Source organism: Schistocerca americana, unplaced genomic scaffold (genome assembly GCF_021461395.2).
Source record: "Schistocerca americana isolate TAMUIC-IGC-003095 unplaced genomic scaffold, iqSchAmer2.1 HiC_scaffold_51, whole genome shotgun sequence".
Taxonomy (NCBI): Eukaryota; Metazoa; Arthropoda; class Insecta; order Orthoptera; family Acrididae; genus Schistocerca; species Schistocerca americana.
The window spans coordinates 1,610,255-1,754,433 of NW_025726247.1; the positions used below are offsets into that span (position 1 = coordinate 1,610,255).

Below are 144,179 nucleotides of genomic sequence, written 5' to 3' on the forward strand. Positions count from 1 at the left end.
AGAAATGCTGCACATGCAATGCCCGGGATTGTAGCGACGGCACTGTACTTTGGGAGGAGAGTGACAAAAATACTGACAGTGACAAAACAATGAATGTTAGTGAAGTTAAGAGTGTCTTACATGGAAACTGCAACTGAAAGCTCTGTTTTTGTGTGTAATTTATCTACAGTGTACTACAAAAAAAGTGGTTAAGGGTAAATCACATTTTGAAAAGCTTTTGTAAATGGGCAACTTGACAAATTATTTTTAATTAAGTTTCTCTCTTTTTCGAAATTAAAGGTGCAACTTATATTCAGGCCAATTCGATGTGTATATAATTTATGATAACTACGAACAGACTTTGAAATTTGCCTACATCACACCAGGTATACTTAACTTATTTCACTGACCCACACAGATGCTCATGTCCGGTGGAAGTCTCCTCTAGTTCCCCCACTTTTGGTCAGAAGCATTATTTCATATATCACAATGTCATGGCTCACAGCTTTGCACATATCGTACACTGTTAAGGTAGACACCGATACAGCAGTGAGAGCTTCCATCTCCACGCCCATCTGCCCTCTACACTTTGCCGTGCCAGTTATAATCACACAGTTGAGAGCAGAGTCCAGTTCAATGTCCACAGCCACAGAGGATAAAGATATATTATGACACAGAGGGATAAGGCTGGACGTCTGCTTGGCCCCCACAATTCCCGCCAGGCGAGCAACGCTAAGTACGTCACTTTTCTTCAGGCCATTATCTCGTACGAGTTTCATCAGTTCGGGTCCCACAAAAACCTTTGCTCGTGCTATAGCAGTCCGCTCTGTCACCAGCTTCGAACCCACGTCGACCATTTTCGCCCTGCCGGTCCGGTCAACATGAGTCAGACTTCCAGACTGTGCTCCCAAACTGCAGAAACGGCAAGAGAAGACAGAGGGCTGTGCTCTGTGTGTTTGTCTTGTTAGGAGTCCTGCATTGCACATAGTGCTTGGGGTACAGGGAAGCAAAAGAAACTGTTTTCTAGATTCAGTCACTACACTCAAATTATGTGACAACAACTAAGACATCTGTGTATCCGACACAAACAGGGGCGAAATATTGGTATCTGAGAAGAAGTACTTTTGAAAATCTTGTTTCTGAAGGTTTAACAACTTCCGACTTTGTGCCTTCACGACATCACTACAGCCATCAAGTTCAGTGCCACCTGGAACAAAAATACAAGCTGTAACAAAGAACTCTTCATGATCTGAAAATAGGTTAACTACAAAAGAATTTTTAAGCATTTGTGTTGAAACACCCATGATTAATTCCTTTACTGGATTTTGGGTAATTTACCGAAGCCACCAAACAGTTAATTATTATGATATATGACCGTGTGCTTAATGGATGAAAGGCTATTGGTTGTTCTGCTGTGGTTTCAGGAGTATTTCAACCGAATGCGGCTGTTCTGAGACGGAATAGCTAATGATTGAAAGTTTGTCTATTGTTAAGTATCACAAAGGTTGCGATGTACAACTGATATATATTTCCTACTAACACACAAATTCTGAGGCAGTTGCTACCTTTGCCTTACACGTCTAATTGCGGTTATCTCTTTTTATTGATTGCTGATTTTCAGTACTTTGTCACACGCAATGCTGATGGTTAACATTCACAACAATCCTCACTGCAATCCATGGTTGTTGCTGGCCGACGCGGTTGACGTGAAACACGTAATTCGGCACTTGTCACTTTCTGTTCCTTATCACTCGCGAATCGGCATTAGTGAGAGTCAACCCCACAACGATCAGGGGGACGTGCTCACTCATCATACTCCAGTGAATTTTACCGTTTACAACTCACTCGACCACCATTCTTGACCGTCTTTCCCACTCTACTTCTCACTCGACACTCTACCATACTAATGCGCACTCAGCACTAGTGTCACTGCCTACTGCGGCTCTCGACAATTGACTCCTGTCCGCTATCGACCTGGGCGTCAGATACTAGCATCTATGTTTGTGGGATCACGGATCCCTTACAGTGTTCAAGACAAGTTCTTTGAACCTTAACGATCTGTGATGATTCTTTACTTTCCTAAGCTAAGGTCGAAAATCTGTTTTGTCTGCAGAAGTGTGCAATATGAATATTACATAAAGTTGATAGGAACATCTCACATAAATCTCCTCAGTGGCTGTAGATTTCACAATCTTGCAGGAGTGGATACAAGGGGAGGTCATAGCAATGATGATAACTACCAAACACTTCCCAAACATTATGTTATACTGGGGTGCCCTTAAGAAGGCAGCAGTGTGGTGCATTCTGTGCAGAAAGAGATGGGGAATGCTTTATGGTGCTGTCTGTGTGTTCTCTCTCTCTCTCTCTTTCTCTCTGTCCCACGACTCACATTTCAGCCACTTCCAACCCTCGTATCTGGCACAGGCCACTGTGTCTGCTTCTGACTCTGCCTAGTAGAATTTACGCGGTTCGGAAAGCTATCGCTGTTGCTTTCTAATGTAATACTTGTCATGTTTCCTTTATGCCAGCCATTGTGAACACTAATGGCTAAGTAACCTCACCATACCTAAATGCCTTGTATCGCACACGCACCCCAAAATGCACACTACAGACAGATGTGGCAGAATGACACGATGTCTTTATATTTTTTACTTCACCAATTTCCAAATGCACACATAACATTTCCATTCTGATTCCTGCTCGTTTTAGCATTCTTCTATTTCTTGAAACGACCGTGTTTTATTGATTAAGGCATTTACTACATCCTAAATCCCTTTGTGAATCTGTCGCTGTTCATTGTGTGTATGTGTCCACAGAATGTTAGTCGGTGTTTTCTGATTGTGACTGAGTCTGCCTCTGTGTTCTTATAATTCTCTGGTTGATCTCTTCATTCATATGCCATCTCTGTGCACTGCTCCAAAAAAATTTCTGAGGATTTTGCATTGTATTCTTTCTGCTTTGTGGTGCCTGGTCCACAGATTGTGGTCATTTCTAATGCGAAGAGTGCTTCTGATATTATAACTGTATTGTAGCGCATGTGTTTGCCTTGTACTGAAATGTTTCTTTTATTATAGTGTGTCCATGTCAGTTTGTACACTTTCTGAAGTTCATTTGTTTGTTCTATGTTTTCTTCCTTCTTTGATTCACCTATTTGTATTGTTACTATTATATTGAATAATTTAATATATATTTGTGTGTTTATTATTGTTATTAAAATTGTAGATGTCTGTCGTATGCTAACAGCGAGGTTGCTAGCGAGTTGCATTTTTGAGGTAAGCTGGGCGAGGGGGGATGGAAACAATAACAAACCGTCACTCCCCCCCCCCCCCCCCCCCCCCCAAATAACCAAACCCTGGATGCCAATACATTTGCTCTGTATAGGTGTTTGTGTCCAGAAGTAAGAGTCAATTTAGCAAAAAAAAGCAAAGGAAAGCTTCATGTTCTGGCCCACATCAAAACCAGATGACCAACCACAGTGTAATCCTCTGCAATGGCATCACTGAAAGCAGTATGGTAGGGGGTGGTGGGGGGGGGGGGGGGGTGGGAAATCAGCACACCCTGTTCTGGTCACTGCCACCTTTCTTGACCTCAGAGTCACTACGTCTCAGTTCCTCAGTTCCTCAATGGGCATCACAAGGCTTGGTGCACCTCGTTCCAGTCCTCCCACCAAGGAAAACCACGGGCAGTACTACGGGTGAGTCGCAGCTGAGCAGCTGCCTTCCCCCTGTACCTGCAGTAGCCGCGAGAGGATATTTGTGTTACACATACGCTAAAACTAGCGTAGATGCCACAGGACACCACACGCTGCTACACACTTTACAGTGCTAGGTGGCCAAGAGTTCTGGCTCAAAGTTCCTGCAACTGTGGTTGGAACTTCCCCAGTGTGACTCTCCCATTCTTTAATAGGGTATTTCAGTGTCTGGGGCACGTTCACATTGGACAACACTGTCCAGTATAGGCTGCTGTCTTCCACCCATGCTCTCTTGCACTGAGCATTGCATCTTGCACAAGTGAGTCATAAGGTCTCCCCTCTTCTGTATGTACACTAAAAAAAGCAAAATTGTCTTTTCAGATGAAAAAGTAAAATTGTCTCATATCCACATTCTATCCTTAAAAATATCCTTATGTCTGGGAGACGCAGATCCACCGAGCAGATGCCACCCGACGACCCGTAGCAACACTGCAGCACAAGAGGCAGGAGTGCCATCTGTTCCCTTCGATGTTTCTGTCCTGCTTTGCCACCTATCAAAAGTGATGAACCAGCTAAATCTGGACTTTGCTGCCACAAATCAAGAAGCAATGACTCGGAGACAGCATGAGCTCATTGTCCAACTGACGGTTGGAAGCAACGCAACAGCAACAGCAACACCAACACCAGTCACACCACCAGTGAATATACTAGAGAGGCCCTCAATATCACCGCAGTAGTCCTCGAGCTGGAAGTGACAGCTCCATGGAACAAAGATGGACCTTGGAAGCTGGTGGGTCCAAAATGCAATCAGCAGCAACATACATGAACAACTGAGCCTACTGACTCACACGGCAAATGCAGCGTACTTTTACCAACACCAGTTCCGAGCATCGGTAATATGAGGGACCATACAAACAATTCTGCAGCACCTCAACTACACAACACTACCCCAGCCGCTACGCAGAACACTACACCGACTGGCTTCCCACTGGTCATAATACACAATTACACTTGCCTCAGCAAGCTAAACAAGATATTTGTAGAATGTCACTCCCCACCATATACCAAACACAAAACTCACAAGGGACCATGTATCACTGTATGTATGCAACAAAACAGATTGCACAAATCTCCTGAAATTCGTCAAAGCTGGGGGAATTGAGTATCATAAATATAGCACCCAAGGAGGAAAACTCGAATGTACATCGTGAAAGGAGTTGACACCACAACCCTCAATGACATTCTTCATGGTATAATCACAGCTCTCAGCTGGGACTGTGAGAGCATGAGATGATTTCTGGGATTCGTGACACACAGATTGCAGCCAAACTATTTAGTGGAGTTGGACAACACAGCTTACTCCTGCAACTTTCTGACGCAGATGCTATTGCTTCACATGGTCGTAGTAGAAATATACACACCTCCGTGTGTCCCCCAACAGTGCCACCACTGCCAGCAGTTTGGCCATGCGGCACCCGATGTGATCTGGCACACGGTGCCGCAAATGCACTGGTAACCGAGTAGCACGACACTTTAAACTTGGTACAACTATCAAATGTACCAAATGTGGAGGGGTCCATGTGCAAACTACAGATGGTGTGCAGCATACAAAGAAGCTCTAAGGTGCAAAAGTGCCAAAGACAGACAAGTGGTAACCAGAACAGCTCCAAGACACTCCCCACCCCCCAACCAGTAAGGTGTGGAATCTCTTTTACTGGCATTGTCAGTGGAAGTGGATGAACTGAGGATGCACAGAGCTCCACAAACTCATGGCACATTCCCACAACAGAACCACAACCCACACCTGCAATGCTAGAAACTGCCCTTGTACTGATGACAACACTGCCGGTCCCAGACAACACCAAGTCAACTCTGTCTGGGCCAGATTGTGACACTTGTGATATCACAGAAGACACACCCAAACTAGGGCAAAAACAAACACACGAAATAAAACGGAGGTACCCAAAAAACAAAAGAGGGGACACTATCACACCACAACAAATACACCAACAACAGACCAGAGAAACATAGGAACACATTCAAAGGAACAATGTAACTGTAACTCACACTCTTGCCCCCCTCACCACAGCAATAACACAGGTGACCCCAGATGAAATACGAACCATGAATAACACACAAGCCAGCCCATCCAGTACACCAACATAAGGACCACCAGCCACCAACACCAGCACCAGCACTTTGGCTGACATAACAAACATTCTCACCACAATCAGAGGCATAGTGGAGACACTATACCCCACTCACGTGGCTTAAGATCCTCTTGAGGCTCTTCATCGTAACACATGCACAAACTCATGATGGCTACACACAGCCAGTGCATGGCTGCTATACAAACTGCTATCACCACACTGCCCATAGATAATACACCACAAAACACAAACAACAGTACTTTGACCCAGATGCTATTCTGGAATGCAGATGGGATTGGCAACAAAAGGGCAGAGCTAGCTGCATTTATGGAGGAGAAGGGAATCTGGATTGCTCTCATGAACGAAGCTGAGCTCCAGTCACACAATCAACTACTCTTCCCAAGATATTACATCTACTGTACTGACCACCTGAAGGCACAACTGTGGGTGGAACAGCAATCATCATATATTGAGACAAAGAATACACAAATATTAAGATCCCTGAACCTGAAAGACTAGAAGCCACAGCTGTTAGGGTCAAGTCAACTGAGTGAAAACTACATTGATATCGATATACAATTGATCTGGTAACATCATAACAAGCGATATCAGCACAATACTCAACATAGCATAGTGACTAATAGCCACTGGTGATCTTAATGCTAAACACTCTGCTTGGAACTAACAAAGATCAAACACCAATAGCAAAAAAACTATGCGAACATGCTCTGCGCCCAAACTACATTACACTAGTGCCAGCTGAGGTGACCCTTAAAACAGGGAACAGAGACTAGATGTGATAGGCATTATAGTCACAATCAACATTGAAATTATACATGATTTGGCCTCACCAAACACCTGTAATACTTTACTCGCAAGAAACACAGCAGTATGATGAATCTCACAGGATACTGAGCAACAAGCATGTGAATTGGCCATTGTTCAAGGAAATGCTTGAAAAGTCGTATCCCAAATATTCCCAAAATTACACAAAGCAGGAAACTTGTTGAAGCTGTCAAAGCCCTTACCACCGTAGTTCAGGATGCAATAGCAGGTACCATTACAGTACTTATACCACAAGAATGCTCAATGGCCCTGCTCCCAGAAATACAGGGGCCAATGTCAATGAGAGATCATCTCGGGAGATACTGGCTGTACAAACAGCATGTTAGCAGGCTCCAGGGGATCATACAGGCTAAATTAAAATTTTTAAAACCACTAACTGGGACAATACACTCGCAGGGCTCCATACCACATCACCTGGAGTGTGGCAAATAGCTGTCCACTCCACCAAGAAGAAATACTACACACCAAGTTTACAAATACCTTACAGACCAGCATACTCCATGGAGGAGAAGCATGAGCTGATGACCAGAACACTAGCAACATCTTTCACACTGAATCTGGCTCCTTCCAATCCAGCACTGCTGCTTGAAATGGACCAGGAGGTTCCACGGCTTGTAACCCAGCCCAAGTGCAATGTAACAATACATACTGCTACACATGAAATTACACAGGTTATTAAGCACAAAACAGCTAGAAAAGCTCCTGGTCCCAATCACTTTCAAAACCGTGTCACCCAGGAGTTCACGAATAAAGCTATAGAGCATCTCACACATATGACGAATACCATTCTACAACATCAACACTTCCCTGTCCTGATGTTCAGGAAGCCAGGGAAATACCACTCCCTACCACAAAATTACGGAGCCATCAGCCTGCTGAGCTCCCTGAATAAGATTGTTGAGAAGATGATTCTCAAACATCTTACTATGCACTGCAACACCAATGACTCACTGAGACTGGAGCAATTTGGATTCAGCAATCACCACTCCACAACACAACATCTCCTCCGTGCAGTAGAACATATTACACACACCCCCAACACCAACAAAGCTACAGGAGCGCTGTTCCTGGTCTTCAGTCATCTGCGGCACAATCGTCTCATTCGCAAACTCTGCACTGCTAGTCTCTCCGACGAGCTCATACACCTTACACACTCATATCTCACCCACAGAAGTTTCAAAACCGACATTCAGGGCAAACAGTCAACACAACACAGTATACAAGTGGGAGTACCCCAAGGCAGCATCCAAGGGCCCCTCTTGTTTAATCTCTACGTCAATGACTTTCCAACTGAACAAAACACAATGGCAACCATCTACGCAGATGACACTACCATCTTAGTGCAAGACTGAAAACCAGCAGGCATAATTCGCAACTGCAAACAAAACTGCCTAGCTGGAACGACAGTGTGTTAAAGCAAATGCTGACAAGTGTGAAGCAGTTCTGTTCACTGACAAACCATAACAACTGCACAAACATTAAGTGTTCTGGCATACCCACAAGCTCTGGAATGAAAATTAAGATCGCAAGAGCAAAGTAGGCAGTGAACACACCGTCAGCCAATAGCCCACTGGCAAGGACCACACCACAACGGGAGCAGGCCCCTAGACATAGAGAATATAAGTGCCGCTCCTGCCAGCCTCGGCCACTCAGTATTTGGACAGGATTAGGACAGTATACGGACAGGCCTAGTGCAGAATGCTACAATAACAGTTATTAGTGACCCACAAACTGTGTGTCAAACTTGCACCAACATTGTATATAGCAAAGGACTCGCATTTATACTGCATGTTGCCTATTGCTTGCGACACCATTGTAAATTCCAGGTTAAGCATTGTCAAGCTTCTTATTTGTAATAAAAACTATTAATGTTGTTTGCTTGAATTGTTGTATAGCATTTTGATAATGCAGCATCCTTTAGGCACCCTATACGAGATGAGTGGTCAGGACCCCACATTAAGACTGCAGACAAATAACACTACACACACGCCCAATATGTTTCAGTGTGAAAGTCAAATACTTCAGTGACAGACCAACTGAGCAAATGCAAGGCTCAAACAGTGTTACTCTAAGCTCAACAGGTAAAGCACACTGAATAGGAGGGTATCGAGGTCCGTGTACATGATACTGATTAGACCCATGATGATACATGCAACTGCAGTCTGGGGTTACGTGGCTCTGACCGGCTGTGCTGCCTACAGGTGATACAGAACGAAGTGCACCACAGTCCACGCACACACTGTCGACCTTCACAGAGAATACTGCCTTGAGACTCACACACAGATATTCAAAAAACTCACCACACGACTGTAAAGGAACTTGAGACACTCTGACAATTATTTCATTCTTAACCTGGGAAACTACGACCACAACCACGGGTGAAAACACAACTGCTGAAAAACACTTCTATCTAGGGACAATTAATCACCTGTGGACAGCACAAGCTCACAGACAAAATAAACACTGGTGAATCCCTGCATTACAGCAAAACTAAATGGCATTGCCCGGTGCAAATATCTAGCTGACCAACTGGCAATACGGGAAAGCAGAATTGCACACTAAACATAAACATATCCAACCAAACCTCTTTATGGCCAATTGACCACTCGTATAATGACCTTGGCATGTTACAAGTGCAGATGCTGCAGGTGGCCCAGGAGACACTCAGGTGCATAGCCCAGGAGTACCCCTCCTCAATAGGACTGACACTCGTAAAGAGTGTTTTAAGCTGCGACAATGGTATCGAGCATCGCACAATACCCAAAACTAACGACAACCTCACCCTTGCAGACAGAAAGAAACTGCTACTGCTCTTACTATCTGTCCAGACAATTGCAGAAGTTCTTTTCCTTCAGTGCTTGCCTCGGCACTTTTCTCCCTCTGCCCTTAAAACTGCTACCTTCTGATCACTTCTCGAACACTTCTATCGCCTCAAAGTGTCTGTATTAGTGTGTAATCCTATGGACAACATCATGACCCCACATCCTGTGCACTTCTCGATTGTAACGAAGCAAACGGAGGTGATGGTAGAACTTCGGTGATGGTCACCATGTCAGTGTGGGTGTGGAGTAGCTTCGCCCTTTAAAGAAAAAGGCATTACCACGAATTGGACCTGGGTCCTCCACATAGCAGCAAGATATGCTGACCTCTGAGCTGCTCAAATGGACAAGAGAGAATTTAGCATTAATTGCAAAGTTTGCAACCATAACAATCACAATATAAATAATTTCCATAGAGAATATGCATTGAAGCTTAGGGTTAAGAAAACTGTTTTATATTCAGGTGCAACACCCTTTTGACATCTGCCAGCCGACATTAGGAGCAATCTGGAAATCCCCAAATATTCAAAATTAAAGTAAAAAATGTTTTATTAGCCAGTCCACCAATAATTTACCTGGATATGTGAATTTACCTACCTGTCCCACCTCAGATACACAACGCACAAACACTTTCTAACAGAAAACCATATTTAGCCATGCAACATATTCTCTAGGAGCAAACAGGAATGGTAGACGGTTTACTCCACAGAGGGAAGCTGGCAGCAGCTTTGGAATGCCTTTTGAAGTGGTGATTCCATCATAATAATAGCCTATGTGCAGGTACGGTTGGTTCTCCATGGAACAGAAACTACTGTACCGGTCCCAACGTGGCATTGACAGCATGAAGGGCATTGCACAGGAAGGAAGTATATGAATTTATCAGAATAAGTTTAGATGACAGTGTCCTGTGTAAAATTAAATGCCCATTTAGCATGAAGTATTAAATCAAAATAGTGGCAGAGCAGTTTAAGTAGCAGAGCATTGGCTTTTTTCAAGTAGTTGTTTCTCTGTATATTTATAAAAATAAAATGATGTAGAACTGATCCCCTTCAATAATGATTAAGGTGAGCAGATTAGTAGTAGATGAAAATGGTTGTTAGTAGTTCAGTGGCACTTCTCACTTACTCGTTTTACACCCCTGAAGGCTCTCATCGGTGATGGAGCTGTTGGAATATTACATGTGAATGAATGGCTGAACTCGATAATTTTCAATGTATTCAATATTCTTGTACAGTGCATTCAAAACAAAGTTATATAAAAATGAAGAGGGATGTGTACTTCATAAACTGGCTTGACAACAAGCACACAACGAAGCAGTGCGATGTAGCTTACTCAAGCACCTCAGTTTCGCAGCAGACCCCGAGGCAACAAGTACACACATCATGTTTGCTCACTGTTTTTTATTGCCTGTGCTCGAGCACAGTATGAAATGTATTAATTTTTATGGAGTCAGCTATCCGTACAATTTCCTTCTCCAATCTGGGGCTGCTTCGCATCTCTAATTAATTTGCCGCTAACAGGATGTTAATTGTAATATTCCCTTTAATGAACTCATTTTCAGCAAATTGCTAAGCTGGTAATCTTCCTTTCTGTATTGAATAATAATAGTAACTCTGACATTTACATGAAGAGGCATACCAGCAGCAGCAGTTAGCTGTCTTTTAAACTTCATTTGATGCATCCAGAACATTGGAGATATGCTGCAACGTCAGTAGGACATATTTACTGAGAAAAATCATACACGACACACTTGCCTCCACTGAACGCATCCACACCCATTAATGTACAGCAAAAGTCCACAAAACCTAACATTCTAGAAGTGGAACAAAATGAATAATATTTTTCAAATACAGTGCTTAAAAAAGTTTCACACTGCCCCCACAGCTTGCATACTTTGTTTTTAACCCATTTGTGGGCACATTTTTTGTAGCAACCCTGTAAAGTTAATTGTTTTGGTATCATTTTAGAAGTTTCAACTACATTTAATTTTTGATTATTTTATTTTTGTGATTTAGGAGCAAAAAACTATAGTGGTAAGTATACTTCCCACTGTCTTTAGTAAGCTGTTATGAGTTACTGCTACATGTGAAAAATAGGAATTTTCTGTTTTTATTTGACTATCTATTTTACAATCCTAGAAACTTCATTCAACACTACTTAAAGAAACGAGCTGAGACAAGTCACAATAGCATATATTGCAGAATGAAGCAATGTGTTCTGTTGTAACAAGTGACAACAGCACTGATGTCATGACAAACAGACACCAGTTGTTTAGCATATTATCACAAAAGGTCAACCACATCCAGAGGAGGTACAACATTTTCCCAAGAGCATAGTAAAACAACTAAATTAGTGGTAAGTATGGTCAGCTGGTGGTAAGTACCTTTTCTGCAGTCCAAAAAACAAATTAATTTTGTGGTAAGTATATTCCCCTTGTATCATGGAAAAATTACTTTGGTAGTAAGCATACTTCCCAGTGGCCTTCAAAACAACATTATTTGGTGGCACATATATTTGCAACTGCTTCTGAAAGGAACAAGTGACATTTAATGACAATTAAAAGCTACATTTCATAACAGACAAAAAGTTCAGCTGGTGCAGCAAACTAACATCAGGTGCCAGGTGCATACAGAGCTCGTACGATGTGTTCTCAGGAATACAGTAAAGAAATACAGTTGATGGTAAGTACACTTCCCACATCCTGTGAAATGGTTAAATCAGGAACTTCTCTCACAATATATCGAGCGAGGTGGCACAGTGGTGAGCTCACTGGACTTACATTCAGGGCGACTAACAGTTAAAGTCCATGCATTACTCTCCTGTGGCAACCTGTTCATCTCAGAGTAGTCCTTTCAACCTACAGCCTCAATTATCTGCTGGATGTATTCCAATCTCTGTTTTCCTCTACAGTTTTTGCTCTCTACAGCTCCATCTAGTCCACCCAGACTTGGGATTCCTGAGCTTTCTCTAAATCAGTATAGGCAAATGCCGAGATGGTTTCTCTGAAAGGGCACAATAAATAGCCTTCCCATCCTTGAAACAATCAGAGTTTGTGCTCAGACACTAAAGACCTCAATGTTTATGGGACATTAAACACTTATCTTCCTTCATTTCTCCTTTCTCAATTTTCCTTAGTCCACCAGAAATCACTAAGTACAACTGACTGTGTAATGTAGGTGAAAGCGAACCTGCACTCTCATTTACTTTAGCAGAGTGCACTGTGTCTCCATTCGTTAATGGGGCAGTGTGACTCACATGGGCAGTACAGTCTGTCAACCTGCTGCAAAGAGTCACTTAAGGCTTTTACTGGTCATGAGAGATATACTTAGCAGTAGCTGTGTTTCTTTACTGCATTTATGGGAATACATTGAACCACTTCTACGTGCTCCTGGAAACCAGTGATAGTCCGCTGCACCAGTTTACTTTCTTTTTGTTATGAAATATAGCTTTTAGTGCTGTGAGAAATATACAGCCCACCAAATAACAGTGTTTTAATGGCTCTTGGAAAATATGCTTCCCATCAAAATAGTTTCTCAGAATGGTTTGGGAAGTACACCTACTGTATTTACCCGAATCTAAGCCTCACTCGAATCTAAGCCGCACCTGAAAAATGAGACTCGAAATCAAGGAAAAAAAATTTTCCCGAATCTAAGCAGCACTTGAAATTTGTGACTCGAAATTCAAGGGGGAGAAACGTTTTAGACAACATCTCCAAACCGAAACAAAGTTGGTCCATTGCAATATGAGACAATTTAGGTCGAATGAATGACAATACAGCTACAGTAGTTTGGTGCGTGTGGTAAACTTAGCAGTTAAGCTTTACCACGTAGTCATTGCTCTGCGTCAGGCTCTCCGTCCGTATTTATACTAGAGAGCCTTTTTCACGTGCTTCATCTGGTTTGAATTGATTGCTTATTTTTCTTTGATCTGATAAGTGCCGTTCTCTTTGTTATAGGTGTTTCCGTCACTCTAAGCTCAAAATGCATTATAGTACTGTGCCATGCATTGTTTGTCGCATTCTGATTATGCGTGTTTACGGCCTGTCGCCGCTCGCGGGATGGCTTGCTTTTGCGCACGCTACAGCCGCTTACAATTTAAAAAAAAAAAAAAAGAGAGAGAGGAATCGTCTCATCAGCGAAACAATGGCAAGAGACTGCTATTTGTTGTTACTTACACTGCCACTTTCTTTGATAATGATCAACAAGAACCATTTAATAGACTGCATATGATAGATGTTCCAAACGAAAGTTTAGCGAAAAACTTTCTCCGTTTGAAAATTTTTGCAGACGCCTCTTTAGTGCATTACATTCCGCACAGAAATTAAAGCCATCTTAGGTTTAAAAATCTAGTCAGTTGCCGAGCATCATTTCTGACTGTATCACTATTCAGCATAGGAATAATACGAATATAAACATGACATGATATATATATTCTTCCGCGTTTGCTGTTGTCTCACTCTAGTTTCGTAGTTTATTAGGAAGACAGGATTTAAATGAGATAGCAGGAAACACGTAGGAATACATGGCAAAATGTTTACATTCGTATTATTCTTATGGTGAAGAGAATACTGCATGTGATTCACAATTCATAAAAGTTGCTATTAACAACCATCTCTTGTCACAGGTAGGACAAAAATTCAGAACGTAGACTTGGCCATATTGACAAACATCCCAAACAGTCTTCCAGTTGGATTTTCGTAGTTCATTGAAAGGCTGCAACATTCGGAGATGAAGAATATGGAATTTGTATTTACTTCATTGGATAAAGAATGAAAATGCAGTGGTCGAAACTCGGGGCAGAGAAAAAAACTCTGTTTTTTTTTAGTTTGTTTACTGACGCATAGGTTTTGGCGCCAGTATTTATCTTTGTGCCTGAAAAGCATGCCTGTGTAGTGCTACATATATTCAACGGCAGAAGTTAGTTGTGGCGGCACCTACCAACATTTTTCAGAACTTCCGCTTACTTTGCACTTGATTCTAAGCCGCACGCGGTGTTTTGGATTACAAAAACCGGAAAAAAGTGCAGCTTAGATTCGAGTAAATACGGTATTACTCAATTATGTCTTTTGTGAATCTCGGGAAGTGTACTTGCCAACCACTTAGTGGTTTTACAAAGCTTTTGGGAATATATATTACCATCTGTAGATGTACCTGGTATCTTGTGATAGTACACTGTACCAGATGCATAAAAATTGCTACAACAAACAGTTTTTGTTTATTGTCAGATCACTACTATCATCACTTGTGTAGTTGGAAAAAAGAATTGCCTCATTTTCACAGAGGAAAATAGCAGCTCACAAAAGGGCTCTAGGAGAAATACACTACCACTACAGTTTTTGTCCTAAACCACAAAAATAAAATTACAAAAATAAATAAATAAACAAACTGATCACATGTCCAATATAACATCAGAAAATTTGACTTTGCAAAGGGATTACAGCGTTAATGCTTAAAGACTGCCCAAGCATTGTTACTTTACAGTAAGAATGTTTGTCAGCATGGAAAGTTACCACACAATTGGCAAACGCTACAGCGGCATCATATGAACATTCCACAGCCTTTGCAGTAACAAAATGTTAAAAATCAGCACTACAGAGATTGCTCAGAGCCAACAACAACTGACGACTGCTAACTTCAAATTATAGCTGACAGGTAGTACCTCAGGAACTTACTGTAACTGCACTGTGACTTTTTTTGCAGATAATGGGGAGAGCTGTGTTGACTCACACGGTACACAACCATCTCGACACATTCAGTGGGGTCTCTAGGTGTCCATTATGTACTACAGTACAAACCCCCGAGGAATGTAGTGCACAAAGAATCGTGGTGTACCTGGAAACCGGTGGATGGAAAGCGACATTCTTTTTGAGGAGCACTAGTGAGAAAATTTAGAGAAATGGCTGTTGACGCTGACTGCAGAACAATCTACTGCGACTAATGTACATTCCATGTAAGGGCCATGAAGACAAGTTTAGAGAGATTAGGGCTCATTCAGAGGCATATAGACAAGTCATTTTGCCCTCACTCTGTTTGTAGTGCAACAGGAAAGGAAATTACTATTGGTGATACAGGGTGTCCTCCAGCGGAATTTGGATCAGTGGTATTGTATTCCTTTCACAATATGTGAAGCAATTCTTTGATACCTGATGATCCTTGTAGAAGGGTGTGGAAATGGCCAGGTACCAATGCATGTCTCAAGTGTGAAGACCCACAGATTCAGCACATAGTTGAGTCAGTCTGGTTTTGGTCTGGTGTCACCTATGGATATCAAATGCCTCTAATAACTAGTAAGTATAATTTGAGAGCTGTGCAGTACCAGAACTGAATCCTCCAACCTACTGTCTAGCCAACATAATGTCAAAATTTCAGCAATGGGTTTCTCGACAAATAGTGCACTATGGCATAGGTCCTGTTCTTAGCATGCATTTATTGTAATTTCCTGCTTAATGCAAAGTCCTAGGCAATTGGATAAAAGCACGGTAATTCCTGTATATAAGAAGAGTAAAACAATGGACCCACAACATTACAAACCAATATCCTTCTGCTTCTGTTCACAAATCAGCACAGATTTAGAAATCACCATTCGTGTGAAACTCAACTTGCCCCTTTCTCACAAGATATCCTGCAAATCATGGATGAAGGGAACAGGCTGATTCCACATTGTTATTTCCAGAAAGTGTTTGCCACAGTGCGCCACTGCAGACTGTTGATGAAGGTCTGAAATTACAGATTAGGTTTCAAGATATGTGAATGGCTCGAGATGACTTCTTGTGTAGTAGAAGCCAGAATGTCGTCCTTGATGGTGAGTGTTCATCAGAGGCAGGGGTATTGGGGTTATTCTCAGGAGTGCCCCGGGGAAGTATGATAGGACCACTCTCATTCTCTATACAGGGTGTTACAAAAAGGTACGGCCAAACTTTCAGGAAACATTCCTCACACACAAATAAAGAAAATACGTTATGTGGACATGTGTCCGGAAATGCTTAATTTCCATGTTAGAGCTCATTTTAGTTTCGTCAGTATGTACTGTACTTCCTCGATTCACCACCAGTTGGCCCAATTGAAGGAAGGTAATGTTGACTTCGGTGCTTGTGCTAACATGTGACTCATTGCTCTACAGTAATAGCATCAAGCACATCAATACGTAGCATCAACAGGTTAGTGTTCATCAGGAACGTGGTTTTGCAGTCAGTACAATGTTTACAAATGCAGAGTTGGCAGATGCCCATTTGATGTATGGATTAGCACTGGGCAATAGCCATGGCGCGGTACGTTTGTATCGAGACAAATTTCCAGAACGAAGGTGTCCCGACAGGAAGACGTTCAAAGAAATTGATCGGCGTCTTAGGGAGCACGGAACATTCCAGCCTATGACTAAGCGACTGGGGAAGACCTAGAACGACAAGGACACCTGCAATGGATGAGGCAATTCTTCGTGCAGTTGACGATAATCCTAATGTCAGTGTCAGAGAAGCTACTGCTGTACATGGTAACGTTGACCACGTCACTGTATGGAGAGTGCTACGGGAGAACCAGTAGTTTCCGTACCATGTACAGCGTGTGCAGGCACTATCAGCAGCTGATTGGCCTCCATGGGTACACTTGTGCGAATGGTTCTCCAATATTGTGTCAATCCTCATTACAGTGCAAATGTTCTCTTTACGGATGAGGTTTCATTCCAACGTGATCAAATTGTAAATTTTCACAGTCAACATGAGTGGGCTGACGAGAATCTGCACGCAATTGTGCAATCACGTCATCGACACATATTTTCTGTGAACGTTTGGGCAGGCATTGTTGGTGATGTCTTGATTGGGCCCCATGTTCTTCCACCTACGCTCTATGGAGCATGTTATCATGATTTCATACCTGTGCTGCTAGAACACGTGCCTTTACAAGTACAACACAACATGTGGTTCATGCACGATGGAGCTCCTGCACATTTCAGTCGAAGTGTTCGTACGCTTCTCAACAACAGATTCGGTGACCGATGGATTGGTAGACGCAGACCAATACCATGGCCTCCACGCACTCACAACCTCAACCCTCTTGACTTTCATTTATGGGGGCATTTAAATGCTCTTGTCTACGCAACTCCGGTACCAAATGTAGAGACTGTTCGTGCTCATATTGTGGAAGGCTGTGATACAATACACCATTCTCCAGGGCTGCATCAGTGCATCAGGGATTCCATGGGACGGAGGGTGGATGCATGTATCCTCGCTAACGGAGGACATTTTGAACATTTCCTGTAACAAAATGTTTGAAGTCATGCTGGTACATTCTGTTGCTGTGTGTTTCCATTCCATGATTAATGTGATTTGAAGAAAAGTAATAAAATAAGCTCTAACATGGAAAGTAAGCGTTTTCGGACACATGTCCACATAACATATTTTCTTTCTTTGTGTGTGAGGAATGTTTCCTGAAAGTTTGGCTGTACCTTTTTGTAACATCCTGTTTAGACTGGTGGTCCAAAACATTATGACCTGCTTAATAGCTTGTCTGTCCATCTTTGGGACAAAATACATCACTGATTCTGCATATCAGGGATCAGACAGCTTGTTGTTAGGTTTGAGGAGGTATGAAGCATTAGATGTCAACACACAGGTCTTAAAATTCACGGAAATAACATATCACTGATTTGCATACGTGGTAATGATGCTCGATAGCGATCCAGATGGGTTCTTTAGGATTACATCAAGCAAATTTGGCCACCAAGACATCAACATGACGTCACTATAATGCTTTTCAAACCTCTGTAGCATGATTCTGGCTCTGAGACACAGACATTTACACTGCTGAAAGATGACATCGCTGTCGGGGAAGACATCAAGCATGAAGGGACATAGGTGATTCACAGCTGCCAGCATGTCTTCGATTACTACATGCAAGTGCAGGAGAATGTCTCCCAAGCATAACGCTGCTCCCACCAGCCGGCATCCGTGGTGTGCTGCACATTTGGAGCTGTCATTCACCTCAATGATGGTTTTTGTGGAGACACCTATCAACCTAGTGTACCAAAAATGGGATTCACCCAAAGAGCCAACATTTCCATTGATTGATGGTTTAATCCGAATGGTCCTGCGCCCACTGCAATCACAACTGATGATGTTGTTGGGTAGACATGTGAACATGTAGGAGTGGTCTGCTGCGGAGCTCCGTGTTCCAGAATTTACAATGAACAGTGTGCTATGGAACACTTGTGCGTGCACCAGCATTGTTCTCTTTCAGCAGAGTTGCTACAAATCACCATCTATCCCACATTGCAGCCAGACATGCCTCCAAACCCCAAGTACTGTGAAGAGTCATGGATGTCTAACCATTTAGCACCTAGTGATAGATAGCTCATGAACATTTGGCCAGCACTGCCGCTTTTGAGATGTGTGTCACAGGCTCAGCATAATAATAATCTGCCATTTATCAAATCACTTATCTCAACTGATTTCCCCATTTGCAGCCCATATCTTCCTTAAAGTGAGCCCCCATCTGTGTCTGCTCTATTTACATATTTTTGTTACTGCATTACATGCCCGCAATGCCACCAGGCAGCATCCAACTCGCAGTGGGCAGTGGTCATAATGTTTTGGCTAATAAGTGTACATTAAGGATCTGACAGCCAACGTGGCCAGCACTATGAGGCTGTTTGCTGATGACGCTATTGTGTATGAGCAAATGTCGCCATTGAGTGACTATAGGAGGATATAAGATGACTTAGACAAAATTTGTGATTGGTGAGATGAATGGAAGCTTACTGTAAATATAAAAAAAATGTAGGTTAATGCAGATGAGAAGGAAAAAAAATCCCATGATGTTTGAATACAGCATCAGTAGTATGCTGCTTGACAGTCATGTCAATTAAATACCTAGGCATAATGTCCCAAAGCAGTAAGACATGAAATAAGCAAAATTGGTTGTAGGGAAGGCAAATGGCCAAATTGGTTTACTGCAAGAATTTTAGGAAAGTGTAGCTTATCTGTAAAGGACACAACACTAGTGTGACCCATTCTTTAGCATTGCTTGAGTGTTTGGGATCTGCATGACACTGGATTAAAGGAAGACATTGAAACAATTCAGAGATTTGTCACCAGTAAGTTTGACCAGCACATAAGTATTATAGAGATGCTTCATGAACTCAAATAGTAACCCCTGGAGGGAAGATGATATTCTTTTCACAAAACACCATTAAACTATTTAGGTACCTCGTACTTGAAGCTGACTTTAGGTCGATCCTACAGCGACCAATTTACAATTCATGTAAAGGCCACAAAGACAAGAGAAATTAGGGCTTGTACAGAGGCATATAGACTATCATTTTTCCTAGCACTATTTGTCAGTGGAACAGGGCAAGAAATTACTAAGGTGGCTTGTGGGGTATGTACGTAATTTTAATCAGCATGATAGATACATTTTTGTATATGTTTACTTTCAAGGAACTTTGTTGTGCTGTTCTTTTTTAATAAAAACAAATACAAAGCTCGTGTGGGGTATGTACATAATTTTAATCAGCATGATGGATACATTTTTGTACATGTTTACTTTCAAGGAACTTTGTTGTGCTGTTCTTTTTTAATAAAAACAAATACGAAGCTCGTGCTTATTCACTCCATTCCTGGCTGATGAAAGTATCTATTGTAATTATCATCTTTCTCATGTTCCCAGTACCTTGGAAACTCTCTGTCAATTGTATTTCTTTTTATTTGGCATTTATGGTGTGGACATCTTGGAATTCACGAGCATCTATTCTGTTATCAGAAACATTACATTCTCTTCAGACCATTCTGCTGCTCAAAGATCTTGAGTTGAAGACAAAAGTTCACTGATGAAACACCAGAATTTAGCTCTTTCTCTCCTGCTCTCACCAATGCAGAGATGATGGAGACTTCGTTTGACAGTTCATCGAAAGACTGATAATGGGCAGAACATGAGTGAACACCTGTGAATGCTAACCAAATGCAACATAATGGTGTCTGCTTGTGCTCAGCTACTGTTCAGAGCCACAGAGAATTCTTGTTCATTTGTGTCCGCTCCAGTGAAAAATGAGTTTCAGACCTGCAGTCCAGTCTTTTAAGTTTAGCAGGCAGATGGATCAGTCATGTTTTGGGCCAGTATGGTATACAGATGTCTGACACATCTCATTTCTAATGAGGCTATTTGAGGGCTATGCAATATGATGATAGGATCCTCGAACCTACTGTCCTGTCATATAGTCGACATTTGGATGATCATTGGTTGTGTTTCAAGATGACAATGCACAAGTACACCATGGGATACGAATGATGGAGGAAATCAAAGTCAAAATGAGGGCAGCTCAGTCTGTATTATTGTAAAATATTAGGAGAGAGAGAGTCATGGACATGATATGCGAGTTGAGATGGTAATCACAAAAAGAAATACTTTTTTGCTGTGGCAAGATCTTTTCACAAAATTCCAGTCTCCAACTTCATCCTCCAAATGCAAAAACACTTTCATTTTCATAGCACTCACCTTCATAGGGAAAAATGATCGTTATAATAAAACACAACAAATCAGAGATCACACAGAGCAATTTAAGTGTTCCTTTTCCCCACACATTGTTCAAGAGTGGAACGGTAGAGAAACAGTATGAAAGTGGTTTGATAAATCCTCTGTCAGGCACTGAGTTGTGAAATGCAGAGTAGTCATATAGATGCAGACATTTCATATCCCATAAGCACGGTGGTTGTGGTGGTCTAGTGGGTAGCGCACTAGACTCCAATCAGGATGTCCTGGGCTCGATTCCCCATAAAACATATAAGGTGGGGATTTTTCCTTGTTCCAGTGACTCCTGGATGGCCCCAGGTGGCACCAATCTGCTATCAGATGACTCCTGGGGATGTCTCCCAGGGGTAAAAGGAAGCTGGGGTGATAGGCCATAACCCTCTCCCTCCTATTGCCACGGTGACCAAAGGCTGCACCCTACCTGCTGTCAGGACAACAGCCCAGTCACTGCCTGCCATCATAGACCTTACTTTAACTTTTATGTTGTATGCATCTGAACAATTACTTTAACACAGAACAAATACGGAAATGAACAAGACCAGAATAATTAACATATTCTGTTGGATTTTCTGTTGCGGCTCTATCATAAATTAAACAACAACAGGAAGACATCTTCAATCAATTTTCTAAAATTCATGACATAAAAGTATTGTATAAATCATTAAAACTCTACTGTACTCTATCGAAATTGTAATACTCCTGGGTAGATGCCAACGTTAGCATGCAGCTAGAGCCAGTGTGGACATGGTTTTTAGGCTGTTGTCCACATCCGACTAGATGAATAGCAGACTGGTATGCACACCCCACATCAGTTACATGATCCTCAAACATTTTGAAAACATTCTCACACTTTCACACATGATAATATTAGATACATACAGATACAGGGCACATAACTTTCATCCTGGTGTGGGTTGGAAGGGGGGGGAGGGGAGGGGGGGAGGTGGCATGGAAAGGGCATCTGGCCACAATTTACCACTAATACTGCCAAATCCACATTAACATGCTGAGACTGTGATAGCAGGGGATAATGACTAAGAAAAAGAAAAAGTAAAATGTATCAAAGTTGTGAGGTAAAAGTCTGTGCCCACTGCCAGAAGAAAATTCACTCCAGATTTAATGTTGCAACAGTGCATATGGAGTACATGAAATGATCACATTTACAGATCAATACTGCAAATGCTTCTCAGCTAACATGTATCGACCCGTGCCAAAACACACACATTAGTATGTGGTGTAGCCCTCACTGGTGACAATGCAGGCACTGACTACGGCATTCAATCGATAGTACAGATGGCAAAAACTGTCCTGAGATAAATTATGTCACACATGCTCAATCTGTTCAGATAGTTATGTAAGAGTTGTTGGTTGACAAGTTGCACGAGTCACTTCTCATCCCATGTTCCCACATGTGCTCAGTTGGAGACAAACTCGTAGAACATGCTGGCCCGGGAAGTCACTGCTCATCTTTCGGAGAACACTGAGTTTCGTGGGCAGCGTGTGGGTCAGCACTATACCGTTGGAACAGTACATTACCTTCCAGTTGCAAGAATGCAAAAATAACAGGTGTAACATCATTCTGCATGTACCAAGTGCAGAAACACCACAGACGAATGAGAGTTGTAGTTTATCGCACCCCAGACCGTAAGGCCTGGGGTGGGGCCACTGTATCTTGGACGAATGCACTCTACAAGAGAGTGCTCACCAGATTTATGTCATTTGCTGATACGACCATCACTTGTGTGTGAGCAGAATCTGCTTTCATCACTTACGACCATGGCGTGCCATGCCATCCTCAAAGAGATCCTCTGATGGCACCACTCGAGCCATGCATGTCAGTGCTGAGGCACGATTGGAAGACGGGATAGATGTGTGCACGTCCGTAACACAACTGGCAATAACTGCTTTGCAACAGTTTGTGTTGACACATCTGGGGCTCACAAGACCTTTTATCTGTGCTGTGGTAGCCGTACAATCTGCAACTGCTGCCCTTTCAGTACAACAATCCTAGTAAGCATCTGTGCTGTGTGGATGTCCAGAACCTCTACTACGTGTGTGAGAATGTTCACGTGACTACTGATACTAGCAACGTTGCATAACGGACGCAGCACGTCCAACTTGTGTGGCAATTCCCCCAAAAGGACCATCCTGCCACTCGGAAGCCCACAATTTGACCCCTTTTTAAACTCACTCGTTGGCTATAAGAATCACGAGTGTGCCTTCCTGGCATGGTTGCCTGCTTGCTTCACATGTCTGCATCACACTGGCTGTGAGCATTTCCTATTAAAGGGTAGACACATATAGCACTCTGATAGCTATGCCATTACACTATCTGTTGGCGGATGACACTGAAACCATTGCCAGTACATCTACTATTCCCAGGTGGCATGTGTTGTCATCAGAACAAAATTGACATTGTATTTCCAGGTGTACAATATAAGCTGTATCAGCAGAAACATGTTACTAAAAAGATGCTAGCCTTACATTATTCTTGCACATTATCATTATCTTTGATGTTAATATGACAAGAAACATGAAAAATGCAATATCGAAAGTGAAGTTCATGGGAGAGATCTATGGACCGTTCAAAGTAAAGACAGGAGTGAGGCATGAGGATGGCCATCACCCACTCTATTTAACTCAGTTTTGGAGAAAATAATCAGGACATGGGACAAAAGAGACAGATGGGTGAAGACTGAACCGTCGCCCTCCAAGTGCCGTGCCAAACAAAGACTGCACTCTGTGTGTAGTCAGATCATGTCACACACCACACCATGGCTTGCGGATTATCTATGCACATGTAGATAAAATGTCTGGCCTTTGCTGATGTTATAGCCATCATAACAAATAACAGAAAAGAAGACAAAAAAGCTCTACAAACTATTTATCAAATCTCAGTCAAAACGGGACTACAAATCTCACATGAAAAGAACTTGTACATTGACACAATGTAAAGAGACAGACACCCACTGGTAACAAAGTATGGAAAGATATCACATGAAGAAAGTTTCCAGTGCCTGGAAGAGATTACACAGAAAATGGGACTGAACTCAACATCCAATGAAAAAAGAATCACAAAACTACATAAGGTATTCAGACTTATATGGAACAATTATAACACAAGAAGTTTTTCCATCAATGCCAAATTAAGACACTGTAGTACAGTAGTTACCACAGGCCTTGTACACCTCAGAACAACAGCCATGAAGGGAAGAACAAAAATCATAGAGATGGAAAAACAGAAGGAAAGATCTACAGGCCAGTTCAGAGAGAGGGGATCTGGATAAACATATTGACAAAAGAACTGTACAAATACAAACAGAGGATTAAAAACAACACCAGGTAAAGAAGGGCAAGGTTCTAGAGACACATACAAATTATGCACAAAAACAGACTTACCAAGAATATTTTTTATATAGTTATGACTAATAAAGTGAAAACCAACTGGGTATAGGAAACCATGGAGGACCTCAAGAAACAAAACATCTCCACAGAAGACATCACAGACAGGAAAAAATACAGAGTAAAAAACTGGAAAACAGAAATTTCAGCAGATATTGAAAGAGAAGAAAACGGGGAAGAACAGTACAGAAGAGAGGAAGAGGAATCACAATGAATATATGAGAAGATTTTTAAAGACAAATGAAAGACACAGAAAAAAAGCCTTGAAAATTGATGGTGCTTTACTGCTCTCCTTAACGGGGTATTAATTAACAATAATTCAATATAATAATAATAACATTAATAATAATAATAATAACAATAACAATAATAATAATGACACTGTCTCTGTCTCAAGAAACTGATCTTCGAAGATCAGCTGAAGTTATCTCCCATGTCTTACTCTGACTCTGTCCATGTGAATAACAGTAAAATTTAGGCTTATTTGGGAAAACAGCATCAAAGAAATTGTTTATTACAAATGGAACAACAGTATTATAGATTGCACATGACAAAGACTTATTGTCACAAATTGACGTTATCACCACTCTTGATAAATCCTGTTAATACAGTACAATAAAAAATAACAACACCCGATAAATCTCTGTACACACGCCACATTACCACAAGTGAAAACTACATGGAGTGGAAACAGGGAGATACTACAATGCAAAATTGTTTCCATCTTATGACCTTTTTGTTGTTGCTGTGGTAGTCTGAAGATTGGTTTGCTGCAGCTCTCAATACTAATCTATCCTGTGCAAGCCTTATCACCTCCACCTCTACATATCTATTACAACACCCACCCGTTTAAACCTGCTAGTTGTCGTGAAGTCTTGATCTATTTCTACAGTTTTTATACCCCTTCCCTTCCAACACACACACACACACACACACACACACACACACACACACTAGCCACCAAGGAAGAGCCTACAGCTTTGATTCAACCCCCTCAGTCATACCTTCATACCTCCCTAACTATGCTTTGTTCGATACTCCATCTTCCACAATCGCAACGAATTCCTCCATCCTCCATGAGATATATACATCCTAAACACCAATCCTGTAAAACTGTTGTCAACCTTTCTGCCACAACTCTTAGCCCTGCAGAAGTATTGATATTTTCTAAAGGCCTCACCTTTAGCCCAAAACCTAAATTCAAGTGTGCTGGACTTGTAAAGGACCTTCTTTCCTTACCTAATCTCTGCAGCTGAAATTTCTTCAATGTGCATTAGGAAGGTATGAGGGTATGACTGGAAGAGGGGGAGGGGGGGGGGGGTTGAATCAAAGCTGTAGGCTCTTCCTTGGTGGCTAGTGTGGGTGTGTTGGAAGGGAAGGGGTATAAAACTGTTGAAATAGATCAAGACTATGCTCCAGACTGAACGCTGAAAGGCATAATCAGTCTTCAATGATGATGATGATGCATCCCACTAATAACAGCCAACAAAAACCTCACATAGAACCTTGCTTAAAACAGTTCCAGCCTCCCTCCCACCCTGAACCTCCCATTCCAGCCAGTCATCTCTTGGTTATCTTTCAGGAATTCGTCACTTCTAACCCGGCCTTACTTTCCTTTCCTAAATCCTCCCTAATGAGACCAACATCACTCCTATCTAACACACAGCTACCCATATCCTGAAAATCAATCAGTGCCTTATCATCTTTCCCACAGATAAAAGCTTCATCACAGTGTTCATGAATCATAGTGACTATGTGGCTGAGAGTCTTCACCAACTTTCTAACACCTCTGCTTACAAACCTTACAACCATGATCACATCCTAGAATTCCAACAAGACTCCAGCAGCTTTCCAAGACCTTAAGTCCATCCCATAACCTGACTCCTGGATCTATCTCCCTCCTCATACCACTCCTTCCTTTTTACCTATTCGCCAAACTACACAAACCCAACTACACAGGTCTCTCCACTTGTCCAACTGTGGCTGGGTACAATCCTCCCACTGAACATCACATGCAAACCATTGTCTGTAACCTCCCATCCTACAGTGAAGACAATGTTCACTTCCTTCACCGCCTTTCTGCAGTTCCTGTTTTGCTACCACATGACTCCTTGCTGGTTACTATGGATGCAACATCATTTTACAACATCCCCCATGCCCGTGGCCTCACTTTGCAAACATCCTCCTGATACCAAACCCACCACCTCTTTCCTAATCCCCTTACCCAATCACATCCTGACCCACAATTATTTCACTTTTGAAGACCAAGTCACAGGGTGAAATGCCTAAAGCTCTCACCACAAGTATGAAGTGCTATTGATTTGCGGCTATGACAGAATGGATTGGTAGTCAGGGACTCATTATTGTTACCCAATCAACAGATTGTAAAAATCCTTTCTTGTGCAGATGTACACTTTTTAAATGAAACTGTGCTTACTGACATTAACAAACTAAAAATATGGTAAATCAGAATGTCAGTGGGGTTTGTTGCAGGATTCTAGTACAAGTTGTCAATGAGATACAGTATTTTTAAAAGTTTCCACACCAATACTAGTTTGTGCCACTCAATCTGGGTAGTTACTAGGTATGATGTTGTTTGCTTACAGTGCGTTTGTGTGTGTGTGGGTAGTTGCTAGGTATGATGTTGTTTGCTTACAGTGTGTTTGAGTGTGTGGGTAGTTGCTAGGTATGATGTTGTTTGCTTACAGTGTGTTTGTGTGTGTGTTCCTCAAGTGCATTGTGACTTGCAAGTCAGTAAGTGTGTGACAGTCCAATCAGTAGGTCGTGAGTGGACGATGGGATTTACCAACGCAGAAAAAGGTGACATGCTCATGGTGTATGGAGAGTGTACGAAGAATGCAGTTCATTCTTGTACAGTATATGCGGCAATAAATCCCAATAAATGTCAAGCATCTCAGCAATCATTTATCAACCTCTTCAACCAGTTATGTGGAAGTCATAGCCTAACTCTTAGCAACATAACAGATGAAACAAGTAGTTGATCCACATGTTACCTCTTGCACAATCGCATGTGGAAATGGCATTAATCGGGCAAGTGTCCTATGCATTCTCCATTGATACAGGTTTATCCCTTTCTATAAAGAGCTGCATGGAATTGATCAAGAGAATTGTGTTAACTTCCATACATGGGCATTAAGACAGGATACTCCAGATGTATCATGTATCTTGTTTAGTGGTGAAGGAAATTTTAACAATCGTGGCCTGGTAAAGTGCTGAAATAAGCACAATTGGTCTGTTAAAAATTCTCTTTGGCTGTGGCAGGTGGAATGTCAGCATCCTTGGAGTGTAAACGTATGGTGTGGGGTAGTGAACCATCAGCTCATAGGCCCGTTTTTTTTAGAAAGAACACTGGATGCGCACAAGTATCACAGCCTCCTAACAAATCATCTTCCACGGATGCTAGAAGAGATTCCTCTGCAGACTAGGAGCAACTTGTGGTACCAATACGATGGCTGTACAACCCACAGTGCACGAAGTACAACATGGCTTCACAAACTGTTTGCAAATCATTAGATTGGATGCAGAGGACCTGTAACTCGGTTGACCCATTCGCCAAATTTCATGCCTGCAGACTTTTTTTCTATGGGGAAAGCTGAAAGACTGTCTACAAGGGCATACCAACTTCATCTGATGATATGCAATGATGTATTACTGCAGCCTGTTGGATTGCTCCTGCTGAAATACTGGTATGTGTGCAGCAGTCTTTCCATACCAGAATGGGAGCATATACTGGTGCTGCCAGTGGTCATTTTGAACACAGCCTGTGATGGTCAATTGTCTCATTACTGGTCACAATCCACATAACTAGTGTATGGACTTGGACTGTTCTTTGGTGTGTGCTACCGCAGCTAATGTACAAGTGTTGGCGTGGGAACTTTACAGCTAATGTACAAGTGTTGGCGTGGGACCTTTTCAAAATATGATATCTCGTGAATGGCTCACACTAGACTCCTGCAACAAACACCACTGACAGACTAATTTACCCTACTTTTAGTTAATACCGATAGGCATAGTTTCATTTAAAAAAGTTTATGTTTGCACAAAAAATGCACTTTCTAATATCACTACAACCTGTTGGTTGGTTACTAGCATAAGCCCCCAACTACCAATCCATCCTGTGAAAACCACACATCAATAGCACTTTCCAATTCTGCAATGTTTGTGGTGCAGGTTTTAAGTGATTATCCCTGTATAAACAAATCTGTAGTACTGCCATGGGTACTCACATGGTGCCATCCTATGCCAGCTTTTGTATCGGCCATCAGGAGAAGTCCTTCCTATCCAGTAAACACCTAAAACCCATTGTCTGATTCAGAGTAATTGAGACATTTTCATGATCTGGACTCATGGTATAGACTGCTTCTTCCATAACCTAAAAACCTACTCCCAAGTCATCTTAACCTGATTATTCTCAACTCAATGCACCATATCACTAGACATTGATATCCATAAATACATGTCAAGTGGACCAACCACCAACAGTACCTCCCTCCACTTTGACAGCCGTCACCCATTCCATGTCAAAAAGTCTCTTCCATACAGCCTTGTCACACGTGGACTCACTATCCCCAGTGGAAAGCAGGAGTTGTCTAAATATGGCAATAGCACTACCAGAGCCACAGTATCCTATCCGTCTCATTCATAAATAGATCTCCCGTGCCATTTCCTCATCTCACACCTGTAACCCTGTTAACCAGACAATGGTCAGCACTCATCTAATCACCCAGGCCTTGAAAAGCTCAACCACATCCTTCACTGGGGCTTTGACTATCTCAGATGGGGTATACTGTACTCAAGATACTACCCACTTCCTGCAAAGTAGTGTTCCACTGCCCGCACAATCTAGAGAACATCCTTGTCCGCCCCTAATCCTGTGAGTGACCCAGGTGCAAGACCTGTCCCACAAATCCACCCACCACCTCCTACAGCAGTCCAGTCGCAGGCATCTCCCACCATATAAAAGGCACGATCATGTGCAAAAGCAACCTGTTAAAAATCAGCTATGCTGCAATTACCATACAATTTTCCATGTAGGGATGACAAGTAACCAACTGTTCACTTGCAGTAATGTCTAGCACCAAACTGTGGCAAACCACAGACTTGACATTGCAGTTGCCAAGAGGCTGTACACCACTTCAACAACTGCTTCACTAGACATACCATTTGGATATTCCCTTCCAGTGCAAGTTTCTCTGAACTACGCAGGTGGAAATTGTCTCTCCAGCACATCTAGTGCCATCCACCTGACCTAAACCTCTGCTAATTTGTTTCCCACTGTATCACTTTACCTTTTCCCTTCTCTCTTCTGTACCCACCAATATTTTCCCATTCAGACCATGTACTGTCTTCTCCAATCACTCTGTCCCCCCCCCCCCCCCCCACCCCCCACCCCGTGCAGCTACTGCGGGTGTGTACATTTGGCTGTTTGTGTGGTTTCCAAACTAAACCATGTGCATTTTAGATATGTTAGATCCATACACTTTACCTGAAACTAATTCTCTGAGGTACTGAGACTACTGCTTCCTGGCTCAGGGTTTCTATTTTCACCTAACACAGAAGTATTGTCTACAAACAAAAGTGTATGGGACAGGATATTTACCAGTGAATCATTCACACTGGACACCAAAAAGACTGTTGTGTGGCATGTAGACAACCCCCGAGATGGTCCACCAAGGCAGTGTGACTGCAGGAGCATACAGCAAAAACTCTACACAAAAGATGGTCCAGCACTTCTCAGAGCTTACAGTCAAAAATTATCAGGCAAGGTGTCCATATTATGAAAATTAACGTAGGATTAACAAGTGACAAATGCAGTTACCAAAGCAAATTAGATGATGAGCATGCCATCAGTATTATAGCTCTATAGGAAATGCATTTAGGTGATAATTCAGCAGCTACATGCAAGATTACGCAATATAAAGCAATATCAATACTCCTCTCAATTGTTAGGTGCTACCACAATAAATGAAAAAAGAAACAGCTCTTGGATTATGCTGGCTTAAGCTGTCAGAAAATTAGTGATGTAGAAGTAATTAGGATAAAACTCAAAGGCCTGGTTATTACATCAGTCCACAAATCACCTAACGGAAAGTGTCTGACACTAGTCTTACACACAGCAACTAGACAGCACGTATATGTTTAAGATTTTAATTCCAAAACAAAACCCGGAGATACATAAATAGAGACAAAAATAGAGAACCATTGTTCGAATGGATCAACACACGAGAAATTATCTAAGTTTGATGCCAAGGAATTTAAAACGTTTTGGGCAGGCAGATGGAAACTGATACAAAACCTGACCCATCCATCTTTTCCACTGATGAGAACAAATTACCACTGAATCACTCAATAGTAGTACTGAAACATTTTTCAAGGAGTGTACATTGGCTCACAAAAGTTATCATTGGTGCTGAAATATCAGTTACAAAATACATTGATAAACCCACATGGAAATTTGAAAAAGCTAACTTGACACAATACACCCAGGAAGTGGAGAGCAACCCACACTGGACACCTCAAAAGGCAGAACATTGGGAATTATTGTAGATGTAGCTAAATGGAATATCTCAAGGGAAGTAACAAAATAATGTGTACTAGGATGGGACAAACCTGCCCAAGTCCTCTACAAAGGATACCAAGGGTCTAAATAATGTTTTGATAACATTTTGTATTTGAAAATATTTGTGTGTATAAATTGTTCATGTTGATGTAAATTTGACAATTTAAGAAATGGTCATGCGTAGGAACAATGTAAGAAATAAGCGTTATGTAAAAGCCAGTGTGCTTTTGTTTGAAACGAAAATAGCTGTGGGGAGTGGAAAAGGTGCGAAAGGCGAATTGGCGTGCTACCTTGAGCAAGTGTGGGAAGTAAGTCACACAGTCTGTAGGCAGCAGTGATTGAGGTAACTCCTTTGTGGAGCAGAAGCTTTGCCTGCAGATTTTCATAAAAAGCCTCGGTTGAAGACTGCAAACAGCTTACAGCATAGCTGCGAGTTGTTGAGCTACTGTATGTAAAACTGAATGAAGCCAAGAAGAGAAATTGAGCCCATACAGCAAGAAACTTGCAGGCCATAGTGTGGGTAGTGTAGCCGTCATAACTGTTCGCCACACCCAAGCCTACAGCCCCCAGATAAGATTTTTTTCTATTTTTACCTTTGTACAGCATGAACCATTAATTTAAACTGTGATTTAATAATCATTCTTGAACTTTACGGAAACTGGCTCACCCTGTCATTTCATCCTAATCATACATCTGTATAGGGTTCCTTCCTGGTGTTTGATTAATCTGAGTGTCCTGTTTTACAGACTTATGAAGTGCCAAGTTAATATAAAGAGGAACCATTTAAATTGCTTTAGTGTAAATAATAAAAATGTTTTCTTAACTATTGCAAAGTGTTATAGTTTGCTTACATAAAATTCAATCAGAGTGAAGTGCCAAGTTAATATAAAGAGGCACCATTTAAATTGCTTTAGTGTAAATAATAAAAATGTTTTCTTAACTATTGCAAAGTGTTATAGTTTGCTTACATAAAATTCAATCAGAGTGAAGCCAAGTTACTAGAACCTGTTAGATGGCTATACAGAATTAGTTCAAAGAATAATAGCTTTTGAAAGTAAATTTCACCAAGAAAGAGGTTTTCTTTAAGTGAAATGTTCAGTTAAAAAGTGTGTGCTTTAGTGTCTAAGTATTTAAGTTTCTTGATAATGGAAAGTGCTTTTCTAAAGGTTGTTCCCCCCACTGCGGCTAATTTTTTTTACCTTCCTTGATGTTATCTACTGGGCTTTTTCTTTTTTAAAAACATAATGTATAAAGATGTAGCCCATAATTGTTTAAGTGGGGTAATTTATTTGAAGAGCCAAACTAAACAGTAGCAAGAAAGTAGGCAAAATTCACATTTCTGCTTCTCCAATACTTCACTATTTCATTGCCAGGATAGGTTGGTGACCATTAAGTACATGTTTTAAACCACTAAATGAACTCGGAAATGAGTTGTCCTAGCTTCAGTATATTATTATTCATACTGTGTTTCTATCTAGCCACTGGGTAAGATCTTAGGAAAAGAAGTGAATAGTCCAATTTACTTATCCATTAGATGCAACACATGGTAAATCCTGTAAGAAGGATAACTCTATTGATTATCTTTCCCTATAAACAGGACTAACCTTCCATAGTGTATTTTATTTGGAAACTAAACTAAATTTTAGTAAGAGGGTTATACGTGGCAACATAGAGACATGGCTTCTGTTATTTACGTAAAAGCATACTAATATCATAATGGTAGTGTTATAAGGTCCTATTAATGTGTGGTCATGACATTTGTTAAATGTCTCACCACATTCCTATTGAAACTATTTACTCTTCTTGTAAATAACACTTATGACAATTTTATACAAATGTCCACTAAGACTTTGCTCGTCAACTTTCATTTAGGTAACAGCAATCTTTTAGATGTATTTAAATCAGTACTGTTAAGAAATACTGACTAGCTTTATTTTCAAGAATCTCAAGTTTAAGTTATACATACTGTTATCCTCCAATAAGAATCATTGGCCGATTCTTCATCTTTGACAGGTTCATCATGCCTGCAATGCAAAACATTATCTTTTGTTTTAACAGATGAAATCCAACTTTTAAATTTAATAAATGCTTATACAAACATAAAGTTTCTTCAAAAAATGTATTTATGACAACTTCCTGTCACAGATAATTTTCACTGAATGTTGCAAACCAGTTATATTGCTGATGAGAAGCAAATGTTGATCTTTTCCCTCTCTTCCTTCACCATCTCCTGTTTTGTTCACCTTGACATATTTCTACCAAAAAGACTACCCTAATGGATCCACTGCTTATATTTAACACACAGTAAATTCAGTTCAAATATTTCCTTAACACAGGATGTGCATTGACGAGCTTGAATTAATCAGAAAAATATAAACAGATACTAACCGTTCCACAGCTCTTACAAAATACTTGCATTAAGTAATCATCAAAGCTACTTTTTGTACAGCAAGAGGACTAACAGTCAAAATGGTGCTACATGCTACAGGCAGTGCAATACAATTTATTTTACTCATTGCTACAGCAATAAATGTACTTATAAAAATATATATAAAAACAAAGATGAGGTGACTTACCGAACAAAAGCGCTGGCAGGTCGATAGACACACAAACAAACACAAACACACACACAAAATTCAAGCTTTCGCAACAAACTGTTGCCTCATCAGGAAAGAGGGAAGGAGAGGGGAAGACGAAAGGAAGTGGGTTTTAAGGGAGAGGGTAAGGAGTCATTCCAATCCCGGGAGCGGAAAGACTTACCTTAGGGGGAAAAAAGGACAGGTATGTCTGCTTGTGTCTGTATGTGTGGATGGATATGTGCGTGTGTGCGAGGGATACCTGTCCTTTTTTCCCCCTAAGGTAAGTCTTTCCGCTCCCGGGATTGGAATGACTCCTTACCCTCTCCCTTAAAACCCACTTCCTTTCGTCTTCCCCTCTCCTTCCCTCTTTCCTGATGAGGCAACAGTTTGTTGCGAAAGCTTGAATTTTGTGTGTGTGTTTGTGTTTGTTTGTGTGTCTATCGACCTGCCAGCACTTTTGTTCGGTAAGTCACCTCATCTTTGTTTTTATATATAATTTTTCCCACGTGGAATGTTTCCTTCCATTATACTTATAAAAATATTCAGACTTAGACTATAATCAAATACAGAGAGAGAAAATATTCTAACTAAAGAGATATAGCAGCCATAGGCAGAAACAAATTAAAAAACTGATACTAATCTTAGCTTTGAGGACCAAAAGTTTCTTCATCTGGAAAATGTAAAAAGAGAAATGAGACTGTTCAAGAATTAAGGATGAAATTCCAGGATCTTGGGTCAAGGAAGATGGATGGTTAAATGAATGAAAAAACTAGACTGGACATAATGAAATTCAGTTGCGAAAGAGCAGCAGATGATGTAATTTTAAATGCTGAGAAATAAGATCTCTTCAAGAGGAGCCACCAAAAGGTCAAATAAGTGAAGAACAAGCTGAAAATACCGGTAAATGGGCTAAAATGGCGGCAAATAGATAAAGGAAACAGAAAGGAAGTGCTGAAGAACAGGCAACCAAACAACAACAACAACAACAACAACAATAATAATGAAACTTCCTGGCAGATTAAAACTGTGTGCCCGACCGAGACTCGAACTCGGGACCTTTGCCTTTCGCGGGCAAGTGCTCTACCAACTGAGCTACCGAAGCACGACTCACGCCCGGTACTCACAGCTTTACTTCTGCCAGTACCTCGTCTCCTACCTTCCAAACTTTACAGAAGCTCTCCTGCGAACCTTGCAGAACTAGCACTCCTGAAAGAAAGGATATTGCGGAGACATGGCTTAGCCACAGCCTGGGGGATGTGGCTAAGCCATGTCTTATGCCTAATGATGAACTATAAGCTGGACAGAACAGAGGTTCCTCAAAGGAGCATTATTAGAAAATAATGGTTGCAATACAGGCTACAGATGGCTGGAAAATGAGAAGTAATGAGGAGATCTACAAAAATTTTGAAAAAATATCAGAAGTAATGGCTAAAAGAAGATTAATCTTTTTTTAGAGACCTCTACTGAATGAGTAGTTCTGGAAGAAGGAATCAATGATAGCATGGATTACAGAAATAAGAAAGAAACAACATCAAACAATCAGAAATAATAGAAAGAAACCTTTTTACAGATAAAATACTGAATTTAAAAGGATCATCACCTCTCTCAATAAGACCGTGAAAACCGGAAATAAATTTCATAAATATGATATTGCGAAGCTCAAAATCAATCAAAACGTATTGGAACAATGCCACCAGTAACTGACAGTTGAATCCCATAAATGGGCAGACATTGCCTCCATGATCCAACAAGCAGCTAATACTACAATCCTGACAGCTAAAAAGAGGAATCATACATGGTGGAATGAGGTTTGTGGTGAGCCGGTGGCCCAAACAGCAAGTGCATGGAAAAAGTGGAACTCTACCAGGAGACCTGATGATTTTGATGTATTCCATGAAGTTCGAAAATATGCAGCCAGAACTCTACGAGGGGCTAAGCAACTGCGTGAGAAACAACAGTTAGAACAGATCGATCAGCGTTTCCAGATAAACAATGTCAGAGACTTCTATCAGACGTTCAAATCAAACTTGAAAGGATACCAAGCCCCTAGTTTTTGTATTAGAGACGGAAATGGAAAGCTGAGTGTTGTGTACATAGTTCCGCGTATTCAACACGTACACAAATTTCCCACTAGAGTGCGCCCCGCTAAGCACAACAGCGCAGGCGCAGCACTCGTCCATCTCCGCACTACGAGATGGCGCTGCCATAGTGACGGACCAAATTCTGCTTCCGCTGATCCGCGTATTAATATGTAACGCAGCCAATGAGATTGCTGCTAACATAGAACACTTTCTCCTCGCGCATCACACTCGCGCAGTGATACATGAACGTGCGAGGTATTATAACGAGTGTAAAGACCTTCGATCAGTCAGTCTGCATTTGTCTGCACCAGTCTGCATTAGTCTGTACCAGTCTGCATTAGTCTGTACCAGTCTATACGAGTTCTACAATTGTCTGTACCAGTCCATAGTCAAGATCCAGTCTGCGCCTAATAAGATTACCATATTCCTGTACATAGCCATGAAGATAAATGTATAGAGACTTTTGTCAAGTATCCGAGATATATGTGAGAATAAGATTAAAGGACCAATACCAAACGAACTTCAGATTGTCAATTGTAAATAGCATTCAGAACCAAGTTAAGTAGTTTTTTATATTTGTTATTATTTTAATAAATGTATGCAAAAATTAAACAAGTTCTGTTTAAAGTTGGTCACCGTCAATCTGCTACTATAAGCGTGCAAGTGGCATTTCTATCGTCTGACCTAATGGCAGAAGATAAACATGCCATGATAAGACCACGAGACATATTGCTGACACTCACTTACTTCGTTAGAGCAACAAGTCAAATAATCTGATGGTGTGTGTACTGAAGGTCTTACAGTACGCACACCACACTCAGCCTGACCAACAAAGAAAACTGCAAGATCATGTCTCGTTACTTTGAAAACCTACTTAATTGTGTTAAACCGAAAGAAAAATTCCCTGTATGTGCCCCAATCCACAAACTACCCCTCATCTCCATCTAGTAAAGAGGAGACCAAAGAGATCATCAACAACTTTAAGAATAATAAGGCAGCTGGAGAGGATTCAATAGTGGTGGAACTACTGAAGCTGGCAAATAATGAAACTCTAGATATACTAGTCCAACTTTTTGAGGAGATCTGGAGAGCTGGGATGATACCAACTGAATGGCAGTCAGCTATAATCCATCGTATACACAAAAAAGGTGATAAATAGAATGTCAATAACTATAAGGGTATCTCATTAGTATCTGTTCCATACAAGATTCTCTCCAAAGTGATACAGAATAGAATAGAAGATCATTGTAACCAACTGATTGGGGACTATCAAGCTGGTTTCCGAAAGGGCGATTCTTGCGCAGAACAGATCTTTAACCTGAAGAACATCATCAGGTACAAAAAAAATTGGAAAAATAACTATGTGGTCACGTTTGTTGATTTTCAGAAAGTATATGACTCCATCGACTGACAGGCATTAATGAATATTTTGGAAAAGTTTGGGGTGGATAATACATCAAGAAAGCTGATCAAACAAACTCTTACTAACACAGTGTCAAAAATTAAATTTATGGGTGAGGTATCTGAACCCTTTACAATCAGAACGGACATAAGACGAGGAGATGGACTATCCCTCTCCTTTTCAATTGTGTCTTGGAAAAGGTCATTCAGGAGTGGAGAAAGTTATTAGCCCAAGGAGAAACAAATGAAGAGTGGTTCAGACTTGGTCCTAAGAACAAAGGGGTGTGCATTGACTGCCTAGATTTTGCGGCTGACCTGGCCATTTTTGCTAACAACATAGAGTCAGCAGTCAACAAGATAAATAGGCTGTCAGAAATTGCTGAAAAAAGTTAGACTCCAGATCTCTATTCAAAAAACAGAATATATGACGAACATCTGTGATGCACCTGAATGGATGATAACCAACCTGGAAAAAAATCGGATGAGTTAAGAATTTCAGGTATCTCGGTGAAGTCATCCACCAGGAGAATGGATTAAAAGAAGAAGCAATTGTCGGGATGAGGAAGTTAGACCAAGCATACCAACTGACAAAGAATACTTATAACAAAAAGTCTATGAGTATATGGGCCAAGTTCCAACATTATAATACAGTTGTAAAACCTGAGGGCTTATAAGCATCCAAAACTTTGACCACGAATAGACAAGGTCAAGCTGAGCGGCTGGAAAAGCGTGAGTGTAGGATATTAAGGAAAATCCTAAGGTAATAGATGGGTCGATGGACAATGGCGAATGAGAGCAAATGAGGACTCGTGCAGCAAGACAGAACCTATCACAGCATCCATTACGAAGAAATGATTGTTATTTTATGGTCATCTCATGAAAATAGACGGTGATCGACTAACAAAAAGAATATGGATTTTCATCCTATCTAAGAAAACAAGGCTGAGATGGTTCAAAGAATGTGAAAAAGATCTTAAGCAGATTGGTATCTCAGAGAGAAATTCCTGAAAGGAACAAATTTAGAAGATTGGTGACCAACAACCAAGATTTTAACATGGCATCAACATCCGAAAGACAGTGAGGACCATTATCTGAAGAGCATATAAAGGCACTTCTTGGAGGGGCTCAGAAGATACTGGCAGGAAGTCAAAGCTGGAGCAAGAACAAGACCTGGACACTAGAGTGAAGTCGGTTGTTACCACGCAGTCCATAGAGACTCACCTCGATAAAAAAAATAAATAAATAAAAATAAAAGGCTTTTGATGCAGAAGAAATAGGGGATTGAGAACAACACGAATAGAATAAAAGGGGAAAAACATGAGGAGGAGATGGACGAGTACTGGAAAAACAGGAGACGACAAGGGAAGAAGAAGAAGTGAAGTTATTACATGACGAGAGATGGTGATTGGATTTGATTTGATTCAGTTTTCGTTACATACACCGAAAAAATGAGATGATTCTCGAGGGTGTGGAACATGTCAGAATGTGTAACACAAAACATTTTAATATAATGAATACTACCCTGATCATTTGTCACAAGATTGTCAAAATAGGTGAACACAATACAGTAAATTGGAAAACTAATATTTACAGAATTAATACGCTGTCAGAATGAAACATTGTTATGCACTATTAATAAATTTATCATACACAAAATACCTAATATTGACTGTTGCAACCAAGTGCTGTCAAAACTTAAATCTAACATATTTTTACTTTAGCTGGCCTAACAGTCTCTGTTAGGATATTCATCTATAGAGTAGAAGGCATTGCCTATCAAAAAGTCATTCAATCTCTGTTTAAACTGTGCTTTATCTGAAACCAAGTTTTTAATGGTTGCTGGTAATTTATTGAAAATGTGTGTTCCTGAATATTGGACCCCCTTTTGGACCAACATAAGTGATTTTAGGTCTTTATGTAGATTGTTCTTATTCCTAGTATTGATAATATGTATTGAGCTATTTGTTGGAAATATAGATATATAACTTGCAACAAATTTCATTAAGGAGTAAGTATACTGAGAAGCAATGGTTGGAATTCAAAGTTCCTCAAATAGGTTCTACACGATGTTCTTCAAAGACTGGTCCCAGATACTCCATTGCACCATTCACCGAACCTGATAACCCCGAGCCATCAGTAACAAAAATTAAGTCTTGCTTAAGAGATTTACAGCACTACATGCACTTGTTACCAAAGTCTCATTTACTTTTAGAGCTATCTGTTCCACTTCCTTTTTGGCCCCACTTCTCTGTCTTCACTATATCCCATACAGTTCTTATTTTGTTGCCCGATACAATTATCTTTTTCTCTTAATACAGCTACTTCGATTTCTGGATTACTTGATTCAATATTTTGCAGTATTCTTTGTAATGCATTACAATTCTAATATCAGAAATGTTCCTAGATAGTAGATACAGTCTCCTTTTTGCCCCACATGATATCTTTATTCCTTGTGTAATCCATGGTTTATCTTTTGACTTCTGTGTGATCTGAGTTACCTTTAGGGGAAAACAATTTTCAAAAGAGGAGGTAACTTTATTAATAAATGCTTTGTATTTTCCATTTGAGTCAGGTAAACATCTCTCCAGTTCATGTCTTTGAGCAATTTCCTGAATTCCTCAATTTCTGGCTTATTTATTATCCTCCTGTACTCAGATTTAATATTTTTTTATCCTGTCAAGTTTCAACATTTAACACAAGATGCTGCACGTCGTGATCAGATAGTCCATTTACTATTGGTTTTGTGATATGACTTTTTTCCCCTAGATTTGTTCATAAAGATATTATCAATAGCAGTCTCAGAGCATTTACATATCCTAGTTGCAAAGTTCACAACAGGAACTAAATTGAATGATAGTGTTAAAAACACCAGCAACCACTATTTCCTCTTCTCTTGTTTTTTACACTAGCTATTCCTTTCGCTTTGTGAAATGAAGCACTGTCTAGTTCCAAAACACAGGACTAGTATGACAAGGTGAAATGTTCTCAGAGTGCTACATGTATGATAGTAAATGTAATCAGCACTATAGTTGTTTTCTGAGTAGTTATGCTGTGTGTGTTTCATTCAATCAGATGAAATGGAATAAAATCATCAATTTATTTATTTGGGCTCTTTATCACCAAGATACATTCAATGTTGGTTGAGGTTTATCTTTTGAATTCACTCCAGTGTAGATTGTCAAAATTTTATCAGTTGTCAAAGTACTTGTAACACAGTTTCCGAATTTACTGCCATCCAGGAAAGTATCGCACTCAAATTATTCTCAGAGACTAAGAGCTGGCTGAAACCCAGAGTAGAAAGCTCTGACATATTTAGTGATTAATGGAATATATATTGGAAAGGCAGGTTAGACACTGTAGGAGAGGTAGTGTCCATTGTCTCTATTGAGGTCAAAGCTGATTGTGACAGTGAAGTTATCTGGTTGCGTATAACAAGTCTACGTGAAATCAAGTTAATTAATGGATAATCAGCCACCCAGCTCTGCTATGACAGTTTTGGAGCCATTCACAGAAAGTTTACAGCATGTAAATACCTAGATCATGCAATACTAGTTGGAGGTGAATTTAGCCTACTGAGTATAGATGGTAGCCTATGGCTTCATTGCAGGCGGTGCAGTCAATCTTGTGAAGCACTTTTGAATGTGGTTTTCGAAAAATTGTCTTGAGCACCTAGTTTGGCACACCACATGCAATGGAAATATCTTAGACCTTGTAGTTACAAACAGGCCAGATATCATCAATGACTTCAGCATAGAGATGGGGATTAATAATCATGATAACATCATAACAACTAAGGTTACAAAAATTAATAAATCAGTCAAGAAGGTTAGGAAAATGTTCATGCCAGAAAGAGCAGATAAGCAGATGTTAGCATCTTACTTAGACAGAACTGACATCACTTAGTTCCATTAAGATGGACGTACAGAGATTATGGTCAAAGCTTAAACAGATCGTGAATTGCGCTCTCAACAAGTCTGTACCTAGTAAACGAATTAAGGATGCAAAAGAGCCACTGCGGTTTAACAATGAAATTTGGAAAATACTGAGGCAGGAAAAGCTACTGCACTCTTGGTTCAAAAGAGAATGCCAAATGGAAACAAGGAAAGGTTACTACCACTGTCATACCTCAGCAAAAGATCTGGCTGAGAAGCAGGGGAAATTATTGTCCTATGTAAAATCACTAAGTGAGTCAAAGGTTTCCATCAAGTCACTTGACCAGTCTGGTGTGGCAGTAGGAGATAAATGTTTTAAATTTTGCATTTAAGAAATCATTCATGCAAGAGAATCATATAAACATACCGTCATTTGACAATAGCACAAAGACACCTAACAACAGTCACCACAAGAGGCCAGCGCTAGCACAAGTTGTTCACATGATATTCGTTGGACTGTTGCCTGTAAACCCGTGCCATGTCAGTGCTCTTGGAAGAGAGCTGTGGCAGTGACATGGCTCTGTTGTTGTTCCTATGCAGTGATCTGCAAAGACGCGACGGTACGGGACGGGGGGTCGGGTCGAGATTCAAGCAGTGACTAAATACTTCATAAAGAAAGGTATGAAAGCGAAGGACATTCATGCCAATTTCTAGAATACACCAGGGGACTCTGCTCCTTTGTCTTCAACTGTTGCCAAGTGGATAAATGAATTTCAATTTGGTCAGGAGAGCTTAGATGATGATCATCCATGAATAGGTCAGCCAAGATGTGTCACTACTCTAGAAATCATTGCAAAAGTGCACATAATGATCAAGGAGGATCACCAATTTAGAGTGCATGAAATTGCTCACGCTTGCCAGATGTCATCTGAAAGGTATTCACAAGATGGGTGCTGCGACTCTTGACGCTGGGTCAAAAACGCATGAGAATGGACATATCACAACAATGTTTGGCCTGTTTTAGGAGAAACAAACAAGATCTTTTGTGCTGGTTTGTGACCACGAGGAAACTTTGGTTTACTACTATACCCCAGAGACAAATCAACAATCAAGGCAGTGGAAACATGCTGAATCTCCGCCGCCAAACTCCTTCAGCGGGGAAGGACATGGCGTCAGTGTTCTGGGATGCGCCACCAAATTCCTTCAGCGGGGAAGAGCATGGCATCAGTGTTCTGGGATGAGAAGGGGATTCTGTTTGTACATTATCTCCCCACTGGGCAAACAATTACTGGAGAATATTATGCTAACCTTCTGGACAAATTGCAACAAATGATATGCGAAAAAGGCCAGGTTTAATAAGGAAGAAAGTCATCTAGCATCAAGCAAATGCACGCTCGCATGCATGTACCATAGCCATGGTAAAATTACACAAACTAAGGTATGAATTGTTGCCACACGTGCCTCTTCCCTAAACTGAAAATTTTTCTTTGTGGATGAAGATTCACTTAAATGAAGCATTGATAGCCTGAGTTGACAACTATTTTATAGGCCTGGAGGAAAATCATTGTCGAGATGGGATCAAGGTATTGGAACACTGTTGGACCAAGTGAATTAATCTACAAGCAGGGTACATTGAAAAACGAAAAAGTTTCAGTGACATAAGTACTTTTTTTTCTATTCTGCTTCAAGAACTTTTCAAACCACCCTCGTAAGCATCCCTAATGCCTGAAATAATTAAAAACAAATAAGTCGCCAGTTGCAGATGGAATCTCAATTTGGTTTTACAAAGAGTTCTATATGGCATTGGACCCTTACTTAGCTTGTATTTTTTGTGAATCTCTCACCCAGCAGAAAGACCTAAGCAACTGGGGAAAAAAATACAGAGGCGTCTCCTGTATATACGAAGGGCGAAAGAACAGACCCACGAAATTACAGACCAATACCCGTAACATCAGTTTGCTGCAGAATTCTTGAACATATTCTGGGTTTGAATCTAATCAGTTTCACAGAGACCAATAAGTTTGTGTCCACAAATCAGTACAAAGCATCGCTCATGGGCAACTCAGCATGCCCTTTTGTCATACGACGTCTGTTCAAAAAATTCCCAAACTTGCCCACAAAATTTTCTATGCTTATCTTTTAATTACTATGGATTGTCTCCTTCGAAATACTCTCCTCCACAATTGATACACTGCTCCCAATATCATTTCCACTTCCAGGAGCAGTCTTGACACACCTCTTGCTGGGTCGCATAAAGTGCCGTCTGCGAATTTTCTTTTATGTCATCTACCATTGCAAAACTTCATCCTTTTCAACTTTGGAAATAAAAAGAAGTCTGCAGGGGTCATACTATTCTCACAAGGAACATCTCATTCTCATTTGTGAGATCCAAAAAGTTTTTTTGGTCTTGACTCATGAGCCGTGGAATGAACTTGGCGGCAACACAATGCATTCCAAGATGCTGTGTCATTTCATAACATGATCCAATTGAAATGTTACATTCTTCTACAATCTCTCGGACAGTGAATTTTCGACTGCCACACACAATTTCGTTGACGTTCCTGACACAAGCGTCATCAGGGGACATCTAAGAGCGTCCTGAACAAGGATCATTTTTGACTTTTGTAAAGCCATTTTTAAAACGTGTGAATAATACATAACACCAAGTATGGCTTAAGCACTCATCGCTATAGGCTCCCTGCATCAAATGGTGTGTCTGTGTAAAGGTTTTCTTGAGGTTCACGCAAAATTTAATGCAGATGCATTGCTCCTCTAACTTTGCCATCACAAAATTCACAAACCCAGATTCCATATTTCTTGATTTCGGAGAAGCATTTGACATAGTGCCTCACTGCAGACTTTTAACAAAGGTACAAGCACATGGAATAGGTTCCCAGACATGTGAGTGGCTCAAAGACTTCTGAAGTAATAGAACCCACTACATTATCCCGACGGTGAGTGTCCATCAGTGACTAGGGTATCATTAGGATCATTCCAGGGATGCGTGATAGGAGCGCTATTACTCATATTTTCTATGTGCATAACTGATCTGATGGACAAAGTGGACAGTAATCTGTGGTTGTTTGCTGATGATGTTGTGGTGTATGGAAGGTGTCATCGTTGAGTGATTTAGGAGGATAAAAGATGACTTGGACAAAGTTCCCAGTTATTTTGATAAATGACAGCTAACCCTAAATGTAGAAAAATATAAGTTACTGCAGATGAGTTGGAAAAACTAATCCGTAATGCCAGAATCCAGCATTAGTAGTGTCATGAATGAAGTTATATTGTTTCAATATCTGGACATAACGTTGCAATGTGATATGAAATGGAACAGACTTGTGAGGGTCATGGTAGGGAAGGCGAATAATCATCTTTCGTTTGTTGGGTGGATTTTACTACAGTGTGGCTCAGCTGTGATGGACATCACATATAGGATGCTAGTGTCTGGGATCCGCAAGGGGTCGAATTAAAGCAGACATTGAGGTAATTCAGAGGCAGGATACTAGATTTGTTAACAGTAGGTTGAAACCACAACATACAAGTGTTATGGAGATGTTTCTGGAACTCAAATGGGAATCCCTGGAGGGATTTTGAGGAACACTGTGCTGACTGCAGAACAATTCTGCTTGCACCAACATACATTACGCATAGGAACCACGAAGATAAGAGACGACAAATTAGGACTCATAGAGGGGCATATAGACATTCACTTTTTCCTCAGTCGATTGGCAGATGGAATGGGAAAGGAACTGACTACAGTCGAATCAAAATTACTTGATAGTTGGCACTTCAAACGCCAATAAGAGTAGTCAGCATCACACTTGAACTGTCTGCTGTTGCCAAACTCCACCAAAATTGGCCAGTCACTTCCAATTCCTGGTTCAGCATTGTTTCTTGATGTATTTGTATCCTGAATTACGAGGCCGACACTTTTATTATGTATTTCATGACACGCGATAACTACACCAAAAACAACACACATTAACAATGCTAATGAAAGACACACATTTCATTCATAGCACTAACCAAACACTACCGAATAACTCAGCACAAGGTGTAATTCAGTATCATACATATAGTTATCATATTCACAGAGATCATCTTACATTAGATAAGCTTTTCACTACACTGTGTGAAACTGAAATTTTTAAGGTTGCAATTCATAGTTGCAACTGTGTCACTACATTCACATACATAAATACTTCATGCAGTGCTGTGGCATAGCACAATGGTTGGCAGATTAATCTAATGTGTAGCATGTCATAGGTTTGAATCTCATCAATGTAGCAAAATTTTTATTTCTAAATCTAACCAAAAGAGTGTGATTATTATTTTCATTCAATTAATTGGTTTAAATGTATTTTTTTTTATTTTTAATACTTTGCTGCATCATTTTTCATCATTGTTTTGACTGTTCTATTTGGTCTTATTTTTCTTCCTGTCATTATTTCTTCATTTGGAATCTGCCTCAGTCATCTATAATCCACGAACAAGTGCCCACACGGACTGTTCACTGGTTTCTAACATGGCAGCATGTGCAGCTAGAGTAAGGATAGTTACAGGTAACAAATGACAAGGAGAAATTTCAATTTGCTTTCAGCCTTGAAATTGAGTTTTTGTTGTCTTGAGTTTACCCTTAAGGGTTAGCTTTAATCACCATGAACAAAGCGATCATGATATTAGTACTGCTGCAGACTGTTGACCACAATTTTCTCGGCTGGGTTAGGACACAAGTTTACAGTCAGGGATACAAAACGGGTTGTCTGCCCCAGTTCAGTCACTGGTCACTTTAAATCAATAGTCGACAGAGTATCCAACATTTCTGACATACCTTGCACCAGCCACTAGAAAAATTGCTCTGTGTTAAACATTTAACATAATTTGTGAAGTGAGCCGCTTGTTTGTTGTCACCTGTAACCAAACGGTAGCTGGTAGCCAATGTGGCGACATTGTTGCAGCAGGTGATTGATGTCAACTATCAAGTAATTTTATTCAGACTATTGTAGTGAGACAGGGTACCTTCTGCCATGCACCATATGGTGGCTAGTGGAGTATGTATGTAGATGTGGAATCAGTCTTTCCTTCTCATTCCATCTGGAAAGTCTCTCCTAATCTGCAGTTCTGGGTAACTTTCCAAAATCTACCCTTTTTCCTAGACCTATCCTTCACCCCTCTTCATTCCACTTCAACCCTTCTGCCTGAAGAATGAGCTACTGGCTCTGAAAGCTTGCCTAATTATAATCTTCTTTTATGTGTGTGTTCTGCCGCCACTCAGCGAGTAGATTGTTTATCTATCCAATTCAATTATCATGTAATAAAAAGCTGCATTTAACACACCAAGTCTCTTTTACCAATCACTTTTAATATGTCCTACAGAATGTACTGTCTATCCTGTCCTTTTTTGAGATTACTGTTTTGTTTTACTTTTCTACAGGCATCATCTTACTTATTAGGACTCAGTTCCTTCATGTTGTTGTTGTTGTTGTGGTCTTCAGTCCTGAGACTGGTTTGATGCAGCTCTCCATGCTACTCTATCCTGTGCAAGCTTCTTCATCTTCCAGTACCTACTGCAACCTACATCCTTCTGAATCTGCCTAGTGTATTCATCTCTTGGTCTCCCTCTACGATTTTTACCCTCCACGCTGCCCTCCAATGCTAAATTTGTGATCCCTTGATGCCTCAAAACATGTCCTACCAACCGATCTCTTCTTCTAGTCAAGTTGTAGAGCTGCATGTACTCGGGAAAAATTATGGCTGTAGTTTCCCCTTGCTTTCAGCCGTTCGCAGTACCAGCACAGCAAGGCCGTTTTGGCTAATGTTACAAGGCCAGATCAGTCAATCATCCAGACTGTTGCCCCTGCAACTACTGAAAAGGCTGCTGCCCCTCTTCAGGAACCACATGTTTGTCTGGCCTCTCAACAGATACCCCTCTGTTGTGGTTGCACCTACGGTACGGCCATCTGTATCGCTGAGGCACGCAAGCCTCCCCACCAATGGCAAGGTCCATGGTTCATGGGGGAGTTCCTTCATAGTCAACAGTTAAGGAATGGGTGGCTGAATTCATATGTAGCATATGTCTCTGTAAGATGACTCATGAACAACTTCCTAGAATTACAATCAAATATGAAAATGCTGAGAAAGAACACAGTGTGATATTGCAAGATCAGTAATTAAAAAGATGTGCAAAACAGTTGATGCCGTGGCCGTACCAGAAAGTGAGTGGAATGTCTGTTGAAGCCTGACTACAACCTAATGTGAAAAACAATTTGGGACAATCTGACACACAACTGATTCTATGCACCAATCTGTTCCTTTGGATGAGAGATGACCGAAATGAAACAGCAGTTGCACAAAAATAGCCAAGGTGACTTCATCGGAGAGAAAGAGTGGTCATTGTTTTCTAGGATGCAAAAGGGATTTGTATTTTAGATTAGCTTGCAAGACTGAAACAATACCTCACAAATACTATGCAAGTATTCTGACTCAACTGGATGAAAAAATATGGAGCCAAGCCCCAGGGGGAAAAAAAAAGTTTATCGTCAGTGAAATGCATATGGTCACAAAGGCACTTTCACAATAGGAAAACTGGGAGTTTCAAGTGTGAAGTCTTCAAATATCTATTCCATTCTCCAATTTTTTCACATTCTGACTTTAGCTTCTTCTTCTTTTCTTTTTGTATGAATGATTCACTTGAGACTACATGCGTCACAGCTCAAAACCGTTTTGTGAGTAAACAACTGGATATGTTTTCACTGCTCTGTCTCTTGTAACTCCATTGGACATGGAGGTAGCAAATGAGGATGTAGGATGTCCATGACATACTGCTGTGCTGTCAGAGTGACCTGAAGTCATATCCGATGCTGCCCCACACGCCCTCTCCCTATGTCGTTGTCATACTCACTGACAACTGTCATCGCGGGTCTTGTAGAATGTGACTCACTGCTGATCACATGACAGGTGCAGGTGTGAAAGGGTTACTATGTGCTCGGCGTACATTACAGCAATTCTCCCATGGGCTCGTCAGACACGGTCAACCCGAAGCTTGCTGACAAGCACACCGCCCTCACGTTCCCAAGCAGTCCAACATGGGGCCACTACCACATCTGAATGTCTCACAAATCTGCATATTGCATAATTCAATCAGCCTGGCAAATGGAGACACACAATTAGGCCCCTTCAAATTTTGTTACGTGCTGATAATGCTGACCCACAAAAGTACAGGGCATCTGTGTCATTCACAGGGATCACTCAACATCTTACACTCTTCACATCTCTTATAGCTCCTACCATTCATGGTAACAATCTGAGACACAAACAAAGCTAATGCAATCTGGTGGCCTTTGTATCCATTTCAGAGAGTTGCGACTCTCATAATTTACCACTGGTATGCACACTCATGAAACTACGTTGCTTCAGGGAGCTTCCCTTTTTCTTCTTCAAGCAGTTTAGTTCTTTAAATCCATTTTTGTTGTAGCTCAGAATAATTATTTTATTGTGTAGCAAACTTACAGACTAGCATTCTGCTCTGAGCTGTCGGAGTTGGCGGTCATGTGTGTGTGAGGTGTGCTTGCTTGTGTGAATGAATGGTGTGTATTTCTATTTCTTTTTCTGATGAAGGTTGTGGCCAAAAGCTTATGTGTAAGTGTCTTAACTGTGCCTGTCTGCATTTTAACGTGCCATCTTTATGGTAATTAGCACTCTATCTTTTCCTACACTACTGATATTCCAACCTGGAGTTTCCATTGTTTGAACTTACGGTCTACTGTTTTATGTTGCAGTGCACTTCTACAAGTGTAATACACAAATGTTGCCTTAGGAAAGAGTCACAATAACATCCATGCCTACCGTTTGCTATTTTTTACGAAATAGCATGTCACACTCGAAATTTAACTTAGCCAATGTAATAAGTTTGAAGATTTATTGTGTGTAAAAGACACGAGGGCCCACTGTGTGGGAAACGTGGGAAGTTCTGTGCAGAGACGGAGTTATCCACAGACGTGGTAAGTCTGGGGAGCTATACGGGTGTTAAAACATCGCCACCTGCTGGGATGAGGGGCCACTTACTCTGTGGTGGCGCTGTGCCAGCAACGAGCTCGACCCATTGATTAGCACCACAGATGACAATGAGCAACCAGCTGCTTCTCTGTGCAGAGATATAAAATTTATCGATTTTGGACATCGGGTGACAATCTGTCACATGGAGAACAATGTTTACTCTGGCAATTTTAACACTAATCTAGTGTTCTGCAACATATTAATGTGAAATGTTGTCTATGATGTTGAAGAGTTTAAGTTAAACTGATATCTGAGAATTTGTTGTTTTTGTGGCATTATCTGGAAAATGGCCTCTCTTGCAGCTCCAAGCATAAATGTCAAGTGAAGCACAGCACACTGGAACCGAGTAGGGATCCGGTTTACTGCTCGGCCACTAAATTAGCATATCATGAGTACACCAGAAGAGATGCTGTACACACTTGCATATACTACATACACAAGTACAAGCATCGATCAAGCTACTGTGAAACTGCACTCTGTGTGACTCATCACTACATCAGAATACTGTAAATGTGGTGATTCCAATTTCTTAAGGTCTCTTCCTGTTTGTTTTCATCAGTAGGATCTTATTTTTCAAGTATGTGGGAATCCAATGAGCTGCCTGTCTGGACACATTCTTTCTGTATGTCCCACAAGTTGGATTCCTTGGAGACACATTGTAACAAGAGCTTTTAGGAATTTGCCTGGAGATTTCACACTGGATTCTGTGTGATGCATCCCATCCTTTATTCTTGGACCTAAGATTTTTACTACAATTTTACATTCTTCTAATTCAGTTTGCTGTTTTCATGTCTTGTGTTGGACAAAGAGTCTCTCTCATGCATAAAGAAATTCTAATTTGATCACTGTTGTACAATGTTAGATTTTAGAGTTCCAGGAAAAATACTTTTAGTTAACTGAGAGACAGTTTGTATTTTCTGAAGTCTGGATTCTATGGCCTTCTTTTCATTATGATGTTCAGTGGTCTTTTTCACCTAATTATTTAAACTCTTTAACACCGAATACTATGTCATTGCCTATATAAGTTCACCCAGTGCCATTTTGGTATCAGCCAAGAATTTTTTCTCCAGGTGAAATTAGTAGTCCAATTTTCCTAGCTTGCTCCCTTAATATTTCAATTTGCTTTAGCACATCAGTGATGTTTTTGTCAATTAGTATTATGTCATCGGTATAGGTTACACAATATAATTCTATCTTTAAGTTTACGTTCTAGTCAGTGTAATAGTGCACCTACTCTTCTCCATTATCTTACAATTTTCTTAGGGGCATAGTTGAATAGTAATGTGATATGCCATCCCATTTTCATATTCTTATGCCTGTCTTAAATTACACTGCTTGAAAAAAAGTGAGACACTCAGAAGGTGGGGAGAAAACAAATTGAAACATAGCTAATTTAGAGGGTATGTGATGTTATTTCAGTGATAACAAAACAGAGTCAAATTTACACAGAACTTATCAGTTTGAGCCCACTTATCAACACAGCAATGCACCCTGTCTTGCCTGGACAGTGCGGGAGGATGTCGTAAAGCTGCTGCATACCCTCCTGAGAAAGGTGATCCACAACTGTTGTAACTGGACATTGCAATCATGGATACAGGCAGTGGGATGGAGTTGACGTCCATGTTGGTCCCATAATGTTCTATCGGGGACAGATATGGGGATTTTTCTGGCCACAGGAGTATATCAACATCACACAGACAATTTAAAGAGCCACATACTACATGTGGACAAGCACTGGCCTGTTGAAAAATAGCACCACAATACTATTACACACTGCTGTACCATCAGAGTTCCCTCGGCCATTACAAGCCGTGACCTGAAGTCATACCCAACGGCTCCCCACACCATGGGACTCCTTTGTGACCCACCCCCCCCCCCCCCCCCCCCCCCCAAATGTGGAAGAATGGGACCTCTCCCCATCTCCCCGGGTCACTGTCAAACTTCTCCACGATAATCATTTGGAGCAGTGCAGGACTGGGACTCATCAGTGAACATAATGTGACGCCATTCATTAGCAGTCCGTACTTCTTGATCATGGCACCACTTTACATGCAGTCATTTGCTTGGGTGTTAATGGCAGCCTATGCGCAGGACGGCAATTCCATAGTCTGGCTGCTCCTAGCTGTATGACACAGCATGTTGCAAGGAGTCTATTACAGTGAACTCCTGTTTATCCAAAATGATCGGGACGGTGGCCAGTTCCGATAACGAAAATTCCAGTTAAATCAAAGTCCCCCTGTTTTCACATGTGAACACTCCAAATTGCGTCAATATTGCGAAATACGATCGTAAAACGTGCGTAGGGTATGTAAAACATTACTGATATGGTTGCAAATAACCCTGCACTTTTTTACTGAAAAAATTGAGTTGACATGTTAAAAAGGCACCAAACTATGATTGAAAACTCAAAGTTTTTAAATGCTGTATAACAAAGCTCATTTATTTTGCATTCTTACAGAAAAAATCTCCCTTATTTGGCAGCAGGAAAAAACAGGAGTTTTAATTTTATTACCTGCTCTTTTGAATACTGAACAAAATTATGAAACAAATCTAGAGATTACTCAAAGGAACGAAAAGTCTGTCTAGAGGAACTTTCAAGAGAAGTAAAAAAAAAAACTTTTTAAGTTATGGACATAGAAGTTCTAGGATGCTTCATTAGAGTTTATTTTTTGGTAACGAAGTCACGAATGTCTTTTTTTTTTTTTGTTTTTTTGCTTGAGAAACTATTGCTGCAACAATACATCTCCAACATTGAAATCAAACTATTTCAGGATAAATCGTCTCCTCCTGTTGACTGATGTACTCCAGGGCAGTTTGGATCACTTCGTAACAGAATGTGTGAGGAATATTTTTCTCTGATTCATCATCAGAAACATAGTCTTCTAACGCTTTATGATCGGTCACAATTTGGACGATTTCATCCTCAGTCACATGAAAAAATGCCATTTTCCATCCACTCTTCAATGTCTTTGAAGTGTGTGTCTTTACAACCAGCTTCTCCAGTAAATTCACCAAAATTATGTCAGCTTGAGTTTCGGTGTTGCCTCCTCCTTCCCACCACTTAGGTTGCCTTACGATCTAAGAGTTTTTTCCAAGACCTAACAAGAGGAACTGGAGGAATTAGATTCCAAGCTTCAGCAATCAATGAATGACACTTAAAACATCGATTTTTTTAAGAGCTTCCACAAAATCATCTGCAGCATCAATCACACCTATTAAGTATTCCAGCATCTTGCATCTGTAATGTTTTTCTATCGCCTCAAGAATACCTTGGTCCATCGGTTGACATAGAGATGTGACATTTTGTGGGAGAAGTACAACTTTGATATCCCCATCTTGCAGATCACCTGGGTGAGAAGGAGCATTATCCACAAGAAGTAGCGCTTTTCAAGGAAGTCCTTTTCCTTCCATGTAATTTACTACAGCTGGAACAAACTCTGCCTGGAACCACTCTCTGAAGATGGCACTGTTCATACATGCCTTAAGACTGATTCGTATACCTCAGTGGCAAAGCTGGTTGGTTGGTGTCTAAATGCTCTTGGTGTTTTGGATTTGCCAATTAAAGTAAGACACAGTTTATGATTGCCAGTGGCATTACTGCAAGTGAGGACAGTAAATCTTTCTTTGATTTTCTTGTATCCGGAAGCCATTTCTTCTTCTTTAGAGGCAAGGGTTTTCGTTGGCAGCATTTTGTAATTCAACCCAGTTTCATCACATTTGTAAAGTTGATTGCCAGTATAACCTCCTTTGTCAATGATTGAGTGCAGTTTCTTCTTAAAATCAGCATAGCAGCTTCATCCCCAGATAATGATTTGGCACTGATGGCAATTTCATGGATGCCATGCTGCTTCTTGAAACGATCCTGCCGGCCATTACTTCCGAGGAATTCTTGCTTCTTTCCTTCTATCAGCTCATTAGCTAATTTGACAAATTAGAGGACCTGAAACTGACACACCTTTGGCTCTTATTTATTCGTGCCACAAAAATAATGCCTCTTCTAACTGAAGATGTGCACCTTTTCTCATTGTTTTTCAAGATTTCACTGCGCTGCCCAATGCTTGGATGGAACAAAATTTTTCAATTCCTGATCGATTTGTCTTCCGATCAGTAATTGTACTCCTACTCTGCAGCAACTTTTGTGGGTGGCTCACCAGCATCAATTCTCTGCAAAGTGTGAAGCTCTTTTTCCAACAAGATCACATTCGTTTTATGTTTCGTGCCCGTAGTCACATTCAGTGTTCTTTTTACAGACACTCGACTGAGTCCTTTATGGTTTTTGGCCCCTTTTATCTCTGGACACTTTAAGGCACATAGTGGGAGCACAAAACCTCAAATCAGAAACACACAGATGCACAACTTGACAACACTCGAGATGCACTAGACAAACTTTTGATTTTTGAAACCAGGCTGTGGCAGCCATCAAATGAAAGCATTCGAAACATCTATGCCATTTCCTCTGTTCTACCCAAGCCCACGTGGCAACACAACAGGGAGTTGTACGTTCACTGTTAAACACTCAGCTTTGATGTACCGACAACAAGTGGAAAGTGTTAGGCGGCGCTCTCTAATTGTCGGTTTCGACAGGGCTACGTTGCACTGCATAGAACAATACTGTATGTACTGTACTTCCAAGGAGTTCCAATAGATGGCAGTGGCATGAAACCATGCAATACGAATAAGAAACACAATAGAGCTTCAACCAACACACGCACGAATTGACGATACTTGGACTTTTGACACGCACCAGTGCACTGATTAGTAGTAGATTGCCAAAAAACACCAGCAAATGCTTGGCTCCAGGTGCACGCAAATTGAAACTTGTCAAGTGTCAATCTAGCTAGCCAAAAGTGTAGCTGCACGAGAGTTTACTGTACTTGTTCTCAGATGGCAGTCACAGACGTCAACAGGTTACAAGGTACTCAGTACACTACACAGTGATGCTCCCTTGTAGTGGTCTGATGTAGTCAACTGGAACATTGATGATGAGTATGCCCTTACTTTCCAACATCAGGCCTCTGTCAGATCCAAATACTCCAAAAATACAGATGTTGCAAGGTTTAACCAGGTGACCAAATGGACATCCACAATGAGGTTTCTTTCAAACTCTCATCAGGTAATGCTGTCTCACACCAATATGCAGCACCTTCATATCCTCCAGAGTGATGATTCAACATCTGACACTATTCACATCCCTTATATACCACAAGATGCTTGCTAAACAGCAATAAAAACAAAGAACACTAATGAATAATGAAGTAAAAGACAGACTGTTACTTACCATAAAGAAGATGCCTTAGGCTGCAGATGGGAAGAATTAAAAGACACTTACATAAAGCTTTCAGCCACAGCCTTCATCAGTAAGTAGTAATCTGTCTTTTCCAACATTGTTGATATTCCTACTGGAGTTTCCATTGTTTCAAGGACACTGATGCTTTTCTGTGAGTGTTTCCTTTATGATGTTTTCTGCATATTAGCTATTTTTTAAAAAAGAAAAAATAGAAAGAAAGAAAAAAAAAATTTGTTGCTGGAAAACTTCTGAAGTCCAATAAAGGAGTTACAACAGCCATATATGGTTATCTGGTGGACCTTGCAGAACCAAATTCTTGGGCTGAAATATACTGTTGATCAATGGGCATTAATCAGAATGAATACTAAATAAAAAATTAAATCCAAGTTTACACAAAAAACACAGGTTCTATCACTGTTGTTTTTCGTTCTATTTTGCTCTTATGTTTGCTATTACTTGTTAAGCAGAAATTTTCTTTCTATCTATAGAGTTACATTTGCTGTAATGTATCTTACCTCCATTTTGTTTCTTCTTTCTTCTCACTGCTGCCCCAATCATGGCAAGCAAGTCATCCTCACTGCATTTGCTTCGTATTGCATCTCTGAAACAACAGTTAAAACACCCGTTAAACAGTACCAGGCAATTACCACACAGTGAAATGTTGGTACACTAAAAAGGAAGAAAAACTTTGCAGAAATCTTCAACAGTAATCTTGTTGTCTGCAGTAGGCAACAGCAGGATAACAAACCCACTGGACAAGAATGGGAAAGTCATGATAGAAGTTACTTTTATTTTTATAAATAAACAGGTATCTTACACAAATGCTCAAGAGTATACATAGGATCTCGGGCTGAAGAGGTGGAGCAGAAACTGACATTAGTTTTGTTGAAGAGGGAGTACTGGAACACAGCACAACTTCTTGCAAAATGAAGCCAAATTTATTGATAAACTCTTAATTAATTGCCAAGCTCACTAATGTGACCATTTTACAACAGGTACTTACTGCTTGGAGTATATGTGACTTTTCAGGCTTGCCTGATAGATCTGTTGCAAAAACACTTTGGGTTCCCCACCAGATAACATTATGCAAGTCCCTCCCTCAATATTTCAGTGACACAACGTTTTGGCATCTTCAGGTGGTGGTGATTTCCACCATCACTGCTGCAAGATGCAACTGGCAATTTCCACATGACAGCTTTGAAATTTATCATGTGGATGACTATGACCATCATATTTAGAATTCAGGGGATTTCATAGAATACCTGAAGATGGTTAAACTAGAACTTTCAGATCTTTTAGTTAGCTCAAATGTTATATCATTACTTACAAAAGTGCCCCTGCAGCCCTCATTAGAGGTTATTAGCAGCAAGTTTGAGAAAGAAATTGTGGTGCTGTTTAAACATGTGCATACCTCATCCTATTTCTTATGTAACACCAACTACTTTGATCAAGTGGACAGTGTTCCCATGGGAGATCCTCTATTTCCCTTAGTAAATATCCAACATTCCTCCTTCTGGCAGAATGCTGAAGAGACATTTGTGGTGTGGCCCACATAATACAGACACTACCTATGTTCCTGCAGCATTTGCACTCGCTCCATCTGAATATTCAGTTCACTGTGGAAGTACAAAAAGATAGCAGCTTACCATTCCTGGATGTCACGGTTAGAAGAAAAGCTGACATAACACTGGGGAATAGTCTCTACTGCAAACTGATACACGCAAAGTTATATTTGCGGTCCAAAAGTTGCCGTCACCCTGCACAATGTGGTGGTGTCTTACACTCCCTGGCACATAGAGCACACGTGATCTCAGATACCGACAGTCTGCCTGGTGAACTGTAACACCTAAGAACAGTGTTCCAGCAGAATGTTTATTCTTGTAAACAGATTTGCAATGTGTTCTGAGCAAAGCAAGTTCAGTGTAGGGATGTAAATGAAGATACTTAGACAAGCACTGCAAATGGATTTCTTGCCATATTTCAGTGGCATGTTTTCAAAAATAGAAAGAATCGCTAAGAGAAACAGAATCAAGTGTGTTTTTCGACTACCAGCAAAACTAAGGAATTGTTTGTGTTCAGTTAAAGACAATCTTGACCTTAGAAAACACAGATCGTATATAAGATCTGATGCCATTATGGGAAATCTTATATAGGGCAGACACCTCACATTGTGCTAGAACACTGTGTTCAACAGCGCTGACAAAAATGCCACCCAGTAAATTAGTGGTAGCAGAGCACTGCCTGAATACAGGGCACCACACGTTTCCCAAGAGGACTGAAATTTTATCCTCAGCATCATCACTCTAGGATTGTGTTTTTAAGAATGAGGCATGTATCCCTACGGTGGGCAATCTTACCAACAGGAATATGGAATTTTGACTAAGCACTGCCCAGAATCCAGCACTGACTGCCATGAAATTAAAACAGTAGAAACCAGATCCTCCGATGTATGACCTGATGCAGCACCTTGCAGAGAGTTAATTCAGCTTTTAACCACACGAGTGTCCAGAAGTGCAGTCATTGCCCACAACACATAAGCAGAAGGCCACTATGAATGGCATTTCCATCCAACTGGGAGTGCCTGTCCACACATTCGTACTCCTGCTTCTACCCTGACAAATTTCAATTCTGCTGTGCGAATATCACCAGCCACATCTTGCAGCAGTGATGACAGGACCCACCACTACCTGAAGATGACGAACAGTTGTGTTGGTGAAATATTGTGAGGCTTGCACAAAGTTATTCAGTGGCAAATCTGAGAAGATTTGTATACATTATTTTTCTGTGATGCATGTAATGTGCAGCAAAATGTGATAACTTTCTGCATTTGCCTTTTTGTACATTTCAAAATACCCCAAAAATTGGTGAGAAACACTGAACATATGACGTAACCAGATGACATACCCCACAGCATGTGCAGCAGTCGGGGTTGAGTGTAAAGGAATGATTGAGCATTGCAATACTTTCATTTGAGCAAACAGAGCAAATTTCGAAAACATTTTGTAAATATGATCTGTTGTAAATGTAGATGTTACAAAATTATTGTCCCTGCTGTAATCAAGCAAAAGCAGTTCTGATTTTGTGTTTTTTGCATCTGTCCCTTCTCTTGTTAGTAAAGAAAACATAGGTCATTTAATGGCGATGATGCTATTCTGAAGTTTATACTCATCTACTTGTTATGCAATATGGTAGGTTTTCATTGTACTGTACTTTGCAAGAAATCAAGGAAACTGCAAGATCGGTAAATAAAATAATAAACTTCAATATAAATACATAATTGTTAAACACAATGAAAAAATACCGCCTGCCAGATGCAAGACTCAAATCCTGAACGCCATCACTAAAGTCGCACACGTGTGTCCATAGCCACAATGATATGAATACTTGACTTGGGTTGGGATGATCAAGTGTGACAGGCCGAGAGGCTCAACCACTGCAAGCATGGCAAGGTACATCATCTGGTGACATTTGTCATTCGCTTTTGACACATTTCCCAACATTTGTATCGTATCCAACATTTGTGATCCCATGTGTCTTGTATTAAATTACTTGTCTCAGGGTCATCTACAGTGCTTTGGAGGTTTTTAAATGTTAATACGCATCACCCCGTCTGTGTGTGTGTGTGTGTGTGTTTATATGTATGAAACAAATACTAACAAAGAGATAGAGGGCCTGGCCAGTACTTACCTCAGCTCAGTACAGCCGATACATACACAAAACAGAACAGAAAATTGATGTATCCTGGCTTTCGGAACTTCGTTCCTTCATCAGGGAGGAGAGAGGGGAAAAAAGGGGAAGAAGGGAAAGTGGATTCAGTTATTCACAACCCAGGTTATGAAGCAACAGGGGAAAGGTAAACAGGGAGGGTAGCAAAGATGGAGGCATGGATGTCAGAGGGAAGCCAAAGATATTCTACTGTAATTACTGTGCCAGCTTCAAACCAAGGAGGATGAATACAGAAGTAAAGAGGTACATAGTATAAAGATAAACGCATCTATGTAGGATGAAAAGATGCGTGAATGGCTAAAGAGGAAAGGGAAAGAGGAGAAGACCAAAGAGTAAATGAGAGTGAGGTTGGTTAACATAGGTTCAGTCCAGGGGGATGGCGGGATGAAAGGATGTGTTGGAGTGCAAGTTCCCATCTCCGCAGTTCCGAGGTAATGGTGTTGGGTGGGAGAAGCCAAATGGCACATATGGTGTAGCAGGTTCCTAGGTCCCTAGAATTATGCTGGAGGGCATGCTCCGCTACTGGGTATTGGACATCTCCTAGGCGGACAGTTCGTCTGTGCCCATTCATGCGCTCAGCCAGTTTAGTTGTCGTCATACCAATGTAAAAGGCTGTGCAGTGCAGGCATGTCAGCTGATAAATGACGTGTTGTCTCACATGTGGCCCTGCCTTGAGTTGTGTATGTTTTACCAGTAGCGGGGCTGGAGTAGTTGGTTGTGGGGGGATGCATGGGGCAGGTTTTGCATCGGGGTCGGTTACAGGGGTAGGAACCGCTGGGTAGAGAAGGTGGTCTGGGAATATTGTAGGGTTTGACAAGGATGTTACGGAGGTTAGGGGGTCGGCAAAAGGCAACTCTGGGTGGTGTGGGGAGAATATTGTCAAGGGATGATCTCATTTCAGGGCTTGACTTGAGAAAGTCGTATCCCTGGCGGAGTAATTAGTTGATGTATTCGAGGCCAGGATAATATTGGGTGACAAGGAGGATGCTTCTGTGTGGTCTGGGGGTAGTAACATTGTTGTTGGGTGGGGAGGAATGTATTGCTTGGGAGATCTGTTTGTGGACAAGGTCTGCAGGATAGTTGTGGGAGAGGAAAGCACTGATATATAATATAATACAGGGAAACATTCCAAATGGGAAAAATATATCTAAAAACAAAGATGATGTAACTTACCAAATGAAAGCGTTGGTATGTTGATAGACACACAAACAAACACACACACAAAATTCAAGCTTTTGCAACCCACAGTTGCTTCATCAGGAAAGAAGGAAGGAGAGGGAAAGACGAAAGGATGTGGATTTTAAGGGAGAGGGTAAGGAGTCATTCCAATCCTGGAAGTGGAAAGACTTACCTTAGGGGGGAAAAAGGACAGGTATACACTCGCACACACACACACACACACACACACACACACACACACACATATATCCATCCGCACATATACAGACACAAGCAGGGTATACGTGCGGATGGATATGTGTGTGTGTGTGTGTGTGTGTGTGTGTGTGTGTGTGTGTGTGTGTGTGTGTGGCATACTGATCTGAACTATGCAGCCCTAAAATGGAAGTTTTTTGATCACTCCTTATTTTGCTCCCTGCCACCTTGGCAATATGTACCGCAAATCATCAGACAGACGACCTTCCTGCATGCTTCGAACATCCCCTGGTGCTGTTCGGAACCAATGCTAATCTTTGTAACTGTGACGAGCAGTGTGCAGATTGCATCTTTGTATCCCACAAAGAGGTGACAGTTCCCAGTGGCATGAATGGTTACTGTTTATTGACTGTCACTGAGTTGGTGAGTCATTTGCTACATTGTGGCCCACCTGTTCGCTGCTAAAGCCATGCTAGTCAGTGGTAACCCCTGTCAATGATATCCTGTTGCCCATAGCAGTTCACTCTGCTGATTGTGGTAGTATTTTCCTTGAATAAATCTGCTTACAGTACACCTTTGACACTGTGGTACAAGAAAGCCCAATGACTACACACCCTTATAGAATAAGTGTCTCGAGCCATGGGTACCCACGATATGGCAGTGATAAAATCACCCTGTGATCAACTGTCACACTGCAGCTGTAAGCTGCACCTCCTTCTTCAGAATACTCAGGTTTATTAATTTGAAGTAAATCAGATCTTTTGAAGGAAGATTTAACAAAAAGAGCACATCCAGGAAAGGATGAAACCATGTCTAATTAACTGGAACACAAAATTAATAATTAGTGGTGACAAAGATCCTCTGCAATAAAAAATAATGTCCACTTACTTCATGTATTAGTCTTCAAGTGACAGAATATATGTAACTGTGTCCTTCTTATTTACACTGATTAAACAATGGAAATTCCAGGTAGGAATATCAACAGTGCAGGGAAAGATAGATCACTATTTACCGTAAAGAAAACAAAGTAGCAAACAGGCACAACACACAAGCAAGCACACCACGCGCATGCACACGCACGCATGCACACACACACAGAGAAAAAAAACTGCCAAGTCCAGCAGCTAGGGGCAAGCTGCTGGAGTTGTCAGTCATATGTGTGTGACATGTGCTTGCCTGTGTGTATGAATGTGTGTGTTTCTCTGTATCTCTTTTGCTGATGAAGGCTGTGGCTGAAAGCTTTGTGTAAGTGCCTTTTGAATTGTGCCTGTCTACAATGTAACATGTCTCCTTTACAGTAAGCAGCAATCTATGTTTTCCTATATTTTTCATTTACACAGATGTAATTAACAAATCAGAGTCTATTTATTCCAGAGAAGTGACAGTTTGTTCATGACAGTTCAGCACAAATCTGATTTTTTATATACAGCAAGGCTACCTATTAATTATTCTGTGTGCCAGTGTTCATGCTAACTATAGGGATTCACACTGATCATGTGTAATTTGACATCTGGTCCTGTAAACTTACTTCTGCTCAACGTGAAAAATTCTCCAATCCACATTTTGTAATTAACCTTAACATATCAAATAATGCACCCTTCAATATAACTGCTTATTGTCCACTTCCCATCACTCTATTCCCAATGTCAACCCAGCTGACCTCTACTTCTAATCCAAAAACCATGGTTGACTCAATGTTTGCTATTGCAAGCTATTGCTATTGCAACACAAAAGTGCCAGAGGCACCAGTAATGATATATAATTAAAAATACTAGAAAGTAAGGCTCACTGGTTCGTACATGCTAAGACACACACTACAAGTGTCTAAGACACTGCACTCTCACACCACAAGTACGAGGTCTGAATACATTCCAGTTACGATACACTAAACTATTTCATTCACGGTGGCAATATACATACTCTCTCCCCAATAAACAGAATAGTTATAACTCAAATGTTCACAAGTGTATATTATGACTCTTGCCACAGCTATGCAGTCAGTATGCCACAGGCGTGCCATAGAAAGGGATCAGGTTCAATTCCTTGTAGAGCCGGGAAATTCTGCTCGGTGGACAGACTGGAATAGGGTACACTCTGCTTGTAGATCCAGCTGAGGAGCTACTCAAGTGAGAAGTAGTGTCTTCAACTTCTGGAAGTTGATAACAGCCTGGAGAGTTGTATACTGACCCCCTAACTCTCCATAGATTTATAGTAGAGGACATCTCTCGAAGAGCATTGCGTGGTCTTCTGGGCCCAATGCAGAGTTCCTTTATCAATGTATATTGTATATCACCACTTGTACACTTGTACACACTCATCAGCACAGTATCATATTGTCTCTTCACGTGGCAAATTTTTATTCCCTTGTTTCCAGATCAAGACTTTTCCTCTTCCTCTTCTTCGTTTTTTTTTTTTTTTTTTTTTTTTTTTTTTTTTTTTTTTTTTTTTTTTTACTATCATTACTTGTACCACACATATTCCACAGGGTTTATGCTCACTCCTTCAATGATACTTCCCATCCTCCTCTAGTGTGCGAGATGTCCCTGCTTTCCTGCGTGTTTGTTGGTTTAAACACCCTTGTTTCAAAAGGGAGTGACAGCTTAGATACAGTCTTGTCAACATTTTGTATTTTTATTTAGCAATTATTGTTTGAGCCTTATAGGCGAATGTCACAAGATATTGTCAACCACTGCATTCACTAGATTGGAATGGGGTTCATGGGGTTCATTTTTTAAGTTGCTGTTATCTTTTTCATCCTATCTTGGACTAGCTTTTCCATACTCCCACTCTATTTTACGTAGCCAAACAGTTATCTGCCCTTGCAAACTTGCTCCTTTACTACCAAGTTAACTAATACTGGGCAGCCTAACAGAAGTTCCAATATTCGCCACAATTCACCTACACACACTTTTCACTCACTGATTTTCTTTTTTCAATGTCATAAATATTTTGCTTTCACAGACTGCTGTGCTTTGAACATAAAATTGTAGGAACATCTGCCTCACATGTCATTTTTTTTTTATTAAAGAATATGTTCCTTGCTTATTCCTATTTGCTTCTGATACATTTCCATTCTCACTTTTATTTTGTTTTGATCCATTTCTTTTTTCTTTGATAGACAAGTCAAACAACAATGGCAATATGTTGCAGCCCCCTGTGTTTCACCCTACTTACTACGAACTTACTTTTCTTAGCTTCCAATTTTATTAGTCATTTGGTTTTTAAGAGACTTAAATTAATTGTTTGACCCTGTATTTTTACATCTTATTTTACCTTCGGTTGATAAAGGATTTCTGGTATGCTCACAAAAAGAGAGCTGATTCTTCCCACCCCTCACCCCCCTTACCTTGTCCTGAAACAAACTTATCGCCAAGTATCTTGCAGTTTTTTTCCTATTATTAATCTCTTAGTCTAGTCATCAATTTAAAAGTGTCAATTGTTGGTCCCATTGTCTAATAATTTGTACATTTATACACATGAAGTTCCAAATTTTATTTGGAACATATAGACTCTGATAATCATGAATCACAGTTCAAATGGCTCTGGGCACTATGGGACTTAACATCTGAGCCAAGGCAGGATTCAAACCTGCGACCGTAGCAGTCGCGCAGTTCTGGACTGAAGCGCCTAGAACCGCTCGGCAACGGTGGCTGGCGAATCATAGTTACCATCACATGGACAGAAATACTGTGTTAACTTTATTACAACATAGGGACATAGCTAAAAATGTCTTTACATAATTTCCAGTTCTGATTACTTTCCTTTAATTTAATCTCACAAATAGGTTAGTGTAACATGATGTTGACAGAGGCAAATTATATATACTCACAAATTATTTAGCTAGAGGTATCTGGTTTGTATGTCTGGGAGGGAGGAGGGTGCAAGCTGAAAACTTCAAGAAAAGATTACTCATTTCATACCTGCTGGATTTAACTGCAGTTTATCTCTTCCATATACCAACCACATACCTAATGTGCATGGCAAACGGTTTGAAAGTATTATTCTATACTCAGCATTTGGAACTATCAGTTCCTTCATGAGAGAGGAAAGAGGGATAAGTTTCTGAAGGTCTGAAAGGTCACTCGGACTCCACGACTAATGTGAGGACAAGTGGAACGAATGTGTCTATAAGAAGTTTTGGAATTTCACCTCCTGAAGGTAAAATACTGAGCAGTCTGTCAGTCTTCTAGTAATTTTATGGTTTCCTCGCATGAATTTTCACTTGGACACGATTATTCTATGTTTCATCACTCACCTGAGAGATATCTCTGAATTCCCAAAGAGACACACCTCCAAATTGCCATCAGCTGTTATCCGTAAACGGTTGCACGTGCCACAGAAGTGTTCACTCATTGAGGTAATAAATCCCACATGTCCCTTGAAGCCCGGGACATGGTATGCCTGCAAAAAGAAATTGTAAGAAAATAGCTACTGCTGTTGTGAAAATACTATAAATGTGTTGCTCACCAAGTGGAGGAAGGAGAAAATGTGCATTAAGGGGAGTTTGAACGCCCTATCCTGACAATATTAAATTTGGTGACTTAACTTCCCCGTATTTCAGGAACAACTGTAGCCATTGACAAGAAACTTTTACAGGACATTAAACTATATGTTCTGAGTCTTACAATAATTGCATTTCAGCCACTGCTTTTGGAAATACAATTCTTTAATTACATGGTTAAAATTTTGTGTACTTTTTTGTATGTTATTCTAAATAATTTTATTTATGCATAACATTATGTTCTTCTTTTAGTTCAGAAGACTCAGGATACGTGTGTTATTACTCCCTGAAAATTTGAATTCGCTACTCAAAGTAGTTTCTGAGATTTAGGGAAAAATGCAAGAGAAAATGTAAATTTTCAAGAAGAGTTTTTAAAGTTTTAATAGACTGTAACTCAATATATGCTTAACATATTATTTTTAGTCACTCAGAAGCACCCTGCACCATACTGTATATCATCCTCTTGATCTTTTTTAAGCTTTTTCTTGTTTTCTTCTTTCTGGACTCCGTAGTGGCCAACTGTGCTGCATACAGTGCTTTACCATTGCAAACCTTGTCCATCCATTCAAATTCTCTGATGCTGTTTGCTCCAGAATTAATTCCCATATGTTGTAGCACTTTCACGCTACCAATGTTGCCTTCATTAAAAGCAATAACAGCATGACTGACCCCCACTTTAGTGTCTTCATTACAAGAAAAACATTTTTTATTCTACATCTACATCTACATCCATACTCCTCAAGCCACCTGACGGTGTAGGCTACCTTGAGTACCTCTATTGGTTCTCCCTTCTATTCCAGTCTCGTATTGTTCGTGGAAAGAAGAATTGTTGGTATGCCTCTGTGCGGGCTCTAATCTCTCTCATTTTATCCTCACGGTCTCTTCGCGAGATATACATAGGAGGGAGCAATATACTGCTTGACTCCTCGGTGAAGGTATGTTCTCGAAACTTCAACAAAAGCCCGTACCGAGCTACTGAGCGTCTCTCTCGCAGAGTCTTCCACTGGAGTTTATCTAACATCTCCGTAATGCTTTCATGATTACTAAATGATCCTATAACGAAGCATGCTGCTCTCTGTTGGATCTTCTCTACCTCTTCTATCAACCCTATCTGGTACGGATCCCACACTGTTGAACAGTATTCAAACAGTGAGCGAACAAGTGTACTGTAACCTAATTCCTTTGTTTTCGGATTGCATTTCCTTAGGATTCTTCCAATGAATCTCAGTTTGGCATCTGATTTACCGACGATCAACTCTTCTTCTTCTTCTTCTGCTTTTACGGCCTCATTGGACCACTTCAGTCAATCATTTCTGGTCCTCTTCTTTGGTATTTTCCCCTTCCGAGTGGCCCAGTATCTCTTCATTCGTTCCGATGCTTTTCGTCGTTCCTCATCTGTAAATACCCTTTTCATTGTATGTCGTTTGTCAATTTTTGGTTTAAATCTTATTTCTGTGTCCCTCAACTTCTTTAAATTTGGCGTTTTGTTCTGCAAATCATCCAGAGTTATTTCCAGTTCTTCCATATCCTCTCTTATTTCCTTAAGCCATCCTCCTTGTTGTTTCAAATTCCAGAGTTTCTCAATAATTTTCCTTGATAATCTGGTTTCTGGTGTGCTCAGAATGTGACCACAAAAAGAGATCCTTTTCTTTCGTATAGTATCGGTGATGGGCTCCAGTTCTCTGTATACCACTTCATTTGGAACTATCCGCCATTGCCCAGCTTTTTGATATTTCTTATTTATGCATGTTCTAGCAATTCTTCTCTCTACTTTTAAAATTTTGTCAATTCTGTTTTTCTGGGTGACTTTAAAAAGAGTTTCACTTCCGTATGTAACCTCTGGTTGAACCACCGTCTTGTAATGTTTTAATTTTGTTTTAATTGATATACATTTTTTATTGTACGTAGACCATGTTAGTTTTTGAGCTTTTATCATTTTATTAGTTCTTGCTCGCCATGCAGGTTTCTCGTCCAATTTGTGTGTTATAATTTCACCCAGGTATTTAAATTGTTTCACTATTTTAATTTCCCTATTGTTCACTGTGATGTGATCTATTACAAGTGGATCCGTTACCATTATTTCAGTCTTTTCAAATGATATCTGGAGTCCTAATTTTTGTGCTATATTTTGTAAGCTTGTTATTTGTTTCGTGGCTTCCTGAATATTATTAGCTAGTAATGCTAGGTCATCAGCAAATCCCAAGCAATTTAGGTTTATTTTATCTTTCTTAGTTCCAATTTTAATATTCATAGGATTTTCCTTGTACCATTCTCTCATTACATATTCAAGAGCACAATTGAATAGCAATGGTGATAAACAATCTCCCTGTCTCAACCCTGTTTTAATCGTAAATGGTTCAGATATTTCTCCTCTAAATTTTACTTTGGATTTGGTGTTTGTTAAGGTTAACTGTATCATTTTTATTAATTTAGGATGAAGTCCAAAATTCCTTAATATTTTCATCATTGAAGATCTATGGATGCAATCATACGCCTTTTTGAAATCTACAAAGGTTATGACTAGTTGTTTTTGCCTTCTTTTGTAGACATCCATAACTAATTTCAAGGTGATTATCTGTTCTGGGCAGCTTCTCCAGGATCTAAATCCTCCTTGATATTCTCCCAGTTCCAGTTCTAGTTGATCTTTACAGCGGTTGTATAGTATTCTTGACATGATCTTATACGTGCAGTCCAAAAGGGAAATTCCTCTATAGTTGTCTGGATTTGATTTTTCTCCTTTCTTATGTAATGGATGTATTATACCAGTAGTCCAATTTTCTGGTAATTTCTCTTCATTCCAGATTTTTACTATGCATTGGTGTAATGCTATCTTTACTGGTTCTGCTGCATATTTCCAAAGTTCAGCAAACGTTTGATCTTCTCCACTTGCTTTGTAGTTTTTGAGTTCTTTCAAAGCTCTGTAGACCTCATTAATTGTAGGTGGATTTATATTTTCTGCTGGTGTTTTAATTGGGGTTTCTGTGTTTATCTGAAGAAGTTCTGGGGGATCTTCACAATTTAGTAACTTGTTAAATGTTTCTGCTAGAATTTCTGTATTTTTACTATTGCTATGGGCTAGGTTATTATCTTTATCTTTTAACATTAATGTTGGAGGATCATATCTTTGTAATTGTCTGCCAAATATTTTGTAATAGTCTCTTGAGTTTGTTTTTTCACTATTTGTTTCTATCATTAGAAGTATATCTTTTTGGTACTGACGTTTAACTCTCCTTATTATTTTTTGTGTTGTCTTCCTTTGTTTTGTGAGTTTCAAATATGATTTTTCTGTTTTTTCATTTTGATGCCTTAACCAGGCTTGGTGTCGACCCAACACTGCTTCATCACATTCATTGTTCCACCACTGGTGTTTTTTCCTTGGATTTATAGGGGCAACTTGTTCAGCTATTTGTTTCAATTTGGGAATTATTTCTTCCAGATCATCTGTTATTTTTATATCCCTGGTTTGTGCTTCATAATCCTCATTTTGTATCAGTTTATGAGGGTCATAGGTTCTCTTCTTCTTTTGGTGGGATTTTTTCTTTGCTAATGGGGTTAATTTAATTTTAATTTTTATCATGTAATGATCTGATCCGGTATCTGTCCCTCTCAGTACTTTCACATTGTAAATTTCCTTGTGGTAATTCTTATCCATGCAGACATGGTCCAGTTGCCATTCTCCTTTTTTCCAGTCTGGATGTTTCCAAGTTTTTAGTTTACTTGGTCTTCTCTTAAAATACGTCGACTTTGAGATCATGTCATGGTTTCTGCAAAATTCCACTAGTCTTATGCCATTTTTGTTTGTTCTTCTTTGTGCTGTCCATTTCCCTATTATGTCTCTATATCTCTTTTCCCTTCCTAGCTGGGCATTGAAGTCTCCAATTAAAATTTTGATGTGATTTTTATTAATGTTATTCGTCGTTTGATCTAAGAGCTCCCAAAATTTTTCTACCTCTTCTCTGTGTTCTTTTTTATTATTTTTATCATTTGTCGGGGCATGGGCATTTATTATTGTGTACATTTTATTTGCAGCTTTTAGAGTTAATGTTGAGAGCCTGGGAGATTGTGCTTTAAATTCTATTATGGACTCTATTATTTTCAGACTCACCACGAATCCTGTTCCAAATTGTGGACACTGTTTCATGACTCTTTTCCCTGGTATTCCCTTATAAATCCTATATCCTTGTGGCTCTATCGGCTCCTGATCAGTATTTCTCATTTCTTGAAGTCCGGTTATGAGAATCCCCTTGCGATCCATTTCATCCGTCAGAATTTTGAGTTTGCCTGGTTGTATGAGGGAATTTATATTGTGTGTCGCAATGTAGTTTATTTGTCCTGTCTTGAGTTTTGCTCGTCTGTCCTTTTTGGGTATTTTCAGATGCTCCGACTCATCCAAGTTATCTTTCAGGTGACTGCCCACCGTATCCGAGTGCAGTCTTCCTTGGTTATTGCCAAGCGGTGGATTATTCCTTGAAAGATTTCCTTCCATGTTTGACTTTCAAAGGTAGTCAACTTTGTATGGAGCAAGCTCCGAGTTACAACTACGGTTGTTAGCCATAGAGGTTGTTTAGTGTTTGGTCCGCGAGAGCTATTTTATTTCGCTCAAGTCCGCCAGTAAACTGGTGAGGACCCCCCTATCCGCCACCTGGGACGCGCCACGTCGGAGTATCACCTCTCCACCTGCTACGACACCGTAGTAGGTTCGTGGCGACGATCAACTTTATATGATCATTCCATTTTAAATCACTCCTAATGCATACTCCCAGATAATTTATGGAATTAACTGCTTCCAGTTGCTCACCTGCTATATTGTAGCTAAATGATATGGGATCTTTCTTTCTATGTATTCACAGCACATTACACTTGTCTACATTGAGATTCAATTGCCATTCCCTGCACCATGCATCAATTCGCTGCAGATCATCCTCCATTTCAGTACAATTTTCCATTGTTGCAACCTCTTGATATACCACAGCATCATCCACAAAAAGCCTCAGTGAACTTCCGATGTCATTCACAAGGTCATTTATGTATATTGTGAATAGCAACGGTCCTACGACACTACCCTGCAGCACACCTGAAATTACTCTTACTTCGGAAGGCTTCTCTCCATTGAGAATGACATGCTGCATTCTGTTATCTAGCAACTCTTCAATCCAATCACATAATTGGTCTGATAGTCCATATGCTCTTACTTTGTTCATTAAACGATTGTGGGGAACTGTATCGAACGCCTTGCGGAAGTCAAGAAACACAGCATCTACCTGGGAACCCGTGTCTACGGTCCTCTGAGTCTCGTGGACGAGTAGTGTGAGCTGGGTTTCACACAATCATCTTTTTCGAAACCCATGATGATTCCTATAGAGTAGATTTCTAGTTTACAGAAAAGTCATAATACTCGAACATTATACATGTTCTAAAATTCTACAACTGATCAACGTTAGAGATATAGGTCTATAGTTCTGCACATCTGTTCGACGTCCCTTCTTGAAAATGGGGATGACCTGTGCCCTTTTCCAATTCTTTGGAATGCTACGCTCTTGTAGAGACCTACGGTACACTGCTGCAAGAATGGGGGCAAGTTCCTTCGCATACTCTGAGTAAAACTGAACTGGTATCCCATCAGGTCCAGCGGCCTTTCTCTTTTGAGTGATTTTAATTGTTTCTCTATCCCTCTGTCATCTATTTCAATATCTACCATTTTATCATCTGCGCGACAATCTAGAGAAGGAACTACAGTGCAGTCTTCCTCTGTGAAACAGCTTTGGAAAAAGACATTTAGTATTTCGGCCTTTAGTCCATCATCCTCTGTTTCAGTACCTTTTTGGTCACAGAGTGTCTGGACATTTTGCTTTGATCCACCTACCGCTTTGACATAAGAGCAAAATTTCTTAGTCAGTACATAGAACTTTGCTTTCAAATTCATTTAACACCTCTCGCATGGCCCTCCTCACATTACATTTCGCTTCGCGTAATTTTTGTTTGTCTGCAAGGTGTTGGCTATGTTTATGTTTGCTGTGAAGTTCCCTTCGCTTCCGCAGCAGTTTTCTAACTCGGTTGTTGTACCACGCTGGCTCTTTTCCATCTCTTACGATCTTGCTTGGCACATACTCATCTAACGCATATTGTACGATGGTTTTGAACTTTGTCCACTGATCCTCAACACCATCTGTACTTAAAACAAAACTTTTGTGTTGAGCCATCAGGTACTCTGAAATCTGATTTTTGTCACTTTTGCTAACCAGAAAAATCTTCGTACCTTTTTTAATATTTCTATTTACGGCTGAAATCATTGATGCAGTAACCGCTTTATGATCACTGATTCCCTGTTCTGCTTTAACTGTTTCAAATAGTTCGGGTCTGTTTGTCGCTAGAAGGTCTAATATGTTATCGCCACGAGTTGGTTCTCTGTTTAACTGCTCAAGGTAGTTTTCAGATAAAGCTCTTAAAAATGTTCACTGGATTCTTTGTCCCTGCCACCTGTTATGAAAGTTTGAGTCTCCCAGTCTATATCCGGCAAATTAATATCTCCACCCAGAACTACAACATGTTGGGTAAATCTACTCGAAATATTTTCCAAATTATCCTTCAGGTGCTCAGCCACAACAGCTGCTGAGCCAGGGGGCCTATAGAGACATCCAATTACCATGTCTGAGCCTGCTTTTACCGTGACCTTCACCCAAATTATTTCACATTTCGGATCTCCGTCAATTTCCTTTGATACTATTGCACTTCTTATCGCTTTAAACTTGCCTCCCCCTTCACTGTCCAGCCTGTCTCTGCGGTATACATTCCAATCTGAGTTTAGAATTTCATTACTGTTTACATCTGGTTTCAGCCAACTTTCTGTCCCTAGTACTATGTGGGCATTGTGACCGCTTATTAATGAGAGCAGTTCTGGGACCTTTCTATAGATGCTCCTGCAGTTTACTATTAGCACATTAATATTGTTATTCCCTGTTGCACCAGACTCACCACTGACTGAAGACGGCTAACCGCGGCCATCAACACGTTCAGCTGTTTGCGAACAGTGGCCAGCTCCTCCTGTGTCCGTACACAGCAGTCTCACATCCTATCCATCCTAAGAAATCAATTTACTGTAGAGAGTTAATCAACTTATAACTAGACTGCTAATTCACTAAAGGCGGCTGATAGTTGACTAAACTGTGGTTACTAGACACTTCCTGTAGAAAACAATGAAAATAGGACTACCTGTCTCTGGACTGTATTGAAAACAAACACTAGCACTACTGGCACTATGGCTGACTAAACGGACTTTCTCTGACTGTATTCAAAACAAACACAAAATCTATGGAACACTATTACTAGCACTCAACAATTAAAGCTTCCTAAAAGCAAAAACACACGGAAGAAGAAGTGACAAGTAAGAAAAATAGAGTTAATACTTAAATTAGCATAGCTCGCTGCACAGCAGACGTGACGCAGACGGCAGTTACGATGACACTGACACTATAAGATTATTGAATGACTCATTGGGATTTTGAGTCTGACAATGCAGACACTTCTTCAATAATTCAGGATTGCCAGGTCTCTGTAAACAGATTTTATGATATCCACAACTGCTGCTGGGATAGAATGTTTATGGCTGTATGACCTGTTTGAGTACTGGGCATTGCGGTAATTGCACCATGAACCAGATCCAGGAGGGCAAAGATGGTGTACTGGTTTATCATCAGCTGACAGTCTCTGGAAGAAGGTAGCCCATACTGCCTGCTTCATTTTCAACAAATCCTCAGTATTATTTCTAATGGCAATCTCATAATACTGTTGTAGTTCATCAATCATGTTGTCTGTCAGCCTGCTTCTTATGGTCTTACCACCTGAAAGTTTCTTGTCTCTCAAACTTTGTTTCAACTTCCTCAATCTGGTACCCATCCTCTTCTAGACATGACCAACACATTCCAGTTCTGTGATAAGCTTCTCACCATAAGGCTGAGTGGCTACTACACTGTTATATGCATTTGAGCCTGCATTACCTAAGAACTTAGTGTAACACACTCCCCTTTAGTTTACAGATCGATTATAAATTTCAACAGCTGCACAGGCTGTTGTCCTTCATAATTTCTGTCACAGATATGCCCTTCTTCATTACCTGATTTATACTTATGACAATGTTTGGTTAAAATCTGGAAATCTATTAGCTTTCCAGTATCCACACTGGTCACTGTAGCAACAGAATTCTTAGAACTGCAGCTGCGCTTCTAACAAGTGCCCCAAAAGCTACTGATATGTCAATCATACCATTGTTTATTTCAGTAGCTTCATTTGCAGCACCCTTAATTGACTCACATGCAGCAGATTGCACAGCAGCTCCAATAAATTCTGCATACTTGTCCATTTTACAAAGTGGGCATGGCATATACATCACGACACACATTGTTTCTGCTGCAGTGTGTCCTTTGCCAATAGCTCTCAATCCATAAAACCACCTAACATTTATTTCAAAATAATTATCTTTACAATTATCAGAACTCCAAAATGAATGAGTATATTTACAACTGGCAGAATTAATGATAAGTTTCCTTGCTAGTCCATTTGATACCTCAATGTCTTCATGTAAACTAACTGGCCCTCCACATACATACAGCACTCACATTCACATAACACCCCTGTTAGGATGTGTAAATGTATCAGAATATAACCTAACCTACCATTTACATGAGTTTTGTTTTGAGATAACTGTGTTATCACTATGTTTTATTTTAATCTTCGAAGCACTAATGGGTGTTCCTCTAGATACTCATGAGTTTGCCAGTATTTCATTGTCTGTAACTTCACACACCACATGCTGAACACAATGTTTCTCTTTATTCAAAAATTTATTACCATGAAACCCACATTTCTTAAAAACACTTCATTTTGGAGTCATACTTTTTGAGAGATTTACCAGTCTATTCGTCACTATTCCTCGGAAAAACGTTAGCACTTCGATATACAAAGCATGTTTATACTATGAAAAGATACGATACTATTTTTGACAGTGCTACCAATAAAAACACATAATTTAACCTTTATAACACAGCAATCCACAGCTTTCTACAGGGTGGTCCATTGATAGTGACCGGGCCAAATATCTCACGTAATAAGCATCAAATGAAAAAACTACAAAGAACGAAATTCGTCTAGCTTGAAGGGAGAAACCAGATGGCACTATGGTTGGCCTGCTAGATGGCGCTGCCATAGGTCAAACTCATATCAACTGCATTTTTTTAAAATAGGAACCCCAATTTTTATTACATACTCATGTAGTACGTAAAGAAATATGAATGTTTTAGCTGGACCACTTTTTTCGCTTTGTGATAGATGGGGCTGTAATAGTCAAAAATGGTTCAAATGGCTCTGAGCACTATGGGACTTAACTTCTGAGGTCATCAGTCCCCTAGAACTTAGAACTACTTAAACCTAACTAACCTAAGCACATTACACACATCCATGCCCAAGGCAGGATTCGAACCTGCGACCGTAGCGGTCGTCCGTTTCCAGACTGTAGCGCCTAGCACCGCTCGGCCACTTCGGCCAGCTGCTGTAATAGTCACAAACATATAAGTATGTAGTATCACATAACTTTCCGCCAGTGCGGACGGTATTTGCTTCGTGATACATTACCCGTGTTAAAATGGACCGTTTACCAATTGCGGAAAAGGACGATATCGTGTTGATGTATGGCTATTGTGATCAAAATGCCCAAGGGGCGTGTGCTATGTATGCTGCTTGGTATCCTGGACGACAGCATTGAAGTGTGCGAACCATTCGCCGGATAGTTACATTATTTAAGGAAACAGGAAGTGTCCAGCCACATGTGAAACATCAACCACGACCTGCAACAAATGATGATGCCCTAGTAGGTGTTTTAGCTGCTGGGGCAGCTAATCCACACATCAGTAGCAGACAAATTGCGCGAGAATTGGGAATCTCAAAAACATCGGTGTTGAGAATGCTACATCAACATCGATTGCACCCGTACCATATTTCTATGCACCAGGAATTGCATGGCGATGACTTTGAACGTCATGTACAGTTCTGCCACTGGGCACAAGAGAAATTACAGGACGATGAAAGATTTTTTGCATGCGTTCTATTTAGCGATGAAGCATCGTTCACCAACAGCGGTAACCTAAACCGCCATAATATGCACTATTGGGCAACGGAAAATCTACGATGGCAGCAACAAGTGGAACAGCAGCGACCTTGGCAAGTTAATGTATGGTGTGGCATTAAGGGAGGAAGGATAATTGGCCCCCATTTTATCGATGGCAATCTAAATGGTGCAATGTATGCTGATTTCCTGCGTAATGTTCTACCAATGTTACTACTAGATGTTTCACTGCATGACAGAATGGCGATGTACTTCCAACATGATGGATGTCTGGCAAATAGTTTGCGTGCGGTTGAAGCAGTATTGAATAGCATATTTCATGACAGGTGGATTGGTCGTCAAAGCACCATACCATGGCCCGCACGTTCACCGGATCTGACGTCCCCAGATTTCTTTCTGTGGGGAATGTTGAAGGATATTTGCTATCGTGATCCACCGACAATGCCTGACAACATGCGTCAGTGCATTGTCAATGCACGTGCGAACATTACGGAAGGCGAACTACTCACTGTTGAGAGGAATGTCGTTACACGTATTGCCAAAGGCATTGAGGTTGACAGACATCATTTTGAGCATTTATTGCATTAATGTGTATTCACAGGTAATCACGCCGTAACAGCATGCGTTCTCAGAAATGATAAGTTCACAAAGGTACATGTATCACATTGGAACAACCGAAATAAAATGTTCAAATGTACCTACGTTCTGTATTTTAATTTAAAAAACCTACCTGTTGCCAACTGTTTGTCTAAAATTATGAGACATATGTTTGTGACTATTACAGCGCCATCTATCACAAAGCGAAAAAAGTGGTCCAACTAAAACATTCATATTTCTTTACGTATTACACGAATATGTAATAAAAAATGGGGTTCCTATTTAAAAAAACACAGTTGATATCAGTTTGAGCTATGGCAGCGCCTTATAGCAGGCCAACCATTGCGCCAGCTGGTTTCCCCCTTCGAGCTAGACAAATTTCGTTCTTTGTAGTTTTTTCGTTTGACACTTATTTCGTGAGATATTTGGCCCGGTCACGATCAATGGACTACCCTGTATATAAAAAATTATCAATTTTATTAGGTCTTGAAGTAATGCATGTAAAAATTTTAACATTTTATATTTTAGCAAATATAATAAAATACTTCCCACGCAAGTTTATAAGTAATATACATATCATTTTATTTGGAAAATTGCAAATTTTATAATCAGGTATAAAACCCGAAAAAGTGAAAAAGAATGTTTTCCCCTTCTAACTCCCCTTAAAGTTATGGAAATGTGCAAGCTTTCGGAGCCAGTGGCTTCTTCTTCTGGCAGAAACAATGAAGGGGAAGGAAAAGGGAAGAAAGAAAAGGATTGTCAAGGTTTAGGGAATGGGGAGAGTTGCAGAAAAGCTGCAGAGAAACCCATGCCAGGACAGACTTACTGAATGGGATGAGAAATATGTAACTACACCAGTCCATCTCTCATACCACCAGCAGATGTGAAGTATTCTTGTGATTGGTAGTAAGTCATAAACATTAAATTATTTTCAATGCATGTTCATGTGTAATACTGCACGTACCTTTGAAGTATCATTGGGCCCATTGGGAAGAGGATCAAAATTAGGCCACTGCTTTCTAATTATTTGGAGCATTTCACTAAATGAGACCATCTTCCCCATCATTCCATTTGTTGCCACTGAAAGGCATGTACTCGATAAATCTTACATCAATATTTTTCTCTTTTGTTAACTCCACAAAACTGCACACTTCATCTTCATTAAAACCTTGCATTACAACACAATTTATCTGTGGAAGAAAGACACCATTAAAAACTTGGTATCAGATAAAGCATGGTTTAAACAGAGTTTGAAAAACTTTTTGATAGGTAACTCATCTTACTCTATAGATGAATATCTTAACAGTGGCTGTTAGGCCAGCTTAAATAAGAATGTCTGTTAGATTTCAGTTCTGAGAGCACTTTGTCATAACAGTCAAGATTATGTACTTTTTGTTTGATAAATTTATTAATAGTGCATAACAATGTTTCAGTCTGACAGCGTATCAATTCTGAAAATATTAGCTGTTCCAGTTTGTATTGTATTCACCTAGTTTGACAATCTCCTGACAAATGATCAGGGTATTCAAATGTTTTATATTTTTTATGTTATACTTTCTGGCATGTTACTCACCCATGAGAATCATCTCATGTTTTGGGTCTTGGAACAAAAGCTGAATCTAATCTAATCTAACCTACAAAATAATGGTTCTACAAGTCTGTTGTTATATTTGTATACCTCACTGATTCTGTTAAATTAATCTTTTTCTCTCTTTTTAGAGAATGTCTGAATTTATCTTAGCATGCCAAGCTATTAACCTTCTTAACAATTTATGAAAATTAAACTACATACATCTCCAATCTTTTTCTCCACTCCAACGCACACATCTTTTGCTGAAGGTATTATTTTAACTATTACATGAAATTAAGAAGCTTTCTTGAAACTGTGCTGCCATTTGTGAAATAAAGTTAAAAGTGTTCTCAAGATAAAAGGTCTTCACAAAAGGAGCATTTAGTATCTGTGCAGGTGGTAATACTGACAGCCATCATATAAACAAGCCCAAATGGTAGAACATCCTGCTTTACACATACACGCAATGGCAGAAAAAAGGAAAAGAGCACACCTTTCATTCAAGCATTGAATATATAAACTGATGAGACAAAACACTATGACCTCCTGTTTGATAATGTGTTTGTTCACTGTTGGAACACAATACAGCAGTGATTTTGTGTGGGACAAGTTCAACAAATTTCAGGTATGTTCCCAGCATTATGTGAGGTACGTTCCCAGCATTATGCAGCACCGCATGTCTAAGCACAGGTCATGTAATTCCCATAAATTGGAGATCAGTGGTTTCTGGGTGCAGAACTGGTATCTGATAGCATCGCAGATGTATTCCATCAGATTCAGAAGGGGTGAATTTGATTCTGGCCTCGTGACACTGAAAGTCATATTGTTGAAACATGTCACCTTCATTAGGGACAGGGTGCGGACAGTGCACAATAATGTTCACACAGAACAAAGCTGTTATGGAGCCTTCAGTTACTACCACAGGACCCATAGAAGACCAGGTGAATGTCCTCCATAGCATAATATTGCTCCCACTGGCCTAAGTCTGTAGCAAAGTGCACCTTTCAAGCACCAATTCACTCTGTTGACAGTGTATGTGCACAAAACCGTCAAGCAGGTGTAATGCGAAACACGAATGATTCAACCAGATGACACATTTCTATTGATTCACTGCCCAATCTCAATGCTCCTGAGCCACAGAAATTGTAATTCAACAGTGTTGTCAACATGGGAACATACAGGGGTTGTCTACAGCAGAGCCCTATGTTTAACAATGTGCAATGAATGGTGTGCTCTGAAATACTCGTGCTTCCATCAGCACTGTGTCATCAGACCTGCCACAGAAATTAGCTTCCTCAGCTGAATGTCATCTTTTTCAAAGGAACCATCCCTGCATTTGTCTTAAATCATTTAGGGAAATCAAGGAAAACCCAAATTTTGGTGGCCCCATGGGACTCAGGTCTGTTGTCCTCTCGAAGGCAAGTCCACTGTCTGACCACTGTGGTGGCATGACCTAGTCTTAATTAAGCCACAAAATCCTGGGAAATGCTGACATACTTATTGATTTAAGATATAACAATTTAAAACAATCCTTTCATGAATTTCACTACAATTTTCTGCTCTTTTGAAAAACAATTTCTTTTGACTGTTTTGATGTTGTTTAGTATGTTTAAATAATGATGGCAGTCTCTATAAAAGGGCAGTTTGACTTTTAAGTTTAGTTATACTGTTTTAAACTACATCCCTCATCTATTTGTCCACCCAGAAGTGCTATAGGATATAACTTGAAGACTATGGTGAGATGGTGGGGGACAGTCATGTGTTGAGAAGGAGGTGCTGCCAGAAATGTAGTGTGTGAGGTGACGTTATTGACACTGCATACAGGGAGAATAAAAATACTCTATTCCATATTCATTTACAATCTACATCTGGCCCCCATATGGTTTTACTTTTCTCCAATAAGAAAAAAGAAATTGTCAGTAACTGTCTTTATAAGGTCTTAAAAGGAAACAAACAATAGAAAATCTAGGCTGGAGTAATGACCATATTACAAAAAAGATACATTGCTATTCACTGTATACAGGAGATGTTAGGTCACAGACAAGCACAACAAAAAGACTACTAAACACGTAAGCTTTCCATCAGGAAGTCTTCTTCCAAAGTGGACAAAACACACACACACACACACACACACACACACACAGACACCCACGACCGTTGTTTCTCCCATGATGCGCAGTTGCTCCCAGTCTGGCCCTACCAGCCAGAGACAGTGGTCATGTATGTGTGATCTGCATTTGCGCGCATGTGTGTAAGCTTACGTGTTTAATAATAGGTGGTGTTCTTCCCCCCCCCCCTGCCAGCAACACACCGACACTATACAGTGAGTGCCAATCTATCCTTTTCATAATACTGTCGTTACCACCTTGCCAAGAGGCATATTGTGGAGTAATCCGAAGGGCTCTACTAATTTGTACAAGAGGAAGGAGAGCACAATCTCAATGTAAGCTTTTAGAAAACTGGTATGTGCATTACTTCTGCAAACCATTCAGAAAGGACACAGTATGCACTTCATTCAGCAAGATGAGTAATAAACAATATTAGCAATACTGCATCAAACTTGTTCACTTTCATCTTTGGATTAAACATTCGATTTCAGAGAGTACAAAATTTGGCAGAATCAAATTTTGGGCATATGTGGAACTGGGACAATGGCATATTTTTTACCCATTCAACAAACTAAGCACTGCTGATTGCTACTTTTATTGTGTCTGCTGCTGCAATGCATATATGAAACTATAAGTGCAGCATCTATGATGGAATAAAATGTTATACAAATGAAACAAACAGGTACAGTGAAATAGAGTAGTATGGCTCATCATTTCGGTCTCACAGATTAGCAGGTGTTGACTTGAAAGATAATACTTAAGAAGTTGAATCCAAAGGAGAGGATGTACCGTATTTACTCAAATCTAAGCCGCACTTTTTTTCTGGTTTTTGTAATCCAAAAAACCGCCTGCGGCTTGGAATCGAGTGCAAAGCAAGTGGAAGTTCTGAAAAATGTCGGTAGGTGCTGAAACAACTAATTTCTGCCGTCGAATATATGTAGCACTACACAGGCATGCTTCGTAGGCACAAAGATAAATACTGGCGCCAAAACCCCTGCATCAATAAATAAATTTAAAAAAAAAGGTGGAAGACGATTTTCATACAGTATCCAACTAAGTAAATACAAATTCCGTATTGTTCATCTTCGAATGTAGCAGAACTTCAATGTATTACGAAAATCCGACTGGCAAGGCTGTTTGGGATGTTTGTCAATATAGCCAACTCTACGTTCTGAATTTTTTCCTACCTGTGAGAAGAGATGGTTGCTAATAGGAACCTGATGAAATGTGAATCACATGCAGTATTCTCTTCATCATAAGAGTAATACGAATATAAACATTTTGCCACGTATTCTTTCATGTTTGCTGCTATCTTATTTAAATCCTGTCTGCCTAATAAACTACGAAACTAGAGTGAGACAACAGCAAATGCGGAAGAATATGCGTATCGTGTCATGTTTATATTCGTATTATTCTTATGCCTAATAGTGATACAGTCAGAAATGAAGCACGGCAACTGACTAGATTTTTATATCTAAGATGACTCTAATTTCTGTGCAGAATTTGATGTACTAAAGAAGCAGCCGCAAAGATTTTCAAATGGAGAAAAATTTTTGCCTAACTCTCGTTCAGAACATGTTCTATCATACGCAGTCTATTATTTGGTTCTTGTTGATCATTATCAAAGAAAGCAGCAGTGTAAGTAACACCAAATAGTAGTCTCTTGCCATTGTTTCGCTAATGAGATGATTTCTCTCTCTTTTTTTTTTTTTTTAATTGTAGGCAGCGGTAGCGTGCACAAAAGCAAGCCATGCCGCGAGCGACGACAGGCCGCAAACACGCACTATCAGAATGCGACAAACAATGCATGACACAGTACAGTAATGCATTTTCAGCTTAGAGTGACATAAACGCCTATAACAAGGAAAACGGCACTTATCAGATCAAAGCAAAATAAGCAATCGATTCAAACCAGACGAAGCACGTGAAAAAGGAAGGGTACCAGTATAAATACGGACGGAGCGCCTGACGCATAGCAAAGGCTACCTGGTAAAGCTTAACTGCTAAGCTTACGACTCAAACCAAACTACTGTAGCTGTATCGTCATTCATTCGACTTAAATTGTGTCTCATATTACAATGGACCGACTTTGTTTCGATTTGGAGGTGCGGCCAAAAACTTTTCTCTCCCCTTGAACTTCGAATCTCAAATTTCAGGTGTGGCTTAGATTCGAGAATTTCTTTTTTCCTTCCTTTATTTCGAGTCTCATTTTTCAGGTTTGAGTGCGGGTTAGATTTGAGTAAATACGGTAGGTGGTATTTCAACTAATTCTGACTATGAAATAAAACAAAGTACAGCAGGGCGCTCTGATGAATCAAAGAGCAGCGATGAAGATTCTGATGAATAGTAAAGTATGAGTTAAGAAATAAGATGCTACTGAGATCGTAAATTTTTGTTGTGTTGATGAATCTGTTAACAAACATATTCAAAAATGCACTGAAACATTGGCACATGTAGTGTTGGGAGGTGATAAACTGTCATTACTGTTAGAGGAGCTCCGTATTTCTTGCTGTTCTACTCCTACATGACACTGTATCTGAAGGTACAGAATGAATCTTCACTGGCTAGAGAAATGGGTAACACAAATTTACAAGTCTCTGCTGTCATGTAATCTCTTCAGGAAAATCATGACTGTACTAAGATTCGGTTTGTGGTTGACAAGGTCAGAGTCATTAAGAAATGCAAGGCAGCTACCATGTCAGTCCTAGAAGAGAGAGATGTAGCAAACTGTCAAAGCATGTACAGTCCCGGTCCATATGTTTGTGGTGATGTACTAACCAAGTAATACTGTGTGTCAGGCAGTGCATTACTCAAGAACCATCATGGAAAAAGGTGGAGTGGTAATTTATGTAAAAAACAACATATCTTACAATGCATTAGATTTAAAGAGCCATTGTATAGAGCAACAAATTGAAGTATGTGGTGTTGAGATTACTGTAAATGACTTCACGGCTGTAGTGTTAGCACTGTAGAGATCTCCCTCAGGGAATTTGACTGTATTTCTTAAGCACTTAGATTCTTTACTATCCATACTGTACTCAAAGTCCAAGAACTTGATAATTACTGGTGACTTTAATGTTGATTTCCTAAATGAGAGCAATAGTAAAGCTGATTTAGTACATTTAATGGAGTCTTATAATCTGATGGCAATAGTAGATTTCCCAACTAGGGTTACTGTTAAAAGTAAAAGTCTGATAGATAATATATTTATAGATAAGTCTACATGGAATGAGATCACTGTACATCCAATCCTTGGCCTCTCTGATCATGGTGGTCAATTGATTAGGCTCAATTACATCAGTGTGTGCAACAGTTCCGAGCATTCTTGGAAATCTTTTAGGATAATAAATGAACAGGGCCTTAAAAAATTCAATGACAGCCTAAAAGAGGTAGACTGGAGCCAAGTTGATAGGGAAACAGATGTAAACAAAAAGTACAACTCATTTTTAAATGAATTCATGTCTGTATTTGAGTCCATCTTTCCCAAAGAAGTAGTTAGAAATAGTCATATAGGCAATGCCAAGAAGTCTTGGATCACTACAGGGATAACAACATCTTGTAGAACAAAAAGGATGTTATACAGTATTCTCAGGACTTGTGATGATCCAAAGAAATGACAACACTACAAACTTTACTGTAGCATTCTCAAGAAGGTTATAAATAAATCTAAAAGTATGTGCATAAAATCAGAAATTGAAAGCTCAGAAAATAAAATTAAAACTATAAGGAATGTAATAAAGAGGGAAACTGGCAGGACAACAGGGAATATGTCTCAGGTAGAGATTAAAACAGGGGACAGTATCATAAAGAAACCTGAGTTGGTTGCAGAAATATTTAATAACCACTTTTTGAGAGCAGCAGAGGAGACAGGCTGTAATGGTTCTATGGAAGAATCATTGTCCCTCCTACAGAAAGCTATTAGCAACAGAATCCCACAGTTATCCTTATCTCCAGTTACTGTAAGTGAAGTCATAAGAGTAATTAGATCATTAAAAAACAAAAATTCTGCTGGTGTGGACAATATTTCTAGTAAAATACTGAAACACTGTTATAAATTTTTTAGTCCCGTCTTATGCAACATATACAATGCATCCCTACAAGATGGGATTGTCCCTGACAGACTTAAGTTGGCTGTAGTGATTCCTCTCTTTAAAAAAGGGGATAAAAGCATTGTTACAAACTATCGCTCAATGTCCCTATTAACTACCTTCTCAAAAATTCTAGAAAAACTCATGCACAGGAGGATTGTAGACCATCTCAACTTCCATAGTATCTTAAGCAAAAATCAGTTTGGTTTTCGTGCCAGTCTTTGTACTGAACAGGCAATATTCTCTTTTAGCAACCAAGTTTTGGAAGCCATTAACAAAAAAATGTCTCCAGTGGGTAATTTTTGCGATCTTACGAAAGCCTTTGACTGTGTAAACCACCAAATTCTTTGGAAAAAGGCAGAATACTATGGTTTAGGTGGTACTGTTGGCTTGTGGCTACAATAATATCTACAGGATCGGAAGCAGACTGTAATGCTAAATGGCTCTTCTGGAGAACCTGCCTCGTCTGAATGGGGCACGATAACGTGTGGTGTGCCTCAAGGCTCCGTTTTGGGCCCACTGCTTTTCCTCATCTTTATTGATGATCTTCCTCTTTGTTCTGAGACAAACAGCAAATTTACCCTGTTTGCCGATGATACCACAATTCTAATTGACGATTTTATTGATCATTTTCTTGAAAAAACTACAAATACTGTTTTTAATGACATCTTAAATAGGTTCTCCTCAAATGGTCTCTCACTCAATACAGATAAAACTCATTATATGAGGTTCCATACATCACAAAGTAATCCCGATGAAATTGACATAAAATGTAGAGATCAACCAATACAGAAAGTTGAAGACACAAAATTCCTGGGTGCTTACATAGACAGTAAATGTAATTGGTCAGTTCACATTCTTCATCTATGTAACAAACTTAGCTCGGCAACATTTTCACTACGGGTAATTTCTTCAGTGTCTGAAGTTGACACTATTAAGGTTGCCTACTTTGGCTACTTCCACTCATTGATGTCATATGCTATCATATTCTGGGGGAACCAACCACTTGCAAAAAAAGTGATCACCATCCAAAAAAAACAATCAGAATAACGTGTGGGGTCCATCAAAGACACTCTTGCAGGCACTTGTTTCAGAAGATAGGTATCCTAACAACTGCCTCACAGTATATTTTTTCCTTGCTGACCTTTGTGTGCAAAAATTATTTCATCTACCAACACAACAGTAAATTCCATGGTTATAACACCAGAAACAAAAACAGTCTACATTTAGAAATGAAACGTCTCACTCTGGTACAAAAAGGAGTTTACTACTCCAGCATTAAGCTGTTCAATGCTCTACCACTACATATCAAATGTGTTCATACAGAACTGCCAAAATTTAAACGAGTTCTCAAAGATTACCTGACAGAGAAATCTTATTATACTGTGGATGAATACCTGAAAGAAAATGTATACCATCACTAAACTTATTGTGTCTAGAAGTAGTTCAATTGATTTTATTGCGCATTTGGGCATTAGCACACTTTTTGTAACAACAGATTGGCTGTACACGTATTTACTCTTGTGGGCCTAATATCTGATTTAACTTTGTGCTCTTATCTTTAACCTTTATTTGAAACTCCTTTTTCTGTCAAATGGTTGTTATGTTATCTAGCTGACATTGTATCTGTTACTTTATTTATAGTATGTCTTACTTAAACTATGTACAATTTGCCATTGAATTGCCCTTGTATAGTTTAAATTGAAACCTGTACAATTTGACACGTTCCATATCCTTGTGATTGACTCACTAACTGGATCTATGGAACAAGAAATAAATAAATAAATAAATACTGAAGTGTGATCCAAGTCGCACAAATATGGCTTTAATGATAACCTCCGAACAATATGCCTCTAAGGACACAACAAGACACAGAACACTGATGTGCACATTACAAACTACAATCACACAGAGAATCAGTCAGCACTGTTCCACACTAATATGTGTGCGAGTCACCAGTAGATGGCATGGCAGGGACCGTGCCACACGCTTGGCTCCCAGAGACAGAATCCAGCAGCCAGCCTGCAATGATCAGTGGGTGGCAAATTTAAAGACGCATGTACGGCAACACCACTCTCGGTGCACTCACACTGACACGTACTAGTAGCACAATACAGCAGTGATGAGTAGTAGTACCCCTCCTGTCTCGCGCGCCTTTTATCTGGCTCTACAATTTACTTTATTAGACCCACACAAATGCCTGATCCTCCTAATTCAATTTGCTCTGCAGACTATTTAAAATTTTTAAAGAAAAACGAGCCACAATTGCACTTTGTGTGCCAGTTACTTTCCAATACATTGGCACCAGCTGATCTCTTTTAAGAATACTCAACTTCCGTAGCCATACTTACAGCACATCCTTTGCTTCCTGGCCTAAATCCAAGTTAACTCCCAGCCCCCCTGCCCCCCCCCACACACACACACCGCTCCCCCCCCCCCCCCCCCCCTCTCCACCCTTGCAAATTAGCTAGTTGTGTGCTGTTATCTCACGTCACACCCTAGTCTATGAGTGCCCAGCTGTCTGTCGCCTGACCCCTCTACCTGCACCCCTAGCTAGCCCACAGATGGCTCCCCACTCTCCCACGAGCCACTAAATGCTGCCCTCCAAACCCCTCCCATCTCTCTCCATCTCTCACATTGCCTCAACCCACCCCATCCTACCCCACTCTAAAGCCCCACCTCACTCCAGAACACTCACCGTGGGCCAGTAAAGGGCTGGCAGTTGAGCGACCACAGCATAAGGAGACATGCATGCGCATGTGAGTGTGTGTGTGTGTGTGTGTGTGTGTGCGCGCGCGTGCATGTTTTCCCTACAGCTAGAAAAAGAAAGTGCATTCTGGAAGCTCGCCAAGTAACGTACCTTTTAGTTTGGAAGGTAGAAGACGAGGTACTGGTGGAAGTAAAGCTGTGAGGACGGGTCGTGAGTCGTGCATGGATAGCTCAAATGGTAGAGCACTTGCCCACGAAAGGCAAAGGTCCCAAGTTTGACTCTTGGTCCGGCACACAGTTTTAATCTGCCAGGAAGTTTCATATCAGTGCACACTCCACTGCACGGTGAAAATCTCATTCTACATACCTTTTGTTCGTGTGCCTATCGATGAGACAGTGCTTCTGCCTTTTGGTGAGCCATCTCCTTTATTCCTAAATAATTCGTAATTTTCAACAGAAACTTTCCGTATGTTATTATTGCATCCTACATTACAATATGCAATTTCCACAACATGTGGTCATCTGTGAATATAATGGGGGTAACAACTGTAGGTGACCAAAAACTGACTGCAGTAAGCAAGTTCAAGTTATTGTACGCTGCAGTAGTTATGCAGAGGTGAAGAGGGTCACAGAGGATAAGCTAGCATGGGCAACTCCATGAAACCAATCTTCAGATGTAAGACCACAACAATAAAAACATTTGATTCAGCATACACCAGACTCCAAACAGCGTACACAACCTGAATGCTCAGAAACACAGAAAATCATATTGGTTCCATCAGCAGGAAACTTCAGCCCGTAATTGTTATGGAACACTGCGGCGATTTTGTTCATTAATAAAACCCAAAACTGGGGAGTAATAAGAGAGTATTGTTGTAACTTCTTATCAACCTGGTTACCAAAATACATATTAAGAAGACTGGTAAAGTGTTATTTTAAAGGGGTCACTCCAAAGCGCCACGAAAGTATTTGAGCAATGTATAAAATTAGAGAATCAGTGCACAATATTGAAAGCCTATCTACATTATCTATATCTGCATGACTAGTCTGTAATTCACAATTAATTGCTGGCAGAGGGTTCAGAGAACCACCCTCAACCTATTTATCTACCATTCCATTCCCCTACAGCATTTGAGGAAAACCAAACACCTCAATATTTCCGTACAAGCTCTCATTTCTCTTATTTTATTACAATGATCATTTCTCCCTATGTAAGAGGGCTCAATCAAAATATTTTCACATTCGGAGGAGAAAGTTGATGATTGAAATTATAAGAACCTGCTCCAGCAAAATGCTTTTGCTTTGATGACTGCCACCCCAATTCACATGCGATATCTGTGGCATGCACTTTCCTGTTTCCCAATAATACAAAATGAGCTGCCCTTCTTTGAACTTTTAAATGATGTCTTTTGTCAGTCCTATCTGGTAAGGATCTCACACCATGCAGAATACTCCAAAAGAGGACAGACAAGTATAGTTGTAGATAGTCTCTTTAGTAATCCTAATCTTCTAAATGTTTTACTATTAAATCACAGTCTTTTGTTTGCTTTCCCACCGCATTATCTATGTGAGCATTACAATTTAAGTTATTTGTAAATGTAATTCCTAAGTATTCAGTAGACTTCACAGCCTTTAGATCTGCGTGAATTATCATGTAACCAAAATTTAGTACATGCCTTTTACTACTCATGAGGATGACATAACAATTTTTATTATTTAAGGTCAGTTACCACTTTTTGCATCATATGGATAGGTAGCCTAAATCATTTTGCAGTTCGTTTTGATCATCTGATCACTTTACAAGACAGTAAATGATTTGCAAGACTGTAAATGATAGCATCATCTAAGAGGACTGCTCAGATTCTCTCTTAAATTGTTAATGTAGATCGGCAGCAGCAGGTGGTCTATAACACTTCCTTGAGGAATGTCAGATATCACTTCTGTTTTACTTGACAATTTTCAATCAATTACTATGAACTGTGACCTTTCTGACAGGAAACCACACATCCAGTTGCACAACTGAGACAATACACCATAGGCACACAATATGATTGGAAAATGCTCGAGAGGAACTGTTTCAAGAAGTCTTCTGGAAATCTACAAATATGGAATCAATTTGAGATCCCCAGTCGACAGCACTTATTACTTTGTGTGACTAAAGAGCTAGCTGTGTTTTAAAAGGTCGATATTTCTGAATCTATCTTGGCTATTTATCAATGAATCATTATCTTTGAGATAATTCATAATATTCAAACAAATATATGTTCCAAAATCTTAATGCAAATCAACATTAGTGATATGAGTCTGTTATTTAGTAGATTACTCCTCTTTTCTTTCTTGAGCATTGGTGTGACCTGAGCAACTTTTCAGTCTCTACATATGGATCTTTATCAAATGAGTGGCTATATGTTGTTGTTGTGGTCTTCAGTCCTGAGACTGGTTTGATGCAGCTCTCCATGCTACTCTATCCTGTGCAAGCTTCTTCATCTCCCAGTACCTACTGCAACCTACATCCTTCTGAATCTGCTTAGTGTATTCATCTCTTGGTCTCCCCCTACGATTTTTACCCTCCACGCTGCCCTCCAATACTAAATTGGTGATCCCTTGATGCCTCAGAACATGTCCTACCAACCAATCCCTTCTTCTGGTCAAGTTGTGCCACAAACTTCTTTTCTCCCCAATCCTATTCAACTCGCCCAACACAAAACAGGAAAGAACCACAACGTTTTTTATGGCAAGTGATTCCAGAGAAATGTTGATTTCATCTTCTAAAACATCGCTCTGGAAAGAAAACTTCAATTGTAAAAGTGTTAAAAATGATATGTCATGTGCAGCTGTCGAACATAAGGTAGGCCAAAACAACCTAGTAAATAAGTCATCGTCGAAATTTATGCTCCTGCACCAAAATGTACAATCCTTATCAAATAAAGTTAGTGAGATAGAAATATTGTTAGCAGATGAACTAAAAGAAGTGTCTGTTATATGTGTTAGTGAGCACTGGTTATCCGAAAATATGTTACATCACACAAGGATAGAGGGCTTTACCCTTTCATCTTTTTTTTGTAGGAAAACCTCCATGCATGGAGGAACATGCATATATGTTAGAGAGGACGTCAAACACGAAAATTTAAAGTTCACTAACCAGCTAGGGGAAGAGCAAAACTTCGAAATTTCTGCTACAGAACTGACAAATTTAAATATAATTGTTATTTGCATATATAGAAGCCCAGATGGAAACGTAACTACTTTCATTGAAAATCTTGAGAAGGCACTTAACAGTATAAAAATAGTTAGTAAAACAACCATCATATGTGGTGATTTTAATATAGATTTCAACAAGAACTCAAAAGACAGATTAAACCTTGAGGCCTTATTAAAAACCTACAACATACATACAACTATCAAATCCCCCACCAGAGTCATCAAATCGTCAAGCAGTGCTATAGATCAGATACTAATAAATACAGATAAATATTTATACAAATCTGGAAATATGAATACAGGTTTCAGTGATCATTATGCACAGTTTATTGAATTCCCAGTAGACACTGCAGGAAATACTGAACAACAAATGACAAGAAAAGGTAGAAATTTTAACAAGCACAACCTAGAACACTTAAGGCACTTACTGAAAAAAGAAACATGGAATGATATAGACAACTATGAGGACACATGTAAAAAGTTTGACATGTTCATGGAAATATTCTCCCATTATGTAAATATTTCTTTTCCAGTTAAAAACCAAACATTAAAAACTAAAAAAAGAAATGTTACATGGCTGACGAAAGGCATTAAAATATCATGTGCTGAAAAGAGGAGACTTTATGAAATCTCAAAAACACAAAATGTTACAGAAGAATTTCTGGTGCATTTCAAGAATTATAAGAGAGTGCTTCACAAAGTCATAAAAGAATCTAAAAAAACAACAAATGATCACCATATAAAAATGGCCAGGAACAAAATGAAAGCCATGTGGAAGATAGTCAGAGAACAAGTAGGAAACGAGACCTCCCAAAATGTAAATCTCCAGGTAATCCAAGATGGCAAAAAAATTACAAATCCAGAAGAAGTAGCCAATGCTTTTAATACATACTTTGCAAATATTAGTGAAAAATTACTATCTGACATAAAATCTTCAAGTAAAAATCCTGCTACAACACCATCCATTCAAAATAGAAACTGCAACTCCCTATTTCTTACTCCAACCCACCCTAAGGAAATTATACTATCAATAAGAGAGTTAAAAACAAAATTTTCAACAGATGTGGATGAGATTCCAGATTATGTCTTTAAAAATGTGGGGGACCTCATTGCAATACCATTAGCCCACATTTTCAACAGTTCATTAACAAATGGAGTCTTTCCTTCCTGCTTAAAGACAGTGAAACTAAAACCACTGTTCAAAAAGGGTAAGAAAGAAGACATAGCCAATTATAGACCTATTGCCTTGCTATCTACATTTTCTAAAATACTAGAAAAAATTTTTCATAAGAAGTTGCTAGATTTTCTAGAAAAGTGCAAAATATTATCCACAACCCAACATGGCTTCCGGAAAGGCCGATCAACAGAAACAGCAATATATGAATTTCTGGGTGAAGTACTCGAAAAAATTGATAGTGGACAAAAAGTAACTGGCATATGCCTTGATCTATCTAAGGCTTTTGACATCATAGACCACACTCTATTGCTGCAGAAGCTTGAAAGAATTGGTATCAGAGGTATGCCTAACAGCTGGCTTAGATCATATCTTACTGACCGCAAGCAAGTAGTAGAAATACATTTTCACAAAGAAAATAAATCAACAAGACACTATTCTGATTATAAAGCAGTAAAATATGGAGTACCGCAGGGCTCGGTACTGGGCCCTATCCTATTTTTGCTATATATAAATGACCTAACATCAGCCAACCAGTACCATAGCACTATCCAGTTTTCAGATGACACAAGCATATTAGTCAGTGGGAAGACTGCAGAGATACTACAGACAAGACTGTCTGAAGCATTAACAAATGTTGTAAACTGGTTCAACCAAAACAAACTAATAATAAATAAAAGCAAAACAGTAGCATTAAATTTTCATAATATCAAGAGAAACATTGAAGAGGATATAAGAATTCAGATGTCAGACACGGATATTGCAAGTGTGCCTAATACAAAATTTCTGGGGGTCTGGCTACAGGATAATCTTAGATGGGAAACTCACATTGACAACATATTAAAGAAGCTAAGTACCATGTGTTATTTAATGAGAGTGCTAGAAAACTGCTGTCATAAGGACTGTCTAATGACAGTTTACTATTCTAATATACATTCTGTGCTAAAATATGGGATCACTTTTTGGGGTAACTCGCCATCCTGCCTAAAACTCTTCAGGATGCAAAAGAGAATAGTGAGAATCATGGCTGGAATAAAAAGGAACAAACCATGTAGACCATTATTTAAAAGGATGGGGATTCTTCCCCTTCCATGTATTTTCCTATTTGAAAGTGCATTGTTTATAAAGAAATATACAATAACAAATCCTAGTATCCTCCCCAAAAATGAAAATGTCCATCATCATAATACAAGACAGAAAACTGACTTTCATGTACTCCATACAAAAACCAGTTTGTGCCAAAAAGGAACATTACACCATGGAAAAATTATCTACAATAAATTGCCAAGAGAAATTAAAGTAATGACAGATGTAAAAAATTTTAAAGCAGCATTAAAAGAATATCTGTTGACACATTGCTTTTATAGTGTGGAAGAGTTCCTCCAAAATCCTCGAGAGTCTAAGTGATGATTATGCAAATACTGTAACCATTAATATTGGCCTATAAATACATTCAGATGTAATTCTCAAGTTTATAATGGGGTTCAAGTATAAGTTGTATAGCGACTTGCCCAGTATATGAAGTAAAATTCTGTGAATGTAATTCTCTAGTGTACATGTCAGTTCATAGTGTAGAAGAGTTCCTCAAAAATCCTTAGAGCTTAAGTGAGGATCATGCAAATACTTTAATCGTTAATATTGGCTTATACATGTATTCAGTTGTAAACTTCAAGTTTCTAATGTGGTTTAATTATAACTCACACATTGACTTGCCCAGTATATGAAGTGCTGTAAAATTTTGTGAACATAATTTTCTAGTTTCTAAAGTGTTTTAATTATAAGATATACTTTGACCTGTCCAATATCTGATGTGCTGTACTGTACATGTAAGATTTACTGGACCAATAAATACAATACAATACAATACAAATACTTCCTCATTAGTTATGTGATCTACCCATCTAATCTTCAGCATTCTTCTGTAGCACCACATTTCGAAAGCTTCTATTCTCTTCTTGTCCAAACTATTTACCGTCCATGTTTCACTTCCATACATGGCTACACTCCATACAAATACTTTCAGAAATGACTTCCTGACACTTACATCTATGCTCGATGTTAACAAATTTCTCTTCTTCAGAAACGCTTTCCTTGCCATTGCCAGTCTACATTTTATATCCTCTCTACTTCGACCATCATCAGTTACTTTGCTCCCCAAATAGCAAAACTCCTTTACTACTTTAAGTGTCTCATTTCCTAACCTAATTCCCTCAGCATCACCTTACTTCATTCGACTACATTCCATTATCCTCGTTTTGCTTTTGTTGATGTCCATCTTATATCCTCCCTTCAAGACACCATCCATTCCATTCATCTGCTCTTCCAAGTCCTTTGCTGTCTCTGACAGAATTACAATGTCATCGGCGAACCTCAACGTTTTTATTTCTTCTCCATGGATTTTAATACCTACTCTGAATTTTTCTTTTGTTTCTTTTACTGCTTGCTCAATATACAGATTGAATAACATCAGGGAGAGGCTATAACCCTGTCTTACTCCCTTCCCAACCACTGCTTCCCTTTCATGTCCCTCGACTCTTATAACTGCCATCTGGTTTCTGTACAAATTGTAAATAGCCTTTCGCTCCCTGTATTTTACCCCTGCCACCTTTAGAATTTGAAAGAGAGTATTCCAGTCAACATTGTCAAAAGCTTTCTCTAAGTCTACAAATGTTAGAAACGTAGGTTTGCCTTTCCTTAATCTTTCTTCCAAGATAAGTCGTAAGGTCAGTAATGCCTCACATGTTCCAGTATTTCTACGGAATCCAAACTGATCTTCCCCGAGGTCGGCTTCTACCAGTTGTTCCATTCGTCTGTAAAGAATTCGTGTTAGTATTTTGCAGCTGTGGCTTATTAAACTGATTGTTCGGTAATTTTCACATCTGTCAACACCTGCTTTCTTTGGGATTGGAATTATTATACTCTTCTTGAAGTCTGATGGTATTTTGCCTGTTTCATACATCTTGCTCACCAGATGGTAGAGTTTTGTCAGGACTGGCTCTCCCAAGGCCGTCAGTAGTTCCAATGGAATGTTGTCCACTCCAGGGGCCTTGTTTCGACTCAGGTCTTTCAGTGCTCTGTCAAACTCTTCACACAGTATTGTACCTCCCATTTCATCTTCATCTACATCCTCTTCCATTTCCATAATATTGTCCTCAAGTGTATCGCCCTTGTATAGACCCTCTATATACTCCTTCCACCTTTCTGCTTTCCCTTCTTTGCTTAGAACTGGGTTTCCATCTGAGCTCTTGATGTTCATACAAGTGGTTCTCTTATCTCCAAAGGTCTCTTTAATTTTCCTGTAGGCAGTGTCTATCTTACCCCTAGTGAGATAAGCCTCTACATCCCTACATTTGTCCTCTAGCCCTCCTTGCTTAGCCATTTTGCACTTCCTGTCGATATAATTTTTGAGACGTTTGTATTACTTCTTGCCTGCTTCATTTACTGCATTTTTATATTTTCTCCTTTCATCAATTATATTCAATATTTCTTCTGTTACCCAAGGATTTCTACTAGCCCTCGTCTTTTTACGTACTTGATCCTCTGCTGCCTTCACTACTTCATCCATCAAAGCTACCCATTCTTCATCTACTGCATTTCTGTCCCCCATTCCTGTCAATTGTTCCCTTATGCTCTTCCTGAAACTCTGTACAACCTCTGATTCTTTCAGTTTATCCAGGTCCCATCTCCTTAAATTCCCACCTTTTCGCAGTTTCTTCAGTTTTAATCTACAGGTCATAACCAATAGATTGTGGCCAGAGTCCACATCTGCCCCTGGAAATGTATTACAATTTAAAACCTGGTTCCTGTCTTACCATTATATAATCTATCTGATACCTTTTAGAATCTTCAGGGCTATATATGATTTCTAATGGAGCTATTGTATCAGCCTTCTCTGAAAGAAACATTACTGCTTTATGACACTGAGGTGAGCTACTACTAAGTTACTCACAGTTGCAGTTGTTCTTGATTTGAATACTGCAATATTTACTTTGTTGTCTTTGGTGAAGAAATTTCAGAAATCCGTGTTTGGTAACCCTGCTTTAGTAGCACTGTCATCAGTAAAATTACCACAGGTATTGCGCAGTGAAGGTATTGGTTGTGTCTTGCCATTGGTGTACTACACATGCAACCAGAACCTCTTTGGATTTTCTTCCAGATTTCAAAACGAAGTTTCACTATGAGAACTATTAAACACATCTTGCACTGAAACCCACCCTAAGTTTCGAGCTTCAGTAAAACATCGCTAATCTTGGAGATTTTGCATTCTTTTAAATTTTGACATGCTTTTTTTCATTGCTTCTGCAGCTGAGTTTTGACATATTTTGTGCACCACCCGTTTAATTTATTTGCTATCCATTCAATTTATTTGGTATATATCTCTTAATTGATGTCGATACTATTTCTCTGAATTTAAACCATGTCTGGTCTACACTTACAAAGTCAGACTTGAAGGAGTAGAGACTAAGTAGAGACCGTCTCCTTGGAAAGCATCAAGTTAATTTTTATCTGCTTTCTCATTAAATGCCCTATTGTGTAGGGCTGAAAATTAATAGGGATAAGGCAAACAGAATGTGCAAAGTAAGTGGAAATTACTCATCTCTTCCCCGATTACAGTGCAATAGAAGATACAACAAGATGTTGACAGATTGCCATATCTCGGTAGCTTTATATGTAATAATGAGGTCACAGATGCAGAAATCACCAGCAGAACTGGAAAATCAGTTCATATGGCAATTAGGTCTGTAATATGCCAACAAAGCTTTGACTGTACTCCTTTATCGTTTATATGTGTGAGACTTGGAAAATGTCAGTAAAATCAGCACACAGTCTCCATATTTTTCACCAACAATGCTAGAGGTGAATTCTGAAGATGTTAACCCAACCAAGTTACAAACTATGAAGTGCTGAGAATACGAGGTCTACACAGCCTGCACAAAATTATTGTTGAAAGAAGACTGAGGATTGCAGGTTATGTTCTACGCATGTAAGGTGGAAGAATCCCAAAATCAACACTGTTGTTGAAATCAATGGACAGATACAGATGTACAGGAAGACCTTTTAACACCTGGAACTTTTGCAATGAATCTTCAATGCATGGACACAAACTTGGAGGAAGGTGAGAACTTGACAGCTGATCGAGTGAACTAGTGGAAACCAGTTCCTTGTATGGTACACAGCAAGTCTGAGTAAGTTAGTAAGTAAGTAAGTAAGTAAGTAAAGTAAGTACAACTGGGGATTTTGCAAAACTGTTGGATGATCGATATTATTGTCTAGATTTGACACTGTTGGACTTCTACCTTTTCCTTGATGTGTATTCTTCAAATTGTGAGTTTTACGAGAAAGCTGATAGATACTTACCAATCAACCTTCCCTCACATGAACTGACATTGTCTCTTTATAAATTCTACTGTGCTAACAATTATTTACTGAGAATCCTCGACTAGGTCTCCGCAGCTCAAATGAGCCAGTTTCTTTTAAATTTCTGTCTTTGGCTATAATTGTCTTCCAAGTATGGTGACACAACATCCTGTCATGAAACTTTTGCCTTTACACTTGTTTACTTTTCTGGACACTGCCTTTTTCTGCACTGTGCACTAAATACACTATGTGAGTAACGCCCAATCTCCAACAACCAATCGTGAACTGTAAACAGTTGTAAACTCTACCAGGGCACATAACAAACAATTAACATTTGTGTTTTAGTGTTCTAAGCTGTGAGGTCATCAGCGGACAAATAATTTAGTACCTATTCCTGGACAGCCGGAGTGGCCGTGCGGTTCTAGGCGTTACAGTCTGGAACCGAGTGACCGCTACGTTCGCGGGTTCGAATCCTGCCTCGGGCATGGATGTGTGTGATGTCTTTAGGTTAGTTAGGTTTAGTTAGGTCTAAGTTCTAGGCGACTGATGACCTCAGACGTTAAGTCGCCCCCTGCCACACACAGTTAGGTGGTTTTTGGAGCATGATGTCGATATGGAAACCTAATTTCATGCATATACACTGCAGATTGACGACATCACAATAGTAAATCAGAGTAGGAACTAAATAAAATGTTTCAGGCCTTAAATCAAGAAGTGGTAAAACTAAAGCTAAAAATGAATACAAAGAAGACAAAAGTTATGGCTACAGACAAGAAAGGAGGTGGAGGTAGGACTGACACAAGAACAGGCAATGAGCAACTCAAGAAAGGAACTGAAATTTAATATCTCAGTAGCATTTTGCAAGAAAACAATCAATATTTCAAGGCATTCAAGAAAAGAATAGCACAGGTGAAGAGTTCCTTCCAAAATAAGAAGAAGCTGCAACTGAATAAACATATCAGCTTCCACATTAAGAAAATATTTGTAAAGACCTTTGTGTGGAGTGTTCTGACACACAGATGCAAAATCTGTACATTAGAAAAGCCAAAGGAAGCTCGCCTCAAACCTGCTGAAATGTGGTTCTGGAGGAGAAGTACAAGAACTAGCTGCATTGACAGAAAAATTAAAGGAAATAGGAGAGAAGAAAGAACCACTGAAAGTTATAGGCCAGGGCAAAGCAAAATACACTGGACACTTAACTGGAGATGATAATCTTTTAAAAAACATTTCTCAAGGCAAGATCATAGGCAAGAAAACAAGGGGATGACTGAGAACATCCTACATAAACAATATGATCAATGAATGGGATTTTCTTCACACATGGAGATGAAGACAACTGCTGAAGAGAGGAAGCTGTGACTGCAGAGACAAGGTTTAACCTTTTGGAAGATTAAGGACAAACTAATACAAAATATGAGTCTGCATGGTAGCTACATATGGAATAAATGACAACTTCTTGTGTGCAGTCATCAAGTCACTTACACCAGTAGTTGTCTTATCTACTAAAAGTAAAGGTCACTGTTGTGCATTCAATAGATGTGAACTGCACCCTGAAAATGGTATGTCTAGTTTGCAGTTGTACAGAAGCTTTTTATTTTGCAAAATGGTTCAAATGGCTCTAAGCACTATGGGACTTAACATCTGAGGTCATCAGTCCCCCAGACTTAGAACTACTTAAACCTAACTAACCTAAGGACATCCCTGCCTGAGGCAGGATTCGAACCCACGACCGTAGCAGCAGCACGGTTCCGGACTGAAGTGCCTAGAACCGCTCGGCCACAGTGGTCAGCTTTTATTTTGCACAGAAATTTTTGATAATAAGATGAACTGATGCTGGCACTTGCTACTGAAACCAGTAGTACTTAGACACAACAAAAATGTGACTACAGAATTAAGAATAATTTTTCCAAACAATCGTGTATTTTTTCCAAAACAACACCACAATAGAGGAAACTTATTTTAAACTAAAGACACAAAAAAAAAGAGAAACTGTAAAGATCTTGAGTCTCATAAGACTCTCTTGGGAGGAAGATATAAGATATTTAATTGGTAAACTTGCAAGGCATACTTTTTTATGTTGTATAAACTACGAAACTGTTAGCATCGTCAGTGAAAATTTACTTCTTCTGTATTAATATACCTTCCTTCACTTACAGCTGCAGTGTGGAGACAGGGGTGAGGGTGGGAGCGGGGATGGGGGCGAGGGTGGGGACGTACTGCTTTAAAATGGTGATTCTTGTATTGATATTCTTAACAACAGATTTATATCTTTTGCTTATGAAAGTCTGCAAGCGATGACAGCTGCACTAGTAATACCTTCACAGGGTCGTATTCAAGTTGCAAGGCTAGATCTGTGCCAGCCATGACACGCTCCCAGCCTTTCCTCCTCATGATCTGGTTGTAGCGTTGGGACTGCAGGGTGTCTAAGCTGATGTTCAGACCATCAAGCCCTGCCCTCTGCAACGCAACCAGCTGTCTTGTCAACATGAGGCCATCGGTTGTCATTAAGACACTTTCGAGATCTTTTATTTTCTTCAAGGCACCTGTGAAACAGCAAATTATTCTAAGCAACTGAAACAAATAATTTGTAACATTGCTGCTGCATATGAAACAAAACTCCAGTTGATAAATTGAAAATACAAATTCCTTAAAAGTTAACTGTACATTTGCCCTAATACAAAGAGATAAGAAGGGTTAATAAACTGAATTGAAGAATGCAAGTTAAGATAGCAATGAAAAAATAATTAGAGGCATAAGATCACCTACTGCAACAGGGAAATGGGAATCAATATGAACCATTACCCAGCTACTGTCAACTGATTCCATGTCTCCATGCACACTGTATAAACCACTGTGGGTTGTACGACAAAGTACATTGTTGTACCACACATTACAGTTTTTCCCCATTCAATGCTCTTGTGGAGTGTGGGAAGAATGATTCTTTAAATGGTTCTGTGCATGCTGTAATTAATCTTGCCTTCATGGTCCCTATAGGAGTGATACATATGCGGTTATTGTATAATCCCTAAATACCTCACTTCATACAGGTTCCTGAAATTTCATAAGTTAGGTTTTGTCATATATTTGGCATCTATCTTCATTTGTCTGGCATTTCCAATTTTTAGTAGCTTCTTGATGCTCTCCCATGCATCAAATAAATCTATGATCAATCATGCTACACTATTTTGTATACATTCAATGTCTGCCATTAGCCTTATTTGTTATGGGTCATACTTAAGCAATATTCTAGAATGGGCCACACAAGTATTTTGTAAGCAATGTCCTCTATAGACTGATTGCATTTTCCAGTATCTTACCAATGAACTGAAGTCTGCATTCTGCTTTGCCTACAAGTGAGTCTATGTCACCATTCCATTTCATCCAGATATTTGTATGAGTTGACCAATTAAAACAGTGATTATTTGATAATGTAGTCATACAATACTGTCTTTTATTTGTTTTGTGATGTGCTCCAATTTACATCTCTGAAAACTTAAACTCAGTTGCCTAACTTTGGACCAATTTGAAATGTTATGATCTGACTCAAATTTCTGCAGATTTTTTTCAGGTAATAATTCATTATAGACAACTCTATCATCCAGGAAAAGTATGAGGTTCCTTATAATATCATCTTCCAGAACATTAAGGTACAACATTAATGTAATGGTATAAATTACTATAACTGTATAAATAAGTTTATAAGTGTGTCAAATACATTGAACTATTTGTTACAACAAAACATTGTACCGGTATACTCAGCAAGATGTTAAATCAGCAGATAGCTACATTTTATGTTCAACATTTTGTGTACAGCATATATGCTGGAAAGGATTTATACCCAAATTAAATAAATCTGAAGAAATGGTAGTGTGTGTCTGGAAAAAAAATCCGTAAAAACTCATATAGTCCAATTTGCTATTATGTCACTGTTACTGAAATATAATACAAAGTAACTGAATTCGATGAACATTCTCAGAGTGCAATATGCCTCAGAGTGAAATGCACAGCAATGTCAACATTATTTTTCAAGGCTATGTTTGTGAAAATGGATGAAAGCAAACCACACATTTTGTTCTCAATCTGCGGAAGCATTATGCACTCTGAAACACTGTACTGCTGTTATACATAAAAGCTGTCTCATTGCCAACATCTTTCCCCTGCTGGCTGTTCTACACTTCTCATCACTGATTCAACACGTTGTAAAATATTTTATGCTGTATGACACCACAGTCCAATCTGGTTAGGATAGCATAAAAATAATATATGAATTTCAGTATTGAAAGTGGAACAGCAGAACAGCTCTCGTCACACTGGATATCAAATCGAGGTTGGATGACAGCCATGGGTACATCATTTCATGCTACTCAACTGTATGTCATATGTCAGAGTTCATCAACTGTAGTGGCTGGCAACTGGTGGCATACCCATCTCTTGGCATCCTGTGAACAGACGTTCTCCACAGGTGACAGATTTGAAGAAAATGCTGGATACGGCAACAGTGGAACACTCTCTGTATCGAGGTAGCTCAGTACAGCTCAGGTGATGTGTAGTCTTGCATTATCTTGTTAAAAGATAACATCACGGAGCCCTTGAAAATAGGGCACAGCGATAGGCCTTAACAAATTACAAATGCAATGGCTGCTGTTCAAATTACTGGCTATGTGAACCAGAGGTTGTGACATGTATCCAGTTGCACCCCATACCATCACATCACATGCTGGACCCGCATGAGAATAACAGGTACAATCTGGCCAGGTCTGTTGGCATCAGAGCCTCCACACACATGTACATCAATTGTGACGATGTTGCAGAACCGAGACTTATCTGACATGATGACACAGTGCCATTCCTGTGTCTGGCATTGTTGTCAGTTGCACCGCTGTCAGTTCACCTCTCTCTAGAGCTGCATTAAGGGCTTGACAGTCTGTGCTGCTCCAGATGCCATCACATTGTCTGTGTGGATATTTGTCTCACTGTATACAAGCCCACTTCCTGACTAAATGTACACAACTTCACTGCAGGATCACATACACATGAGCGAACACTTGTCTGCCCTCTCAGGTGCTAGTTGGGTGGCACTACTGAAGCCCTGCAAGGCATTTAGCATGGCCCTCCTGAACCTACCAATTCTATGTTCGCACAAAACGAGATTCTGAGCAATGCAAGCAGCAATATAGTGAAACAATAAACAAGAGTCTCAGCAGACCATGAGCCTGCCACTGCCAAATCTGGAATGCTGATAAACATTTCTCCTTCTTCCATTATGCTTAACACGGTCTTCGTGTAAACAACCAACACTGAAATAGAATTTCTGAATGAGAAACCTGCTCCATAAGCTTTTCTTGCATACAGAATATGCATGGGAGTGCTGAAAAGTAATGCCTCTGAATTTTTTATTCTTTTCTCAATATTGGTCGAGGTATGACACGTCACGCATATTACTTGGTCAGCTTTCCCAGTTCACTGACTCGTGGCACAGGCCCCTCCCGCAAACAGATGGTGTCGCAATAGGCAGCCCACTCTGACCAGAGATTGTGAATATGTTTACGGTGCACTTCAAGGAAGAGGCCCTGATGTCATCCAAATGGAAATCCATCTTCTTCTTCTTCTTCTGTTATGTGGATAACACACTTGTCATCTGGCCTCATGGAAAAGACAATCTTCTTGACTTCTTTGTACATCTGAACTCCACATGCCACAAAATCAAATTCACTATGGAGACCAAAAAAGAAGGAAGACTACCATTCCTGGACATCATAGTCAGGAGAATAATGGACAGCACCCTGTGCCACAGCGTGTATCTGACTCTATAAAACACATAAACTCAGTTCTCCCCATGGCACTGTGAATAATTTCAATAACAAAAAGTGAGATGAATGTTGCAGCGTACATTTAATTTCCACTTTGGCTTTGCATTCAAGATCAGTCTTACCTGAGAGTGCAACATTACATCTTTATTTAATTTAATTATATGTTCATTAGATTTTGGTTATAAGGCACGTTTTGCTGCCTAATGTTTCATCTCCAAACACTGGAAACAATCCATGGAGGAAGAGGAGTATGTAAGACATTGGTGGACCAGGTTGGAAGAATCTGTGAATTTCAATACTCTGTAGAAGAGCTCAATCATTTGAAAATAACTTTGAGACCTTGTGGCTATTCTAACAGATATACATAAGGCACTACATTCTAAAATATTTGCATCTTTCACTGAAAAACAAGCAACTAGAGAAAAAGTTCTCTTGCCATTTGTAAAAACAGTCGCAGATCGCGACCTCCGGAATTGTAGGTGACAGATGGATTTTTGGCAAAGCCTTGTATCAATACCTCCATAATTATTGTGCTGAAAAACTGTAAAAAACATTCATACAGTAAAATCACACAAAAAAATTTCCTATTTCTGCAGGTATTGTGCCTTCTGTTTCTTTTTCATTACAAAAACATATTGATTCATGTTTATAAAGTCACAACTATGTCACTGTGATTTGAGTAACACACATTCTGGAACATGTTCCAGGAATGTCATGATACAGATAGCTTTAAATACTCACTCTAGCTCATCTTTCAAGACTTGCATGCCAACAACAACACTATCTATCCAATCTGTTTTTATTTCACTTTCATGTAAAGATTTCTCCACAAAGGATATCATCTGCCACGTAGGCAGTACAAGAGGAAATTCCACACTAACATTTGGGTAATCAAGTGGATTCTGTGTCTTGTCAGAACCAAGTACAATCAACCCAATTTCATCTTTACCACTGGTAAATATCTGGAAACATATTAAATGGTAAAAATAAGTTTTGTTTATAACAAGTTGTGTACCAATAAAAACATCACACACAGGTACTCTTTATAAAATTATTTAATTGGATAGATAAAAAATCTACTCACCAAGCAGTGGCAGAACACACACATAAAAGACTGTTGTGATAGGCAAGCGTTTGGAGCCAGTGACTCCTTCTTCAGGCTGAAGGGTTGCAGGGGTAGCAAAAGGGTGAAGGAAAGGACTGGAGAGGTCTAAGAAAAGGGGTATATTTTGAGAAAGTTACCCAGAACCGTGGGTCATGGGTGACTTACTGTACAGGATGAGAAGGAAAGACTAATTGTTGGGGGGTGCATCGGCCAAGATTTGGAAACCTGAGAGCTTAAAGGTGGAAGACAGGGTAATATGCAAGACAGAGATTACTACTAAAACTGTATATGAGTTAATAAGAGTGAGAAGCTAAGTGTATTGTATGCAACAGTTGTGGGAGGGGGCAGTGAAAAAAGACGGGAAAGACAATGAAAGATGTAGAAAGCTAAAACTGAGTGAAGCAAAGAGTAATTACAGTGTAGAAAAGCTGAGACAGGAGAAATTAACGTAAATTGAGGTGAGGTGGGTGGTGAGAACCAAGGACACGTTGTAGTGCTAGTTCCCAGATGCGGAGTTCTGAGAAACTGGTGTCTTGCGGAAGAATCCAGGTGGCATGTGTGGTGAAACAAGTGCCGAGGTCACGTATGCCATGTTGTAGATCATGCTCTGCAACAGGATATTGTGAGTTTCCAGTATATACACTATGCCTATGCCCACGTATCCTAACTGATAATTTGGTGGTAGTCATGCAGATGTAGAAAGCTGAACAGTGTTTACATAATAGCTGGTATATGACATGTGCCGTTTCTATTTTTCGCCTGATCCGCAGTTCTGGGTGACTTTTCCAAAATCTACACCTTTTCCTGGATCTCTCCAGGCCTTGTCCTTTACCCTTCTTCCTTCCCCTTCAACGCTTCTGTCTGGAGGAGCCACTGGCTCCGAAAGCTTGCCAATCACAAATAATTTATTGTTTTTGTTGTTATAGTTACTCTTTATAACCTACTTAAAATACATCATGTACCCTCCTCTCCACAATTCTTCAAACACATAGTTTTGCCTTTTGTAAAATATCACTGCATTTCTGTATAACATATTTGGAGTCAAAGTGTCCAACATCTATTACAATTATAAACAGAAGAAAGAAAGACATTGAATTTATTGGCAGTATTATGCAATCAAATATTTTGAAAGAGTTCCAGTGGTATAAATTTACAAAATCTTACAAATAAATATATACATTTATTCTTTAAATCAATTCTTAGCAATAACATAATAGTATAAATTGCAGAATCAATATAGCCAATTTTAATGTAATGACTGCAATACAAATACAATATAACAGCGGTAAGTTATAACTAATGAGAGAGAGAGAGAGATAGAGAGAGAGAGAGAGAGAGAGAGGCATTTAGGCAATGTTTCATTACATGTGAAACTTATTAGAATTAAAATGAAGCCATAGTGAATTATTACATTCCAAAAATAATAATTATTGTGTTCTTCCACCCCAAAATAATACATTCAGTAGGTAATATATACTTTTAATTTCAGAAATTTTTACAGCTCTGAACTTCACTGCTGTGATGAATTTATTACATGTGTCAATGAATGAGGGTTGATAACACTGCTTTAGTCATTCAATTGTTCATCATGTGGTATTTGCAATGTTCTTAATAACTTCTTATGTAAAGTTCTATCATCAAAAACATAATCTACGTAAGTTTTAAAAGTCGCGAATCTTTAAACTACAACTTGAAAATGATTATATCAGTATTTTGTATACATTCTAGCATTGCTAGATTTACTTTTAAATTTTAAAGTATATAAGCAGATTGAGCGACTTTCCATCCAGAAAATTTGCTGTTGGCAAGACCTCACTACAAAGAAAAATGGTCTTTCTGGAGTCAAATGCTAAGAAATTCATAAATACCAGCATTATAAGTGATACAAACAGGTATTAAGCAACGGGCATAAATATCGTTCTGCTTGATGAGAAAAAATGTAGGTAGATGAAAGAGTAAATTGGGTGCAAGGATTGAACATAAACTCACCCAAATTGCAAAGGTTAACCAAAACAAAACAAAAAAAGAAAAAAACAACGAGAGGGTCACTGCTCAAGAATTGAGAACTGCCCCCCCCCCCCTCCCCCCTTTCTTTTACAGGCTTGCTTTCACTTTTCAGTTTTCAGATGAGACCATGTCCCCCATATGTGAAGAAAATTGCCAATATGTAAAGAGAATTACAGATAAAGAGTTTTCTAGAATGAGATTTTCACTCTGCAGCATAGTGTGCACTGATATGAAACTTCCTGGCAGACTAAAACTGTGTGCTGGACCAAGACTCAAACTTGGTGATCGTAACCCCAGACCTGTGTTGCTGTTTTCGGAGGTAGATCTCGTATCTGGAAAGAGGAGATGACAGTTAGGGTACTATGGGCGAGCAGCTGCCATCAATTTTTGATGGTGCAGAACCCACAATAGTGGAATGCTGCCTAGTCCAAAGGCACCTGTTACCAGTCTTACCCCACAATAGTGTATCGAATCCAGTTGTAATGTCGAAGCTGATAAAAAGTCATATGAGAGATTCCTGTAACCTAGGTGTGACTGCACCAATGCTGCATACAGCCATATCAAAGTAAAGTGGACCACACCGCTGAGGCATAGAAGAGCATTCAGGTGCGACCTACATGTCTGCTTTAGTTGACAAAGACAGGGAAGCCATGTCAACTAGGCAGCAAAGACCGGTCCTAAAAAACACAATGACAGAAATGCATAACGTAGGTCATGGCAGCCACAAAATGGATGCTATGAGTGAAAGCCCAGGATTGTGCTTGGTGTATTGCTCCCTGCATTCTGCCTCCAGCAATAGCCGTTGCGGACGAACAAAAACGATGGGGACACCATATGTCATGCAGCTGCCGCCAGATCATTGATAGCCACAAAAAGGAGAGCGACACTCTAAACAGAACCTTGTGCAAGCATCTTCTCCTGCAGGGGGGGATGCTACAGGAGGCACAAACCTGTACCCAAAAAGTGTGAAATGGATGAAAGTTATGGATAAAAATCAGGAGTGTGGTATCATAAGATATACACGCAGATCAATGAAAACTGCAACAAGGAACTGATGCTGAGCAAAAGCTGTTCAGATAGCACACTTCAAGTGGACTAAATTATCTTCTGTAGTGCGCCCTTGGCGAAAAGCACCCTGGATCGAAGCCAAAAGATCCGGGGATTCAAGGTCACAATACAGCCTTCGACTAACCATATGTTCAAGTAACTTGCAGGACACTTAGTAAACAATTTGGACGACAGCTGTCTGTTTGAAGAGGCAATTTATCTGATTTCAAAATTGGAATAACGGCATTTTCACGCTACTGGGAAGAGAATTCTGCATTGCACCAGGGATGGTTAAAGAAAGGCCAGGTACACTGATGGAAAAATTTGCAACACCAAAAAATAATTAATGTAGAGTAATGAAATTCCAGGAATATATTTGTTGAGACAACGTATGTAAAGTGATTAACGTTGCAGGATCAATGTGAGTGTGAGATAAGCCACTGCAAATGTAAATGTAAATGCTGGTACGCTGTTGTACACGTGTCATGTGTCAGTTTTTGGGATGGAGTTCCATGCCTGTTCCACTTGGTTGGCCAATATAAGGACAGTTAATGATGTTTGTGGATGGGTTGAAGCTGTCATCAGATGATGTCCAATATGTGCTCAATTGGAGGTAGAGCTGGTTATCGAGCAAGCCAAGGCAATATGTTGACACACTATAGCATGTTGGCTTACAACAGCAGTATGAGAGCAAGTGTTATCCTGTAGGAAAACACCTCCTGGAATGCTGTTTGTGAATGGCAGCACAACAGATCAAATAACCAGACGGACATACAAATTTGCAGTCAGCGTTCGTGGGATTCATACCGACAGTTTTGTCAGTGGAAAAGCGAAAGCCATTGTCAATGCTCCAGGAGTAAAGACAATCAAGACATTGCTGAAGATGCCACTAAGTGAGACAGGTTCATAAAGAATTGCAATAGAAGGCAAAATCGTCAAAAAAAAGGGAGCCAGAGATGCCCAGTGGGAGACAGGCCATTATAGGGTTTATGGTGATAGCAAAGAGAATGACACTCAGAATGGAACCCTGAGACACACCATTTTCCTGGATAAAGGTGTCCGACAAGGCAGACCCTTCATGCACCTCGAAATCTCGGTCTTTTAAAAATGTCTGAAGGAAACAGTGTAGGTGGCCACGGAAGCCCCGCATGTGAAGAATATGGAGGGTACTAGCTCTCTAGCAGGTGTCATAGGCATTCTCCAAATCGAAAAGCACGGTGAAAATCTGGGATTTCTGCAGAAAACCATTCATGACATGGGTGGGCAAAATAATGAGACGGTCCACTGCAGAATGCCATGTTGAAAGCCACACTGTGCATTCATCAAAAATTGTGAGACTCGAGCCACCATATCATCCGGACATGAATCATATGTCCCATCACCTTGCGAACACACTGGTAAGAGAGATGGAGTGGTAGCTAGAAGGAAGAGTGTGTGTGTGTGTGTGTGTGTGTGTGTGTGTGTGTGTGTGTGTGTGTGTGTGTGTGTGTGTGTCAGAGAGAGAGAGAGAGAGAGAGAGAGAGAGAGAGAGAGAGAGAGAGAGCTAATTTCGGCAAGAGCTGGATTTCCATCAATAAACTGAGCTGAAGTCTGCTGTTGTGGTCTTCATCCAACTACTGCTTTGGTGCATCTCACCAGCCTATTCCAGCCTTTGTAAGCCTCTTCATCTCTGCATAGTATTTCAACCTAAATGCACTTAGAATGGTGAACCACCATTCAGAGCAGCTGCCGAGGTGACACCCCTTCCTATTGTCCTCATCGTGACTGTCCTCCAATGGAACTTTTGCAGTCTTTGATCCAACAAAGAGGATTTATGACTGCTTTTAGAATCACAGCTTCTACTTGTACTCTGCCTTCAGGAAACAAAATTCATCCTCACGACTGCTTTGAGCTTTCGCATTTCTTCCTGGTCTGTTTTGACCTTCCGCTCGAGGTTGGCATTCTGTCTCATGGGGGAGTCATGCTGCTCTTATGGGTTGACATTCATAGTCAACCCATCCATCTCCCTGACTACCTGTCATCAAGCTGTTGCAGTTTGTCTTTTCCTTCCTCACTTGAGCTTTTCCCTTTCTACCATTTACATCCCTCCGTCATTCGATGTCACCAGGTTCGACTTCCTCCAGCTTATTGGACAGCTTCCTCGCCGATTTCTGCTGCTTGGGGACTTTAATGCACACCATCCCATTTGGGGCTCTTCCAGAACCTATCCAAGAGGTGCCGTCTTCGCTGTCATTCTTAATCAACTTAACCATTTCTTCTTTAGCACAGAAGCACCCATGTTGCTTTCAGACTCGTCACACACCTATTCCCATTTGGACCTTTCCTTCTTCACTGCCTGTCCTACACATCATCTTGAACAGTCCGTTCTTTCTGACACCTACTTGAGCGACCATTTCCTGTGTGCTATCCATTTGCTAACTCCTACCCCACCTCCGTGCACATCAAAATGGCAGCTCACTAAGGCTGACTGGAGACTTTACTCCTCCCTGGCGACCTTCAACGAACACGATTTCCGCAGTTGTCATGACCAGGTGGAATTTCTTACAAACATTATCCTTACCATCGCAGAACATTCCATTCCTCACACTTCCTCTTTACCATGCTGTGTCCCAGTCCTTTGGTGGACTGAAGCCTGCTGCAATGCAATTCGCATTCTTTGGGATAACCAAAAAGGTAGCTGAACTTCATTCACTAGTTCTTTTAACAGTTTCACCCCCCTCTTCCATCATGTGCGCCAACCTCCGACGGTTCTCTGGGAGCGAGATCCATTCCCCAATTTTCGGCCTGGCAGCAGCAGACAATATCATCGTGTACCCTATTGCTATCTCCAACACCTTGGGTCGCCATTTTGCAGAAATTTTGAGCTCCTCCCACTATTGTCCTGCCTACCTCTATTGGAAATGAGCAGAGAAGACTCGGGCAATACCTTTCTCTTCTCAGAATCGTGAGTGTTACTGTGCTGCCTTTACTATGAGGAAGCTAGATCACGCTCTCACTTCATCTCAATCCTCCGCCCTGGACCAGACACTGTTAACTTTCAAGTGTTGCAGCACCTTTCTCTTGTGGGCAAGCACTTTTTGCTTAATACGTACAACCGGACCTGGGTAGAGGGCATGTTTTCCAGCCACTGTCGTGAAGCCACTGTCATACCCACACCTAAGCACGGTAAGGACAAACAACTTCCTTCTGGCTATCACCCACTTTGTTTACCCATGTCATGAATGGTTTTCTTGGAAATCCCAGACTGGCTGTGTTTTTCAATTTGGAGAAAGCCTACGACATGTCCATCCCTTAGTGCACCCGTTCCAGGAAAGTTTCCACTTGCTCACTTTTTATGGAGCCACTGTGATGTTTATGTGGGTTCCAGGTCATATCGGTCCAAGAGGTTGCTGACACTGCTGCCAAAGCTGCATTCCTCATACTTCAGCCCAATAATTCTTGCATTCCCTCTGATGATCTCTTGTTGCTTTCTGTCAGGAGGTGGTGTCACTTTGGCATCGCCACTGGTCCTCCATTCATAGGAATAAGCTCTGGGTTATTATGCCTCTCCCAGTGGCTTGGACAACCTCCTCTCAGTCCTCCTGCGGCGAGGTCATTTTAACGAGGTTGCATATTGGGCACTGCCTTTTTAGCCATCACCATTTGTTAAGTGGTGCTCCCCCACTACTTTGTGCACATTGCACCCAACTTTTAACTGTCTGCCGTTTCCTGAGGGGATGCCCTTTTTTTTACCGTTTACGTTCCCGTTTGGGTTTGCCATCTGAGTTATTGGCCGTTTTAGTGAACAATGCGTGGGCTGTCAACCGTGTTTTACTTTTTATCAGTTGTAGCAATATGGTGAAGGCCATTTAATTTTTAGTTCTGGGCCTCCATTTCCCTATTGTGTACTTCATAGACCTTTCTCCACGTCCCTGTTTGTAGCTGTCCTATCTTCTGTCATTAAACGTTGACATGTAATCATTTTTAACTCCTCTCTTTATCTTTGTGTTTCACAGTTTTGGCATGGACACATATGACCCTAGTTGTTTTTGCGCCCTAAAACAAAATGGGGGAGTAATACAAAGCCCTTACATTCTTTTGACGACTTATGTCTTTACCTCCCCTTGAGACCTCAAAATTTGTCGGGGGAAAATTCTAAAACGTGTCTGTAGAATCAGAGGAATATCAGGGAATTTCACTTGGAGAAACTTGTGGCAACCCTGATTTTAGGTTTTTATATATGGAAATTATTTTTGCTTCTAGTATTGCAGTTCTGAATTGCTGAGTTCATCTTAAACTAACTCATGTTATTAATCACAAATACCATTAGGGAATATAACTTCTACAGGCATGTAAGTGTGAGAATCCATGGGTCCCTGAAGAAGCTTTTTCAAGATGTAGAATAAATATTTTTTTCCGCTTAGCTGAAGTACCTCAGAAGATTATGCCATATGAGTAAACTGAGTGAAACTGTGTTAGCAATCCTTTGTCCAGTTTCATACAGTAAGAGATTTCTAAGCACAAAATGGGTGGAACTGAGCTTCTCGGTTAACTGACTCACACGCTGGTCTCACACGTGAGTGGTATCTGCATACCCAGGAACTTAGAACACGGGAGCCTAATTGCCCATTTATCCCTACTTTTGATATTCGTATCTGTAAGTCACTTTTATTTCTTTAGAACTGCACAATACAAGTTTTTAGGCATTAAGCTGGTACCTGTGGATCAGTACAAGCCTGTTCTTTTATTCTCCTGGATGTTTCTGGTATGGATGAGTTTAGATCTTGCATCAATAAGTTTGTGACACTGCAAAACATTAGAGTTTTTCCAAAGCCCTTCAGTGCCCCAAGTAAATCATTTTTGTGGACTTGGCAGCAAACACTGTGTGCCACACCATATTTTATGTTCTCCCTTTTTGAGTTTAATCTTATTCCTGTCTTATCATTTGTTAATGTGACCTTCCATTTTCTGTAGTTAAAGTACAACTCAATCCATGCAAGGGGAAGACTTTTAATGCCATACTATTTTAACTCCCCCTCACAGAATTTTTTAATCTAAACAGTCAAAGGCTTTGGCAAGATGACAGAGGGGATAATTTCCACTATTTAATTCTACTGGAATTGAATTTGTGAGATATTATGTTGGATTCTCAGTATAGAAGCCTTTACAGAAGTCAAACTGTGTTGTTAAAAAGTTATTCTCTGAATGGTGGTTCACCATTCTAAGTGGATTTAGGTTGAAATACTATGCAGAGATGAAGAGACTTACAAAGGCTGGAATAGGCTGGTGAGATGCACCAAAGCAGTAGTTGGATGAAGACCACAACAGCAGACTTCAGCTCAGTTTATTGATGGAAATCCAGGTCTTGCCGAAATTAGCTCTCTCTCTCTCTCTGACACACACACACACACAAACACACACACACACACACACACACACACACACACACACACACTTCCTTCTAGCTACCACTCCATCTCTCTTACCAGTGTGTTCGCAAGGTGACGGGACATATGATCCATGCCCGGATGATATGGTGGCTCGGGTCTCACAATTTTTGATGAATGCACAGTGTGGCTTTCAACACGGCATTCTGCAGTGGACTGTCTCATTATTTTGCCCACTCATGTCATGAATGGTTTTCTGCAGAAATCCCAGATTGTCGCCGTGTTTTTCGATTTGGAGAACGCCTATGACACCTGCTAGAGAGCTAGTACACTCCATACTCTTCACATGTGGGGCTTCCGTGGCCACCTACCCTGTTTCCTTCAGATATTTTTAAAAGACCGAGTTTTCGAGGTGCATGAAGGGTCTGCCTTGTCGGACACCTTTATCCAGGAAAATGGTGTGTCTCAGGGTTCCATTCTGAGTGTCATTCTCTTTGCTATCGCCATAAACCCTATAATGGCCTGTCTCCCACTGGGCATCTCCGGCTCCCTTTTTTTTTACGATTTTGCCTTCTATTGCAATTCTCTATGAACCTGTCTCACTTAGTGGCATCTTCAGCAATGTCTTGATGGTCTTTACTCCTGGAGCATCGACAATGGCTTTCGCTTTTCCACTGACAAAACTGTCTGTATGAATCCCACAAACGCTGACTGCAAATTTGTATGTCCGTCTGGTTATTTGACCTGTTGTGCTGCCATTCACAAACAGCATTCCAGGAGGTGTTTTCCTACAGGATAACACTTGCTCACATACTGCTGTTGTAAGCCAACATGCTATAGTGTGTCAACATATTGCCTTGGCTTGCTCGATAACCAGCTCTACCTCCAATCGAGCACATATTGGACATCATCTGATGACAGCTTCAACCCATCCACAAACATCATTAACTGTCCTTATGTTGGCCAACCAAGTGCAACAGGCATGGAACTCCATCCCACAAACTGACACATGACACGTGTACAACAGCGTACCGGCATTTACATTTACATTTGCAGTGGCTTATCTCACACTCACATTGATCCTGCAACGTTAATCACTTTACATACATTGTCTCAACAAATATATTCCTGGAATTTCATTACTCTACATTAATTATTTTTTGGTGTTGCAAATTTTTCCATCAGTGTACCTGGCCTTTCTTTAACCATCCCTGGTGCAATGCAGAATTCTCTTCCCAGTAGCGAGAAAATGCCGTTATTCCAATTTTGAAATCAGATAAATTGCCTCTTCAAACGGACAGCTGTCGTCCAGATTGTTTACTCAGTGTCCTGCAAGTTACTTGAACATATGGTTAGTCGAAGGCTGTATTGTGACCTTGAATCCCCGGATCTTTTGGCTTCGATCCAGGGTGCTTTTCGCCAAGGGCGCTCTACTGAAGATAATTTAGTCCACTTGAAGTGTGCTATCTGAACAGCTTTTGCTCAGCATCAGTTCCTTGTTGCAGTTTTCATTGATCTGTGTGTATATCTTATGATACCACATGGTGCCATAACGTCCTTGCCACCTTAAAGGAGTGGGGCCTCCATATCCCACTCCTGATTTTTATCCAGAACTTTCTTCCATGTCACACTTTTTGGGTACAGGTTTGTGCCTCCTGTAGCATCCGCCCCTGCAGGAGAAGGGGCTTGCACAAAGTTCTTTTTTGAGTGTCGCTCCCCTTTTTGTGGCTATCAATGATCTGGCAGCAGCTGCATGACATATGGTGTCCCCATCGTTTTTGTTCGTCCGCGATGGCTATTGCTGGAGGCAGAATGCAGGGAGCAATACACCAAGCACAATCCTGGGCTTTCACTCATAGCATCCATTTTGTGGCTGCCATGACCTACGTTATGCATTTCTGTCATTGTGTTTTTTAGGACCGGTCTTTGCTGCCTAGTTGACATGGCTTCCCTGTCTTTGTCAACTAAAGCAGACATGTAGGTCGCACCTGAATGCTCTTCTATGCCTCAGCGGTGTGGTCCACTCTACTTTGATATGGCTGTATGCAGCATTGGTGCAGTCACACCTAGATTACAGGAATCTCTCATATGACTTTTTATCAGCTTCGACATTACAACTGGATTCGATACACTATTGTGGGGTAAGACTGGTAACAGGTGCCCTTTGACTAGGCAGCAGTTCCACTATTGTGGGTTCTGCACCATCAAAAATTGATGGCAGCTGCTCGCCCATAGTACCCTAACTGTCATCTCCTCTTTCCAGATACGAGATCTACCTCCGAAAACGGCAACACAGGTCTGGGGTTACGATCACCAAGTTTGAGTCTTGGTCCAGCACACAGTTTTAGTCTGCCAGGAAGTTTCATATCAGTGCACACTATGCTGCAGAGTGAAAATCTCATTCTAGAAAACTCTTTAACTGTAATTCTCTTTACATATTGGCTATTTTCTTCACATATGGGGGACATGGTCTCATCTGAAAACTGAAAAGTGAAAGCAAGCCTGTAAAAGAAAGGGGGGAGGGGGGGGGGGCAGTTCTCAATTCTTGAGCAGTGACCCTCTCGTTGTTTTTTTCTTTTTTTTTTGTTTTGTTTTGGTTAACCTTTGCAATTTGGGTGAGTTTATGTTCAATCCTTGCACCCAATTTACTCTTTCATCTACCTACATTTTTTCTCATCAAGCAGAACGATATTTATGCCCGTTGCTTAATACCTGTTTGTATCACTTACAATGCTGGTATTTATGAATTTTTTAGCATTTGACTCCGGAAAAGACCATTTTTCTTTGTAGTGAGGTCTTGCCAACAGCAAATTTTCTGGATGGAAAGTCGCTCAATCTGCTCATATACTTTAAAATTTAAAAGTAAATCTAGCAATGCTAGAATGTATACAAAATACTGATATAATCATTTTCAAGTTGTAGTTTAAAGATTCGCGACTTTTAAAACTTACGTAGATTATGTTTTTGATGATAGAACTTTACATAAGAAGTTATTAAGAACATTTCGAATATCACATGATGAACAATTGAATGACTAAAGCAGTGTTATCAACCCTCATTCATTGACACAAGTAATAAATTCATCGAAACAGTGAAGTTCAGAGCTGTTGTAAAAATTTCTGAAATTAAAAGTATACATTGCCTAATGAATGTATTATTTTGGGGTGAAAAAACACAATAATTATTATTTTTGGAATGTAATAATTCACTATGGCTTCATTTAAATTCTAATAAATTTCACACCGTAATGAATCATTGTCTAAATGCCTCTCTCTCTCTCTCTCTCTCTCTCTCTCATTTGTTATAACTTACCGCTGTTATATTGTATTTGTATTGCAGTCATTACATTAAAATTGGCTATATTGATTCTGCAATTTATACTATTATGTTATTGCTAAGAATTGATTTAAAGAATAAATGTATATATTTATTTGTAAGATTTTGTAAATTTATACCACTGGAACTCTTTCAAAATATTTGATTGTGTAATACTGCCAATAAATACAATGACTTTCCTTCTTCTGTTTATAATTGTAATAGATGTTGGACACTTTGACTCCAAGTATGTTATACAGAAATGCAGTGATTTTTTACAAAAGGCAAAACTATGTGTTCAAAGAATTGTGGAGAGGAGGGTACGTGATGTATTTTAAGTAGGTTATAAAGAGTAACTATAAAAACAAAAACAATAAATTATTGATAAAATTATTTGATTGAATAGATAAAAAATCTACTCACCAAGCGGCAGCAGAATATACACATAAAAGACTGTTGTGATTGGCAAGCTTTCGGAGCCAGTGGCTCCTCCAGGCAGAAGCGTTGAACGGGAAGGAAGAAGGGTAAAGGAAAAGGCCTGGAGAGTTCCAGGAAAAGGTGTAGATTTTGGAAAAGTCACCCAGAACTGCGGATCAGGTGAAAAATAGAAATGACACATGTCATATACCAGCTATTATGTAAACACTGTTCAGCTTTCTACATCTGCATGACTACCACCAAATTATCCGTTAGGATAAATGGGCATAGGCATAGTGTATATACTGGAAACTCGCAATATCCTGTTGCAGAGGATGCTCTACAACATGGCATACATGACCTCGGCACTTGTTTCACAACACATGCCACCTGGATTCTTCCGCAAGATACCAGTTTCTCAGAACTCCGCATCTGGGAACTAGTACTACAACGTGTCCTTGGTTCTCACCACCCACCTCACCTCAATTTACGTTAATTTCTGCTGTATCAGCTTTTCTACACTGTAATTACTCTTTGCTTCACTCCGTTTTAGCTTTCTACATCTTTCATTGTCTTTCCCGTCTATTTCCACTGCCCCCTCCCACAGCTGTTGCATACAATACACTTAGCTTCTCACTCTTATTAACTCATGTACAGTATTAGTAGTAATCTCTGTCTTGCATATTACCCTGTCTTCCACCTTTAAGCTCTCAGGTTTCCGAATCTTGCCCGATGCAGTCCCCAACAATTAGTCTTTCCTTCTCATCCTGTACGGTAAGTCACCCATGACCCACGGTTCTGGGAAACTTTCTCAAAATCTACCCCTTTTCTTAGACCTCTCCAGTCCTTTTCCTTCACCCTTCTTGCTTCCCCTGCAACCCTTCAGCCTGAAGAAGGAGTCACTGGCTCCAAACGCATGCCTATCACAACAGTTTTTTATGTGTGTGTTCTGCCACTGCTTGGTGAGTAGATTTTTTATCTATCCAATTAAATAATTTTATAAAGATTATCTGTGTGTGATGTTTTTATTGGTACACAACTTGTTATAAACAAAACTTATTTTTACCATTTAATATGTTTCCAGATATTTACCAGTGGTAAAGATGAAATTGGGTTGATTGTACTTGGTTCTGACAAGACACAGAATCCACTTGATTACCCAAATGTTAGTGTGGAATTTCCTCTTGCACTGCCTACATGGCGGATGATATCCTTTGTGGAGAAATCTTTACATGAAAGTGAAATAAAAACAGATTGGATAGATGGTGTTGTTGTTGGCATGCAAGTCTTGAAAGATGAGCTAGAGTGAGTATTTAAAGCTATCTGTATCATGACATTCCTGGAACATGTTCCAGAATGTGTGTTACTCAAATCACAGTGACATAGTTGTGACTTTATAAACATGAATCAATATGTTTTTGTAATGAAAAAGAAACAGAAGGCACAATACCTGCAGAAATAGGAAATTTTTTTGTGCGATTTTACTGTATGAATGTTTTTTACAGTTTTTCAGCTCAATAATTAAGGAGGTATTGATACAAGGCTTTGCCAAAAATCCATCTGTCACCTACAATTCCAGCCCTGTCACTGGCATTCCCTACCCCACAATATGGATGGGCCACCATGAAAGCAGCCACATCATTGTCAACTTCACTGAAACTACTGCATAGCAATTTACTTGAGTATGGCTGCTGTTGTGGTCTTCAGTTTGGTTTAAGCACTGCGTCAATACCTTCTCTTCATAGCACTCGGAGATCATGATCTGCGACTGTTTTTACAAATGGCAAGAGAACTTTTCCTCTAGTTGCTTGTTTTTCAGGGTGCTGTCCATTATTCTCCTGACTATGATGTCCAGGAATGGTAGTCTTCCTTCTTCTTTGGTCTCCATAGTGAATTTGATTTTATGGCATGTGGAGTTCAGATGTACAAAGAAGTCAAGAAGTTTGTCTCTTCCATGAGGCCAGATGACAAGTGTGTTATCCACATAACAGAAGAAGAAGAAGATGATGGATTTCAATTTGGATGACATCAGGGCCTCTTCCTTGAAGTGCACCGTAAACATATTCACAATCTCTGGTCAGAGTGGGCTGCCTATTGCGACTCCATCTGTTTGCGGGAGGGGGGTGTGCCACGAGTCAGTGAAGTGGGAAAGTTGACCAAGTAATATGCGTGATATGTCATACCTCGACCAATATTGAGAACAGAATAAAAAATTCAGAGGCATTACTTTTCAGCACTCCCATGCATATTCTGTATGCAAGAAAAGCTTATGGAGCAGGTTTCTCATTCAGAAATTCTATTTCAGTGTTGTTTGTTTACACGAAGACCATGTTAAGCATAATGGAAGAAGGAGAAATGTTTATCAGCATTCCAGATTTGGCAGTGGCAGGCTCATGGTCTGCTGAGACTCTTGTTTATTGTTTCACTATATTGCTGCTTGCATTGCTCAGAATCTCGTTTTGTGCGAACATAGAATTGGTAGGATCAGGAGGGCCATGCTAAATGCCTTGCAGGGCCTCAGTAGTGCCACCCAACTAGCACCTGAGAGGGCAGACAAGTGTTCGCTCATGTGTATGTGATCCTGCAGTGAAGTTGTGTACATTTAGTCAGGAAGTGGGCTTGTATACAGTGAGACAAGTATCCACACAGACAATGTGATGGCATCTGGAGCAGCACAGACTGTCAAGCCCTTAATGCAGCTCTAGAGAGAGGTGAACTGACAGTGGTGAAACTGACAACAATGCCAGACACAGGAATGGCACTGTGTCATCATGTCAGATAAGTCTCGGTTCTGCAACATCGTCACAATTGATGTACTTGTGTGTGGAGGCTCTGATGCCAACAGACCTGGCCAGATTGTACCTGTCATTCTGATGTGGGTCCAGCATGTGGTGTGATGGTATGGGGTGCAACTAGATACATGTCACAACCTCTGGTTCACATAGCCAGTAATTTGGACAGCAGACATTGCATTTGTGTTTTGTTAAGGCCTATCGCTGTGCCCTATTTTCAAGGGCTCCGTGATGTTATCTTTTAACAAGATAATGCAAGACTACACATCACCTGAGCTGTACTGAGCTACCTCGATACAGAGAGTGTTCCACTGTTGCCGTATCCAGCATTTTCTTCAAATCTGTCACCTGTGGAGAACGTCTGTTCACAGGATGCCAAGAGATGGGTATGCCACGAGTTGCCAGCCACTACAGTTGATGACTCTGACATATGACATACAGTTGAGTAGCATGAAATGATGTACCCATGGCTGTAATCCAACCTCAATTTGATATCCAGTGTGATGAGAGCTGTTCTGCTGTTCCAGTTTCAATACTGAAATTCATATATTATTTTTATGCTATCCTAACCAGATTGGACTTTGGTGTCATACAGTATAAAATATCTTACAACGTGTTGAATCAGTGATGAGAAGTGTAGAACAGCCAGCAGGGGAAAGATGTTGGCAATGAGACAGCTTTTATGTATAACAGCAGTACAGTGTTTCAGAGTGCATAATGCTTCCGCAGATTGAGAACAAAATGTGTGGTTTGCTTTCATCCATTTTCACAAACATAGCCTTGAAAAATAATGTTGACATTAGTGTGCATTTCACTCTGAGGCATATTGCACTCTGAGAATGTTCATCGAATTCAGTTACTTTGTATTATATTTCAGTGACAGTGACATAATAGCAAATTGGACTATATGAGTTTTTACGGATTTTTTTTCCAGACACACACTACCATTTCTTCAGATTTATTTAATTTGGGTATAAATCCTTTCCAGCATATATGCTGTACACAAAATGTTGAACATAAAATGTAGCTATCTGCTGATTTAACATCTTGCTGAGTATACTGGTACAATGTTTTGTTGTAACAAATAGTTCAATGTATTTGACACACTTATAAACTTATTTATACAGTTATAGTAATTTATACCATTACATTAATATTGTACCTTAATGTTCTGGAAGACGATATTATAAGGAACCTCATACTTTTCCTGGATGATAGAGTTGTCTATAATGAATTATTGCCTGAAAAAAATCTGCTCAAATTTGAGTCAGATCATAACATTTCAAATTGGTCCAAAGATAGGCAACTGAGTTTAAGTTTTCAGAGATGTAAATTGGAGCACATCACAAAACAAATAAAGGACAGTATTGTATGACTACATTATCAACTAATCACAGTTTTAATTGGTCAACTCACACAAATATCTGGATGAAATGAAATGGTGACATAGACTCACTTGTAGGCAAAGCAGAATGCAGACTTCAATTCGTTGGTAAGATACTGGAAAATGCAATCAGTCTATAGAGGACATTGCTTACAAAATACTTGTGTGGCCCATTCTAGAATATTGCTTAAGTATGACCCATAACAAATAAGGCTAATGGCAGACATTGAATGTATAAAAATTAGTGTAGCATGATTGATCACAGATTTATTTGATGCATGGGAGAGCATCAAGAAGCTACTAAAAATTGGAAATGCCAGACAAGTGAAGATAGACGCCAAATATATGACAAAACCCAACTTATGATATTTCAGGAACCTGTATTAAGCGAGGTATTTAGGGATTATACAATAACCACATAATTACCACTCCTATAGGGACCATGAAGGCAAGATTAATTACAGCATGCACAGAACCATTTGAAGAATCATTCTTCCCACACTCCACATGAGCATTGAATGGGGAAAAACCATAATATGTGGTACAACAATGTACTGCGGTAGCACACACCAAAGAACAGTCCAAGTCCATGCACTAGTTACGTGGATTGTGACCAGTAATGAGACAATTGACCATCACAGGCTGTGTTCAAAATGAGCACTGGCAGCACCAGTATATGCTCCCATTCTGGTATGGAAAGACTGCTGCACACATACCAGTATTTCAGCAGGAGCAATCCGACAGGCTGCAGTAATACATCATTGCATATCATCAGATGACGTTGGTATGCCCTTGTAGACAGTCTTTCAGCTTTCCCCATAGAAAAAAAGTCTGCAGGCATGAAATTTGGCGAATGGGTCAACCGAGATACAGGTCCTCTGCATCCAATCTAATGATTTGTAAACAGTTTGTGAAGCCATGTTGTACTTTGTGCACTGTGAGTTGTACAGCCATCGTATTGGTACCACAAGTTGCTCCTAGTCTGTAGAGGAATCTCTTCTAGCATCCGTGGAAGATGATTTGTTAGGAGGCTGTGATGCTTGTGCACATCCAGTGTTCTTTCTAAGAAAAACGGGCCTATGAGCTGATGGTTCACTGCCCCACACCACACGTTTACACTCCAAGGATGCTGACATTCCACCTGCCACAGCCAAAGAGAATTTTTAACAGACCAATTGTGCTTATTTCAGCACTTTACCAGGCCACGATTGTTAAAATTTCCTTCACCACTAAACAACATACATGATACATCTGGAGTATCCTGTCTTAACGCCCTTGTATGGAAGTTAACACAATTCTCTTGATCAATTCCATGCAGCTCTTTATAGAAAGGGATAAATTTATATCAATGGAGAATGCATAGGACACTTGCCCGATTAATGCCATTTCCACATGCGATTGTGCAAGAGGTAACATGTGGATCAACTACTTGTTTCATCTGTTATGTTGCTAAGAGTTAGGCTATGACTTCCACATAACTGGTTGAAGAGGTTGATAAATGACTGCCGAGATGCTTGACATTTATTGGGATTTATTGCCGCATATACTGTACAAGAATGAACTGCATTCTTCGTACACTCTCCATACACCATGAGCATGTCACCTTTTTCTGCGTTGGTAAATCCCATCGTCCACTCACGACCTACTGATTGGACTGTCACACACTTACTGACTTGCAAGTCACAATGCACTTGAGGAACACACACACAAACACACTGTAAGCAAACAACATCTTACCTAGCAACTACCCACACACACAAACACACTGTAAGCAAACAACATCATACCTAGCAACTACCCACTCACACACACAAACACACTGTAAGCAAACAACATCATACCTAGCAACTACCCAGATTGAGTGGCACAAACTAGAATTGGTGTGGAAACTTTTAAAAATACTGTATCTCATTGACAACTTGTACTAGAATCCTGCAACAAACCCCACTGACATTCTGATTTACCATATTTTTAGTTTGTTAATGTCAGTAAGCACAGTTTCATTTAAAAAGTGTACATCTGCACAAGAAAGGATATTTACAATCTGTTGATTGGGTAACAATAATGAATCCCTGACTACGAATCCATTCAGTCAAAGCCGCAAATCAATAGCACTTCATACTTGTGGTGCGAGCTTTAGGCATTTCACCCTGTGACTTGGTCTTCAAAAGTGAAATAATTGTGGGTCAGGATGTGATTGGGTAAGGGGATTAGGAAAGAGGTGGTGGGTTTGGTATCAGGAGGATGTTTGCAAAGTGAGGCCACGGGCATGGGGGATGTTGTAAAATGATGTTGCATCCATAGTAACCACGAAGGAGTCATGTGGTAGCAAAACAGGAAATGCAGAAAGGCGGTGAAGGAAGTGAACATTGTCTTCACTGTAGGATGGGAGGTTACAGACAATGGTTGTATGTGATGTTCAGTGGGAGGATTGTACCCAGCCACAGTTGGACAAGTGGAGAGACCTGTGTAGTTGGGTTTGTGTAGTTTGGCGAATAGGTAAAAAGTAAGGAGTGGTGTGAGGAGGGAGATTGATCCAGGAGTCAGGTTATGGGATGGACTTAAGGTCTTGGAGAGCTGCTGGAGTCTTGTTGGAATTCTAGGATGCGATCATGGTTGTATGGTTTGTATGCAGAGGTGTTATAAAGTTGGTGAAGACTCTCAGCCACAAAGTCACTATGATTCATGAACACTGTGATGAAGCTTTTATCTGTGGGAAAGATGATAAGGCACAGATTGATTTTCAGGATATGGGTAGCTGTGTGTTAGATAGGAGTGATGTTGGTCTCATTAGGGAGGATTTAGGAAAGGAAAGTAAGGCCGGGTTAGAAGTGACGAATTCCTGAAAGATAACCAAGAGATGACTGGCTGGAAGGGGAGGTTCAGGGTGGGAGGGAGGCTGGAACTGTTTTAAGGAAGGTTCTATGTGAGGTTTTTGTTGGCTGTTATTAGTGGGATGCATCATCATCATCATTTAAGACTGATTATGCCTTTCAGCGTTCAGTCTGGAGCATAGTCTTGATCTATTTCCACAGTTTTTATACCCCTTCCCTTCCAACACACACACACTAGCCACCAAGGAAGAGCCTACAGCTTTGATTCAACCCCCCCCCCCCGCCCCCCTCTTCCAGTCATACCCTCATACCTCCCTAATGCACATTGAAGAAATTTCAGCTGCAGAGATTAGGTAAGGAAAGAAGGTCCTTTACAAGTCCAGCACACTTGAATTTAGGTTTTGGGCTAAAGGTGAGGCCTTTAGAAAGTACCAAGACTTCTGCAGGGCTAAGAGTTGTGGCAGAAAGGTTGACAACAGTCTTACAGGATTGGTGCTTAAGATGTATATATCTCATGGAGGATGGAGGAATTCGTAGTGATTGTGGAAGATGGAGTAATGAACAAAGCATAGTTAGGGAGGTATGAGGGTATGACTGGGGGGAGGTGGAATCAAAGCTGTAGGCTCTTCCTTGGTGGCTTGTGTGTGTGTGTGTGTGTGTGTGTGTGTGTGTGTGTGTGTGTGTGTGTGTGTGTGTGTTGGAAGGGAAGGGGTATAAAAACTGTAGAAATAGATCAAGACTTCACGACAACTAGCAGGTTTAAATGGGTGGGTGTTGTAATAGATATGTAGAGGTGGAGGTGATGAGGCTTGCACAGGATAGATTAGTATTGAGAGCTGCAGCAAACCAATCTTCAGACTACCACAGCAACAACAAGAAGGTCATAAGATGGAAACAATTTTGTGTCGTAGTATATCCCTCTGTTTCCACTCCATGTAGTTTTCACTTGTGGTAATGTGGCGTGTGTACAGAGATTTATCGGGTGTTGTTATTTTTTATTGGACTGTATTAACAGGATTTATCAAGACTGGTGATAACATCAATTTGTGACAATAAATCTTTGTCATGTGCAATCTATAATACTGTTGTTCCATTTGTAATAAACAATTTCTTTGATGCTGTTTTCCCAAATAAGCCTAAATTTTACTGTTATTCACATGGACAGAGGCAGAGTAAGACATGGGAGATAACTTCAGCTGATCTTCGAAGATCAGTTTCTTGAGACAGAGACAGTATCAGTATTATTATTGTTATTCTTTACTTTCTCAGACGTTAAGTCTGGTTAAAAATGGAAAGTGATGCGGACCTTGATCAAGCATCACTTCCTTTCAACTGTATGGTATGTGTTATATTGCATTTAGGAACTTTCGGGTAATTGAACATGTATCAATAATTACTGATTTCTGTAGTTGTATATATAAGTTTGGATGTAGCTGTATTGCATTGATGTACTGGTGGATATTGTGTGGCATGACTCCTGTAGTTGATAGTATAATTGGTATAATGTCAACTTTATCCTGATGCCACATATCCTTGACTTCCTCAGCCAGTTGGATGTATTTTTCAATTTTTTCTCCTGTTTTCTTCTGTATATTTGTTGTATTGGGTATGGATATCTCAATTAGTTGTGTTAATCTCTTCTTTTTATTGGTGAGTATGACGTCAGGTTTGTTATGTGGTGTTGTTTTATCTGTTATAATTGTTCTGTTCCAGTATAATTTGTATTCATCATTCTCCAGTACATTTTGTGGTGCATACTTGTATGTGGGAACGTGTTGTTTTATAAGTTTATGTTGTAAGGCAAGCTGTTGATGTATTATTTTTGCTACATTGTCATGTCTTCTGGGGTATTCTGTATTTGCTAGTATTGTACATCCGCTTGTGATGTGATCTACTGTTTCTATTTGTTGTTTGCAAAGTCTGCATTTATCTGTTGTGGTATTGGGATCTTTAATAATATGCTTGCTGTAATATCTGGTGTTTATTGTTTGATCCTGTAATGCAATCATGAATCCTTCCGTTTCACTGTATATATTGCCTTTACTTAGCCATGTGTTGGATGCGTCTTGATCGATGTGTGGCTGTGTTAAATGATACGGGTGCTTGCCATGTAGTGTTTTCTTTTTCCAATTTATTTTTTTCGTGTCTGTTGATGTTATGTGATCCAAGGGGTTGTAGAAGTGGTTATGAAATTGCAGTGGTGTAGCCGATGTATTTATATGAGTGATTGCTTTGTGTATTTTGCTAGTTTCTGCTCGTTCTATAAAGAATTTTCTTAAATTGTCTACCTGTCCATAATGCAGGTTTTTTATGTCGATAAATCCCCTTCCTCCTTCCTTTCTGCTTAATGTGAATCTTTCTGTTGCTGAATGTATGTGATGTATTCTATATTTGTGGCATTGTGATCGTGTAAGTGTATTGAGCGCTTCTAGGTCTGTGTTACTCCATTTCACTACTCCATATGAGTAGGTCAATATTGGTATGGCATAAGTATTTATAGCTTTTGTCTTGTTTCTTGCTGTCAATTCTGTTTTCAGTATTTTTTTGGTCTTTGTCTATATTTTTCTTTTAGTTTTTCTTTAATATTAGTATTATCTATTCCTACTTTTTGTCTGTATCCTAGATATTTATAGGCATCTGTTTTTTCCATCGCTTCTATGCAGTCGCTGTGGTTATCTAGTATGTAATCTTCTTGTTTAGTGTGTTTTCCCTTGACTATGCTATTTTTCTTACATTTGTCTGTTCCAAAACCCATATTTATATCATTGCTGAATACTTCTGTAATCTTTAGTAATTGGTTGAGTTGTTGATTTGTTGCTGCCAGTAGTTTTAGATCATCCATGTATAGCAAATGTGTGATTTTGTGTGGGTATGTTCCAGTAATATTGTATCCATAATTTGTATTATTTAGCATGTTGATAGTGGGTTCAGGGCAAGGCAGAACCAGATAGGACTTAATGAGTCTCCTTGGTATATTCCACACTTAATCTGTATTGGCTGTGATGTGATATTATTTGAATTTGTTTGGATATTAAGTGTGGTTTTCCAATTTCTCATTACTATGTTTAGGAACTGTATCAATTTAGGATCTACTTTGTATATTTCCAATATTCGTAGTAACCATGAGTGGGGTACACTATCAAAAGCTTTTTGGTAATCAATGTATGCATAGTTTTAGCTTGATATGTCACCTCTGTATCTATTATCAGTTGCTCTTTACATCCTCGTGCTCCTTTGCAACAGCCTTTTTGTTCTTCATTTATAATTTTGTTCTGTGTTGTATGTGTCATTAATTTCTGTTTAATGACTGAAGTTAATATTTTGTATATTGTTGGTAGGCATGTTATGGGGCGATATTTTGCTGGGTTTGCTGTGTCTGCTTGATCTTTAGGTTTCAGATAAGTTATTCCATGTGTAAGTGTATCAGGGAATGTGTATGGGTCTGCAATGTAACTGTTAAATAATTTATATATAAAAAACAAAGATGAGGTGACTTACCGAACAAAAGCGCTGGCAGGTCGATAGACACACAAACAAACACAAACATACACACAAAATTCAAGCTTTCGCAACAAACTGTTGCCTCGTCCGGAAAGAGGGAAGGAGAGGGGAAGACGAAAGGAAGTGGGTTTTAAGGGAGAGGGTAAGGAGTCATTCCAATCCCGGGAGCGGAAAGACTTACCTTAGGGGAAAAAAAGGACAGGTATACACTCGCACACACACACATATCCATCCACACATACAGACACAAGCAGACATATTATGTGTGTGCCGATCGTGCTTCACGCAACGATACTGGAGCGTACGAATAGTTCATCCAATATAGGCTTTCCCGCAACTGCGGGGAATTGTGTAGATCCTGGGCTTTCTCGAACCAAAGTTATCCTTCACTAAGCCCAGCAGAGCTGTGGTCTCAGGCGGTGGACGGAAAATACTTTTAATATCAAACTTCTTTAAACTTTTTCCTGTTTCTGAAGATATGCTCCCCGCAAAATGTAGGAATTCCGCAGATTTGCTTGTATCTTCTGTTAGTTCCCGCGAATGTCCAGTCTCCAGTTCTTGCGTCAAACTGTCTGCATCTCAGATAGCGTAAACCCTTTTCACCAATGTAAGTAGGACCCCGTTGCTTTGGTAGGATTGATAACTGCCTGATGGATAAAGATATCTGTTCGTATGCGTGTGCTTCAGATAAACTGTCCTAATGTCCCATCACCCCTACTGTGGACCAAGACACCTAAAAACGGATGTTCGCCGTCCTCTTCGACTTCCATCGTGAACTCAATATTGGGATGCACACAATTAAAATGATACAGAAAACGATCCAGAACATCCCTCCCAAATGGCCATCCCATAAACGTATGGTCGACGTATCTCCAGGAACAAGTTGGTTTAAAGAACCATGTTGCAATGTCCTCAGTCTTCCACAAATTGGCGACCACGGGGGATAATGGACTCCCAATAGCCACTCAGTTTGTTTAAAACTTTTGTCATTAAGTAAAAAAATACGTCAACGTCAACACATGGCGACAAAGCTTGTTGTTTCTTCGTCCAATTTTTCACAAATTAACTGCAAAGAATACTCAAGAGGAACTTTGGAAAACAGAGACGCAACATCAAAACTAAAGAGCCAATTCTTGGGATTGAGACTCAGAAGTCATATGTTGAATAAAAACCAGAGAATTGGAAATAAGATTATAGCAATTTCCGACAGGGGGACTGAGAATGGACGCTAGATACTTAGCCAACTTATAAGTAGGAGTGCCCAAATTTCTAACAAAAAGCTGAAGAGAAATTCCTTCCTGTCTACCTTAGGCAAACCGTATAATCTTGGCTGGACTGCAGAAACAGGTCGACGTTTTTCTCAGAACTTCATCAGATAATGAAGTCTCTTTTAATGACTGGAAGAGTCTTGAGAGTCTTGGGTTTTATACGGTGAGTTGGATCTTTGGTATGCTGAGTGTGCAAGAGAGAGATCAATTTTAAGCACATAATTGTCCCGCGAAAGAAGAACCGTTGAACTGGCCTTGTCCGCTGGAGGAATTATGAAATCTTCTCTGAAGGACCGGATTGCGGCTCTTTAAAGCGAGATGTTATGTCGCGGGGGTGGCACCTGACGCAGCTGAGACACCTCTTACCTAACCTCATCTGCTAGATGGTCGGGAAACCTGGACACGACTTGTTCAACGGCAGAAATGTATTCCGTAATTGGAACATCACTGGGTGTATGGGTAAAATTGAATTCCTGCTCCAATACTGCAGGCGTAGCATCGTTCACTCTTTCGTTGTGAGACTGATCACATGTCGACGGGTGTTATCAGTGTAGACTGCGAAGAAAACTGTTGAATTTTCGAAGATTTCCTACTGACGGCGTTTGCATACACCCAGTCTGATATTGCCCAGGACGAACTGTCGACCCAATTCCAGGATGCAGCGGAAGCAGCACTGAAACTGCCAAATGCAGATAAAATAAATCTTTGGATATGAAATCCAGTTGTGCGCGTATAAAACTATTGCGCTCCCTTAGTAAGGCAAAACCAGCACACTTCTTAATGGTGTTGGCCATTCTTGTCTCAATGTAATCAACAATTCTGGCAAATTTAGGCATTAAAACTTCATTCCAGCATCTCAGCCAAAAAGCGAGGTTGCTCAGTAATTTCCCTTTCTTACGAAGTTCATGAAATACCCTTGAAAGTTGAAACGTCCCCTCACCGTAGAGGATCTTCATGTGATGCCGTAATCTCTGCCGGCGTAATAATTGGTCGGGGCTCCAGATTCAAAACATCATCTGATCTGGCTTGAGAGCCGACATGAATACCCATAATCACGTATCAATGGCCAATGATGCAAACAAAATGGTCTTCGTCTCTTCGGTTTGGAGTGATCATGTGTACATGCGTGAACTTGGGTACACAAGTTATGTGACTAGAAGTGAGACAGGGTCATACAGCATACAAATTCTCAACCATGTAGTTGAGAAAGATCCAAACACCATTTCAACCTCAATATGCACAATTTTCCATCGCATTTAGCCTAGGATTATTGTTTGCCCTCAGATGAACCAAAAGTAAAGAAACACATAGTATAGGATGTTATGTTGTCCATACTGCAAATGAAATAAATCTTTGGATATGAAATCCAGTTGTCTGCTGTTAAAGTCTCAGCAAGCCTTAACAGGTAAAGTTCAGACATATTGTTAAGGTCACGATGTCCAGAAACGAAAGGGCTGTTCTTAAAATTTCGGACAGTTGTCAGACAGGTATACACGGTGCTAAGTCGGAACTGTCCATTACCGCAACTAATTTCCAGCTGTATGAGGGGGCGAAAGAAGCAACACAAGGTACTTTGTTTCAGCAGTGTTCCGAAACGACAGGCAAATGATGTATTTATTATAACGAATGAAACATTGCACAAATAACTGACAGGACACTCAATATTTAGTCTGTCACGAATTACATGGGGGGCACATCCAGAAATTAGTGAGAATTCTTAAATGGATGAAGTTCATCGCAGACGCTCATGGTGGGGAGGGAGGGGGGGGGGGGGGGGGGGGTTGGCGGCAAGTGCAACTCCTTGCTGTCCGTCCCCTGACGTCCCCCTCCTCCCCCCCCCCCCCCCACCGCACTTCTGTAACCTATGGCTAAGTATAAATCTACGAAGTACGACACTATGAATTAAATTTCAAAATAGGATATAAAAAAGTTTGCTCTCGAGCTCACATGCGATTGCACAGATTAGAAATAAAATTCCTGAAAAACCACCCATGCTTTCTGAAAACCGGGGAAAGTGTTTTAACAATATAGCTATGCTACTATCTGGGGAAAATTGAACGCATTTCTCGCAGTTACAGTGGAAAATTTACTCACAGAACATCCAGTAATATGCAGGCAGCACTGTGTGGTGGAAAAATTTCATAATTCACACAGTACTTACATGAAACTAAGTTTATTACTGTCTGCCAGCACTGAATCAGAAAAAAAGATGGTTCAGCACTAATCTTGATAACCGCAGAGAATACATGCAACTATCTAAATACGTTCCTGAGCTGTCCAGAATGCTGTGTTCCAATAACAGGTACATGGCTGTCCGGACCTCACTGCTGCTCCGTCCCGACACACGACGACCCGGAAATACTAGCGGTCGCTCTAAAGATAGTACGACAGTCCTCTTATCGATAAACGCCGCTGGTGCCACTCACAGGCAGGCAAGCCAGCAACTTAGTGACGCCAGTAAATCTAATAAGAAACCGTACGGCAGTACCGCAAAGACATGATGTTAAGCAATAAACGGCACTAACACGAGCCGCGCACGGCTCAATCAGAGTATGGTATAATGCAGGACAATATAATTACATGGTTTTCAGTGTATGTAGTATTGCGATCTTCGATTTGTTTCCTTACTTTATACCACTTTATAACGTAATAACGTAGTCCCAAAACATGTTCTGGTTATTATATCACACATTTAACAACTGACGCGTAACATTGTCAGTACTGATTCATGAACCAGTTGTACGTCGCTTGACAATACATATACAAGCTTAGAATTTAGGACCTTAGCCACAGTCTTCCCACGTGGTATTGCTTCAGTTTACCCTGGTGTACAGCTGTGTATCCAAAGTACTGTCTGTTTTTTTAATTCATCTGTCTTTCGACTGGTTTGGAGTCCTACATCGCTTCCTATCTTCTGCACTACTTTTCATCTCTACAGGGTGTCCCCGAAATGTTGCGGCAAAATTCGAGGAGTTGTAGAGGGTGTCTTGAGGAACAAATGGAGGATAGGAATACGTGTCCAGAAATTTCATCCAACAAAGCTACAGAACGTCTAAGTCATAGAAGCCTATGTCTGCCACTAGGGCACCCCTTCGGCAGCAAATTCACGTTGTACACTGACGAAATGTAAGAGGAACACCTCGCAATGTTATTCCTTATTCAGTGATCGCAACTGATTGCCATGATCGCCATTGGAGAGGATGGAGCTAGCTGCTGCGTAGACAGGCCTTGTCTCCAATGAATGCGATGTTCTGTTGCCTTGGTGGATGACTGTTTCGGACATGGGTTTCCATCTGTAGTTTATTTTTCTCCTGTATTTTAGAGGGTTCCAGGAGAAAAATAAACTGCGGGTGGATACTCGTGTCGGAAACCGCCACCAACCGAAGCACCAGAGCATCGTATTCATAGGAAACAAAGCCGTTCTAACCAGCAGCTAGCTCCACCTTCTCCACTGAAGGTCGTGGTAATCAGTCGATCAGTGAATAAACAAACAACATTAAGAGACTTTCTGCCTACCGTCCTTCAGCGTGCAAAGTCACGTTTGCTGCCGGCGCCTATAACATCGGCGCGCTCTAGCGTCGTTGAACGACGTTTCCCAACACGGGTTTCTCCCCGCAACGTATTCCTCAAGATACCATCTACAACCCGTCGAAGTCTGTTTCAACGTATCTAGAACACCAAGTTTATAATTTCTTTGTACTAGGACGCGTGTTCTAGTATCTGTCTACACCTACATTACTTTTTTCCATTTCTAATTCCTTCCAGCGCAAAATTAATTTTAGCGGCCTGCGTGGCAAATGTTCCATTAACGTGACCATTCTACTGGCAAGGCTTTCCCATAGATTTAATATAGGGCCTATTTGTTTTTTCAAAATGGTTCAAATGGCTCTGAGCACTATGCGACTTAACATCTGAGGTCATCAGTCCCCTAGAACTTAGAACTACTTCAACCTAACTAACCTAAGGACATCACACACATCCATGCCCGAGGCAGCATTCGAACCTGCGACTGTAGCGGTCACGCGGTTCCCGACTGTAGCGCCTAGAACCGCTCGGCCACTGCGGCCGGCTGTTTTTTCAGTACCTCCTTGTTTCGTATCCCGTCTCTCTACTTTACTACCTTCTTCGATAGTACCACATCTGAAAGGATCAAATTCTCCCCAATTTCTGAACGTTTGAAGTGGCGTAGTGTTGAAGGTAAGGGTCTCGTACTGGGGAGGACGGTGGATTCAAATACTCGCCCCACACTGAGATCAGATTTTCGTGGCTTCCCTGAACCACTTCAGGTCACTGCATGGATAGATCCGTTGGAAAGTATACGCCGATTTCCCTTCACATCCTTCACACATCTCAGTTTATGCACAGTCTCTAGTTATGATGACGCTGAAAGGAAGCCAAATCTTCGGTCCTTCTAATTTATACTTCTCAAATTTTCGCTTGGTATATATTTCAGTTCCACACAATGATATGCTCCAGAACTTTCTTCAGGTATGCCACATCCACTTGACGAATCCACCCCTGCAAGAGCTGTCATCTGCAGAGAGGAGTGAGAGTGTTTGTCATACCAGGAACATAAGAATACAACCCTGTGAAAATGGCTGCTGTCATCCTGGAAGACGGGAGGGTCCACAGCATATCCATATCAAAATGTAGAGGGGTAATGCTTAATTACAGATAATTTAGAGATGAACATCGTGGTTTATTTTCATGGCAATGAATGGTCGCAAGTCACGGTGCGAAAACTGCCCCAAAACATCACAGAACCACCTCCGGCCTGATCCACAACTTCCACTCTTCAGTGTGGCATCATTTCACTCCAGTCAGCTACTGCCCAGGTACTGTGTTGTTTGTTCAATTAAAGACGTCCAACTCTACATGCCGCTGAGAGCAATGACCTTTTGCGAAGTACCTCGTTCCGAAAGTCCATGGCATGCAGTTCCATTCGCAACATTGGTTCGCTGGAAACTTGTTGCATTCTTTCAGTCCTGGATCCTTGCGGTGGGAGAGGTGAGAAAGTAAGAAACTGAGAGCCGCCCCCCCCCCCCCCACCCCCCAATTAGAATCCTACTGTGGATCCGTGTCTGCATTGAATGACTGCAGCAATTTCTGTCGGGTTGGAAAAATATTGTCATTGGCAAAGTGTGACATCCGTCACTAGTCACTGTCGGTTAGGGTGTTTTAACAATGGCTGCTCTTAACATGTGTTACATGACTGTGAGTGGTCCACCATTCCTTGCAGACAATCCACAATGATACACCAATCAACCTCTTCATCTCAGAAGAACAATGTCCTCAATTATTTGGTGCATATATTCCAATCTCTGGTTTCACCTACAGTTTTTACCTTCTACAGCTCCCTCTAGTACCATCCAAGTTACTGCCTAATGTCTTAACACATGTACATGTCCTATTACCTCGTCAACCTATCTTACAGCACAAATTTCGGATAATTGAGTGGCACATACACAGAATTTCATTGTAAAGAGGCACTGTCCTGAATTAGGTCAGCAGTGGAGTGTCACACAACCGTCTGGTATCAGTTCTACGCGACTTAGAGTGATCCAAAGCATTCGCTGTGAGCAGCAATTCCTTGTCATGTTTGAAACCGATTGTATCTGGTAATGTATGACAGTTGTCTCTGGTCCATGTCAGCTAAAGTCTTCTTACTAGTGTTGCTCCTACGGCGTATTACATGGCTGCGAGAGATCTACCATTACTGTCTTGATACATCAACAAATCGGTGGACTGCACTCACGATCTGATCACAGGAGAGTCCAAACACGATTACTACTAACTGCAATCCTGTCACTTCTCCATGTAGAGCCTTCTTACTGCGGTGTTCCTTATAACTGACTGGCACATAAACCATCTCATCAAAAGTATCTGGACACCGCTATGTGATGCGGAATTGGCAACTATATGTCACGAGAGGTAGACTCGACAGGGTAACTGGAGGTGGGAGCCATTGTCTTATTAGCAGAGAAACAGTAACAGTAAAATGGGTTGTTCACGAGGGCTCAGTGATCTCGAACGTAGTGACTGGATGTCACTGGAGTAACAAATCCATCAGGGTCATTTCAGACGTTCTAAAGCTGCCCAAGTCAACTGCTAGCGATGTGAGTGTGCAGTGGAAGTGGGGAGGGAACATCACAGCTAAACCTAGATGAAGCAGACATCATGTACTGACGGACAGGACCTCCAACCCTAGCATACGGTAGTTGTAAGAAACCGCATGAAATGAGTGGAAGGGATCACTCGTGTGTTCCAAAGTACTACCAGTAGTCCAGCTAGCACAATGAATGAGAGTTAAATGGAATGGAGTACGATGGTCGTGCAGCTTCTGTCAAGCCACAAATTTCTGTAATTAGTGCTAAGCAAAACATGGGGTGATGTAAAGAATGACGCCATTGGCCAGTGTATCACTGGAAAGGGGTGATTTGAAGCGAGGAATCACGCTACATACTTTGGAAATCCAATGAAAGGGTTTGTAGAATGCCTGCCATCATGCGTAATTCCAACACAGAAGTACAGAAGAGATGATGTTACAATATGGGGCTGTTTATCGTGCTTAGGGTGTCGCTCCCTCATTGCACTTAGGAAAACGCTATATGCAGAAGTATATGAAGATATTTTGTGGAACTTTAGGCTGCATTCAGCACAGGAAGTTTTCGGAGACTATAATTGTTTCAGCATGACAGTAAACCCTGTTGTGCGGCAGTATCTGTGAGGTAATGGTTTGTGAATAACAATATTCCTGAAATGGACTATGCTGCCCAGTGTCCCAACCTGAACCCAATGGAACTCATTTGGGAAGTGTTAAAAGATCGACTTCGCTCCGGAATCCAACATCACTACCACCTCTGGTTTCAGCACTTGAAGAAGAACAGACTGTCATTCCCTCACTGACATTCATACACCTCACTGGAAATGTCCCCAGCAGAATTCCAGCTATCATAAATTAAAGGGTGGTCATATCCCATGAGTAATAAAGGGACACACACACACACACACACACACACACACACACACACACACACACACACACAAACACAGCCAACACCCGACCCACCAGCCCTTCGCATGATCTCCGTCACAATTTCACCCAACCCCTTCCTCCCCCAATCACTCCACCCAAAAAATTATGTTATGTGTAGCGCTCCCTGCCAGCCGACCGACAGAAGTTCATCTTTTGTCCCTGTAGTCACTCAGTAAAGTAGGTCGTAAAGTGTGAAGGCTGCACAGGAAATTGGTCGGTCGGTTGGTGTGTGTGCGCAGTGCCCTTTATGTCCATTACTAGATGCTGGACACTTTTGATCAGAAGGTGTACCCACCACTTGGCCGGCATGACATACTTCAGAGCGGTGGAGGGTAACGTGACAGCCTGGCAGAAGTCCTACACAGGTTGTTGTGGTCTCCAGTCCTGAGACTGGTTTGATGCAGCTCTCCATGTTACTCTATCCTGTGCAAGCTTCTTCATCTCCCAATATCTACTGCAACCTACATCCTTCTGAATCTGCTTAGTGTATTCATCTCTTGGTCTCCCTCTACGATTTTTACCCTCCACGCTGCCCTCCAATGCTAGATTGGTGATCCCTCGATGCCTCAGAACATGTCCAACCGATCCCTTCTTCTAGTCAAGTTGTGCCACAAACTCCTCTTCTCCCCAATTCTATTCAATACCTCCTCATTAGTTATGTGATCTACCCATCTAATCTTCAGCATTTTTCTGTAGCACCACATTTCGAAAGCTTCTATTCTCTTCTTGTCTAAACTATTTATTGTCCATGTTTCACTTCCACACATGGCTACACTCCATACTAATACTTTAAGAAACGACTTCCTGACATTTAAATCTATACTTGATGTTAACAAATTTCTCTTCTTCAGAAACGCTTTCCTTGCCATTGCCAGTCTACATTTTATATCCTCTATACTTCGACCATCATCAGTTATTTTGCTCCCCAAATAGCAAAACTCCTTTACTACTTTAAGTGTCTCATTTCCTAATCCAATTCCCTCAGCATCACCCGACTTAATATGACTACATTCCATTATCCTCGTTTTGCTTTTGTTGATGTTCATCTTATACCCTCCTTTCAAGACATGGTCCATTCCGTGCAACTGTTCCTCCAGGTCCTTTGCTCTCTCTGACAGAAATACAACAATATCGGCGAACCTCAAAGTTTTTATTTCTTCTCCATGGATTTTAATACCTACTCCGAACTTTTCCTTTGTTTCCTTTATTGCTTGCTCTATATACAGATTGAATAACATTGGGGATAGGCTACAACCCTGTTTCACTCACTTCCCAACCACTGCTTCTCTTTCATACCCCTCGACTTTTATAAGTGTCATCTGCTTTCTGTACAAATTGTAAATAGCCTTTCGCTCCCTGTATTCTACCCCTGCCACCTTCAGAGCTCCAAAGCGACGAGTTGAGCTTTTTTGAGGGGGTGGCTGATATTTTGTCCCTTGAGATTGTCTGTAGTGACGGGTGCCGGCGATGTGCCCGCAGGGCCCGACGTGGGAGTGGAGCGGCGAGCTGCCGCATGTGGCGCAGACGATCCTGCACCAACACGCGATCCAGGGCGACATGACGGAGCTGCAGCTGGCCGCCGTGCGCTGGACATTCTACTGCCGGCAGGCGCTGTCTTCGCCGCTGGACACTCGCATCCTGCTGCGCCTGCTGCAGGACCTGGACGCGCGCTGGCCACACGAGACGCTGTCCCGCGAGGAGGTAAGCGCTAAGCGGCCCGCGCGCGCCCGCATAGCTCGCCGGATACCGGAGGCCCATTTTCATTATCATATTCACACGTTGTCTCATTCGGCTCTGCTATTCCGATCAAATATCGGTTTTCCGAGCGTCAGTTGTTATACACCATGGTCGGCCAGGTCGTGCAAAATTTCACTTTTGCACAATGTGCTGCTTCCAAGCGCTCCGAGGTTCGGCCTGTCTCCTCACTGTTTGGTACGTCTCGGCTTTGCTCGGTCCCTCTCGGTATAGCGCCACATTTCATACAGCAGAGCGATGCGACACTTCCTTCCAGCATTTGATGAGGCTTCTTTTGATCGACACGGCTTTCTTCAGCTCGCCAGGGTCTTGGTGTAAGCACTGTTTATCCTTCGCTATTTGTTCGTGGTATAAAGGAAGTTGGTCCAGTGGTTATTCGCACAAAAACAGGCAGTCTAGTGATCTATCGTCACAAGATGTGGATGGGAATGAGAACAGAACGTTGATATTCTCCATATCCATTATGCAGTCGCAGTAATATATGAGTAGCAGAAATTTCCTATGGAACATTACACACCACGCAGATAGAATTTAAAGATTTGGTTGACGGGCTGGCCGGGGTGGTCGAGCGGTTCTAGGCACTACAGTCTGGAACCGCGGGACCGCTACGGTCACAGGTTCGAATCCTGATTCAGGCATGGATGTGTGTGGTGTCCTTAGGTTAGTTAGGTTTAAGTAGTTCTAAGTTCTAGGGGACTGATGGCCTCAGAAGTTAAGTCCCATAGTGCTCACAGCCATTTGAACCATTTTTTTAGTTGACGAGGAAAGAACCAGAAATTACAAAGATTAGCAGACGAGATTCTGTGTTCTGTACATCAAAAAGCACTTTGTTTTAAATTAGCAGACGTAGCTGATGTGATGACATTGATGGTTCAAGTAGCAAATTTTCGGAAGTAGAATACATTACTATGCCGTCAGGTATAACTGTTTCAGTGAAACAGTACGAAGAGTATGGAGACTCATCCATTTTGCAGAAAAAGTTCCAGGACAGGCTTTTTTTATTTCTGAGCTTGCAATACCAAAAGGGAACAAATGTTGCTTTCATGTTAATGTGTGTGCCCTCGAAATGATTTTGCACGTGTTTCCGTGAAACTCACTATGTGGCAAGGCTGTGCTTAGCAACACCCTGTCTGGATTCTTGGCGCATTAGTTTTGGTGACACAATCGATGCTGATTGTGAGCAAAGAGTGAACAATAAAATTTGCGTTAAGCTGGGAAAACCCTAGTGAAATGTGGACGATGATTAAGCAACTGCAGCGAGGCCCTTTCAAGAATGCAACTGAAAGAAAAGCTCCATCAAGATATCACATACATACGACAGCCTGTGACAAATGAGCTTACAAGCATAGAAGTTGAAAATTTCCCTGCTTTCTTTCAAGACCTCCAGAAACGTTGGTAACTGTGTAAAAATGCCCAAGAGGGCTACTCCGATGGGAGCTAGGATGATTACTTGGTAAGTACAATTTTCTATATTTTTTTAATCTGTCCTGTAACATTTCTGACAAAGGGAGTATATTCAGGATGAGTCATGCACGACGTAATACCCCTTTTATTTCGTGAATGATTTTAGATACCGAAGCTAGGTTTTGGGCCACTTATAGCACGCTAAGGGACACGTAATTTGGTGTGTAATACAGAATCTTTGCTTTTGTATCGATCGTGATAATGAAGCAAGTATAATTTTTTAAAGAGAATGATATACTTTCTTAACGCCATCCGAAAGCGCATGAGAAGACGACTGCAGTGATACAATGCTTGTTAATTTTGTAGTAGAAACTCTTTGCAAAAGAATGAGAGAAATATTCTAAAACTGAGTCATCCGGAATCAGATATTACATTGTAAACATGGTCATGCCAGTCTACATCGTTGTATTAAGCTTTTCGACTGTTTACTTCTCTGTGCCCCAGAACTAACAAAACTGTGTTGTCTGTCACCAGATCATTTATGCTTCATAATTTCTTGCATGCTGACATGTACACCAATGTGGAAAAGTTAGACACGCTATTATGAGGCGAATGTCAAGAAAATTCTGTGAAAATAGTAATGAAAAACTGCTCGAAGAAACTGTAGTTGTGCCAACAAAAACCTGGAAAAGTACGTACAATTGAAACAGCTTTCCTTAGTCCCATCTGATACGCCAGAAACTAGCATATGCCATAGTCTCACAAAAAAAAAATCGTAGGTGTTTCTAGGTCGTATACAAAATGAGGTTTTATTTTAGTAGCGAAGGCGTGCCTTGCTGCATCGGCATATAACGGCTGAGTCTGGTATGAGAGCTTGGTATTATTTCACAGCAATGGCCTACTCTCGCCTCATTGCTTTCCAGTTTTAGTGCATTTCTTGGATTCTCTTGCGAAAGGCTTCAGTGTCAGTAATAAAAGCGCTATATCATCGTAATTGCCTTTCCAAGACCTACTGAATATAGTTATGAAAAGTATACGTTTCCATTAAAAAAAATCATACTTGTATCAACATCTCGGTTGATGCCTGATATCAGGGCATTATCCATACAAAACAGTGCCCCTCAGGGTACTATCAATTGCACGAAACCTCGTTTCGTTATCTGTAACCGTTCAGGAAATAAAAGGGGTGTCAGGTCTTTTGTAACTGAACTATATTATTTCAAAGTACGTTGGTTAAGTCATGGGGCATGCCTGAAACGATTTTTCAAATTGAAACCCGCTATTGTTAAATTTATGAAAGAAAAATGAAAGGAGGAAAGAAAATTGGAACACCCAGGATGGGCTGAAGACTTTGCATTTTACGTGGATTTGACTGCACACTGCCCACAGTAAGATATTGCAAGGTGAGAAATAATCTATTTTTGATATGACGGGGATATGTTTAAAAAAATAGCATTGTGCGGGTGATAAATTATGAAAAAAAACACCGTCCATTTCCCTAAACTCACTGGTGTTAAAGAAAACGTGAATTTGAACAAACTTCTGTCTCGTTAAAAGAATTACAGAAATAGTTTTCCAAACATTTGAGCGCACTGCCAGTTCTATATTTCCTTGTGATCTCTTTTAGAGACCGTTTTGCATTTCATTTTAAAGCGCCCCTGGGCAACTGCAGATGGAGCTTATCGATCTGCAACGTATTTCCCGTTTATAAGCCAAATCCTTCTGTGTTGAAACTGTCCCGAAGCTTGATATTCCACGTCCATATAATGAGATTGCAAACGTGATAACAATGTTTCAATCAACATAAATGCATGAAAGACTGCTTTCGATTATGAAACTAAATAAGTCACGATTACGTGGCAGCCTGTGATGTAATGTAGAGCTGAATATAACACCAAATATGCAACGAACATTTTATGAAGGTTTTAAACCCGCAATTCAATGGTGTGTTCCTGTAAAAACCGTGTGCCAGTGCTGAAGAGTATCAAACATTAGTATCATCAGTGGACTTGAGTATCGACAAAGCATTCTACCACAGACGTGGTATGGAAACGAGTAAGGGCATTGGAGACTTACGTTGAATCCATTCAATTGCCTCAGAATGCTGACAGCGTGAGCTTGGTTCAACCACTGAAACATGTGGATTATGAGAGGAACAAATGCCTGGGCCATAAATGATGAACCTCCTCACCACAGTATCAATGGTTCCACTATGCACAAGCCTCAGCACACCATGTTCCAGCAAAGGGATGAACACTTTTATTGACTTTGGTAAACAAGTGAAACTGTAGCACATTCATGGACAGTTCAACTTAACAGCAGCATTAACAAACTCAAGTGTGCCTGCACCATATTTCATGTGAGGTGAGCACTCTGGACGATGCCGCAATAGCAGCAGTTAAATTCCAATAATCAAACTACAGACTCTGAATTCAAATGGGCCTGTTGATGCAACCTTTATTTATTCATTTATTATTTTGTAAATATCGGTAGTAATAATGTGTAAAGTGTACATTAAACAAAATTAGATACAAACATTATGTAATGGCATGTTCTGAGAGTACATGAGGTAAACTTGGGCACAAATGAAGGTCTCAGTACAATGGCAGGTCAAGAGTTTAAAGTACAGAAAAGTTAAATAGTGTTAATGCACCACCACTGCATACTGACATCCAGCGACCAGTGATATGGATCACTCCAGTATACAATAAATGGGGAGGGGTAAGGGGTAAGGGGTGGCAAAGGAGGGGGGGGGGGGGTTGCAATTGTGTAGGTTCTTTAAATGACCTACACGTATCAATAAATAGTCGCACCATCCCCACGTGGCAGAGATATCATAGGGAGGTATGATTACATCTACGTTGACAGAAAATTTAAAAACAAAACTATCGATTTTTATGTACCTCTTTATATATATATATGTCTGCTTGTGTCTGTATATGTGCGGATGGATATGTGTGTGTGCAAGTGTATACCTGTCTCTTTTTCCCCCTAAGGTTAGTCTTTCCGCTCCCGGGATTGGAATGACTCCTTACCCTCTCCCTTTTAATCGACATCCTTTTGTCTTTCCCTCTCCTTCCCTCTTTCCTTAGGTGAGAAACCAACAATCAAGTCATCAGCCAAACGAAAATTACGAAATGGTTTAAACTGAAGAGGTCAGATGTGGATGAAGCAAAACTTATACAAGCTCCAGAAGTTAACTCACCTACTGATTGCCACCAGAAAACAGAAGCCATACACAAGAAAGGTACTGAAAATTTTTAGGGTAAGTGCTGTATTAGAAATGCCATTGGATAAAGAATCAGAAACCATTTCCACTAAAGTTACTAAATACCCAGGGTTTGCTATACTACACCATAATGTTCAGTCCCTCACAAATAAAATTTCCATGTATGCACTAAATGTAGATAAAATTTGCATTACTGAACACTGGCTATGAAATGCCGAAGTAAAATTAACCTCAATCTCAGGATATAGATTAGCAAGTCATTTTAGCCGTGAGTTTTCCAAACATGGTGGCTCTGCTATCTTTGTGAAAAAACAAATAAAGTTCTGTGATGTCAGTAAAAGTTATATTGACCCGATTGAAAAAGACTTTGAACTTTCCATTACTAAACTGACAGCGCTTAATTTCATAGTTACTAACATATATAGAGAGTGCCAAGTGGAAACTTGCCAGTCTTCATGAATACACTAGAGGTTCTGCTGAACAGGATCAATACACTAAATATGAAGATAGTGCTTTGTGGGGATTTCAATATTGATTTTTCCAAAGACAGCAGCACCAGAGATGCTTTGATAAATATGACCAACACATTCAATATGATTCCCACAATACACTGCCCAACAAAATTAACAGAATGCACAAATTCCATTATTGACCAAATATTCATATCTGACACAATTTCCAGTTTCACAAGCAGAGTACTGAGCAAGGGTTATAGTGATCATGAGGCACAGCTGCTGTGTATAGAAATGCCAACAAGTAGTAGTAAATCCAAAAAAGTAGTTCAAAAGAGAACCTTTCCTGAAGCTAACATTAAATCTTTCAATCTTTTACTGGCGAAGAAAAACTGGGAAAGCATTGCCACTCAGAACAATGTTGATAGCATGTACATGAGTTTTCAGAGCATCTTTCTTCACTATTTTAATGTAGCATTTCCAAAAGTAGTAAAAACAGTAAAACCTAACAATAACAAGCAATGGGTAACTAAAGGCATAAAAATTTCCAGTGAGAGAAACAGATTTCTGCAGTACTGTTGTAAAAAGTATAGAGTAACCCAAGAATTCGCAGATTATTTAAAAGCCAACAAAAGAATCTATGGTAGAGTAGTCAAAGAGGCAAAAATTATGTGGAATGACAATTTGATAAGAAACTCATCTAACAAAATGAGATCCACGTGGAGAGTTATAAAGAAAGAAACTTGTAGTTTAGCTCCAAAGAAAAAGAATGTATCATTAACACTAGAAGACTCAAAAGTCACAGACCCAAATTTGATAGTGGAAAAATTCAGTGAATACTTCACTTCACTAGCTGAAGACCTCATTCAAGTACACTGTCAAGGACCAGTCCCAAGTTTCGCCAGCAAGTCAGTGATCTTGACTGCTTCTATGTATGTTTATGAAACAAACCCCAATGAAATTATAAGTAAAATTAAATCATTAAGCAATAAAATGTCAAGTGGTCTTGATGAAGTACCTGATTTCATATTAAAAACATGTGCTCACCACATAGAAAACCCCTTGGCAAAAATTTTCAACCTCTCTTTAAAAACTGGTGTATTTCCAGATGTTTTTAAAATAGCAAAAGTTACACCAATGCTAAAAAAAAGGTTCTTTGGAAAAAAATATCAAACTACCGACCCATGTCACAGTTAAGTTTCTACTTAAAAATTCTAGAAAAACTCTTCTATGACAGGCTTCTAAGTTTCATAAATAAATATGCACCACTTACAGTACAACAACACGGTTTTAGAAAGTCTAAATCTACACAGACACCAATTTTCGAATTCTTAGACTGCATTTTAAAATCCCTTGATCAACATAAATTAGCTGCAGGTATTTTTCTAGATCTATCAAAAGCCTTTGATATCCTGGACCATAACATTCTGCTCGAAAAATTAGAAAGACGAGGAGTAAGAGGTGTAGCACATAGCTGGTTGTTTTCATACCTAAAAAACTGCAGGCAGGAAGTATCACTTCAGTATGAATTCAACAAAATTAATAAAATAAGAAACAACTCCTTTCTTTTTAGCGAATTAACAATAAAACTTGGTGTACTGCAGGGTTCAATCTTAGGTCCATTACTCTTCTTGATTTATGTGGATGGCTTAGTTGAATATACGAGTCACACAAAAACCATCCTGTTTGCCGATGACACCAGCATATTGCTCACTGGATCCAATCCAGAAACTTTGCAGTCCACAGCAGAAAGTTCTATGGAAAGACTTTCTGAGTGGTTCACAAAAAAACAAACTCATTATAAATACTGAAAAAACTGTGTGTGTCGATTTTCATTTAATTCCTCCAACTAATCAAATGTCTATTCAAGCACAATTAAAAAATGATACCCTAGAAAATGTAAGTGTCAAAAAATTTTTGGGTCTATTGGTTCAGCAGGACTTAAAGTGGGGCACACATATAAATAACTTGTCTAGAAAACTATAATCTGTGTGCTATGGCCTAAGAATTTTAAAGGCTACAACAAGCAAAACAACAGTACTGCAGGCATACTATGCACAGTTCCACTCACTAGTCCAATATGGGATCGTTTTCTGGGGATACTCAATTCATAGTGTAAAGGTTTTTAGAATGCAACAAGGGCTCTAAGAATAATTTGTGGCCTTAAAAAGATGGACTCCTGTAAATCCCATTTTACTGAGCTTAGTGTTCTAAATGTTCCAAGTTTATTCATTTATGAAACTGTCTTGTTCACTAGGGACTACCTCCTGAAAACAAGCAAACTGCTACAGAACAAAAACGTACACAACTATGGTACCAGAGGGAAATCAAATATACATAAAAAATATCACAGAACAACCACCTATTAGAGGAGCATAATTAACATTGGTGTAATACTACATAATAAGATAACAGAGGAAATAAAAAATGCTACTCATCCAATATTTAAAGCTAAACTAAAGGCATTTCTAATAAAGCACTGTTTCTATTCTGCCAGAGAATTTCTGAATACGTAACAAAATTAATTGTAATAGGTACCTATTTTTAATTTGCCTACTATTTTGCTTATACTATGTATTATTGTAACTTATATTTGACCTGTCCAATATCAATTGTACAATTTGTGCTGTATGATAAAACTGGACCAATAAAAAATCAAATCAAATCCAATCAGATTTTAAATTTGTTGTTCCCCTCACAGATTTGAACACATCATCAGTTTTACTTGCTATCTGAGGCAATGTAGGAAGGGTCTCACCCAGATGTAGTTGAATGTAGGTTGAAGCAGAATATTAGCTTAAAGGAAAAAACAGGTTGGGATTAAATTAGAATAGGAAAAGAAGAATTCTGCTTCTAGGTAGCAGTCATGGGAGGGGTGTAGGCCAGCGGCTTCAGAACGAATTAGGCGCAGGGTAGAAGGTCACAAGTTTTGTGAAACCATGTGCTAGCCTTAGCCAGGTGACAGCAAACTTAGGTCAGTTATGCAGGAACTCTGAGAAGGAACATCAGGTTATTATAATTGGAGGAGCAGGAGACAGCCTGACTATGAATCCAAGATAAATCATTAGGAGTGACCTGGATAAAACAGGAGCAGAAAATGGGCACACAAATGTGGGGTTTGTGGAGCTCTTTCTATGCCATGATCGGCTCTGGATAAACACTGCTATAAGGCACGACTGGACAGGACGCCCCAGACAGCGGCAAAATCTCATGTAAGTGCTGTTCCAGTTGATGCTATTGGTAAGTGGGAATACACCTGCACCTAAATATGAAGGGGAAAGACAAGGTCGCTTCTCTATTAGTAGATACTGTAAGGAGGGCCACAGTTACACATGGGATGATCGCTGTGGTTAATGGGACCAGGCAAACAGGTTCTTTAGATTAAAGCCAAAGTCCAGACAGGCAACAATCAAGAAAAATAGTACAAATGAAGCCATATGTACAGCAAATAGAGATAAAGCTATGGGTACTATCAACTTACTTCACCAAAATATCAGGGAAACAAAAAATAAAGTAGATGAGCTATTAGTGTGTTTAGATGATCTCAAAAATAAGAATGTGATTGATATACTTTGTCTGTCTGAACACCATGTAACTGTGGGGATGGAAAGTGTCAGTACAAATGGGTATAATTCAGCATCTTACACTTGCAGATCTAGCATGGATAAAGGAGGAATTGCCATTTACACAAAACAAGGGTACAAATACAAAACTGTAGAAGTAAGCAAATTTTGTGTTGATCAGCACTCTGAAGTTTGTGCATGTGAACTACAGCTAGCTAGTGTATGTTGATATTAGCAACAGTGCACAGGTCCCCATTAGGAGAATGGGAGCTATTCATAAAAAACGTTTGACTTCCTATTATGCTGTCCGTCATACAGAAAGAAGAAGTTATTAATCTGTGGTGATTTCAATATAAACTTTCTAAGCAATTCTGATAGGAAAAGTGAACTAGAAGTGTTATTAATGACATGTAACTTAGAATCAATGATCAATTTCCCTACACATATAGCTCAAGACAGTAGCACTCTAATAGATAATGTATTTGTAAAGCAAGAGGATGCAGAACTAACACATGCTTTCCCTGTGACAAATGGATTATCAGACCATGATGCACAATTGATTAACTTACAAAACCTAGCAGGGTGTACAGTTCAGAAACCATTAAGTAACAATGTAAGGTTGCTCAGCCCAGTACCTATATAGCACTTTAAAGAAAGTTTAAGAAATGTTAATTGGGGAGATATACCTATATAATGAGCCAAATGCTAATGATAAATGCAACATATATCTTGATAAGTTTATATCCCCTTCTGAACATTGTTGCCCAAAAAAATTACTAAATGTAACACCATTTTTCAAAGAAACCTTGGACTGCTAAAAGTATTAAAATGTCTTAAGCAAGAAAAAGAAAACTGTATGAGATAGCAAGAATTTGTAAAGACCCAGGAGTAATTTTACACTATAAAGTTATTGTAACATACTGAAAGAAGTTGTCAGAAAATAAAGAGATACATATGTTAGAGATGAAATTAACAACTCGGGCAATAAAATCAAATCAATATGGAATGTTGTTAGAAGGGAGACAGGAAAAGTAGCCAGGGGGGTATGTAGTATTACTGTTAAGGGGAATGAGACTATTTTAACCAACAGTACACAAGCAGTTAATGTATTTA

General features: G+C 40.1%; 1 protein-coding gene and 1 pseudogene across 1 annotated transcript; both read right to left on the minus strand.

Annotated features, from left to right (window-relative positions):
* Positions 1–401: 401 nt before the first annotated feature.
* Positions 402–836, minus strand: LOC124585882 (cyclic pyranopterin monophosphate synthase-like). Its single transcript, XM_047131404.1, has one exon. The coding sequence runs from the start codon at positions 834–836 to the stop codon at positions 402–404; it is 435 nt and encodes a 144-aa protein (XP_046987360.1).
* Positions 837–32,951: 32,115 nt separating this feature from the next.
* On the minus strand, positions 32,952–97,607 carry LOC124585883 (annotated as a pseudogene).
* Between the last annotated feature and the right edge of the window lie 46,572 nt (positions 97,608–144,179).

Excerpts from the sequence above, each read along its gene's own strand:
- LOC124585882 (XM_047131404.1), bottom strand. The coding sequence starts at position 836 with ATGGTCGACGTGGGTTCGAAGCTGGTGACAGAGCGGACTGCTATAGCA.